Source organism: Xiphophorus hellerii, chromosome 2 (assembly GCF_003331165.1).
Source record: "Xiphophorus hellerii strain 12219 chromosome 2, Xiphophorus_hellerii-4.1, whole genome shotgun sequence".
Lineage (NCBI taxonomy): Eukaryota > Metazoa > Chordata > Actinopteri > Cyprinodontiformes > Poeciliidae > Xiphophorus > Xiphophorus hellerii.
This window is the reverse complement of record NC_045673.1, coordinates 8,534,840-8,651,410: the sequence shown is the minus strand read 5'-3', so window position 1 is coordinate 8,651,410 and position 116,571 is coordinate 8,534,840. Positions and strand designations below refer to the sequence as shown.

The 116,571-nt window shown below is 37.1% G+C and overlaps 1 protein-coding gene across 5 annotated transcripts; it reads right to left on the bottom strand.

The window, feature by feature from the left end:
• Positions 1 to 396: 396 nt before the first annotated feature.
• megf11 (multiple EGF-like-domains 11) lies at positions 397 to 105,087 on the bottom strand. Of its 5 annotated transcripts, none has more exons than XM_032548747.1 (26): positions 104,894 to 105,086; positions 92,213 to 92,288; positions 82,907 to 83,031; positions 77,929 to 78,043; positions 75,479 to 75,580; positions 74,952 to 75,052; positions 67,163 to 67,255; positions 66,987 to 67,007; positions 34,732 to 34,978; positions 34,516 to 34,636; positions 33,857 to 33,993; positions 32,357 to 32,569; positions 30,882 to 31,056; positions 23,896 to 24,016; positions 17,257 to 17,420; positions 17,038 to 17,140; positions 12,596 to 12,742; positions 10,223 to 10,357; positions 7,370 to 7,498; positions 5,990 to 6,118; positions 5,230 to 5,358; positions 4,982 to 5,110; positions 4,651 to 4,887; positions 3,413 to 3,583; positions 3,242 to 3,305; positions 397 to 441 (listed from the first exon to the last, which is right to left on the bottom strand). In XM_032548747.1, the coding sequence occupies exons 4-24, from the start codon at positions 78,033 to 78,035 to the stop codon at positions 3,462 to 3,464; spliced, it is 2,862 nt and encodes a 953-aa protein (XP_032404638.1). In that variant the 5' UTR covers positions 78,036 to 78,043; positions 82,907 to 83,031; positions 92,213 to 92,288; positions 104,894 to 105,086; the 3' UTR covers positions 397 to 441; positions 3,242 to 3,305; positions 3,413 to 3,461. The 5 variants fall into 5 exon arrangements, with proteins under 5 accessions (XP_032404638.1, XP_032404645.1, XP_032404666.1 ...); XM_032548754.1 differs by having other exon boundaries at positions 4,651 to 4,884; XM_032548775.1 differs by lacking the exon at positions 5,990 to 6,118 and having other exon boundaries at positions 104,894 to 105,087.
• Between the last annotated feature and the right edge of the window lie 11,484 nt (positions 105,088 to 116,571).

Sequence of the window (116,571 nt, the reverse complement as noted above, 5' to 3'; positions counted from 1 at the left end):
CATCTATAACGGTCTCATCAATCTGATAAGAGGCCTCATTAGAGACCGCAGCAGAGCCCTCTTCACACCCCTGGGTCTCTCACATTCACCATCGACTGCCCAGCGCTGAAGACAAAATGACGTATCAGGCAGCGAGCCATGGAAAGCAATTACTATTCGGATAAAAGCTCAGCCCACCATGATCCTGTCCAGACTGCAGAGACTTCTTGTATAAATCAGAAAAATACAGATGTGACACTTTGCGGCTGTGAAATTAATATAAAAAGAGAAAAAAAAAACAATCCAAATAGGAAAACTGATGTATCAGCTGTAAAGTGAAAAGATTCTTTTAGCCATTCCACCTGGAGATAAACTTTAAAAACACCTGAACACCGCATCCTAAAGGTATCTGCTTACCTTTTCGCGATGCTTTTTGTGGCTGTGCCTCATTCTGTTGAACTTCTGAAAATGTGAAACAAGAAAGGCAAACATTTTCTACAGAAACGCAGATTCAGTTTCAGCTTTCAGTATACTTATGATGGATCAGCTCTACCTGAAATAAGGTTTAGCTGTCATGCTATCATTTTTCACGTTTTCCTTTGTTTGCATCCTATTGCTAAAGATACAATTAACAATGATATTACAGAGGATCAAAATGAGCTCATAAAAAAGTATCAGTCAGGAGAAGAGTACAAAAAGTTTTACAGCTGTATTTATAAAAAATAAAGACTTCCCAATGAGTGAATGGTGACTGTTTTGTCAAGAAGAGATGAAATTTTTAACATTTTCAGATACTAGTGGGTTTTGATTCAAACATTCCAAGATACTAAAAGTCAAATTTATTTTTATAAAAATAAAAAGGGATTTTATTTCCAAAATGCACATTAGAATTGCTTTCATAATATGAAAATCTAGTTTTAGAATGCCCTAGTGTCTGAGCCAAATAAAACATATTTTATATACAGTATATATTTTTTACAACATCCAGTTCATCCCAGGTATAAAATATTATTTTGAGTTCTTTGAATTAGTTATTTTTGTGAGAAATTATAGACACAGTACCACTTCCATAGAGCACTTTTTAAATCCATGGTAGGGTGATGATTGTTAGATCTCTAAGCTACTGCTCTCAAACAGCATTTCTACTGACTTTATCCTGCAGCTGCATATTTCCCTATTCATACTGTCTCTTTGTTTAGCCATTGTGTTATGCATTGATTTCTCCTATATAACTTTTGGTTGCGCTCTCTGCTGCCTTGTGCGCACATTCTGTCTTTTATACTTTCTGAATATTTCTCAAGATCAAACATGGATTTGAACGTAGTCATCAAAAGTTACAAGCCAAAAGGGAAAGTTTAATTTTTTAATACACAATTTAATGCGCAGTGTGTTCATGGCAAGCCTGTTAACCATTATAAATATTCTAAATGTCTGCCTAAATATAACATAAAAATGTGCCAACATAAATTCTTAGCTATGAGGAAATATGTGAACATTTATCATCAGCAGTTTATTTAAAGGTGATATCAGAGAAAAGTGTGGAATAACAATCAGGTTTGAGCAGGCAGGATGTTTTAATTAAGGAAGAGCGATCTATCACAGTTTGATCTTCAAACATGTGTTTGAGGGGTTTTATTATCGCACCGGCAAAGGAGACTTCTCAAGGACGCCAGAAAAAAGTTGAAGATGTCCATCAGACTGGCAATGATGACTGACATCACAGTTTTTAAGAAAGTACACCCTGTTCAGATACTAGGGTCTTAAATATTTATTAAAAATACAAAGTATTTTGTGGGTACTTTGGAAACTTCTACTTTTTGAGACAGAAGTCTAAAAGGAGTTAAACCAAAGTAACGCTAAGCTGGAAAATTCTAGCATTCCAGAAACTGTAACTTTTTAAAACCTTGGCATATTTTGATAACATTAACAGGCAGAGAAGACGTTAATCTAAATTAAATATGGTTAATAAAAAACAACAACACAAATTATAAACAGACATTTTCATCTCCTTAAGTTGGTTTCACCCACAGTTCTGCAGACACACAGACTTAATCAGCCTTTTCCCCAGCCGCACAGGCTCATCCAAACAATCACGGCTTAGAAACAAAACAGTGAGCTCCCAGATAAGCTGGGATTATCTCCTTTAATATTAGCAACTTAATAGTCCCATTCTGATTTTATATGGAGATATGTTTCCCCAGTGCACAACCACTTCCAAGCAGGTATCAAATGCTCAAGCAGTGAACCCCTCTCCTCATCTTGTCTGTTGTGTACAGGAAAGCCACAATTTTCACCTTTTTTAATTTTTTTATTTTCCCTACATTTACTTAATGGCTTTTCCCAAATTAAGATAATGAGAACATTGCTATAGGGTAACTGTTCATATTTTTGGCATCAAATATTTTTCTTGGTATCAATTTCTTGTTTGACATATTAGTGTTGTGACATTCCCAATAGGTAGACTATAAAATGAGTGGACTGTATTCATTAGAACCAATTCTATTCAGGACTGATCAACAGTTACTGTGTTATTACATTGTTTGGGTTTATATATAATTACAGAACAACTGAAGTTAAAACAAAAAATGTCACAGACATCATCCTTTTTAAATCTCTTGAAACATGAGTGAGCATCAAGCCACTAAAGAAATAATGATAAAAAGGGTCAGAAACATTTTAAATAAATGTAATGTTTCTTCAAATAAGCACAGCAGAATGATTTGAGCATGTTTACTAATCTAAGATACTTGTTACTGAACAGCAGCTGCACTTTTATATGTGCAAACCGATTTCATCCAGTTGCATTTTACATATCGACAGATAAACACTTGTTTTTCTTCACAACCACAGCTCTTCTGAGGCATTTATAAAAGGCTGCTCTCCTGAATAAAAAATGTTCACACTTTGTTGTAGGATTTTCTATAATTAATATCCTAAGTGTGCAGCGTTTGACCCATTGTAAGTCATCATGGTCACTTGGGGAAGTGAAGGAGGACTAATGAGCTCATAGTGACCCCTATTCATCTCCACTCCGGTTCTCCCCCTGTCCTATCCGCATATCTTATCAAAATCAGAGCAAAGGTTATGTTTAACAAGAGACCCCTGCTTCATCTTCATTCACAGCAGGCTTCCAGCACTGAGAGGTCTGCTTTAATGACACGCACGTCTTCGCCCCTGATTTGACAGTTTTGCTCATTTATTGCTCTGAAATCCAAATTCAGCCTATATGTGGTGTGACATAATAAGTGAGAGTAGGACTGACCTATGTCATTAAGGTTGCAGAAGGCTCTCCATTCTGAGGCATTTCGGCTCTTCAGGGTACTTGACTGCAAAAGAGAAAAATATAACATGACAATCGCTTAATGCTCCAACATGGTATTGTTGGGTAAAAAAAAAAAGAGGCTATGACAATGCCAATGTTGAAAGTCTGTACTTTGAGAGTCAGGGTCCCGTCAAGGTTGCTGGAAATGGTGGAGACCACGTTACACTGGGCTACGGTGGGGTAACTGGGGTTGGAGAAGCATTGGGCAGTGCTGCTGGTGCTGTTCTGGTTCTGATTGATCTCTGAGGCAGCTGGTCCTCATCGCAACAGTACTGCCACACTCTAAAAGTTTACAGGATGAGATGCGTAAAAGATAATTTTAGGTCCATGACACTTTTAGACAATTTTTTGTAACAATATTCTTACATCTTGATGTATTTCATATTTTGTCATATTAAAACCACAACATTATTTATTTTAAAGAACTACAAAGTATTCTATGTGAAGTGGAAAGAAAATAACACTTGATTTTCAGATTTATTTTATTTTTTTTTATAAATTATAATCTGAAAAGGGTAGAACCTGCTTTCTCTAAAATTATAGTGTTTTGAGGTATGTCTCTACCAGCTTTAAGCATCTAAGGACTAAAATATTTGACCATTCTTCTTGCGAAATGTCAAGCTCCATCAAATTGGATGAAGAGTAGCTTTGAACATCATTTTTAAACAGCAATTGCAGCAAATATTTAATTAGATATAAGTCTGAACTTTGACTGGGCTTTTCTAATAAACAACTTTTCATCCTGTTGCAGCTCCTGATGACTGTTTTAGGATGTTTGTCCTATTAAAAGGTGAAAGTCAAGCCCCTTCTTCTTAACCACTTGGCTCTGATCAATTCTCTGAATTAATCTTGACCTCATTCACCCGTCTGTTTACGTGGACAGCTATGTCTTAGTGGGTTTGCAGTTGTGCCATATTCATTCCATATTCAGACAATGGCTGGAACAGTGAGACACTTGGGATGCTATAACCTAACTCTACAAACATTGGTGTGTTAGGTGACTACTGAAGGTAATTGGTGGCCTTCAGTTATGGGGATCACAGTAAAAAGATGCAAGAATAAAAATTCATGCCTCGCTTTTCATATTTCAAACTCTGTATTCTCTACCTTCCATTTTAACTTAATTATTCATTACTATTTGAAGTTTTACCTCATAGAACACCAATAAAATGCAACAAAGTTTAAGCTGTTGCTTCGCAAAATATGAAAAAGTTTATGAAGGTTTATGAAGGTTATGAACACTCTGTATAGGCACAGTGGGTATATGTGTAGGCATACATGCACTATACTCTGTATTGTAAATAATTAATAAATTTAGCCATAAATTGAAAATACTTGAAATATCTTACCAGAAAGAGAGTAGTCAGTGTTGTTAATGTGCATTGCCTGTGAGTAGGACACACTGGGCTGGATCTCCTGGCCCTTGTCCCTCTGTCTCTGCCTGTACCACACAAACACACTAAGCATGGCCATGAGGATGAGAAGCAGAAAGATGATGCCCATGACAGCCCCCGCAGACTGCCGCTCTGAACCACGTGCCGGGCTTATCTTGGTGTATGGGTTCAGCTCTTCCATCATCAGAGCTGCTACACGGAAAACGAAAACAGTGAGTTCCCTAAACTACATGTACACATATGTTTCATCAATAATCCAGTGCAACTTCTCCAACAGCTCAGTCACCTTGATCGCAGCGGATGCCTTTATATCCGGGGCTACAGTAGCATGTTCCAGTCACATAGTCGCACGTTGCATTGTTCAGGCACTCACACAGCAGCTGGCAGCCATATCCAAATGTACCAGCAGGACACTCTGCATGTCAGGGGAGTACATTACTACATTTATCAAATTAAAGCACTTAGTGAACAGGAGCCAAACACCTCCACAGGGTAATTTTGCATAGAAATAAAAATGTGGCTGGCACACTCAACTCTGCTCGCAGCCCGTCCCAATGAAGCCTGTTCGGCAAACACACTGGCCCGTGATGTGGTCACAGTCCGCGCCGTTCTGGCAGCGGCAGACTTCAGAGCAGTCTTTTCCGTAGAAACCTGAAGGACAACCTGGTGATAGAGATGTATATAATGGTTGGATGGGGTGGGAGGGAAAAGGCAAAAGAGAGTGGAAGACAATGTAAAGAGTCAAGGTCATATCACCAGGGAATAGAGAAATCAATACAATTCAATGTCACCACAGCATACTCAATAAGGGACTCTGTGAATAAATGGAAATGAAAGATTTCCTGCTTCAGCAGAAAATCCAGTTATGCTGTGAGCATAACTTTTTGTTCTACAACATGAACAACACGTAATTGAATGTTAGGACTGTGTGACAAGAAGGAAAACAATAAAAACAATGTTTCTTATCATGCACAATAGCATGAGCCTGACTCTACAAACAACTCTGGATAAACCCTTAGGGTTCTGCATAATGGCATTTAAATTACAGGACTGAAGCTGATGAGCTGCACTATCAGTGAGAAAATGACTGGAATATATTATGAGCAAAATGATGAAGTGACCATTATCTTTTTTTGATGTTGCTCTTCCTAAAAAAATTGAAAATGGAAACTTCACATCATACATTAGCCTCGAGACTGGAAAACATGCCTCCATAACATCCACTGCAGTTCTGCAGCTCAGCCAGTAGATGACACTGTGCATCTTGTTTCTGGGTGTGGGGGGGGGAACTCACGCTGTGTGCAGTAGAGACCAGTCCAGCCAGGGCTGCACCTGCACTCCCCATCATAGGCACTGCACTGGGCTCCGTTGTGACAGTTACACGAGTTGAGACAATCAGGACCCCAGTGCCCAGAGGGACACGCTGCAGATGCCAGAGACACAGTCAGGCTCATGATCACACCCTAAAACATGCATGCATGAAGCACCAAACACATGAAGTTGGGACATCCTCGAAGCATTTGTGAAATATATCTTACTGTATATTCTGAAAACCCTGTATTAACAGACAGATGTAAAGCAGGTAGGGGCCTGGCTGGCTGAAAATATTTAGTCACAGTTAAAAGTGTTTATGATGAGATTCAGGAGAAAGTAATCAGATTTTTTCGCTTCCATAGCGTAAAAGTGCTGCCCCTGCCATACCTGCTGCTGCACACCACCAGTCAGCTGACTGAAAGCTCCCACTTTTTTCCACTGACAAGATTTGGGAAGAAAATAGTCCAGACAAATGGAGAATAGAAATTGGGGTTGGTCACACATGAGGAACACAGATAGTACTTTTTGCAAACTTCTGCAACTGTTTGCAGACTCTCTGAACAGTTACACTATCATCTTTCAAAAATTTCTGGAGAAATGTTCGGTTTTGTAAAGTTATTGTTGTCCCATAAATTCTCTGGCTTACTGCCTTCACTCGCCACATTAAGTAGGTATTGCTTACTTTTTTTGTTCTGACTGATACCTTTGTACAGTGAGATTATTCTTATATTTTGTAACTTGCCTGAAAACTGTGGCTTTTCGCTAACGGATGCAAGTAACCAAATGTTAGGAGATATCAGACAACTGGTGACAGGTATGCACACAAAAAGGTGCTTAAACAAAGTGTTTGTTTAAGCTTCTCCACATTTATGAAACCAGCGTATTGCAGCTCTTTTTATTTTTGTCTACTGTATAACTTGAATTGTACAGGATTAATGTTAAAATATACATGGAAAAAGTTTTGAAATGATTTATCATGGTCTTTATTTTACATCACTAAATCTTGGCAGTCTAACAGGGGTGTCTAGATTTTTGAGAGCCACAGTACACATGCACACACACAATGCATATCTGTTTCCCATGGTGAGCTGGCTCAAAGTTATCTTAATGATCTTTGGCCTGAGGTGCAGTAAATCAAAGAGCATAATGCATTACTACAACCATTTAAGCTAGCAATGTGTTTTACATCATCTGGAGCCGAGGGCATTACTTGTGGATGAGTAGGGTCATGAAGATGACTAATGTGTATGAATTTAAACATATGAGGGGAAAATAAGAGTGAGAGACAAACGATGAGAACAAGGAAAATGTGTAAAGCAGAAAAAAAAAAACAATTGAGGCAGATACGGTGAAGTAGTACCCTGCGAGCAATCATCTCCGGTCCAGCCGGGGAAACACTGGCAGGAGCCGTCGATGGGGTTGCAGGTGCCGTTGTTGGTGCAGAGGCAGATCTCTGCGCAAGCCCTGCCGTACCTGCCGCTCGGACAGACTGCAAAATAAAAACAAAAAGCAGAATTAAAAAAAAACAAAAAACACAGCAATAATCAGCCCCTCTGAAGTTAATGTAATTACACAGGTCAAAGATTGGTCAACGGTATGAGCAAAATTACATAAAATCTGAGCACTTTACTGAGAGCAGGTGTACAACAGACTTCCACAGCAGTTTAGGTGAACATTCCCTTTAATGCATTATATTGTTCTATTGGAGTGGACATGAAGTGAACTGATCTGTTTAGACAAAAGGAGGAGTTAATCACTGCCTCCTGTGGCAGAACTGCCCTATTTCTACTCACTAGAGAGGAATGAGTGATGCGCCACAGAATTAAAATAGACTGTGTACACAGACCCCTGTATAAATATTTTATGAAATTAATATTTCAATGCACTCTGGCAGTATCCTACAAAATATATCATATTCACTGAAACGTCTATTGTCTTTTTTTATAGGGGTGGGGGGATGAGAAGAGACAAATTGTGCCAAGGTGTATCGGAGCATCAGGATCTGGAAGCTGCAGCACCAGAAGACAGATCAAAGGTCTCATATAAAGAGAATAGCCCGGTGTTAGAAATATCTGATAAGGTGGCTGGCTGAGGAAGAGCGTGGTCGGACTCATTTTCATGTGGGGGGATTTTAATGATTGCATTTCAACTGGCATTCCCCTCTTCTTGAGAGCTCTTTCAAGCTCCTTCAAGCAGGTTGTCATTAAGCCATGAGGTTGACTCCCCCATGCTGCTTTGGGGGAATTTCAAACCTCAGCTCACTAGGAGAGCTTCATTAGGCTGGGACTCTGCGTGCTGGACAAAGGACAAGTAAGGATGCCAGTGGGGATCAACATAAGGAGAAGAACATCCATGTTGTCTGCCACCTCCGTCCCTCATCTCCCAACGGCTGCTCAATAGTAATTATAGCCATGACAAATTAGGGCCAGCTCTCATCTTTACTCACTTCTCTTCCTTCAGCTAAGCTTTTAAACTTTTATTTATAAGATACTGCTTAAAGCCATGAAAGAGAATTCAAGACAATCCTCCATGGCTTTCTGTGATTTATTTAAAAAAAAAAAAAGTGAATTATTAGAAGTAAAAATCTGTAGCACAATTGCACGGATTCTTTTCAAATACACGTTTTAATTGAAATTTTGAGTACACAAACACAAGTTAATCTTAAACAGGTGAAACTTGGACAGAATGAACAGAGGTCAGACAAGAACAAAGGTGTAGCTTCTTTCTGTTTTCAATATTTAATACAGTGTCCTTGCAAAAGTGTTGAGGCTAAGCTTTTCCACAAACTTCATCAAATTTAATTGGGGTTTTAAGTAAAACATTCCAAAGTAGTGCATAATTGGGAATTTTGAAGGATTGATGTCGGGTTTTGATAATCTGTTCCCAGGAATAGACTAAAAAGTCTGGTGTTTTAGCCAGTTCTTTGCAAAATATACGAATCTCATTTGGATGGAGAGCATCAAGTTATATTACAGATTTTTAACTCTATTTAGGTGTGAGCTTTGACTAGGCCATTCTTACAAATTGTTGCTCTTATCTAAATAATTCTATAGTATCTCCTGGTGTATGTTTAAGGTTGTTCTCATCTTCAAAGTTGAACTTCTGGTCCCCTCTCAAATCTTCTGCAGCCCTCAACAGGTTTTCCAGGAATTGTCCTTTTCTGGGTTGGTAAACATTTTTCCTTTAGAAAATTCCATATTTTCCTAGACCCAAATTTGTATAATTTATTTCTGAATTTCCTTATCAGTTTTCTGAATATTCTTGTTCAAGTTATTGACCCTGAACCAACTTGAATAGCAATGTAGTCATATTATTTGTACGTTTCACAAATTATGACTATTTGCTGCTTTTTTTGGTATTTGTGCTAACTTATATCAGCTTGCTAACCATTATCAAATGAAAAATAAAGTTTCCTTAACTAAACTTGAATTCTTTAAAGCACACTTTGGTAACTTTATAAAATTTGTGTAACAGCATTTTTAGTGTTTTTTTTTTCTTTTAGATCCAGTTTAAGAAACATGCCAATTTCAACCTAAATTCATTTTTTTTACTATTGAATGAATGGAAAAAGTCAGAATGCGGAAAATACAAATATTGATGATAAAAGATTACATTTACCATGAAGTGTGGCAAATCAAGAGAGGGCATATTATTTTACTTACTAAGCATTATTCCTGAGAATGCAAGAAGGAAACAATGTCACACTTTAGACACAAATTTAGGTAAAAGAAGAAGCTGCAAAATTTTTGCAGATGCTTTTTTTCTGCTATGATTGAGACACATTGAGCACATTTTTCTGCAAAATTGAATCATCATCAAAACAATACAGAACATAGAGGTTAAAACTAATTTTACAGTAAGACGTGATGTGCACATGATTCAGTCTTTGTGCATTAGTGAACAGATTTTATATGCAGCTCCAGAATCAGATAGAGATTCTGCAGTGTATTCATGCATCCTTTGCCTGAAAAACTCAGCCCGAGAGATTTTTACATGGATTGTGGAGACGCTTATCTGATGTAAAAAAAGTAACATTTTTAAATTTACACTTTTTACTCAAAATACTTCCCGGCTTAGTAGTACCTCTGAATGTAGATGTATGCATCAATTTCTAATGAATAAAAAAACAAACAAACAATAAAAACAACAACAACAACAAAAAAACTTCAAAGAAAGCTGCAGGAAAATTAATAGGACTCAGGAAGCTACTTGCCTTGGTTGCACAGGGAGCCCGTGAAGCCAGAGAGGCACTCACAGTGGCCGGTGACATGATGGCATGGGCCGATGCTGTGCACGCACTGCGGACACGTCTGGCTGCAGCGGTGCCCATAGAACCCCGGAGAGCAGACTGCAGCCAACGGAGCGTGGCGGGGGATAGAGAGGAGAGGGAATCAGTCACCAATGTTGATGGAACAAGAGGTATATAATTATTGGACACAGCATGACAAGAGCGATCAAGGGAGTAGAGAAAAATCAACGCCGGAGGAATTAAAAGCAGAGGAGACAAGGAGAGCGTGTGAAGGGGAGGGTGAGAGCAGTAAAGGCTGTCATTATTGTAATCACCGACATTTTATCTCCTGCCTCAGACAGAATACTAGGAGTTAAGAGAAGTGTAAAAATATTTTCCTGTGTCAAGAGTTGAAAGCTGCTTTATGATCTAAAAATGTCAGGAATAATAAACAACCCTGTCTTGGTAATGTGTTGAAAGAATATGAGTCAAATATGAGTCAAAAGTAAAGAATAAAATGTTATTTTGCTTATATCAGGTCACAATCTGATATAGGTCCTAATCTTTGGAAATAGGAGACTGTAGCTGATAAGTCTGCTAGATGCAACAGTGGCTTGCCAACATATTTACACCCTTGTAAACTTTTTAAAATTATTCTGTCAACTTGTAGTACCACAAACCTTCTAGTATAAATGTTATACAACAACACAAAGTAGTCCATATATGTGAACATTAAACATGTAATGTTGGCCACATGTTTAAGGGTTGAAGGTTGCTAAAGTATGACGCTGCCACCACCTTTTTTCAAGATTGGATAAAGTCTTCAGGATGTTATATTTCCTGCACAAAAATCATTTTGCATGAAGGACAAAGAAATAATTTTGGAAAAATCTAACCAGAGCATCTTCTTCTACATGGCTTCTGTATTCCTTACATGGAATGTGGCCAAGTATAATTAGAACTTATTATAACTTTCTTTCTATAATGATTTTCTCCTTGCCATTCTCACATCAAGACCAGATTTGTAGACCAGATTTGCAAACTGTTGACAATTGAATTGTCAACAGTTTTTCCCACCTGAGCTTCAGATTTTTAGATGGAAAAAAATTGGATCAGTGTTCTAGATGTTGTAAACTTTTCGATGTCGTCTTTTAACAAAACTCTTCTTTAAACTTCTCCACCACTTTGTCCATGACCTACTGTACCTGCTGTGGTCTTCATGATGCTGTTTGTTCTCTAAGGACTACACAGAAACACTGTCTTTATGCTGAGATTAAACACTCTTGTTTTCTAATTAGGTGACTTCCCAAAAGCAGAATGTTTCACTGGATTTTATTAAGGACTAGTTAAAAGAGCTGAGGCTTTTTTCCAAAAAGTGTCATTACTTCCGCTTTAAAATAATTATGTTTGTAGAATTAATGTGAGACAGTTTTCAACAAACACTGTTTTTATAGTGAATTGGGGAAAATTTTTCCTCCAGCGTAGATATTCTCAGGAGAGAATCAGCTCCTAGCTAAACTAGAAACCTGTTAAAAACTGATAACGAAGTCACAGATATGACAAGCCATTAGGTGTTAATTGTAACGTATTTCAGGGAACAGGTGTATAGCATATTACCAAGCTCTGGAGAACCATGTGATGTCTCAAATGAAATTTAAAAAAGCACACACACACACCCCTGCACGCCTACACACGCAGATTGCGAGTTGTAATCGTTTTACCTGATGAGTAAATTACTTGGGTAAATATTGAATTTGTCTGAGTGATTATTTTGCTCGAGGGGCAAACACACACAAACGCACAATGCATGCAGCTTGTTTAAGCTTCTCTCTTATTTTCCACTCAAATTGATGTTTACAGGTTTGTGGTTGTGAATTTCGCTCCCAATCAGTAAGCTCCTCACTTGAGAGCGGCTTCAGACAGAAATCCTCCCCACCCACCCCCTTTTTTTTTCCAGCCAGCAGAGCGGGCGCTCCCAGTAAGCATGCCCACTGATGAGCCTCAGGCAAAGGACCGAGTCTCCCACTGTGAGCTGGTTGTTAAGGACGGTGTAGGAGGACGAGGGGCGTGCACGTATTTACGTGTGTGTGCGTGTGTGGGTGTGTTTGAGGGATGCCATAGGGAAAAAGACACTGTGATTAAGCGATAGCTGTGATGAAGGATTTACACTCAAGCCGCTCTGACCGACAGCTGAGTGCCTCTCCTCAGTTGGCTCAACCTTTAACAATTCTTCAAAGATCAAAACAAGGTCAGCGCTGTGATGGAGTTTGTTACCGCTGCAGCTCTCAGCGCCAGCCAGTTATCGCTCAAAGCCTTGGATCAAGAGAGGTTGCCTTTTTTATAGAGGAGGAGGCTCACTTCTTTTGCACGAAGTCCCTCTGTATCCAGGTGCGCACACACATGTGCCGTCCTCAGGAGAGCAGGACCCTCCGTTCTGACAGGAACAGCTGACTGAACAGTTGGGTCCCCAGAAGCCTTGTGGGCACACGTTATCGCAGTGGATTCCTGCAGGCACATTAAACAAAACGAATATTCAGCGGATGCAAAATACGAGGGAAAAAAAACCCTGGTTTGCTGCAACATTCTAAATAGCCATCTGTAAAAACACATCGTTAACAGGGACAGCATTCACAATGCCTGATATTAACAGATCTGTGAGGTTATTCAATCACCATGGATCCTCAAATGATTTTAGTCCTGAATAAAGCATCCAGTTTGAAGTGTGTGGGTGTGGGCGTGGGGGTGTGTGTGTGTGTGTGTTTTTTCAAACCCAGCCCATCTCTCACACTCCATTTCTCCTTTCCAAATGTATTTTATATTTGATCTGACTGGGGCTCCTTGCCAGTGCACTGTGTTGATTAACAGGGTTGGGCCTCCAGAGAGCCCCAGCTTGTCTCTCATTCTCTTTCAGCAAAGCTGGGGTTGTGTACAGAGCTGAAGGGAGGTACTCAGGCTACAAGAGCACAGACTGGAAGTGTCACAGTGTGTTTGGTGCAGCTCCAACCAACAATTGCAAAATAATAAAAAAAAAGAAAACACGGCATCCACACAGGGTTCTCGGTGTGCACATGAATGCATTAGCACATCCATCAGAGCAACAGCGTCTTTTCTCTCAGCCTCTTAGAAAAGTGAGATGAAAGGAGAAAGTTGCACGTACTGTGCTACATACAGACATGTAGCTTCTTAAAGAGTGATACACTTTATGTAAGCGCAGTTGCACGCACGCGCTCACGCAGACATACCCAAACTCTCAGACAGTCATGTTCGAATCTCATTTGAAATTTCCTTTGAATAAGAATATCAGAAGAAGGTGTAGCCATTAAAGCGGCCTCGGCGCACAACCTTTGAATTAAACCTGGACTAAACTCTTGGGAGCCATGTTATACTGTAACCACGGCACTTTAGGGCAGGCATGGAGGAGTAAAAGGAGAGGAAATGTTAGTGCTGATGGAATGAGGGGGGTGATTTAGACATGAGCAGAGCTGTGGACATCAAAAGGAAAGCCAGGCATGCGTTATTCTGGGCCAGCCAGAATAAAAAACTGTGACTGCCTTCACTGTGGGAAAATGAATGCAGACAGAGCATCGTTTTTCTCAGAGTAATGGTGACAAACAGAGGGGCTTTGCATGCCTGAAAGAAAGAGTGAAAGAAACTTGAACTGAGGTCTTTTGCTAAAAAATTGTTAGAGGTGTGACTGCTCTTTTTTTTCGTTTAACTCTTGCTCACAGACATAGACTCACTGTCTTTCTTCCTGCTCTGGTAAACAGTGCCTTGTAAAATTATTCATATCCTTTGAAAAGTTAAACATTTTGTTACGTTGCAACAACAAATTTCAGTGTACTTTCGTGGAATTTTATGTTATGACCAAAACAAGGTAGCACAAAATTGAGAAGTGGAAGTAAAATTACACAACAATCCCCATGAGTCAATACATTTTTGAACCATTTTGTTTTACTTGCAATTGAAAGCTTTCAGAGTATATTTCAACCAGTTCTCACACCTAAAGGTGAAAAGTTTTTCCTGCTGCTCTTTCAAAATATCTTCTTCTTACTATTTTCTTTCAACTTTTTTAAAATTCTTTTCACTTTTCTGTAAAAGTCATTTATAGTGCACTACATATAGTTGTACTGGACACAGATTCTTCCAAATGAACTGTGGATCTCTGCACCCCCACCAGAGTCTGGGCCTTTTGGCCGTTTCTGTTTAAGCTTGCAGCTGTTCCATAAGTTTCAATCTTCAGATTGTCAACTGTAGAATATTATTTGAGATGTTGAAAACTGTTTGTGTTTCTCGATCCTCATGATGGTTTTCGTTCATTAATGACGCCTTCACAGATAAAAAACGTATTTACACTGAGACAACGTCGCATAAATGTTACACTATTTAATCTATTTGGATGATTTTTGAAGGCAGTTTGTTGCATTGACTTCTGTTTAGGGGCATTAGAGGAAAGGGGGCCAAATACATAATGCACACCACTTTTTTAGAAAGAGATTTTTGTAGGTCAGTGTGATTTTCACTCTACTTTGGAATTATGAGGTCCTTTGTGTTTCTTTTCACATAGAATCCCAATGAATTACATTAGATTTGTGATGGCCATGTTCCAGTTCAATAAATACTTTTACAAGGCACTGCACTGACAAAAGGTTATATACAAATAAAGGTAAAAGTACTATTTTACATAGTAGCATATTTTCACCATAAGTGTCTTCTTAGTTAAAACAGACTTCAAATGTACGTTTGCTAATGTCAGCAACAACCATGTAGATCTGCCAACTGATGCATTTATGCATATACAACTGTCAAGCTTCATCCCATTCCCAGACATTACAGCTAACAGCAACTTAACTGTAGAAACCTACACCAACTCTGAATTGAGCAGAACCACGAATAAGACAAAGTTTGTTTATATATAAAAAAAAGCATTAGACTTTCCATAAATAGGCATTTTATTCTATCCCTGACTCAAATGACTGTACTGTATCGAATCCCACAAAGTCCTCTCCTTCGCGGTTCAAGTGTGTGCGTGCACATGTTTGTGTGACCCACTGAGTTGCACACTGCCCACAGCCCTGCACCCTGGTGACTCAATTAAGGCTGACAGATGGTCCCGACCTGTGCAGGATTCAGAGCATGAGAGGCCCATTTTGTCGTCTTCATTCTCGCAGCTAATAAACCCACATTGTTTCCTGGAATAAATGCCCGAAGCTCAGGAGGCTGAATGGAGTGGGCTGCAGGGGGCTCACAGGCTTGACCTTTTCTCCTGAATTTTTCCCCTTCTCTGATTTCCTCTGTCTACCTGGAATCGAGAACTGGGACCTTAATTAGTATTTGACATTCAGAAACAACATATAATTTCAGAGCAGAATGTTCTTCACCCTTGCTCTGTCATTCACAATCTCCTTTAACAGCTCTTTCCAAGAGTGCAAATTATTTTAATGATGAGAGCCATAGGCTGCGTACATCAATAAAAATATGTGTTTGTAACAGAAATAAATCCTCTACTATTCCATTATCACATTAAGGTGATGACTAAGTTGAAAAAAAACCCCCCACAAAAAACTCATTTTTATTTAGGGGTTGTTGACAATAAAAAGAATAACTCAAGCAACTTAGACAGTGTGTATACTGCATTTAGCTTCTGCAACTCAGCACAATGTATGTAAAGACATACAATCCTAAATGACCTTTTTTAGGAAATTATTTTAAAGCTTAGAAGTTAGAAAATGGCAAAGAAATTATACTAATTAAAGCAAATGCAATTTGCTTTACCTTATAAAAATCTATGCAGTGTTGATAGGATGAGCAAGTGTTTTGGACATAATTGTATGACAGAAAATAGAAATACAAAACCTTGTTCAACTAATTTTCTGCTTGCAGTGAAACTTTCTTCACAAATGACTCATTTCACATTTTGACATTTCCTCTTTACTCTGATTGGTTTCATCTCAAGATAATATAATTATTTCAATGCCACTAAGAATTAAGACTTTATCATAAAATGTTGCTTTTGTTGTGATGTAAAAAACGTGTCTTTTTTTTTTTTAAGTAAATGTGCTGAGCCTTGCTTATCTGTTGTAATGTTTCCCAGTGTGAGAAAAGTTTAGAAGTTGCAAGGCAAAACACACAGACCTGAACTCTATAGTGAATAGTGAATTTCTGTGTCTGAGTAGTGGTTTAAAAGGCTGAGTTTAGTTTTCACTGAAAAATACCATTAAAAAAAAAAAAATTATTTCAAGTTAGGCCACAGTATGAGTCTTATCAAAAAAAAAAAAGACAAAGTAATTGCAATAGGTTTTCAGGGAGTGCTAGATGTACACAAATACTGCTTTGTTTCACATCCTTGTTTCTTGGCTTATCTAGGTCTGGACTCTAAACAAATTTCACCATCAATGCCAGAAGATTTAAAGGAGTCCTGGCCTAAATATTTACTTGAGTTGGCTAAGTTTGTTCTGCTGGGCTGTAAAAAAATAATATTAGTTGTAATAAAAGCTTGTCTGCATGCCAGCACCAATTGTTGGAGCCAAAAATAATTAACTTAGAGCTCAAGTCTTAGCATCCTTGATCCTTCTACGGCACTGGCTAAATAACAAAGCAAACTAACCAATTCATTAATAAAACTCTGCTTAGAGACCCTGTATATACACAGAATAACACAAACCATGAATGCTCCTGCATATTTGTTGTTGGTGTAGATCTGTGTCTTTGAGGAGCATCTGATGTCTTTGATATTGTGCTAATGAGGCTAATTAACAGATAAACTTTGAGCTTCTTTTGATTTGTGAGGAAGCAGCACTGACCGGTCCATCCTGGGTAGCAGCGACAGAAGCCACTCACAGGGTCACAGCCATCAGCATGACTACAATCGCACCGCTCACGGCAGTCCAGCCCATAGGTGCCATCCTGACAACGACAGTAGCTTCAGCGTTACAGCTCTCAAGCAGAACACTTTGCAGCTGGTACATGTTGATGAGGAGTGGGAAAGATTTGTATCGCTTTCTCATAGAAATTGCACTTACAGGGCAGGACTCGTGACAGTGCTCCCCTCTCCAGCCAGGAGAACAAGCACAGGTGCCGTCCACAGGGTCACATGCAGCGCCGTTGCTGCATAAGCATGTTTGGTTGCAGCCCAGACCCCACGTACCACTGGAGCAAGGAATGGAGCAGTCCACACCCTGCCAGCCTTGAACAGAAGAGACATCCAAGAAGAAAAGAAGAAAAAAAATGAATGTGTTTATTAAAGATGTATTTAAAAAACATGCAGAGATTTTGAATATGAAACCAAAATCTTATTATTGTATCTTATCTCAAACATAAGAATAAAATTGTGGAAAAAATAATAAATAATAATAATATTGGCTAAATGGAAGAATCTGAGCTAATTTTTTAAAAGTTTTTTTGATGGTTGAACTTTTTGGATGTCAGTCACTAATCTTCTGACGGCTTTGAGAATAGCTTGAGTTGTGGCCCAGTCCTCCTAACAGTCTTGTTGGCCATATTGCTCACACATTTTTTAGCTCTGCCTATAAATTTTCTATGGCACTGAAATCAGGACTTCGAAATTGGAAAAAAAAATATTTTTTTGCCTCTATGCTACTTAGTAATTAATTTGGCTGCATGTTTATTGCCATAGTCGTTTGAAAGACTGTCTTAATATGTTGCTACATATGGCAGCTGTATCATTTTTCCTGTAGCAAAACATCCAAACAACATAATGTTGCTAAATAACACTCTTTAGATTATGTTCGCAGGCTCATGAGCCTCCTGCCTTTTTTACTCTAACTGCTCTGGTCAGTGGTCACTATGGCCAAAGACTCAAGTTTTAGTTTCATCAGACCTCAGAACATGTTTCCAAAAATGTCTGTTTCTTGGTGCATTTACAAATGTAATTTACTTTCAACTTTTTTTATTCTTGTCCTGTTAGTGAACAACTTGTTTTACAGTGAATATTAACACTTTCTTACCAATTTTAAGAAGCATCTTTAAAAGGGAGTCTACTTTTGATCTGGGGTTTATACTAACATTTTGCACCAACATGTGGTCATGTATGGGACACAGAACTCGCTTAAACAGGATGAACAGTATGTTGTTTACATTTGCATACAACTGTTTGAACAGACGAAAGTGGCACCTTTATATGACATTTTCATAATGTCATATAACACAGCAGTGTATTTCAGGTTTGGCTTTAAAATACATACATCTATTTATCTTAAATGTTGGGCATTATCAGAAGCTTGCCATAACAAAATAATCAAGGGTCTCAATTTTAAATATTGTGTAAGCACAAAATGGGACCTGAATCTGCTATATATCACTTAACATGCAAAGTTTAAGATCTGTAAAAAAAAAAAAAAAACTTGACAGGAGAATGTGCAGTCCCTCACACAAAGTCTAATCCACACATACACTCATTTCAAAGACAGGGGAAACTGGCGATGCAGATGGTGAGGTGGGGAAGGGAAGCCACACTGCATCATGATTCCTTGCAGACATTTAATTTCCCTCCATATCAAATATTAATCATAGATCAACTTTATCATAAGCATTCAAAACAGCAGTGTTATTTATGCTTCTGCTGGTGAGGCATGGCTAAAACAAAATAATAGGCCTTTCAAATTAAAAAAGACCTATAAGCCAACTTAAATCGTAAATCAAAGTCCACACAATATGTCATCAATGTTTTTTTTCCATCGTATTCCTCTCCCGGATGATCATCAGGGTGATGAGTATGACAGATTAATACAGGAAAGGTGTGAAACGTGTGAAGGGATCAGACTGATTGTTGTAAATATATAAATACAGTGGTGAAATTTGTGTAAATCTGTGCGATGGATGCGTTGGCAGAGTGCATCATGGAAGACTTTGCAAATGGGACAATTAGGAAGCAAAGTAAAAAGATTCTGGCCTGGTGTACTGATGCTCTCTTCCGCTATAGGCTATAGGGGACAGTACTAACCCCTCAGGCGTTGGATCCCAACCCCCCTTCCAGAATCCCAGAACGCAGAGGAAGTGCTGCATTAATACCGTTCACTCCCGCGGGCACTCAACTATTGAGCATGCCATCGGCCTCCTAAAATGCTGGTGGCAGTGTGTTCCTTTTATTTGTTATGTCATGGCAACCAAAACTACACCTTATGCATCAACACAGTGATTTCTGCCTGGGTGAAATTGATCTTCTTTACTCTTTTCTCAGTGGTTGCCATTGGTGACCATGAAAAAACATGGCTCAGTGTATGGAAATGTTGAAGTATAGCAGTGATTTATAAAGTGGTAAATGCTTTCTAGTGTGCAGTGTGCATGGTTTTATAATCAGATTAATTTTTTTGATGGATACCATGTTTGGCTTTTGGCCAGTTGGCCATTTTTAGCATAGATCGTATGGCAACTGAGGCCAAAACCCTTAAGCAAATTAATTAAAGACACAGAAGCCGTTATATAAACATTTGAATTTCAATAAATAAATTTCTAAAAACCTCTAAGATTTTTTTTTATTTCTATGGTATTTTGAAGCTTAAAAAGGGTGAGGTTACAGATAAGGAAACTCAGGAAAAAAATATTTCTTATTAGCTTCTTGTTCCCACCATCAACAGTATGCATTTAGGTTTTTGTTCTTTGATAGCGCCTATATATTTGAGAGTGTTTGTTAGTAATTCCACTTGATATTTTGGTGAACTGTCCAAAGTTTACCCCAGGTCTCACTTGTTGACTGCTATGGAGAGGCACCAGCCCCTTTGCAAGAATTAAGTGGGTAAAGAAAATAGATAGATGGATGAATGGGTTTGAAATCTGAAGATATATCAAAATTACGGTGACATGTGACGCAGAAACTCTCATCACAGTCTGCTAGTTATGTTTATCAGAGATGGATAACAACCTACGTTGGGCCACTAGGGGCTATCAGAACTGTTCCAATGTGCTCTGGCACTCATTTTTAAAATCTCTAAGGCTACTGGAGAGACAAATATCAGTCTTACAAAAATATTAGTACACTAAGTGATTGATGACAGTGATCAGCTATCTCTCAAAAATGTTAAACTGGGCTTAGATTTAGTGACTTCACATCATTATTTCTATTCTCATCAAACAACTGATTTTTGTTCTATGGCCATCATCTTTCTGAAAATTGTTTATTCAAGAATAAAGGTTAAAACTCAGAATAAAGATCATCACAGTACCAACAATACCTCAACAATATAAGAGGATCTTACTAATCTTAATCCAGTCTTACAACCAAACAGGGTCGGGCCACGCAACATTGAGAGGGAGACATTTCATTCATTTTTTCATCTATCAATCATACTGTATAAGAAATGATACTGTAACATTTAACGTTGCATATGGCTTTTGTGCTGCATTCCTAAAATGTCACAATGTCAGAAAGTCATTATAGATGCTTGCACTTTACACAATACAGTTGCAAGACTGCAGACATCTATGCATTTCCATTTATTTTAAATGAACACTTCTAAAACAAAGTACTGGCATAAAATACGTAGATTGTCACAACATTAATTTTAACATTTAGAACTTAAAAGCTATCAAACATATTTAAAGGTGACTGGAAGATTTTAGGAAAATTAACATTATTGTATGTGTACAAATGATGGTGGAAAAAAATACCGCATATATGATAAGGTGATGAGCAAAACGCTTTATGAAACTGTCTTTTGACAAAATTTCAATTATATTTAAGGGACATGTAATTTTCTCACATTTTCCTTTTCAATAGTGTGTTTGGAGCTCGTGATAATAATATTCAATTCAATGTTGATGAATACATGATGAAGTTGATAAGTATGTAAATACCACACATAACAATTAAAATGACAATGTTATGACCATAGGATATAATTTTCCATAGCAACCAAGTCCTAGCATCTAATTAACTGGGAACTCAGTTTCTCTTAAATGCTCAGTTTCCATGATTAAAATTCCAGAAAAGAGAGATTTGGTACCAGGTGCGCTTGGAAGTCTGATGACATTGTCACAAATATAAATGGAACAGCAAGAGCTACTGAGTTTTTAGTCAGAGATGCTGAATTAATAGAAGACTAAATAGTTTGTAAAGAAACAAGTTCTGGATGAAGATCTAGTAATAAGACAGATGGTAAGCAAACTGAACTCTTTGAACGAAGTCCTTCTGGATAAGAGACATTTCAGCTCGTCGCCATCTAAATTGCTTGAGTGTTATGAAAGCCAAAGTATGGCTGGTAATATGACAAATAGATGATTAAATTTATTATTGCTGAATTTGTTGAAGAGTGAGTAATTTGGTGCCAAGTAATTTTCTCAGCTTGGTGAAACCTCTTATTCTGACCTGCACTGCTGTTTTATAACCGATGTTTCAGTTCATTTGAAACACTCATTATATGACGTATGGTTTATAATAATGCTTATTTAGCAAAGTTCCTTTCTATAATGTTTTTCAACCTAAGAAGTAGTACTTTGCAAAATTATCACGCTTTCTGTAACAAAACAGAGTGTGTTAACAGACTGATGCTCTAATGTGTCAGTGACTGCTTGTATCTGCATTACAATACTGTGTCAACTGTTGTAAATTCGTTTTTGTGTTTGGCAGACTTTTTTACACTTTATAATCTCATTTTTGCTTTGCTGTTTTCCATCCTGTGTTAGTGTTCACTGGGAACAGTCGTTACAAGACTCATTGTGCCATTAATATTGATGATTTAACAACGTTTGCAGCCACATTCTACTGTGGTTATTTTTAACTTTTAAAAAAGTATACTCCAGCAAGTGTTTTCTCTAACAAAATATGACATCTGTTAAAGCAGCTCTTCCCTGAGAATCGGTCTGATGTTTTGGTGCTTGGCTCCAATGTGTATTCAACGCCATTTCTTATGTGTGGTCTGTTTTAATGCTGTGCTTTTTTAATGTGAGTTTTTGTTTTGTTTTGTTTTCAATTATTAATATAAATGAATGATATTTAAAAATGGAGACACTAAAAGTAACAGATTGCAGAAATGAGGTCTCCCTGTTGTGTGCTATGATTGTGCAGTGCGGTCACACTCCAATACTCCAATGATTAAGTTTTAACTTTAATTTCAGGTCTGCCTTCAAAAATAGATTTTTAGCTCAGTGGCAACTTTCTGGTTAAATAAAGGCTAAATAAATACAAAACATTGTCTAAAATGGATAAATGCATTGAACATACAGTAGCTACATTTGTAAAATACCATTTAAATATAAGTAACATTTCATGAATATAGCAGATAAAACATTAGCTTATAAATTTACTAAAATATAATATAAACTAAAGACTTTTATAATGACAGGACAGCAGGATGATTTATAGAAACAAGACCTTGTTTCTGACATGGCCCTTCATGCTAGCTGTCAGTGTGACTCATTGATTTGGCATATTCTTGTTGACAAAACAGCTTGGTTGTTGTCATCGGCTACAACAATATAGGCTGTCATGCTCTACTGTTCCATTTGATACATCATCAATCCACAATATGCTAGTGGAGATTCTGTTTTAGAAAGGAATATCTATAAAGTCCATTGTTGTGTCAAAAAGTGTGTTATAAATTTATCAATCTGCTTCAATAAAACAGTGAAGACGCTTTTTGTCAATTATTAATGTGAGTACTGTCAAGATTTGTACGTTTTCTAGCACCAAAAGATGATGAAATGTGCCCTTTTATAAGACGTGCTGACAAAGAGGATGGTCTTTTGACCAGTAAAATAAAAGAAATAAATAAAAATAGCAGTGCAACAATATTTTTGATATGTTAGTGGAGTATTTGTCCTGACATGTTTTCTTAACTTAATTATTAAATCCTCATTAGTTTTAAGTATGGTCCACAGATTGATTGAGTATTCAATTATCAATTATAACACTGAGAACACCTTTGTTGACACAGCCATTTATCGTCTGTCTCCACTCACTTATTAAGTAGTTACTTTATAATCTATCTGTGAAGCAGAGAGTATATTGTGCTATGTTATGAAGCTAAATGTGAAAAAGTGGAAGTGGTGTGATCCCTTTCCATTGCCACTATATATACATTAAATTATGAAGTGATGTCATTAATGGAATCTCAACCTAAAAATCCTAGAAGTTGTATACTTAGGCTGTTGACAATTCTAAAATATTTTATGTCTTCAAGACCATTCAGCTAAATAAGTCAGGCCTTTTTTTACAATTTATGATTTTGTCTCTAGGAAAATGTAACTTACAGCAGCACTTTCCCCTCCAGTTCTTCATGTCTTACATTTCTACACTTAAACACACCTGGCTGACATGAATGGGCTACAGCTTGATGAAGAGCTGATGTGCTGACCCATTTTACTGAATAATATGTGTGGGAGTAGGAAAAATACGTAGAATACAGTTGGGGGAGCTGAGAATTAGTATTAGACACCTCAGGCTTAAGTATTGCATCATTCAAAAACAGGAGTTAAAACTTATTTATTAAAATATGAGTGTGGGAATGGCAAATGTACGAGATTTTCTTTCAAGAAAACAACTAATTGCACTAGGATTCAGTCTTTGCACATAAAATGCTTTGTGTGTGTGAATGTTTATTAATTTGACTAGTAAACCTGAGATGAAGTTTTAAAGTCAGCGAAGCATCTTTTACATCAAAACAAGGCTTGTTAACATCATCAATCAAAAGTTTATTGTTCTCTACCTTCTCTGCAGATGCAGGAGCCGTCGACTGGAGAGCAAGATGCTTGGTTGTGGCAGGAGCAGGTGGACATGCAGCTTGGCCCAAATAGACCAGGTGGACATACAGTGGCACAGTCCTCACCCTGTGGAGGAAATAATGCTAATTCAGGCAAGTCAGGCAAAACAAATAAATAAATAAACTATTATAAACAGTTAGAGACAGCAGGACAAACAGGGTTACCTGGGTTAACTGTTTACCCAGGCTGATCATACTGTATTATGTGCAAAGCAAATGAGCAAGCCAACTGTAAATTTAAAGTAAAGGTAAAAGGGAAAGACCACACTTGATCACTTGCAAGCAATCATTTTTAAGCTTCCAATTACCCACTCTATATATTCTGACAGCACCTTCCCCCAGCCATGCTTTTTGCTTTCCTACATCACCCCATCTCTCAATTTTCCCCCACATCTCTCTTTATACAAGTCTCATCACTTTTCAACTGTGAGCCTGGCAAGACTCCAAAGGCCTGGGAATCCACACTTCTCATCCATCCCTCAGCAGGCAAGCAATGATTAAATCTTCAATCTTCCCCTCTTCACTTCATTAGTACAACTAGTTCTGTTCTCAGTACACTTCCTGTTACATAAGTTGCCGTCTTTGTCTTGTGCCTTGACCAGTGGAGGATATAGTGTATCTCCTGACATATACTCTGCAAAGAAATGTTGAATACCCCACATGCTGACCCACACCAAATCAAGAGATCACCAGGATATAAACAGCTGTTGTATGTTGCAATAAAGCAAATATAAGTTTTGGTGTTGAAATACAGTAAGATATAAACAGAAAGTGGCATCCCATGCAGCTATAACAGCTTCTTCTCTACTGGAAAAAGATTGTACTAGTTTTACAAGTGTGCTTAAGGGAAGTTTTGACCATTCTTCCAGAAGTGCATATGTATGGTTAGACCCTGATGTTGGATAAAAGGTCTGGTTGGAGGATCCATTTATCTTCTAATTTATTTTATTACTAAATCATGAAAGATATAGAATTAACATAATTTGTGCATGCAACAATAACTTTCTGGATGCCAATCTTTAGTTTTTTTGACATGCTCCAACAAGACATTCCATACCTGTGTCTCTATATGTGGAATTTTATTTTGAGGTATCGAACTTGAAATGCTTGACTTGGAAAAAGAGTAACTAAATAAGCACAAAGCAAAAATTAGACTAATTCATAATTGTTCATGAAAAGTCAAAGGAAAAAAAATGACCCCAAGTAATTATGAAAAACTTATTAGATTTTTTTTTCTCGTTTGTTTTTTTATTTGCCTAGTATCGCCTGTGTCCAAAGTGTACATTGTAAAACTTGCAATGATGACCTGAAGTGGAAAGGAGAAAGCAAAACTGTCTACATCTTCATTAGGAACACCGTGGGGGCTACGAGTGGTGAGAATGTCAATGCAAGAGATTTTGGCCCACAGTGAAAATAGGAAACAATGGACTAAAAGCCAAACAGCTAGATTCCACTAGGGGAAGAACATAATCTTATACTTATCTGTGACACACTGCTGGCACACTTGACACACTTCTATTAATGAGAACACCAATAAAGGATCAGCACTAATATCCTTAAGTTTCTTCTTCTTGCATTAGATAAATTATTTGGTAAAGGACATAAAGTACTCATTCTATGTCCTCTGCAAGCTTCATTAGAGTTTTTTTTCTGCTTTACCACCTCAACTAGTCTCGTCCCTCCCTCAGCTGGAGATCACAGCCACTGTACGGGCTCCCACAGTCTCCCTTTCAAAACCATGCATTGAGTGACAGGTGACACAATGATTTAGAGTTCCAATTAGAGGCCCAGAGGAGTCCTGAGTGGATCTTGCTTTGCTCACCAGAGTGCTGGGGGACTGCTGGCTGCTCACTGCTCTCATTATCATTTTGAACTCAGCTTAAACAGGAGGCAGGAGGAGATGTGCCAGTGGACGCCAGGGGCAGAACACACATCTTATAAAGTTGCTCCCTCGTACACCACATAAAAGCGTCTGTCTGTGAATGAAATTTTTATCAATCGGTTGCAATAACCTTTGTTCTGCTGAAAGTGACAGCTTCGAGACTGCTAACAATAGCAGTTCCGTTGCAGTTGTTAAGCGTGAAGAAGTTTGAGCGGCTGGCAGGGGGGGGAAGTTAGATAGCGGGTGTGGGGGGATGGGTCGGAGGTTTTAGGCTTTAGCCCTTCCTCAGAGAAAAGGCAATTTATTGGTGACTGGACTCATGGATAAAATGATACCCAGCCACAAATGGCCACATGGATTCCATTTGGTTTCCCCCTCATGGTGCAGTAACCAGACCACTTGGCCTGTTCTCCAGAGTGGAAAGACACTACTCTCATTAGTCGTCTGATTCACATTTGTTCAAAGAGGGGAGGGATAGGGGTCTGAATTTGAATTAACACACAGGCCTGTCAGTCTTTGGCATGAGAGCAGCAAAACCTTATATAACATAGCTTAAAGTTAGTAACTAGAGCCTTTAGAAAAAACTCGTAGGTGAATGTCAACTATTTGACCAGAAAAGGCTTTTTTCCTCTAGAAACCTTTTTATGAGATCCTGGACCAAAGTTGAGTCTGTTTACACTGTGGAGTTCGAAATTGTGCTGTTTATGCTAATTATGTCCTACTGCTGTAGTGTTGCTACTATAGATCAAATGATCTGGGGAGACAGGTCTCCCACTGCAACTGAAGAATTCAGAATGTGATGGAAAAAAACCCAAAAATATTCCAGAACAGCATTAATAACGGAGGCATTAATCTCTTTTATGGTTTTCAAGTCAAGTGCTGTCACTCCAAAGTTTACACAAGAGAGATTGTGTAGACTCTCATTGTACAGATTTTGACTCCTGACTCTGTGCAAGAGAAAGAGAAATAGGTCAGGTTGCCAGAAAAAGCAATGATTATCAGTGATAACACTATAAACTATGTTCAAAGACCCAAGTGATGACACTTTATAACTTATGTGGTCACTCCACACCTTACACACTTGTCACAATATTACTGGTCAACCTTGATTTTTGTAATGTAGAAATTTGCGCAGCTTTTAACACTAGCACACATAATTTGATCTAAAGCCTAGCAAGGCTGCCAATGACTTTTTGAACATTTCTTTTGCAGAGATTACGCAGCATGTACAGTATGTCATGTAAATACATACATCAAACATCCTAGTAAAGATCCAGTGATAATATAGCTTATTCTAACACTGGACCATGCAAATGCACTGACCTCTCCTTCAGATTTTGGGTGCTTCAAAGTAAAAGTTATACTGACGGCATGACCAACATTGTGACTTTGTTGTCACCTTGAGTGCACCAAATGAGGAGAAAAATTGTATTCTAGATGGTCAGCTGATCTTTAAGTTTGGAAATATCCACAGCCAGACAAAAATTATAGCAAATATAACGTATCCGTCCTGACGCAGTTAAATATCTAGAATATCAACTTTTGAACCAACCCTTAAATACACACTATTTAGTCTGGGAATGCATCAAAAGCAACACATACACATCAAAGATGTGACAGGACTTGATAGATTTGATTAGGAAACAACATGATGTCAGCTTTACAGTAAAGCTTGTAGCTATTAAAAGTTTTTTTTTTCTTTCTCAATGCAGAGATTTGTCTTTATGTGAAATGAGAGAAGAAGAAAAAGCTCTGTTGAGGCTTGCAGCTTAGTTTTAGCCGTAGTATAGTTATTTCACAGCAGGTGCAATTTAAAATAGAATTAAAATCACATCTACCTTAAAGGAATTTTATGACATCAACACATTTTAATGAGTAGAGCTTTTGAAATAAAACACAGGGGAAGGATAACAGACCACTTACAGAACACCGCTTCTTAAACTTAAAATCGGTTGATGATAAACAATTCTGCAGAGTAGTGACTGTTTTAATTTGTACTTCAGAAAATAAATGCGGCAAAGCTATCTTGCATTATCAGTTTAAGTCCCTAAAAATTCCTCTGACTAGAGTGTTTATGCCTCCACAGAGGCTGGAAGCAGAAGCCTAGACTTTATTTGTTTATTTAGTAAAATCAATATTTCCACTGATTTCATAAATGTATTTGAAATGTACTCGGTAAAATCACATTTAATTTGAATTGCTGGGTTTAAATTGTTTTTATGCAAACAAAAATATTATTTACTCTTGTTTTATAATTTAAAGTTGACAGAAAATGTGAACTGTAGAGATGACTGAAACAAAATTATGGGCATACCGAAATTCAGAGAGATGTTTAGCCCACAGCATGACAAAACTCCAGCTTTGGTTCAGGGTACATTCAAAAAGGACTACCTCCCTACCAGAGCCATGTTTTGAGGTTGATTTCTACTGCTGATAATCCGATTTGGCCATGGTTCCTGCAGTGGAAATAAAAAGGGTAAAATAATGTCACCGGAAAACTATCCTGGCCTCTGGAAAAGGTTCCTGCAGTAGAAACACACCTAGATTGCCCTTAGCCACAGCAGTAAATTTGTACCTATTAGTATTTTAATGTAATTGGAATACTTCTTTTTCAGAAAGCCTTTACCTGACACAACATTGATTAGGCTTTTATCCACCGAGACCTGATGCAAATGGCACCACTAATTACCAATCAGTTTCACTCCTTAGCGGAGCATCTACCTGCTGGACGTGTGAATCCAGAGTAAATTTATTGCAGCACAAAAGAGAGGGAGCCACGATGAAAGTTGGGAATGGGATTTAGTTTCCTCATTTACAAAGGAAAACCTGAATAGATTCCTAAAGCTTTCCTGTTTCAAGTGAGGACAGGGCACGTAGAAACTGCAGTGTTACACTGTGCCCGCACTGTAGATTGTAAGGGACAGTGCCTGAATAGGTAACATGTAATCACTTTGTCTGAGCCAAAAAGAGCATGTCCAATTACCAGGACTAAATCAAGCGTGCCGGTGCTCAGTCTGTTCCAACACTTTGCTTGGTTTGTCCCCCGATGGGACTCCAGAACAAAAAAAATGCAGAGGGGAGGCTTAGTCTTATAAGCGATCCCCAGAGGAAGTGACTTGTCTGGCAATCATAGCCTCAACACCATCATCAGCCACGTTTTAACAGGTCCACCTCATAATAAACATGTACCATGAATATGACGCAAACGGGAAGCAGCTACAGACCAATAAATGCACAACAATATGTTTCAATGGTTTGCAGAGCAGCAGCTTTGTTAAAAGTACCAAAAAACACAATGAACATTCACCTCCCCTCTCCCCGCACATAAACACACAAATTCTCCATATGAGCTGCGTCTGTTCCCATCTGACTGCCTCCTTTTCTATCCAGCTTCTGCCCTCTAGGTCTGTTTAATGGATCTGGCAGCCCTTCCCTGCAGCCGCCACAGTGAACAGGTGGAGCAAATTAAGACACAGTCTGGAGCCCCGCTCGGTAGCTCAATTCACCACAGAGGCTCGCTGTAAGACACAGGCAATTTCCACTGAAATGTAACATTGGCAGACGTGTACTCTCCTGGTCTCTGTTGCTCCGTAACTTCAGATTGCAAAACACAAAATACAATGGCGAAACTGATTGGAGTTACTCAACTAATTTGACAGTTGTAAAAAGGGGACAATATGGATGCAGGAAAAAAGGACTAAAAACAAAACTGACCAAAGATTAACTTTTCCTTTCAAGGCACAAAAACATAGATCGAAGCTTGCTCTGTTCTTGTTTCTTTGACCCTTCATAAATTCAGTCCTATTTGTAAAATTACATAGCTACTCACACAGGGTCGCAATTGAGACTGAATTATAGTGGACCCATGTCCAGCGGTGCAACAAGGCGTATCTATAATAACACAAAAAATACTTTCACCTTGATTTTAACAGTCTGTATATAAAAAGCTCCTAAAGAAAAACTGGGACCATTTCCAAAATATTTCTGCCTCAATTACTTTTTTTCACAGTAGCCACAAATAACATGCAACATAAATTAAACTTACAACTTTCAGAACTAAAACTTACAAAGTACAAGGATAACACTTTAGGGCATGCAACGGGAGATCCTGTTTCCTGGCTAGCAACCATTTTAAAAATGTTTTAAAGAGGTTTTGATCAAGCATTCTTCCGGATTTTTGAAAAAAAAAAGTTATAGTGTAGTTGATTTGCTACTATTTTTATGTTATTTTAAGTTTTAAGCAAGTACTTTGTTAGGAATAACCAATTTGGTTGTTAAATATTTTTTTGTGAATCAAATTGTGTTACCTTGGGTACTATTTTTTTTTTTTTTAACTCAGCTCAAGGAACAAATTTGGAAGGGAATTTACAAACCTGTGCAATCTCTTCCAGTTTTGGCAGCAATTTCTGGACTGTGCAGAAATACAGATTTCAATAAATTCTGAAGATGCAAAATTAAAGCAGTGAAGTCCAGGCAAAAGGGACAATTGGCACCTGTTTTTGAGTCAGATTATAGTTGTTCAAGTACAGAAAGTGTATTGAACAGAATTATGTCCATCTCTTTAACTGTGATGCTCATAAATAAAAAGCATTTAATGAGTATTAAATATATATACATCAGAATCTAAACACATTGTCAGAATAAAAAAGCAATTGCACTCAGTTAACTTCACTTAAAAGAAAAAATGGTTTTGACAGTGTGTTAAAATTAAACTGAAAACAGTCAAACTACCAAAATAATCTGAATAAACTCCAGAAAACCAGAAGAGCTTTTGATAACTTTAAGTGTAAATATGAAATTAATAAAACCAAACTTATTATATTGCTTTTTTTTCCCTTCCTTATATTATTAAGCATCTATTTTATATTTGGAAAATTTGACCTAAGTTTCTTGTTTGACTCATATTGCCATGTTGACTCAAAATGACAACTGTCTTGAAGAAACCAGCTGAGGGTCAAAGTGAAAGTAACATAAGAGGAAATGTCAAATCAGTAGAAAATAAACAGTAATCTGTTAATAATAAGCAGTGCTTTGGAAACAGAAAGCTCACCATGAAGCCAGGAGCACAGGTACAGATCCCTGTGACAGGATGACAGTCAGCTCCATTGGTGCAGCTGCAAGGCAGAAAGCATCCTTCTCCGTAGAATCCAGGAGGGCAGGTCTCATTGCAGTAAAGCCCTGTCCACCCGGGTGAGCATGTGCATTCACCAGATAGTGGGTGGCAGCTACAAATAAATCCAAACGAGAGGAATAGGAGATAAAGGTAAGAAGAGTAAGCACCAAAGCGATCAGCTCTTCATATTTAAGCAGGATCAAAGTATGATGCCTGCAGCAACAGTAGACTATGTGCTTGTTTCAGATAAATGAAGTGTCCCTTTTCTCCTTCATTCAGTAATGACTTCTATGGCTGATGCCCAGTTCCTGCTGGAATCAGAGCATTAGCACTACATTAACTATGAATGTTGCTGAGGAATTATGAATGAAGCAAAGGTCGCGATTAAAAGCTAACTGGATGACATGGCTGCGATGTCTACAGACTTCGGAATGACCACTGGCTTTAAGGAAAGTCGAGACGAAGTTAAGTCACCGAGGTCCTTTTTCACTTGAAATTTTTCGAAAGACAATATGTGTTGCCTTCATTAAAAGCCTTCAGTAAAAGTAGCCAAATTTGCATCAAGAAAATGAAAAAATGAAGCAAGATAAAAAAAAAAAAGGAAATGCCAGGACGTAATGAGCACATGTTGGGTAGGATACAGTTCTACGGACATAGAGCAGAAACTGGCTCTATCTCCCTTATGCTTGTGATGGGATCAAGGGAAATTTATAAATTCATTCGTTTGTTGATCTGGGAGCTCTGGGGTGCAGATGGTAATTAACAGGTTCGGTAATAATGGGACTTGCTTATTTAAGATGTTAAATACAATAAGAAGCGTCCTAAAATGAACGCAAAGAGGCTAGGGTGATGTGGTCCTGTTCTTCTGTACCGGTAGGCAAATCATGGAGGAGCACTGTGAACAAGCTGCAGGCGTGATAACTGAGACAGAGGAAGCACCAGGTATAAAGAATTGATGTAATCTAACTGTGAGGTAATGAAAGCCTGAAGAATTTTAGTTTGTGATGATTTTTAGTTAGTGAGGAATGTTTTAAAGTCTGACTGATCTCTTTCTTTTAATGAAGATCTGAATCTAAAATAACTTCCTAAGCATGAGGCTTAACATGCAGGGTGAAATGAGCATAAGGTAATGATGTGAACTAAAGAAATTATCAGATTTTTTTTTCACCATGCAGTTAAAGGAAGTTACTTTCCATTTATGATGTTATGTGATTCAAGCAAAGAAGTCGTTGAACTCAATCTGTAGATCTTGAACAGAGGATTACTGGGTGTCACCAATATTTTTTTATGTATTGTTCTTTCTGATTGTATTTCTGAGTGGCCCCAGAAAGGACCCCTGTGTATAACCTTGGCATACATTGACACCGGTTATCAGCCAGTGCCAAGAGTGATGCACCGAGGTCATCACTTACCTCACAGTGTTGGTGGTGTTACAAGGGCAGTACTTGTCACAGATGAGGCCGTAAAGGCCCGAAGGACAGAATCTCTCTTGACAATTAGGGCCTTTAAAGCCTGTTTCACACAGACAAGCTCCATTGATGTGGTGACACTTCGCACCGTTCTGACACTCACACCTTTGGTTGCACTGTGGACCATAGGTGCCCACAGGACAGTCTTCTTGACATCTGAAGGAAAGTTACACAGAAATGACACTGAAATGCTGCACAGGGAGAGGATAAAAAATTATCAATAGTAACCTACAAAATAAATAATTTAACCCAGTGCCAAGCAAAAAAAATGTAAAATTAAACACTTCAGTGGCTATTTCATGTTTAAGTAAAACTCTAGCTTTAATAACCACATATATTATTAACATTTCAACATTCAAAATATGGCTATGTGCTTTAAAAGATCTAGACTAGCATGGTCAATTTTCTTCAAGTACTTTTCACAAAATCCCTAAAAGTAGAGCCTGCTGCGAACACCTCTGTGTCTCTGCAGGGGCTCGATGAGACTTGGCAGTCATCGTCATGCAGGAAAATTAAAATTATTTGAGAGTTTTTCCAACATGAAGAACTGAACCAGAACAGAAAATTGATTTTTGTCCTCTTTTCACTTCTCTTTACAGTATTAGTAGGTTATTGGTCTCAAAGCTGTTGCAAATAGTTCAATTACATAAGAAAATGTTCAAGCCATGCTTCATGTTTGAATTTCCTCAGTTTTAGTAATATCAGGGGACAACTGAAATATTATACTTGACAGAAGAGGCTGGGGGGTTTAACGCAATCTCAGATTATTCCTGGCAGGTTCATTCACCTGCCACTGACAAAATGAATGAGGGCAATTTTGTAAAATAATAAAGTAAAAGAAAGGTCTTGTAAAGGAGGTGTTTCCATCAAAGAGACAATTGCTTTACTCAAACTAATAAACGCGGGCTGCCCTGGGCCTCTCCAGCAGGCATGGGAAACTAAAAAGATCCGTGTATGTTGATGAGGGCTTAATATAAGTCCATTACTTATAATTAATGAGCAGAACCCAAACAGCATATAGCCCATGGTGAGATCAATGGACAGGCTGGGAGGAGTGAATTTGTATGAGGCCTCCAGACATGAAACCTTTCTGGCCAGGATGCAGTACAAGATTAATTAGGCATAAACACCCCTATTAAAAGCTTCCAGTACACCTTCAGATGGAGTAATGGATGTTAATAAATGCTCATTTCTCCTGAGAGAGAGATTTTATAGCGTTACCTTTATCTTTTAAAACAGAAGCCGGATTTATGCCTCATTTGGAAATTAACAATGGGAATAGGTCAATGAGTGTCTGTTTAAACTCATCGTTTTGCGTCAGATCAAAATATTAATAAACCATGTCATTGTCTGACCTACGGTTTAAAGTATAAGTGAGAAGGTTTGCGCTGAGTAATTCCCAGAACGACAAACGAATTATGTGTTTAGGCATCAGCTGTTTACCTGCGTCCACTGAATCCAGCTGTACACTGGCACTTTCCAGTGACATGGTCGCACAGGCCGCCATTGCGACAGGAACAGTCTTTGCTGCAGTTGATGCCGTATTTGCCCAGAGGGCAGGGCTGAGCACACACCGAACCCTTTAAAGGACAAGACTATATAAATACTCTGAACACAAATGTTAATGTCTGAGCCTAAACGGTCAAAGTCTGCAGATATGTATGCAACTACTGTCAAATACAAATACAATCTCACTGACACTGTTTGGCACCCATGGTACATATCAAATTTAAATATAGCATGATCTGGCAAAGAGGTATTACATGGCCATAAAAACAATAATAAAAACACAAATTACAACAACATTTGCAACATTTACTTTAGGCTTTACTAAGGCTGTAGTTCAATTCTTTTTTATTATGGTTTTTTTTTTCTACACTGGAAAAATGTAATTTCCTACAATAAAAGAAGAAACATATTTATGAAGGGTTGTGTAAAAGATTATCATCCAACATAACTTAAAAAATGCAAAGAAAAATGTTTTCTTTTTTCTTTTATGAAGAAACACAAAGGTAGTCTTAAACATAAGCCCAATGACATTCAATCATTTTCTTCTCTGAGGCATTCCTCTTTTGTTACATTTTGCTCTTTTTGTGACCTACCGTCCAACCAGCAGGGCAGGAACAGTCTCCCGTAATGTGGTGACATGTTCCTCCATTTTGACAGGGGCAACGCTGCTCACACTGCGGTCCATGGCTGCCGGAGGGGCACCGCTCCCCACAGCTGCCACCACACATGTCAGGCATCAAGTCCCGTAATGTACGCCAATATTTTGTCTCAGAAAGCAGCAAAATAGCAAGTGTGTTTTTGGTACTCACAAAGCTCCTGTGTATCCTGATGCACAAATGCACTCTCCTGTTTCATGGTCACACGTGGCACCATTGAGACACTGGCAGGGCAGCAGACACCCCTTGCCATAGTAACCATTCTCACACAGGTCCTCGCAACGCCACCCCTGGTACCCATCCGTGCACACACAAGCTCCTGTTATAGGGTTACACTTAGCCTCATTTCGGCACTGGCAACGATTACTGCAGTGAGGTCCCCAGAAGTCACTCTCACAGCCTGCGGGCACAAAAATAAAAAGGATTAAAAAGGTCAGAACATCAAAATAATTTTTAAAAAAGTTATTCTATTTGTTCTTGAAATCACAGTGGTCATTTAAAAAAAAGAAAAGTAATTAAATTACTCATTAATATTCTCCTTAAAACATTAAATAGCTCATTATAAATAATAAATGTCAAGAAATGAATCTACTCAACCAGAGTTTTTATTTCAAGTTCAATTTCTGTAATTATATTCTAATAAATACAAGTGTGAAAAGCCTGGCTTTTATATAAAAGCATAAGATCTGTGATATTTGTCAAGGAATTATATGCTTGAATTGAAGCTAAAATTTTATCCGTGTATTTTTTAAGTGGCAAATTTGGATTTTTGGAGCCACACCAATTTCAAGGCACATGCTGAGTAACTGAGCGTCTGTGGGCATGAAGTCAGCAGACACTCAGTTCAGCTTATTGAGGACTTTAATTTATATTTTAGACCTCTGTGTTTCACCTCATCTAAACTTGACCAGACTACCTTTTGCTTTGCTTTATAAGCAATTAATTGAAGTCTCAAACTCCAATCCTTAAAACTATAACACTACACTGAAGTTTCTATTGTAGTTCATTGTTTTTTTGTTATTTTCTTTAAGAGTGGCAGAAAGAGCAAAGACAACCAGAGAAGCAACAGTTTGAAACGCTTCTCTCTGACCATTCAGTCAGTAAGTTGCCAAAAGAACAATAAAGCGGTTATTAATTAACTTCAATTAAGAAACTGTCAGCTAGTATGCTTAAAAAAATCAAGTTCTATTCAGGAGGAAAAAGTCATAGGTTAACTCTCTTATAATCAAAATGATATACAAGCAATCTGGATTTATTTTGTTGTTATGTCTGCTAAATTATCACAAAAATGTCCAGAGACAACTTGCCAAATCCTGTGTGTGCTGACTGTATTGTAAAAAGAAAAGTGACTTCAAGGTAAGGTATAAAACAGACAAAGAAATTTTAAATGCAGTAAATATTGACTGAAACACACACAGAATTGGACTGTTGATTGAAACCAAACCGGTTTGCGAATCGTCAACTCATCATATACAAACACTAGATCACTGTAACAAAGACACTCTTTGGTCTGGATGTAATGTGAGTTTAAGTTAGTTAAATATTTACTAATAAAATCAAAATAAGCAGAGCTATGAAAGAACTTTATTAAAAAACATTACTTCCATGACAACTTTGCAGTTCATCCTGACTGTAAGGGAGTGAAAGAGAGCAAAAGGTTTGGCAGAAAAAATCCAAGGTAGACCCTATTACATGTGTCTAGTAGAAACGGTGGTCCTCTTAGAAATCTTAGAAGTTGGGAAATGTTCCATATTCTTTAGAGAATACACACAAATGTGGCAGTTTTCCTAGCCATGCTAACTGCTGATATAAGATGCTTGACAATTTAAAATGCAAGTTTCCTAATCATTTGTCTCTGCTTAAAATAGTCAGAAAACCCTATTTTACAGAGACTGTTTTCAGACACACACTGCATACCTTCACATCTGCTCCCAATATAAATAAATAATTACTAGCATATGTTCAATGCTATATTTTTGTCTTATTACAACAAGCCTCCTACAGAATTATAGTTCCTGCAGAGTGATTGGAATTGGACAAAATGTGTCAATTTTACAATACTATTTTCCAGGGTCCAGGGTGTACCCCGCCTCTCACCCAATGACTATTGGATATTGGCACTATCCCCCTGCGACCATGCAAGGACAAGACAATGGATGGAAGACCCATTCCTCTCAAAGAGTTTCAAAAAATAGAAATCAGCAACAATATTGTGACCAGTGCATCCCTGCTTACTGACTGACAGCGTGGAAAGGTTGAGCCAGAATTAACACCTAGATGAGGCCACAGTCGAGTATATGGTCCATGACAACTATGTAAAGTGTTTGGAAGTGTAAGCACCAGTAAACAGCAAAAATTGTCCATCTGCCTGTAAAACGATTAAGCTATAATAAGGCGTTATCTAGAGCTCACTGACATTGCCTAATAGTACATGAGGGAATGATGTAAAACAAACTCATTCCACCAGGAATTGGTCTGTTTACAAAAACTCAATAAAATCTATAACTGCAAGCAAACTGCTAATTTTCAAGGTTAAATGAGCAACGGCCTCCTTAGTGATGAACAATCAGCTCTGAGATGGGTTTGAGGACAGTTCTCACTCCCACCAGGGTAATTGCTCTTTTGAGAAGCTCTATGATTTACGTGATTGTTCTGACTTTATGTCTCTCCATCAGTAGCTGCATTACCAGCGCTGTATTGCTTCACATAGAAGCCCAGCTTGAGATCCTAACCAGCACAACAGAGAGAGAGGCAAATGCTCAATCATCGATTTCCACATCATTGCAGCCTCAGTTGTAAATGTAAAGACACTTCTCACCCCTTCCTCGTATGCTCGCTTTGCCAAAGCTGTGATCAGTCAGAGTAGGAGCCTAATGAACCCTCTTTCATGGAAGGCACTGAAGCCTGTTTTTTCCAGGTACACAGCAGGATGATGATCAACTCTTCCCTGATGCGGACAGGTCTGCTCCGAAGGGGGTCTCTAAACACCGGGCAAGTGCAGTATTACTTCAGCCGGCTGGACAGACTAGAGGCCGCATTACAAGGCTCACACTAATTTTGATCTAATCTGCTTCTGGGCTGCATTTTGCCATGAATGAGCTCCCTGAAGGCTGAGCTGCTGCCACGCAAACGACCCTGGCACATTAGATCTGAGGTGTGTTCGGGCAGTTGTGGTAATGGATGAGCAGCTTAGCTGCAACTCTGTTTAGCGGTCTATAAGCACTCATCAGTGTTCCCTAAGCACATCAGAAAAATAGGCAGGCCACATAACTAGAGGCATCATAACTAATGTTTTCAACCCAAATCTGAATCACAATAACAGTGAGGGGCATTTTGTACTGTTACATATACAGTGTCTTGCAAAAGTAGATTCTCTATATTTTGTCTCTTTATTTCAAAAGAGACTAAATAAATTATAGATCAACAAAAGTTAGAAGTAATTGTGAAGGAGAAGTGAAATAACACATGTATTTTGAAACGCTTAATAAATAACGATTTGGAACAAGTGGTTTCAGTTTATATTTAACTACCCCTGAATGAAATACAGTTCAAAAGTCACTTAAACAGTGTACTTCTTACAAACATCTTCTTGAAAACAGACAGGTCAAGGATAAGGTTGTTGAGAAGTTTAAAACAGGTTCAGGTTAGAAAATAGTATTGTAAGATTGACAATCTCATTAAGTACTGTCTCATGTGTGGTCCAAATGCAAACTAGTCAAAGCTGACAGGCAGTGGCGCAAAAGGTGGCTATGCACTGTATGCAACGCATAGGGGCGCTGCACTAGAGGGGGCGCAAAAATGATGTGGGGAATAGTTTTTTCTAGTCAGCATTTTATGTACTTAACAGCTGTTTGTGTTTGAAATGATCAATAACAAAGGAATAGCACTGATTAGGTGCCCCCCTCCCTGCCAGCCGCTCTCCCCTCCCATACAGGTAGCTTGGGCAGCATCCCTTTGAGAACGCGCTGAGGCGTGTTTTTTTTCTTTTAAATTTGTAGTAATGCCTCGACAACAGGGAGTTAAAGATGGGGCGCAGAAAACACTCTGGGGCACAAAACAGAAAACGGAAGAGGGGGAAGGATAAAGATGTTGGAGAGACAAAGAAAAGCTTTTCAAAGTGGTTGAAAGACAGTAGGTAAGTAATGTCAGTGTATCAACAATAGAGTTGTTGATATTTAGGTTAGCATAAGCTAGCCTAAAATGACAGGCAGTTGTTGTCCAATACGGGACGCGATTTACTCCGTATCGCTATAATGTCTGATAGACACACCTATCACACACATCTCAACAATAAGTGTAATAATAATGACCAAAACAAAACACGGGAAATATTAGGCTCAGCTAAATTGTCAGTTGCGGGACCTAAATAGGACCCCACAAACTGACGCTGTTGTCATGGTTACTTAGAGATGGACACTACACAGCCGCAGTGAGCTGCTATCAACCAGTGTCTTTTTAAAATGTCCACCCGATACCACATCGTCCTTAGAAATAAAACCTCTGGCACAAATACAGATGGTAGTGGGGAGACAGGCTAAACAATCAGTGAAGTTTAATAGGGGCATTAAAATAAATGTGTCGGTGATATTCAGTGGCGCACAGTGGGTTGTTTGATATCAGACAGAATGGATCAGGAGAGGTACCGCAGACCTGTCAGAACCTAAAGAACCAGACATCAGTCTCTTCATCCCTCAATCATTTCCTGAGACCAAAAAATAATATAAATGGCAATTTAAAGAACAAATCATACAAATAGATTAATAGTAAATAAATATTGTGAAGAGAACATTAAAAACGTTTGTTATGATTGTGTAGGAAAAATTTTTGATATCTTTTATAAATACAGTGTTTTGTGGTCAATATTATTTCACCATTTTATTAATGTGGGTTGCCAGTTTGGATAAGGCTTCCTATCAAGCTATAAGAATGATAGAAAACATGCTAACAAAATGCCTCAGACCTGCAGACACAGGCTAACAGAAGCGGCTCTTTGGCTCACTGGTCAAGTTTATGTCAGGAGTGGGGTGGGGGGGCATCCACCTCAAAAATATGTAGTTGCGCCCCTGCTGACAGGTCAGGCATAGGGAGTAGTAATCAGAAAAGCAGCCAAGAGGCCCTAGGGTAACTGTGGTGGAGCCACAGAGTTCCAATCTCAGCTGTGACAATCTGTGGACAGGGCAGCTGTTAGTCTTGATTCTACAAATTTGACCTGTAGTGTGTCAAAAGTAAAAGCAAGAGTAACAAGAACAAAGTTTTTATTATTTTTTATTTTTTTTTAAAGAAAATCATTAACTGTGTAGTGTTTGCAGTTTGACACTAGCCATGTGGGGGACAAACCAAATGTGAAAATTAAAACTGAACTAAATGGCCTGTTTGCACAATTATACTTGTAGCAGAAAACTAACATTGCACATAAAACACACTCTCTTTATGGGGAACATTAGGTTGGCAGCATCATGCTGTGGGGCTGATTTTCTTTAGTAGAGAGAAGGAAACTAGTCAAAGTTGGTGGGAAGAACAATGGAGCTCTATCTATGGAGCAATCCTGCAAGAAACCTGATAGCAAACAACTTGAAACAGTAATGGCAGGTCCTAATACAGATGTTTACATGCAAAATGATTACTGTCTCTTTGAATGATGAGAAAAATCCCATTGTTGGGCAGAGCTTTGGAGACCTCTGATAGGTTAACTGACATAATTGAGTTAGTTGGAGGCACACTTGCCTCCAATTAATTCATGGATGTATTTTAATGTCACAGCTGACACACACTGCTTTCTGGTTTGACATGATTGGAAAGTCAAAAGAAATCAGCCAAGATGTCAAGAAAAGATTTGTGAAGCTGCATCATCTTTGGGAACAATCTCTAGATCAGGTGCTGTATTAAACTGTTCCAAAAATATATGCAAGTAGTAATTTCACAGTAGAAGCTTCAAAAAAATACTTTAACGCCACAATTTCTTCCCAAATAACCTATTGATTGACGAGCAGGTCCCAGGCGAGCAGGATCACATTACAGCCAATAGAAAGATTTTATAATTAGACTTTCAAAACTATGAATAAAAAAATCTAACTCATATCGTCATTGTAAAATATTAAGTAAGTATAAATTTCTGAGTTGAGATAATATTATCACCTATTCAGATATTACACTTACATACAAAGTGCTTCATTGAATGGGTCCACCTCCTTTAAACTATTCTGCTCAATTACAATCAAATATAACCACAAGACCAGCTTGCAGAGGGGATTGCAAATAATCACTCTGAAAATCTCTTTTGGTCATTCATGTTTTAAAAGCCCTTCGCTGTTATGAGGACACCCGTGGCTAATACGCCGACTAACATTTGGGGTGACAGTTAAGGTGTTAAATTAATACAGCTGAATTAAAAAATGCTTATGTTTGTTTTCATGGGCGTGAAATGCTTATTATAAATGCCAACTTGTTCTATTATAAGTTACATGTGTATGAATTGTTTTTTAATTTATCATTAACCTGCCAGTGGACAGATGAAAATTAGCCCTTGTGGCCCTTGAAACCGGCAAACATGGTTGTCTTAATGTACTCATGATGATAAATATGCATTGTCCCTTATGAAATAAACTGAAATTCAAATAAAGAAATGTTGGGAACGACTCCGGAGACAGATTTAGTTTTTCAGACATTTATGTATTTTGGTCCAAAATGTGGATGCTTGTGCCATTCTAAATGTTGAAGTATGGGGGTGGCAGTATCATGTTGTGGGGTTGTTTTGTTGCATTTGGAACTGGTATTCTTCAGAAAATAGATGGTATAATGTGAAAAGAATTATGCTTGTGTGAAATATACAGTGTCTTGAAAAAGTGTAAGAAATATACAGTAGCTACAAAATAAGTACAAGAAATATATAATGCTGTATAAAAGAAATATAGAGTGCTGTATAAAAGTACAAGAAATATGCTGTGCCTTGCCAAAGCAATATCTATAGACATCAGCCAAGAAATTGAACGCAGATTGGTTATCCAAATGGTCAATAACCCTGAGCAAACAGCCAAAGTGATTATAAATAATGCATTTTTTAATGATGCATTTTATTCATTAGTGTATTTAGACACCAAAGGACACTACAAGAAAAAAAAACAATACAAGAATGTAGATGTAGAAAAAGGAAAAACAATGAAATTTACAAATGAGATTAGAATAAAAACACTAACTTTAACAGGTCTTGAGTTGCATTTTGAAAGAATAGACTCAATATCACAGATATCTGGAGGTAGAGAGTTCTTTAGTTGGGGAGCAGAGTGAGAAAAGGCTCTGCTCTCTCACGGTGCTGAGGTGGACAGAGGGAACAGGGCGGTAGATAGAAGAGGAAGAACAGAGAGATCATGAACACATGAATCAGCCGGTGTAGGGTGAGATCTAAAGGATTGGAGTTGGATCAAATGAGCATGGCCAGAAATATATAGTAAAATATAGTAAAGTGGCTTAAGGACAACAAAGTCAATGTTTTAGCTCCTAATATTTTTCAGACCTAGTTTAGTTTCAGACCTATTTGTCCTCCTATTCTTGTCAGAAGAGGACATATTTACCGAGTCAAAGCTATTTTACAAAGGAAAATGGGCAAGCATATCAGTGCCCTGATGTGCAAAACTGGTAGAGACATCCAAAGACTTGCAGCTATAATCAGCAAAATGTGGCTTACTACTTAAGATTGGTAAGTTCAAATACAAAAAAAAGAGTCTTCAACTTCACAGACATGCACAACTTTGTGGTGGCCTATTACACGATCCTACCACCACCAAAACAGACAAAACACAAAAGACAATAAAGTTTGTGAAAAGGTTCATGAGGGATGCATGCTTTCGTAGGGAACTGCATATCGCAAAAGATACAATACATAAAAAAACAGAACAAAAGTCTTGATTTTTAATCCTTTGGAGCCTAAACAACATTACCAGTTTGAGCCTTAAACCTTCTTTAGTTTACAGTTAACAGCCTCAGCACACTCCCAGCAAAACCCATTATTTCACCGCCTCTCAACTAAGCAGAGGTTCTCCAACTTTAGCCAGCAGTCTCTCTCTTCCCAGCTCTGACAGCATTTAACTGTGATTAAGGAGTCAGAGTTCATGATGAGCTGCAGGCGGAAACACAGAGAGAGAAAGCAAAGGGAGGAAACATCTAGCATAAAGGCTTCGCTTTCTAGAGGGTACACCTAAATTGTGTACAGTGATAGGGACCCCTGCGGGTTTGAGGTGTGTGGGCAGGAAATCCCACTCATGTCTGAATCCCGAGAAGTTGCAATCCATCCCATTAAGTGGTCTGACCTGGGTCAGTGTACCTCACCAGAGAAAACACACACCTTACAACCTGGACTATTGGTGTTGATAACAGTCAAAACATAGATAACCTCACACACAGAGAAAAAGGTCCAATCCCAAGAAGGCGGGGACAAAATCCCCTTGGGTGTAACAAAACAGATCATGATGAGGGCTACAGGCAGGTTGAAACTTCCAAAGAACCGGCTGAGAGAGCCATCATGGTGGTAGCTGAGCTTTGAAGTTTACTCAAGTGTCTGCATAATCAGTGGCTGGCTGCAGCAGGATTAAAACCACAGAGCTTTCAGCAGCTGGCTTCCTGAACTTGGCTTCTATGTTCACCACAGTTCTCCATAAGTCTCCACTGCAGAGAGCTGCCATAATCTTTGCAAGGCTAAACTGAAAATTTGTATGCGAGTCAATCTCTTTAAACAGAGAACTTTTCTCCCCATGCTGAGTTTTGTGCTCCAATTTATACAGCTGGATTCAAGACAAAAGAAAACTTCAATTACAGCCCAATCACATTTAGTATAAATGGTGGCCACTTGAGGTTGCTGGTAGTGACGGCTGCTTGCTACTTTCACATCTCCAACAGGAAAAAGAAAATCGACATTACTGGAGCAGGAAAATTTGGCATACAGCCCAACCTCACTCCCTGTGGCCTGAGTCACTGTCACATAACGCAGTCTGCAGACATTTGAGAGATGACTTAACGAAAGAGAAGAAAGACATAATGCCTGAGAACCCATTCCTCCACACTTACTTTAGTATAATTCATAGCACAGAAAAGTAGCATGACTCACTGTCTTGATTAAATTCCTTCATTTCCGTATGAAAAGAATCCAACCGTAAGTTCCAGTTCCGTAAGTACAAAGTGATTTGCACTTTGCACCTCTAGTTTCTATTTTTTTCCTCCTTTTTCTGTTATATGCAGTAATTTTGAAATCAAGCGTCATGATGGGACATGGTGCCAACAAATTTCAAGATGAAATTATATAGTACAGATAAAGACTTCATTTGGGCACCTATTTTTAATATGGCAGCTGGTCAGAGGAGATGGGAAGATTAATGACTAAATAGAGTGGAATCTCAGAAAGAAAAAGAATAACAAAAAGCTTTTAGAGGCTGTAAAAAGCTTGAGACTTGGGGAGAGATTCACCTTCCAGAAGGATGATGATACATTTGTAATCTTGTAAAATAAAACGGCTGATAATTTTATCTTTGTACAACCAAGTTAAGGAGTTATGGGTATGCAGACAATATTTCAATTTGTAAAAAAAAAAAGACCCAAGTTAATTTTTTTGGTATGGTCTCTTTAAACATCAAAAACAAAATATTACATTCTCCACTCTAGTTCCCTCGCTTGTGTTTGAGGTTCAACTTGCAACACAATTTAGAATTTGAAGTCTTTTGGTCACATGACTTGGAGTCTATAGAAGAAAAATCCATAAATTTACATAAAAATATCATTATAAAAATGGTCAATCAATGAAAATCTAATGAAATCAGTTGTGTCTCATTAGTCTAATGTAGTAAAACAATTCAGCACTGATTCTGCTTTTTGATCGACTGAAATTGTGGACCCCACATGAACCAATGCCTCTTGTAGCAACTGCATGGAGTCTCATCAAACAACTTTTCGCTTTTGTGATTTGCACTTGAAAACACAAATTTTCTGGTGATTTTTTCCAACTACACATAAATTTTGAAATCATGCTTAATGGCTAGACATGGTACCAACAAATCACTACCTCGGATAGCATTATAAAAACACCCGTTTCCTTTTGACACTGTTCTTTCTTTTATTAAAAGCTTTTTCTTGAACAGAACTGAAACAATTTCCCTGCAATTTAACTGACACAAAACTACCCACTGCTCTGCTTTTTCTAAAACTGGAGTTATTCAATAAAAGCCTGACTCACATTAAGCTATTCATCCCACCTTCCTGACTCAATGATGCAGAGAAAGAGAGTGAGAAGCAGACAGGTCTTATTCAGGGTCTAGAGAGAAGGAGATGATTGTTGTGTAAAGTGAGGAGTTTGCACTTAGTGATAGATGTCTCCCAGTATTGTTAAAAACTGAGGCTGTAAAAGCTGCCAATAAGTTTGGAGAAAAGCCACCGTCCCCTTTCTGTTCTGCTGACGTCTGAAAAACAGTTATTTTTTAGTCCTCAGAAAACCAAGTAAAAACTTAAAGATGCATTCACAAGAGTTTGAAAAATGGGATTCTAAACATGCTGTGGAAAAAAAAGCCCCTGCCGCCAATAGTCATGTGGGTCATTCTGGTGAATTGGAATAACAAACTGCTACAGCGTCTGCTGTTGGGCGTGTCTTCTGTCCTGCCCTAATTCATCTTAGCCGACCAAGGCTCTGTGTGTTCATATTTCCCCGGGGGGAGAAGAGAAGAGCTTCAAGCTAACAAAACAACACAGCGACACTATGTTCACTTTGCTTCTTTTCCATGTGCTCACTCCTTATACCACCGTGCAGTTGGCTGAAAACTAACAGCATTTGACGGCTGCTTATTTGGAGACTCAAAACTAATGAGAGACCAATGTAATCCTTTTAGAACTATGCATTACTGATTAAAAGCTCCTGCTCAGTTGTTTATCCAGACGAGGATCTGATAATTTGTCTGTGTTCTACTAAGGATGTTAGCTTGAATCGATAAAAGTGCAGCAGGTGCCAGCTAGATCCCTCTACAGGACAGCCCTAACAGGGTTAACAGCTCCAGTGGTTGATCAAGACATACAGGGCCGAGGTCATCTTTGTGCAGCATTCCAAATAAGCACTTAAAAGTGAACATACTTAAAAGGGCATCCCTCGCCTTTTTAATAAAGTTAGTCGCGCTGAGCAGTAATGCAGGCAGGCTGGGAAAAGATTCTTTGCCTCAGAGCAGTATAAACCAGTCAGTTGTTCAAGAGAACCTCACACGGCTCATGAAATTCTCTGGATCAGCAAATTGTTACACAGCCCACTGCTCCTTCCAATTAATTATTTACCCTTCACCCTGTCCTGCGGAAAACAAAACCCTTGCTCTGTGTGCCACAAGACAAAAGCAATAAAAAGGAATCAGAGCTGAGGTGGGGGCTCATATACCCAAACATGCATAGGTGATCCAAGAACAAGCATAACAATATGCATCTCAAACTTAAGTAAAAACAGTCATTGTGATTGGAAGTGCACTGAGAAATCTGATCAGCTTGCTGTTTAGAGTGTACACTTTTTTTTATTGTGGATAATGTTAAAGAAAGCTCAGTTAGCTAGTTTCAGTTGTGTAACAAAAGGTTTGTTTTGGCTGTAAATAACAATCAATAAGTGCCAAAGGTGGTTAGTTTCTTTTTTTTACTTGACCTTTTATTTATACAGGGTAAATGTCATTGAGAAACCTAATTCTTATTTTCAAGAGCGACCCGGTCTAACATTGTATGAAATCAAAAAAGTTCTATACAAAGTGCATACAGTGCCAAAACGTATCAGATTATTAATTACAAAACTATGGTTAAGAAACAAGCCTAATGTAGTAGCCTATTACTGTTTTCTCAATATTTTTGAAAAATGATATTTTATTTTTCGTTGTGCTTGGCATTGTGAACTTGTTGTTCTTAATTAATTTCCTCAAAATAAGGTTTGTGTTGAGGATTTTTTGAGAAGATAGTTTCTTAGTACTACATATTCACACTTAGCTCTAATATCACAAAATTGGTATTTTATTTTGGAGACATGAAAATTAAACCACAATTAGCTTTCTTTTTTTTTTTTAGCAATTATTCAACCAATATTGTCATCGTAGCTAAAATTTTCTTTGATACCTGGTGGGCATGTTTAGTGTGCTATGGTATATAAATATATAAAACGTGGACAGGAAACACTCAATTTATACAACGTCATGATGACGTCATCAAGCCATCACGTGACTTCCTCCTGGCGCGCTTGAATATGGAAATATCTTTGCTTGAATATCTGAGCCAGGAAAATGTTTGACACTGAAAATTACGAGCTAGGATGCATATGACTGTGAACGCCAATTTGTGCTGAGACCAAAATGTCGAATGTGCGGGTTTTTTTGCATGTGCGTGTAGGGGTGTGTGCGTGTGTGCTGTATGTCGACACAAATTTTACTATAGGACTGCGTCCTAGCTCGTGACAGCTCCTCCGTCACACCAACCGCTCCAATTTAGGACTCTACCTATGGGATGCATTTTTTGTTCATTTTTCACTTTAACAGATTTATTTGTTGCAATGTTTTTCTGTTTTGGGGAAACTGGAACCCAATGGTGATTGCATGTAGTTTCTCTGAAAATACCAGCTCGCAAAATGTTTGTGTGTGCTCAGCAGAGAGCAAAGCTTTATTTCTCTAGTTTATAAGTATCTACTGAGAACACACTTTCATAATAAATTTTGATTAAATAAAGGTGGGAATTCAGAATAACATTGAGTGAAACAAAGAAAAATATGAAATCAAGATGAGATTGTGTGTGTCCCAATCCTAAGAGCTTCAGGTGTGTTTTCCATCATCAGTAAAATCAAATCACAATCTTTTACCCAGCACTCTGTTTCATTTTGAGAGCAAGCCTGTGAGTGGGAGCTTTTGTTGTTACTTAACTATTCCAAATGGAGATTTTTTTTTTTACTAGACTTAATTTGCAGAAGTGGTCCTAAAAATGAAGTACTAAACAAGAGAAAGTTTCAGCTGTTAAATGTGTATACATGGTAGCAATTAGTACAACTTTTTATGACTTATGTGGTTACATCTGTGGTTATTCTGCAGCACAGACACAATCCGACTCTATTTACTAACACCTCTATATGAAAATAGATTGATTCATGTGTCTTTGAGTCTGTAACTGCTAAAATTAGGCTAATGTTTCAGAGGTTTTCAGCTTTTTTTATTTTATTTTATTTGTGTCGAGCCATAGAGATAATAGTAGGCTACAAAAGCAGGTTGTGATGGTGCACTCTCAAACCACAAAAATCATCAGAACAGCATGCTGAGCTATACAAACAACATAATAGCCTGCAGCTGTAAGGGCAAACCCTGCTGTGTTGCACATTTAGTGTCACAACAGGGAAGCTGTAAATGCAGTGAGTCTCACAAAACTGACCATTATGCACAAATTACTAACACTTATCACTTACACAGGTATGCACTGATTATTGTTATATGATAACATAGTAGTTGTATTTGGTCCCTAACAATTTTACACTTTCATTTTTTTTTGTCACTCCCACATAATAAGAAATAAAGCTTTCAAAAAAAAGTAAAATGCAGAGGTTCATCTAATTGCTGTCTGATTTAAATAGTAATTAATTTTTCAGAGGAAAAAAAAAGGCTTCACAGATGTTCACTGGTGCTCTGTGTGGCATCAGAACATTTAACAAAATTCTGATAGATGACGAATATTTTTTTCTAAAATACATTTTAATTCATTCATTTAGTCAAATAGCCCACTGATTAATGATAAAAAAAATCTGTTAGAAATTTAAAAGCAAGTTGTTAGTTATGTTGCAAAGACAGGTGACCCATTAAGGTGCTTACAAATACTACAGAATTGTGCCAATAAATAAACGCATGTTTATTGAGAAAATGATCCTCAATGAAAGCTTTGATGTAGATGTGAAGAATTAAGGTACTTTTACCTGAAATGACAAGCAAGAAATCAAGACAATGAACACAATATTCTCTACCTAAAGTTGTATTTGACTTAAATGATAAATTGCCCCCTGGGATCAGCAAACATTACAAACCATAAGTTATTATGACATAGATACAAGTACATTTGTCTTAATATGTTAAATAAATCTTATTCTTTAAGAAAAAATAATTTAGTTTATTGTAAGTTAACCACATTTTGTATGTTCTTACCATTAGAAGAGTTTACAAGGGAACAAGATATTTCCTTGAGTAACTTCTTGATTCTTGAGCTCTTTCGTATGGTTGGAATGTAAAAAAAAAACACGCTTTCTTTAGCAGCACGAAATGCCCAACAACTGACCTTGAACAAACTTACAAAGACATGAACACTTCACTTCTCAACCTTGTTATCCTCTTTTGTAAAATCACTGTCTGTATACATAAAAAGGAAGGAAATAAATTTTTGCTGTTTTGATGTAGTTCAAATTCAAAATTATATATATTCTAAAAGATATGTATATTCTATATTCTGTCTTTATTGGGAACAAAGTAGAACCAAAGTCAAAATTCTTGCTAGCTATGTATTATGTGCACAAACCTAACAGATAAAGCTGATTCAGATTCAGACTCTATTCTGAGACAGTTGTAAAATGCTTTCAGATAACATCAAACTGAACTACATAATTCCACATAGTGTGCTGATTAAATGGTCCAAAACTCACACCTGGTATTGATAGAATTTACATTTTTATCTATGTTATGGAATACTGCCCGTTTAAAAAGGTAAAGAAAAAGTTTTGAAAAAAAATTGTATAATCTAGACACAGCAATCTGTGTAGTTGTGTCAATGCACTAGTTCTGATGTTAGCTTCTAAATGCTGAGACGGAGTTGAGAAGAAATGGGAGAGGAAACCAGATGCTATTAAAATTGCTGTTACACATTACTTTGAATCTGAGAATACCATTTTTAACTGTAAAGTATTTGTTATTGTGTTGTAAACTTTTCTTTATTGCACAGTCTCTTATTTCTTATTTTTGGTGTCTTATTATTTTGGTTTTTTTTTTTACCTGAATTTGCATATTCCATTGTCCACTGACAGAACATATAGTGTTTCCCCTACAATTATCCAGGCCCCTCTTCTATTTCGCTCTCCCCAAGAAGATCATTTATGTACTAACTCCAACTGTTCCCATTCAATTCATTTTATTGGACTCAAAGTCATATGCATTGTCATGAGCTTTTTCTGTCCCTGCTTATCACTACTTTCAGATTTCTCTAAAAGTTAGGTTTATAGTTGACACATTGACCTGTGCGCGAAGGTGCGCTTGCCAGTCATGCTGTTCGTGCCTCTGTGTGTTGGCTTTGTGTGCTGTCGGGGTGCCTGGTCGTGCACCTCAGATTTTTTGTATTTCAGTGCGGATCTTACCCACCACCTTACACTTAACCCAGACGACAAACTTGGAAGGTTCTCTTGCAGAGCAGGCACTCTATGAGGGCTCATTTTCGGAGAATACTGCACCAATGTGCAGGTCAAGTGCAAAACCCACATCGCTTGCTAGGATTGTGCGTGTTTAACTCAAACTTTGAAAAAAACTTGACTAAACTCAGCAGTTACTCTCCTGCGACAATCAGCAGGAGCAATTTCCCTATTTCTAGTACACTAGCAAAGATACGAAAATACAAAAGAAGCTCAAGTTTGCTTTTTTCTAGGACTGATCTGTTGAATAATGATATATTCAAGCAAGCGCTTTCTCAATAACTGTTAAATATGTTTTATTTGTAATAGTGGTCATTACATTGACTACAGCAATTCTTAAAATAAAGTAGGGATTTCTGGCCGATCAGCGATCTTTAAAATGCCTGACCTGCCGATTCCAAATTTGGAAGATATTTTTTTGTGCTAAATATTGCAAAAATGTTGCTAAGGTAGCAACAGCAGGGTGATTGTTGTTAATCGTGCACATGCAAAGATATAAGATAAGATTGGTTTCACATGTAAGTTTTGGTGAGCAGCCATTTGTTTGCTTGTTAGCAGTTATGCCTTACTTTTTTATTTAGATTTCATTAAGAAGATGGATTAAGGGGTACTCTGTATGTTTAAAACTATACAGATCTAAGATCTAAGATCTGAAAAAGTAAAATAATGACAAGGCTCTGTTTTTATTGTTTCTCAGTATAGTCAAGCTATTCAGGATTGAAAGTAAGACTTGCAAAAACAATACTGACCTATGTTGAGACAAAAAAGGACCTAGCCATTTAAAAATGCTCTAAGAAAGTGAAATTCAGAAAAAAATTAAATATGTTTGTATTAAAAGTAAAACAAACTAAATAAAAGAGGGACACATCTCCTGTAAAGAGAGTGGTGTAAATCTCTTTGAAAGAAATAAACAAAGCTAAAAATAGATTTCTGTGATATTTTGCAATTAAAATTAAAATAACCTCCAACAGGAATTTAAACATAACATATTGTCAATGTAGTTACTCATTTTTTAATTACTTTCTCCATTTGTTCAGATTTTTACACAGCACTTCTGCAGTGGAGAAAACGATGTTTGAAACGCAGCGTTGAGCAACTTGTTTTCTGATATGTCAGTTTGATTATTCTATTAAGCTGTGCATGCAATGAAACTACAGAAGCTGGAGCCAAATCACCAGAACCTATTGACCGACACAGTTGCATGAGTAAAATGCAGTGGACGTTGTTGTTATTTCTTGCTTATATCTTTGACATTTCCCTCGGTGTGTTGTGTATGCAAAACAATGCTTGTCAGTTCTTACAGCAAACCTGGGATTTTGTGTATTTAAGATGTTACAGCAGATGGATACGTCCCTCTATGTAAACACTAAAACATGATTTAGCTTGAAGAAAGCCAATCAGTGGGCCCACTAAATTAATCCCAACAATACAGAAACCCGTATGCACACTGAAACATGAGGATAATTGCTTTTTAATGAACTCACATTATGCAAATGCCCATTATGAAGCCATTAATCTTTGGGAGTGTTTCTACCTGCCTGACCACAACTAATGCCAAATAACTGATGGATAATACACACAAAACATGATAAAATAGAAGAAGCATCTTTTATTTATTTGCTCTTACTTAATAGTAGACTATGAGCTCAATAAAGAAAATTCATCAGTTGTTCAGCGCATGTTCAGAATGTTCCTCTGATTTTAACTAACACGTGGTTGGTATAAAAGTTTAAATTTGCAAAAAGTATTAAAAAAAACTGGAGGGTTACAACTGCAAAACACTGCTTCTTCCAAAACAGGATTTCATCATCTTGAAACAAATCAAACCTTAAAAATGTTAATACTTGTGGATGCCAATAAGTTTTGAAAAATCTTTACACCATCAGTTCTAATCTAAAATTTTTTTAAAAAAGAAATCTTTGATCATTTACATGGACAAAACCAAAGTTTGATGGTTGTGGAAAAGTGCTGTATGTAAAATGTGTGTGTGACAAACAAATCTATAATTTGAGATGTCTGTCAGAATATATAACTATTATTTTTGATTACAACAGCCCTTGTTAGGGGAATGTGTCAGCTGACCACAGCTCCTTGATGGGCCACCCTGCTTTTCTTTTGTGTTCAAGGATCAACACCTCTGAGGAAGCAGATATTTGGCTAAAGCCCATTGATCTTCTGTGCCTTCAGCATGACCCATCCAGTGTAGGTTATTGAAGAGAATCAATGGGCATCAATGGTGCACAGCCCCTCAGTGTTCCCAGTACGTCTTTGTCTTCAGTCACACAGCCGGTTTGTCTCGTCGACTTGCCATCTGTAAGCCCAGCTCAGAGCACATATTAGTCATTCCTAACACTATTATTTTGGTGTCACAGCCTCACTGTCACAAGAAAACTCATTGGGATAACAGTGATGAGTTGATTTAAACCACCCCACCACCTCATTCCCTCAGAAAATCTCACAGAGAGCCCAACTTGGATACAAACCATCCATTTAAAGGACTGTTCGTGTCTGAGACCTTATTTATTACTTCACTTGTTTGCAGGTTTTTCTGTTACGTTCACTAACTTTGGAAGTCCTATCAAAGTACTGCAATTGGTTTTTCGTTTGAAGTTTTTTGCTGATTATATTCAAATATTCAGGCTTACAATAACGAGAGGGAAGTGAGTGTGATCTACATTTTAGCACTGTATCCTGTGAAATATTCCAATTTTGCAAAAAACAGAAGTAACCCACATATTGCATTGTACTCAGGCGGGGAAAAAAGTAGCAGCTCTGGGTGGATAAAACGCCGGTGCAATGTGAAGGGACAGAAACTAGAAAACATCTCTTGCAGCCTTTGATTAACACGGGAAAAACTGTAGATTAAGAGGTTTTGTTTTTCATCATCTCTCCAGGACAATACAGACCACTGGGAGATTTCTCCCCCTGCCAAAAAAAAAAAAAGATGGGCATGAAGCAGAGAAGAAAAGCGGAAATCCAGGAGTTCTTCTCAAATGAAGTGCTGGCTCCGAGAGCAGAGTTATTATCCCAGTCTCTCAAACTCGCGAGGCACATGAATTATTCTCCCCGATTTTCAAAGTCAAAGTGGAGTAGAAAGTATACAACAGCAACTTAGGGTGGATTGTGGGTGAGCAAGTGGGAGAAAGGCAGAGAGAGATGCCGTGCTTATATTTAAGAGGCAGCTAAGACATGAATCAATCTTAGAAAAGCAGGGTCAGCAAAGGTCATGAATGCATCATTTCAGTCCACACGACATTAACTTTTAAAATATCTAAAATTAGACAGATTTAATCATCGGTCACTTTTGATTAAAGAGGACAAACAAAGGGGGGTGATAGTGGTGGTGGGGGGAATCCTTTAAAAACCTTATTTAAGAGTCAGTGAAAGGACTACTGATATTGATCCACAGACCTTAACCCTCTTTTTGTTCTGTTGTGGAGGGCAATTTTGTCATTCATGCTACCCGATGCCTGCAAACTGAAATGGGAGTGAGACCTAGAATCATAATATGTGCCCATGTTTAAAGTGTAAGGCTGTAAAAATCACACTGTGTCACGTTTTCATGCAAATCCAATTTCTCAGGGGGTACTCATTGCTTTGAGGATGCGAGTGCCTGAACCAGTAAGTCAGCATTTTCTGTCTTTCATCCATCAAAACTCAATTGAAAGGTATTAATGAAGAGCATGCCACAGGACATGATGAACTTGTACAGGTTTGCCATCCCGCTCACATTTAATTTTAAATTAGGTGAAGACACAGACTATTTTTTCTGTTTTTATTTCACCTTTATAATTAATTTGTGATCATGTTCTGCAAGATACAGATTGAATCTTTAAAAATTAATCTCTCTGTCCCTCTCTGTCCTCCAACGATTACATTTGCACTAAAACTTCCTTTGGTCCTTATCATCCAGATGCCTTTTTTGTCAGTGTTTAGATCTTTAGCTATATCTCTGTCTTCCACTTACTATTGGTCAGATATGCGATCGTGTCTCTGTGTTTTGTCCTTTTCTTTTTCCTGTGTGGCAAAAGTCACCATTTTAATTGAATTTCTTGGCTTTTAATGGCTGTGATACTCCAATCAGAGATGAGGAGCATTGTTTATCTCAAGTCCGGTGGAATTAGTTGAGGGTATTTGTGTAAATGTTAATGTAGAAAGTATTCTGAGAAATTGAAACTTGGGCTTTTCTATTTTCTAAATAAACTAGTCAAATCTGCTTACATCAATTCACTAACACGGCTGGGGTGAAACATTTCTGAAAATACACTGCGACAATCTCGTTCTACAATAGTTTATTGGAATTATTTGCAGAGGTCTGTGACTTTATAAAATAATTACATGATTTGCTCCATTCCATCTTCGTAGAATTAGTATTTTTACTTTACAAGCAGTGCACACCCTATAAGTTATACCAGTCACAAATTGTGGTGACAAAGGGCTGCAGTAAAAGTAAGTAAGGTGAAGAAAACCCGAGTATCTTACTCAAACATCATGCAATATAACCTTCTGAGAGGGTGGCATGACTGCAGGCAAGGCAGAACAAAGTAGAATGCAAACTACAACCCCAAATACCCCAGGGCCTGGAGGCAAATTTGATTAAAAGTTTGTTTTTCTTCACTCTCAACAAACAGAGGAGCTCGTCGATGCGGCACTGACAGTTAATTGGACTTGGCAGGGCCACGAGTTCATTCGTCAGCATTGTGTGGGGCTTGCCTGGGAGGAGCAGGACAATCGATGTCCCTGAGGACGGCTTGTAATCACTGCAACACTCCAATGAAGTCCAGGGTTAAACATCAGGAGATTGCAGGTGCACCAGAGGATCTAAGAAAGACTGCTAATATGCTCCCTTTCCCAAAGCAGACCAAGGACACTGCAACGCAGCCCCCAAACTGAGGTGGTGATCCTCAAGTAAAGGGCACCCTCAGGAGACTGTTTCTACAAAAATTATCATAATTTCAAGGTTCGAAGGCATTATCACCCAAGACTTTTAACAAACATAATAGGTACATGGGAAGGGTTTTAATATATATGTTGAGAATTTCTATCCAGGGAGACGGTATTTAATTTGAAATTCACAAAGAAAAACCAATATTTTACTGTTCTTGATTTGATTTATAATGACTCTATCACAATCGTTTATTTTTGTTCAAAGGCAGAAATTAACATGTACTTCAAACAAATGAAGCTCAGACAGTAGCTTTTGGATGCAGATGATACTATCAAACCAGCTACAGTATGTCAGGCTATGACATATTTAGCTGGAAGTATTAAAAAGACCACTGCATGAACACTGTACTCAGAGATGCAATGTATACTGCACATATACACACAACCACTGCTTCAGAATTTAAAAAGTGCCACTCAGTGATGATTCTCTTGCTAATAAAAAATGCTTTTAGTGTCTCTAATGACAAAGTAGTCCAGCCTATTTTCTGCTAATAATTATTAGACCAACTGGAGCACTATTGTCTTGTGTACTTTTTTTTGGACTTTCAGCCCGAAATGGTCAGGAAACTATTGATAGAACAAAACCAGATGGTGACATTATGGAAAGGTTACATACACTGTCCAGATATGACAAAGCACCTTAGTTTACACTCTTCATGCAAATACATGAAATATGATTACATAAACACTTTAAAGAATAAGTGTTAATGAAAACATTACACAAGTCAATATAGTTAGTTACAACCTATCTCTACATGGAGAATTTAAACACAGCCACTGTCTGAAATCGGTGGTTTCATGCTTTTAAGATAATGATTTATAAATAAGCTTTTTTTTCAACAAAGGTTTTTCTTTTTTAGAAAAATCGTTAAGTAAATCCTTGACAGTCACAGCTAGTAGTGAGATAAATGTAAAGTTGCTATCCACTAAAACAATAGGTTGTTTCAAATTATTAAGCAAATCAAACAGAAATACACAATAAGCCAAAGTACAGCATAAACGTCCACCAACTAAGTTTCAAGTAAATGTGTTAATGATGCAGAATATTGTCACTCCTTCCCATCTTGCTTATTGTAGCACAACTCTAACAAGGTTGTATTAGCTACTTGTCTAGCCTGAAATTTGCTACTAATACGCTTGCCACTTTTGTCTCTGCTATACTTTTAAATTATAGTTACCCCTGGTGGGGGTAATGGCAGTGTGTCTCTTATTTTCTATGCAATCACTTTCCAAAGTTTATGTTTGGTAATAACAGGAAAACACTGCAACCTGAGTATTTTCTTGTGCAAATTTTAGCTGTACAACACTCAACCATGGAGTTTTATTGTAATGTGTTTAAATGTTGAACAATTACACTAGGACAAATATGTGTACCAGAAAGAATGTCTAAACTTCGGAGTAAAAAAACGGTTAGTGCTTTAAAAAATTAATTGGATGACCTTTTTTCAGGACAGATCCTTGAACATCTGAAGTCTTGTGTTTCAATTTTCAGCTCTTTTGTGTCTCAACATGTCCTGAGGAAAGATACTTGTGCTCATCAATTTGTTTTACATTTTCATTTTCTTTATATTAGCATGTACTTTTACCTCCTTAGGGCAGAACCAGCCAAAAGTCTAAATTTGTGTGTAGTTCTTGAATACTAGCCTTAGGAGATTTCAGCTTGGGCTAAAAACCATTGCTATTTCATTGGAAGTAATTGCAATAAATAAGTTATTAATATTAATATTATTAATATTATTAATAATAACCACAACAACAATAATGATAATATTTATAACAATAAACAAACATGATCCTTATTCTCTGATTTAGCTATGCTTTATTTCATTTCGAGAAAACTGAGACTGCATCTTAGGCCAGATATGAACAAATGGCTCTTTTATACAACTTCATTATATATTTTAAACAGAAAATAAACCTTATGTCACACTTGACAAGAAAGGTGCTAAATCAGCAGAATATCAATGCAGAATGTGAGCACTGGTATAGTTGCAAAAAAATTAAATACATTTTAAAATCACAAATCACAAATTCTGACTTTAATCTCAGAATTCTGACTTTAAAGTCAGAATTCTTTTTTCTGAATTATTTTTTTTTTTTTTTCGGTGGCCCTAATCCTCTTCCGTATTTCTGAGAATCTAAACAATTTAACTTTACTTGTGTTGAATGACAGTACCTTCCCATGCCTAATGTTTTTGATAAAGATGCACAGCATCTCTCTATGTGTATCTGTTTTATGTGACAGGTTTAAAACGCTTAAGTTTTTAAAAGACAAAAAGTCTAGAGTTTCGGAGTATTTAAAGAGTTGGTTAGATTTTGATATGAAACACAGCAACCATTCATAATTCATGACCAATCTCGGGTATTAATGATGACACAGACACACACACACAAAAAAACCTGTCATTTTTTAACTGTGTACTGCTCGCAGAGACAAGATGTCATTGTACTACATTTTTTACATCCAATTTTTACATCTAATTGAATAAATTCTCAGAACACACACAGTTAATAAATACAGTTGATATTTGAGTGTGTTATAGAAAACGGATCTGTTTTCCTTTAGAGTTGAACGAATAAGTGAAATCACTCCTATTTATGTTTGTTACTAGTTCAGTCATTACCACACTGGAAATATATTTTACCACTTTGCAGCTTAGGATGGCTAGGTAGTAAATAAAAAAGCCTAGCATTTTATGTTTGTGGCAAGAAACATGTTTTTGGATGGGTGGAAATAGATTAAGTTAATAAAGTAATTGGAAATGCAGCTGAAAGATTAATCTAAAAAAATAGCTTTCATTTCATCCCTCATTTTAACAAATCACTAATCTTAGCCGATACAAGTATTGTATTAGAAAACAATGCCCATCTTTAGCTTCAACATTGCATACGGACCTCTGTGGGAAATTGGGATGGGAAGGAAACCTCCACCAGAAAAAGAGAAAAGATAACAAACTAACCCCCCCCCCCCCCCACCCACAAAAAAACAGGACAATCTTCTAAAAGGGAAGCAGAGTGCATGAAATACAGTTGATTAAATATGCCTTTTTTTTTTTGCTTGTATTATACAGCTGTGGCTCAGTGAGCAAACAGGTACACTTCATGATTTAAATTATACTTTAAATCTTATATCAACACAAAAGATTTAGGATTCACATTTTTTTTACTGCTTGATATTTAAAACATTATTTGTATTCTAAGACTGGTTCATATTTGACTATCCACGTTTATATTTTTTATAAATATTGTTTAAAATGATCTTAATCAGGCTGAGAAATGATAGATGTGGGCGAAATGAGTTGGGTTTTTGTGAATATGTCTTGTTTGTGTATTTTACACATACCATAGTTGCTGTTACATAATCGGTCGGGAAGAGAAGACGACCAATAATAGGTTCAAAATCCTATTCCATGTGGCAATTGTCTAAATGTAATCAGATGGTTTCGGCTTGCTAAATCTACCTTAAAAGATAGTAAAACTAAATACTAGCTGGATGACTTGTTGGAAAAGTATATTTAGCACTTTGTTCTCAGAAATTTCACAAGAACAAATATTAAAAGCAAAGTTTCTAAAACATTTTGAAGTAGTTTTATAAGCTGCTCTGTTAATGTATTTAACTGTGGCTGAAATACACTCAAGTGTGAAAAGGCCATCTATATGAATTACTTAGGAAAATCAAAAGAATCGCTAGAAATAAACTTTATAAATACTGCAGTGGAGCACAAATCAAGCATGACTTACAGACTGTGAAAACAGCTTTGTTCTACATTAGCATTCAGGCGATAGCTTATCTCTTTAAACTGTTATCATAGCATTTCAGCTATTTTAGACACACTGACCTTCTCTTAAGGACATAAGATAAGGCTTTTTTAATGTCCTTATTAAATCAAGCCATCTAAGCAAGCTCTCTGAAGCCTGTTCCAGGAGTCCATAACTTCCTCACACAGGCTAATAATAAGAAACACAGTGATAATGACCAGCAGCTCTGTGTTTTTCATGGTCTTATAAACATAATCACAATATGCAGTGAGATCCACCAGTTTTCAATGCAGGTATTTTATGTAAAAACAACATACTGTACATGTACATGAACTCACACAAAAAGCCACACTGCATTTTTTTAAGCAGTCTCCCAAAGGTAATGGAGCAGTGAGTTCTTGAAGAATAATAAATCCTGCTTAATGGGATGCTGCAAAAAAAAATTTTGAGCCAAGCAAAGTCAGTCTGCATATTTTGCCAACGAGGCCCATATGCACAGAAAATATTATAGAGACATATGATGCATGTCGTTCTCAGACAAAAACCCCATTAGGACTATGATTGTCAGGAAAAATCATTTTTATCAAACATTATTAAATAAATTATGGACACTGGTGTGGGTGCCTGAGTGTGTGTCATCAGCGGTTAAGACGGCTGTCATCTTCCGTGTGTATGTTTTATTTTATCTGATAGACTCAATATCAGTCAGCTGAAGTCTCGGCATGGTGATTTACACCACTCATCAGTCACTATGAGAGCTGCAAAGAATGATCAGACTGGCAGGCTGAGGCAGATCATGAAACTTTAAACTGACAGCAGCACAGTCATGACATCCACTTTGTTCAATCTACTCTGCTTAACAGAAGATGTTGTTTTTGAAAAGCAAACAGTGAGATGAAATGATTTTGACTTACACTGGCTTCGGACTAGTCAAATTCCCAATTTGAAATAAGTTTAAATTATGTATCCTGTTGGCAAATTCCTGACGAGCATTTTTCACTTGTAAACAAATGGTCCTTTGCAAAACAAATGTAGGTAAAATCACATGCATGAAACAGCAAGTTTTACATCTTAAAAAAGATAAAATCATCCTGCCATTCCCTTCATTTTTCAAAGATGGGGGGAATGGTAAATGGTCTGTACTTGTATTACTGCTTTATCAAGTTCAGAGGACCCCAAAGTGCTTCACACAACATTCATTCATTCACACACACATTCACACACAGATGGTGGCAAGCTACTGGACTGTAGCTACAGCAGTGTGACAGAAGTCAGGCTGCCACTGGGCTTCTAACCACCACCAGTTGGCAAGGCGAGTTAAGTGTCTTGTCCAAAGATACAACAACAGAGAGATAGAGCGTGGGCTCAAACCAGTCTCGATTACAAGACAAATTCCTACCACTGTCATAAAAAAATTATAATTCAGTCTTAAATTATTTTTTCTTGGCAGGAAAAATATGCATCATGCAAAACAAAAGACATTATAGCATTGAATAACTTCTCTGACATCAAAAGGCAAAAATAAGATATATGTCTGGTGTGAAAAAGTTTGAACAGTTTTTTTAACAAACCAGAGGCATTCATATAGTTATTATATTAATTGGGATTTATTTAAAACTATCAGGTTTTGCAAATGCCTTAAGGTAAGACGCAGGTGGTGGACTGGTATAGATTTTAACACCGCTAGTAGGGAGAGGATTCTTCTAGATTAAGTTATAAGAAAAACTCACAACTTCAAATGGTCTATCCAACGAGCAACTGCATTTAAATTTCTGTAGACCAAAGGAAACATTAACTTGTAACCACTGATACAGTTTGTATTGTGATTTATTAATATATAGAATAATTTAATATGCCTTAACTTTGTAGTGTACAATCAAAAAAAAAATTTGCACTCTTCGAAAGCCCAATGCAGTATACTCAGACACACAAAAGCATATCAGTGGAGTACACACACACGCATACACACAAACAGAGGCATACACAAAGGCAACAGCAGCTATAGATTGGTCCATTCCCTCCCCCCTTGAGAGAAATACCAGTGCCTGGATACTTTGATCTACCAAAATGAACGAGGCAGTTGGCATTGACTGCTACAAGCAGCAAGGAACCCATTCAGAATGATAAACTTAGGGTATTCATAGTTCTCCCCAAAGTGTCTCTTTACGTGCTTATATAACCAGAAATGCAATCGATGTAGACTTCCTTTTCAACAGCTGATGTGAAGATGGAGGTTCACTTTTCTTGTTTTTTTTTTTTTTGTTGTTTTTTTCCTATGGAGGCTATATCTAAAAAGAAAAAAAAAACCACTCACATAAACACTGTATTTGTCTGTCAGTTAGATTGATGAAGAGAGACGTTCTGAGAGCAAAGTTAAGTGACATTTAGACTGATGTGTCAAGTAAGAGTATATCTGTGTGCGTCTCTGTCACAACCAATGCTGATTTAGACTTTGGGAGTTTGACAGCGGTGCATGTCAATGTCCTACAGCAGTGGAATTGGAGAGGAAGCATCTGGCTCAGATGAATCTTGAGAGTAATGTGTGAATACCTTTGGTGAAGCTTCATAAGGGAGTTTTTTAAGCCAAAATCAAGCTTTACATTGCCATTTCAGGTTGATTACCCTTTCATATTAACTCACTGACGCTACATCAACTGAACAATGTCAGATAACGTGCCTTGACAACAGTATTCATACTACTTTAATTGTTTTTCACATTTTGGCATGTTGCAGCCACAAACTGCAATGTGTCTTAGTAGAATTTATTGTGATAAATCTAGCAAAGTGCCACATCATTGTGAAAGGATTAAATGTTTAAGATTTCTTTCTTTCTTTTCTTTTTGTTTAAGTAAAACAGACATATGTATTTAGTCCCCCTGAATCCATTCTTCGCAGAACCACTTTTCACTGAAATTATATCTAGATGTTTTTTGAAATATGTCTCTACATGTCTCTACATGCTCTAGGTAAAAATAGTTTTACCTACAAGTCAAGTTCAAATTCTGCCACAGGTTAACTTGGGTTTAAATCGAGACAATTGAGCCTACTACCAAATACCAGGTCAGGGTATTAATTTTCAACCCACTTCACCATAAAGTCCCATTGAGATAAGATATTTATTTTACAAAAGAGAGCTGGCCAAGTCAGTCACACAAATTAAAGCTATGTAAAAGAAAAAAAATACATGAAAAAAAAAGTCATGAGGCAACTCAATCACAGCAATCTCTCAAGAAAAACTATGGCATTTCTCCTTCACTGTATTTTGTTAGGATCTTCTAAGAGTGAATTGTGAATGTAATTGTAGCGTAATGATATACTGTAAGTGCTTTAATATAATTGAATTTAGGGAATCTTGGGAAATTGTTTCACGACCTAACCTTGCTTTAACTTTAAACTCTGACCTGTTGGCTGTGTTCCTTGATGTTCATGATATTGTTTAGTGATTTATTTCTATTTTCAAACAATGGTTTTCTTTTTATCACTGTATGAAGTCAAATTGTTGTATTGGCAGCACATCCTGCTACCTAAGTTGTGACTATTTGCAGCTCCTCCAGACTTAGCTTGAGCTTCTTCTCTGCATCTCTGGTTAATTGTCTTCTTACCCAGCTTGTCAGTTTTAAGGAGTCAGCCAGGTCTTTGTACTTGCATGTGGATTGTATTTACTAATCAGCTGACTTCTTTTAGAAATTGGTTGAAATATATTTTATTAGGGGGTGACATATTAATTATAAATTATATAGATTTTTATTTCGCCCCCCAAAAATGTATTTGTGAACCCTATATTCTTTTTCTTCCACTTTATAATTGATGTTTTGCAAAACCCCGCCCCCCAACAGTCATTGTTCAATTAAGCATGAGCTACTTTGTGATGCCATATTACATGAACAGCCCAATAATATGCATTGTTTAAGGCTGTAACATGGCACTATATAAACTAGTTCAAACAGAATAAATGTAGCTTCAAATATAGCCTGTCATTACTGACTGACCTCCACCAATATCATTGCAACTCCACATTTTGGAATCTAACAAAACAAATTGTTTATTGCAGCCTTAATACGGAAAACTTTGCTTTTTAATTAACATAAAACAAGAAGAATGTAGCATCCCACCTGGTGCAATAGCCCATAAAAATGCATTCATGAGCCACATTTATCAGTTAATCACATGTACAGCACACACAACAGTGGCTGTGGCTGTATCTGAATACATTGAGCAGGAATATGTTACCCCATGCACCGTGGCCGACCAAACACAGTAGCTCTGACTATTAAGTGTGATAGATTTCTTTTAAAAGCACCAGGGATGCTTTGTGGTTTACAAATCTCAAGTGTTCCAGAGGCTTTTCAGGTGATTATCTTCACACTATTGATTATTATAAATTCTCCAAACATTTCTACTTCAATAAATGCAAGAGAAATCAGTGTAGAGAAAAGAATGAAGCACTACATGCTCCATATTTATGAACATTTGTCATCTCTGTGCCTTGGGAACATGTTTTGTGACGGAGACACGATATTTAGATCTTTATTTTTTCAAGTGATGGCACTTGGTTGAAATATATACAGGCATATTTAGCCTTGCATACACAAGGCTAAATATGCCTTGTGTATGCAACATCTATCTTTATCACTCTCTTTATTTGAAAACTGTAATTACTGTGGTATAAAGTGACCTTGTGAAACACTCATCGGCAGTATTGAATCTCTAAGGGCTGCAAAAGAAACCTGTAATAAAAGCAAAAAGGGACCAAGTTATTTCTCTGCAACTGCAAAAAAAAGAATGTCTTTTAAACCACAGTCACTCACAGGGTCTGTGAAGAAAGTTCATATAGTTTTCATTCAATAAACTCATAATATCATACAAAGATTGGATTTCACACTCATTCTGAGTGGTTCTTTTCACACCAGCACATACTGCTTTTGCTGCAGACATCATCCAATAATATGACTTGGTTCTCAAATCCATGCACTACACGTCAGCAGACTAAAATTACTAAAGACACACTGCTCACTTTCATAAGCAGAGCTCCATTTAACCGAAAAGCTTGCGCTAAAATTGCTGCCATTCCCGGTCTAATGAGTTTAAATTGTTTTTCATCCATTTTTTACATGGTAAAAATCCTATTACGAACGAATTATAAGGGAAAAAAAGCAACATCCAAAACAATGTAAACACAATGATGGAGAGAAACATTGCTATTTAATATAGAATGAGAAGGCAAACAGGTAAGAAACATCAAGCACATGAAGACAAAAAACATGAACAGACATGCTAGGCAAAAAAGCATTTATATCCTTTGAAATGTTTAGTATTTCAGGATGTTACAACCACAAGTTACAGCGTATTTTATGGGATTTTATGTAATACACTAATACAAAAAAGTTCATAGTTGTGAGCTGAAATAAAATAAAACCGCTTTTCCACTGTACTTCCTGCTGCAAGTCTAGGCATGTTTCTACCAGTTTAGAGATTGTAGATTTGCCCAGTATCCTTTGTAAAACAGCTCAGTCTGATTAGATGGACAGCATCTGCGGACATCAGTTTTCAAGTCTTGCCACATATACTCATTTAGATTTAAGTCTGAACTTGACTGACTTTTCTCTGATCAGCTTTCCGGTCCCTGCGGGAGAAAGCTACTTTGCTCAAAGTATGATCCCGCCACTGTGTTTCCTGAAGGGAATGGTGTTTTCAGGTTAATGTGCAGTGTTAGTTTGCTACAGCATGCCGATTTGTACGCAAACCAGAAAGTTCAGGTTTGGTCTCAAAGCTTGTATCTGTCAACATATTCTAATGTCTTGGCACATTTTCAGTCATACTCTTTCCTATTTTAGATGATGAATTGAACAGTGTTCCAAGAGATTTTCAAAGATAGATGGTAATTTTATAACCCTTATTTATAGTATCATTAAATTAGACATTGGTGAATTAGATCATAGATAGGTGTCTTCTGAGGACAATTGTTTGGACTGGGGCTTATTCATGGGGATTCAACATAAAGGGCATTGAACATAAATGTATGCCACACTTTTCAGATTTAAAAAAAATCTGTCTATGAAAAATACCTTTACTAACCATGTTTCCATTTTCTTCCACTTCACTATTGTACACTACTTTGTGCTGGTCTTTCACATAAAACCCCAGTGAAATCCATTAAACTTTGTGGCTGGAACATGAACAAATGTAAAAGGTTCAAGGCATATGAATGCTTTTGCAAAGCACTGTATACAGTATATAGCACTCTTTTTATGCATCTAAATGTTGAACTGAAGGCAAAAAAGTAGATTCAAGACATTAGAGAAAAAATGTTCAGAAGCTCATTCCACAACCACAACACACAGGAATTAGAGTTATCAAAATACCCAACAGCAACAATTAATCATTCATCAGTCTTTGGAGAAAACGCAAATCTGAATGCTCCAAATTCACACTAACAGATGTAGAGCAAGACTGCATCTTCAAACAGCAGTCTACATTCTGTTTAGCTGCTTTATGTATCAGAATTGAAACAGAGACACCTCGGGGTTCAGTCAGGTCACAGGGTAAATCAGGTCTCAGTAGGCCTATCCCTCACGGCGGAAGAAAAGGATGAAGTGCTTTCTGGATACTGTAGGTGGACACTAGCAGGCGGAAAAGGAAAAACCCCAAAACAACAAGCAAAATCTTCTTTACCAAAAACAATTAACTGAATCTTTCCCACCTGATCTCCTTCTGCTCCTGTTCCTACTGTCCACCAATTCTTTATTTTTCACCACCTGACCCACATAGAAAACTCCTTGCTGGTGGGTGCTGCACCAGAAACTCAGCCCAAGCCTTTGATCCAGTTCCAGATCACTTGCTGAAAGCCTGTCACTTCAGCTTTAGGCCGCAGAGCATCCCACGGCGGCTCTTCATCTCCAAGCACTAGGCGACACACTTTTTTATCACATCATTCACACAACCTCCGTCATGTGACCAGCACATCCTTCCCTCTGCTTCACTTTAAGCGAGAACAAACAAAAGAACTCAAACAGAATAGTGATGAAATAAAGAGCCAAAAAGGGTCGATTTTGTGTTGTTGACCTTTGCTTTTCAGGTCGTTCAAATACTAAATAAATAATAATCTATATTAGCGCTGACTTTATTATTTTTAATGAAGCACTCACTTTACTATATTTTTATATTAGTTCTTTCTCTTTAGGTTTATATATATATATATATATATATATATATATATATATATATATATATATATATATATGTACTTACTTCTCTTATCTGTGCTTGGTGGAAATATAATTTACAGTTACAGTGACAGACAAGAAAACACGTTGAACCATTTACATAAAGGAAAAAGGAGGGCAGATTTAATTTAAAAATTGGCACGCATTCCTAATTTCTGCAGATGAAGGCTCGTAAATGAAAAAGTCTGGAATCATGCCTGGTATGGAAATATGAAGTTATGAATAATGCCTCTGTCTCAATCATCAAGTCTGTTTTAACAAGGTGGATCAGATAAGCACCTGGAAGACTGGGGGGAAAAAGCACACACATGGCTGCACTCGTAACTAACCAAGAGTGGGACTAGAGTCCCCCGAGGGCCCTAAACCCTCAAATCCTCCTGGCTGGACCCTCACCAGCCTGTAAGAGGGAGCAGCAGCAAACAGCTCAGGGTTGTCATGGACGACCATGAATCTACCTGCAGCAGGCTGAGGCAACACGAAGACTGGCTGATTTACACACAGCTGCTAATCAGTGAATGGCTCTCTTGGTAATGAAAACTCATAGATCTATACAGTAGCACTACTGATATGATTTTATCTGCCATTACTCATTTCTAAATAAGCAATAGGCAGTGGCTGTTCAACACCAGAGTGACGGGTAGGGGTCTGAGGTGCGTAAACTGTTAATGTTATGAATTAAAGATCAGAAATGTTGATGCAGAAAGTGATTACTGGGTCATGGTTGTGCAAAATAAGATATTCCTGTATGCATATTTTTATCCAAACATAAATTTGAGAAAGGAGAATATAGATTTTGCTCTAGCATTTAGCTGATTGCCCAATTCCACCCTCCCATCAGGCTTCAGTAGCCGAGGTATAGGCCCAGTAAACAGAGAGGCCAGCATAATGGCTTGCTTCCGCTTGGCCCTGATCCATCATCTGAACAAGTCACAGGCATTGGTCTAATCATGATTAAGACCAAAACAGAGAGTCAGGTAGACACAAGAGAGGTGCAACCATCCATTCATCCGCTAGATTCATCAGACAAATCACTTCCACTTCCAGCAAATGAGAATGAATTCATTGTGACTTACCTGTTCCATTGGCTGTGCTTGCTAAGAAGAGAGGATACAAAGCTGAGCAGCTTTGAGATAGACGGACGCAAAACAGATTCACAGCAAAGTCTTATGGACCTACTGGCTGTGAGAGCAATTTAGGAACAAATGTGTCTAAGGGCCTAATTGTAGGTTTAGAGGGAAAGCGAACTCACCACTGGAGCAGTCCAGTCCACCCCATCCAGGCTCGCACTGGCATGTATCAGGAGAGACGCAGCGACCGTGCATGCACTCCTCTGTACACAGAGCTGAGACACAAAGATATTTCCCCATCAGTACAACTTATAAGTGAATTAATGCATACAAACATGTAGGTAAATCTAAATAGCATACTTAAAATTCAGCTCAAGCAAAATATAAAGTAAAATTAGAGACTTAATGTCTCCATCTCTGATATAAATCTTAATTCAGGCCCTCATGATTGCCATGTATTTCCAGTACTTGACATTGCATTTTTAATAAATGTGTCAACAATCAACTCGTTCAAATTTTTAAGTATGTAAGTACTTTCATAATCTGTCAAAGATTTATCAACAATTAATGTTGAAGGATGAATCACTACCTTTTCCTGGGAAGGAGTTTTATTATAGATGAAAAATAAGCAAGGGGATTCTAGGTTTAATTTATAACTGTACATGATATTCATACTACTGTCGATTTCCAAATACTTTAGGTAAAAGACATTTAAAAATACGATAACCACAATAAATCACACAAATTCTGACATTCATACTGAGTGTTTCAAATATTATCTAAGCTGTTTTTCTAAGCTTGGCTGTTAAAGGTTTTCTTAGCCTCTCTCTGGACTTTAAAGAAATATCTTGACTTCAGTTTAATTCAATTCATTTCAAAATTTGTCTATTAACCCCAAAAAGAACATTTTATGTGGGAACTGTAATTTAGGTTTCTTTGAAAAAGTAACATATATGGTGATGTTTGTGGGTGATAAAGATCTTATGTTGTAGTTTGTGCTGCAGCAGATGTGAAACCTCTGACTGGGGTCACTGCTGTTGGATTTCTGCCTTGTGAAACGGATGATCAAGATTGTCTCGTTCTTGTGTTCATAATAATATGAAACGTCCCTTTTTTGCCTAATCAGCTTCTGGGGCTACAGAACAGTCTCAAGAACAGAGACAATCTTCCTTATATGCTTATTAGGCTATTAAGTCACTGAGGTCTGATAATATATTACACCAACAGATGACAGCACTCTAAAACAACAGACTTAAATCTAAGCATCATCTGTTAAGTGCTATGCTGTTTTTTCTTGATAATATTACAACAATATTATCACTTCTAACAGTAATTTGAGGTGAAAAAGTTTGGGCATGAACAAAACAAATCAAGAATTTAAAGTTAAAGACACCTTGACACCTCGGTTTCTCAGCTGATGGTGGAAGCAGAATACATGAGGTCCAGATATTATAGTTTGATTTTTCAGTGAGCCTGATTGGGTCTGTTCATGTTCTGTTTTCACTATCCTGTTTCTCTACGCAGCTGAAATGGGAAATCTTAGCACAACTGTTTGAACTGACCCAGAGGCTATCCTTTGGCAAGGAGGCAGCAATTTGCTTATCTGGCCAAGGTTGATGGAAGCTTTGGTGGTTTTTCACTTTGGATCATCACATTAGATACGAAGAAAAATGGTCTTTTAAGAAAGACACAGATTAATGTTGTAGAAGAAAAACTGGCCAAACTTGCCAGAGATGCACACAAAAATTAGACAAAAGCAACAAAAGGCTTGCAACGCACAAAAGCATTTATCACAACTAAATGCAAGGTGCAAGGTGATCCGACTTGCTCCGAATTGATTGGTTATAAGATTTTTGTTCCATGTGCTTCTGTTCTTTTCTCTGACTCAGCACAAATCTCACTGGAGGCAGGAGGTTCCAGGGAAGGACATGTCACAAAACTGAATTAAAAACACATGTGCATTTTAGACACATTAGATAACCTACAAGAAAAATGAAATCTACTCTTTTTACACCAACTTATTTAAACACAAAGAGAGAGACAGAAGAAATCCAAACAAACTTTAAAGGATGTATTTAAAAGACAGGTCAGAGGCAGCAAACCAGAAGATTTAAATGAACTCTACAATTTTTGAGAAGAAGAGATGTTAAAAAAAAATCAATGATGTTCAAGCTGTAAAGGTGTAAAGGAGATTTTTCCAAATATAAATAGTAGCCAAGATATGTATTTGAGTTTGTATATAATTTTGACCCTAGAAAAATAAGAGAAAATCTTGTTGATAGAGTTGATGTTTTTTGAAAAATCATTTAAGCTGTGTTTCATTTTTCCATTTACAATTGAGTGTTAGAAAAACATAAAACTCAGCATGATGAAATCACTTTAATGTCCTTAAAGTCAATATAATTGTGATATACCAGCATATTTATATTCAAGTTCATCAAATACGTGACTTGTTTTTCTTAGTTGGCATATTAGTTTGACTCACAAGTGACAGAAAACGTCACTTTCCAGAACACGTTGCTATCAGCAGGCTGAGCTACAAAAGAACAAGCTGTAAATCACCTCTAATGCTCTGTCATATAGAAAAGCTTTAATGTTGCAAGTAGACCGCAGTGTTTACTAAGTCTGCAGTTTTCTTGATCATTTATATTGAGCTACACAACACCAGATTGATCAGGTAGGCATTAGTATTCCTGGAAGTGTTTTCACCAACTGGATGGTTTTCTTTTCTTTAGAGTGGATACAAAAAGGAACCTATATGAGGTGTTTTTCTTTGTTCTTTCTTTTCTTTTCCCTTTTTCTTCTTTTTTTTGTGATACCACATTTCAAACCAAAAAGGAATAATATCACAAACTAAGTACTTAGCATGAATAAATCTGTGGCAGCCAAGGTCATCTGGCCAGCAGGGTTAAGAGAAGCTGGCTCTTATCTGGGGAAGGAGACGAGCAGGCAAATACGACAAGAGAGGACCCCTGCCTGATGGGAATCAGCGGTCCACTAACATGGCCTGTGGAGGGATGATACACAATCCAAGGGCAGCAGAGCAGACAGCCTGTCCCCTTAACTGATCAGACCTCATCTAACAGTTCCTGCAACTTCTGCTCGTTTTCTTCTCAGGTTTTTCTGCTGTGCTTTGGTCAAAAAAGCTGGAAGTAATATAGCTTCCTTGTGTGCAAAATTATGACACCCAGGCTATTGTCTGATAGGTCAGTGAAGGAGCTATAGAACACCACTCAATCAGGCTTCGATTCAGATCCACCACCGGCAGCAGGGTAGGGGAACGACGAGCGTATCTGAAACACCCACCAAGCACGAGTAATCGCAGAAATGCCACCGTGGCAAAAAAAAAAAAAAAAAAGCTAAACCAGAGATGGGAAGATAATTCAGGGCAGATTTCTGAGCATCAGTAGTCTAGCAGAAAACTGTCTAATTAGATTTAGCCAGCAAAAAGAAAAGGAGGAAGAGCTACAACATTTCTGCTGACGAAAGTGGCGAGATCGACTACCTGTAATCAATGAGTCCACGGCCTGCAGAGTATTCAAAGGGAAGAGGAGACAAATTCAATGTCACCATGATGAGTTGATTTCATTTAGTTTCAATCAGCAAATTCTGATCAGCGAGAACAGGGACATGCAAATGTGTCACATCCCAGAGAAAAAAAGAAATATGGAAATGAAGTTTTTTGACTAGGGGAGAGAGGATAAAGCGCACCCTTCTCTTGAGATCTGAACCGGTGTACTGAAGGGAAGGCATAATAAAGTAGAAGGTAGGTCTTTCATTTTAATTGAAATTCATGAATCACCCTGCCTAACTCATGTCTAAGGAATCTGTTGGAAAATTGAGTCTTTCATCTAGATAAAAGGCTAATCTAACTCATTATGCAGAGTTGTTATCAGAACAAGGAACAATGGAGCTAATTGGTGATTGCAATGTAATGTTATTAAATTTAATATCTTTTGCCTAGTCTACCTATAACTTATTGCAATGTCTTATATAATAGGTCCCTGTCAGTCTCTGCCTGTTTGTGTTTTTGCTGCAGTCCATGAGAAAAACCCCATTAGATTTCTGTGTTTAAGACCTTTGAAAGAACATTGTTTTGTTTTTTTCTTTTTAATTAAATACATTACAATGTATTTCTAGAGGGGGGGTTGTCACCTTTTTTTCTGTAAGTAGATGCCCTACCGTGTAAATAAAAAGCAACAAATGCAAAATGAAAAAGTAATTTAATGTACAGAATGAGATTTCTGATGAGAATCTAATTACCTTTCAACTCATCAACAAACTATTTTAAACTCAACTCACTCCACAGACAAAGTCATTTAAAAATTATGTTTCAGCAACGGACAGGGAAGAGTCATGCAGGAGTCATCTGGACTTAATGCCTTGTAAAAATAGGGACAAGAAACTCCGCAAAGCCTCTGAAGATATTATAAGCTCTTGTCATTAGCGAGCTCTTCTCACTTCTTCATGCACAACTGTAATAATCATGCTTATTAGAAGGGAAATGAGTTCTTCACATTCTCTTCATACGCTGGTAACATATTAAGGTAATGACTTACAACAGATCAAAGGTCATAGAAATAATAAAGACCTCTCGCTGGAAACTTAAGAGTTCTAATTAAAGAGATGCAGATCAAAGTTCAACTTGCTCTGAAGGAGCCTTAAGAAAATTAAACAATCCTTTCAAAATGATGGAATAATGCAAAACAGCAGACAAAAGAAGATGAACATCTTTAATGATAATGTGTTGATTTGGTGTGTTTGTGTAGTCATTTTGGTGGTCTCAACATCCCCAGATTAATTTAGATGTAACTTGTTGAAGCTAATGGGAATACTGATGTTACATCATATGACCATAAAGGAAAAAATGACAGGCAGGATTAATAGGAACAATCCTTAAGCTTATTAGCTTTAGTGAAACAAACTTGATAAAGAGAGAAAGGCTAAACAAAAAAAATACATGTAAACAGTGCACCTGATTTTGTCCTTTTCCTTTTACACCTAACTCTGTTTTACACATTGATACTGTAGCTGATGGTGTTACTGGTGCTTTACGTAACAATAAAATGATAGGGATTCTGTTCAATTGAAACCAGTTTAAAGCTGGAAATAGATCTACATAAACTATTTTAAAAAAGACACAATCATTTTATTCTCACTGTCTGACATGAAATCAGACTATTTCTTTCTTCTTTTATCTCAGTTGTAACTGTTATATTTTAAATAATTTTCAAAATGCCGGAATAGTCAGACAGAATTTTTTAGATTGTTTTTAAAAGCTTTTTTTCAAACGTGGGAGTTTACACAAATTTCCTTGGTAAACAGTAGAGTTGCCTCTGAAATGTACGACTTGGGTGAAACATTTTGGGAGTCCTTCCATAAGCTTCTCAAAATAGTTTGGGGTAAATCTGGCCCATTTTGTCTGAAAGACTTTGTGTAAGTCAGGTAGTTTTTTGGTCACCTTGCTCACACATACATAGTAGCTCTGCTTTCTTTCTCTAGGCTTGAGATCAGGGCTTTGTGACGGCCATTCCAAACCGTTAACCTTGTTGATCTTAAGCAATTTTGTAACTAATTTGGAGGGTTTTTTTATTGTCCATTTGGACAACCTGAGCTTTAGTCCCCAGGTGGATGTTCTGAGATGTTGATACAATATTTTCATATCACATTTTTTCCCCATAAGGTCTATTTTGTCATGTCCATAAGTCCCTGATGCAAAGTGTTGGCTTTCTACTCTTTGACTAAATTTTCAGTCCATCCCAGTACAAAACTTGTTTCACCGTGGATAGTGCTATTCTCCTTACAGCTTTGCAGTAACTGTACAAGGTCTTTTGCTTTTCTTCTGGGATTGATGAGCACATTTTGCAAGAGAACATGTTCATCACAGAGACACACCGGCTTCTCCTTCCTGAATAATATGATGCCATATTGTCAGAACACTGAAGTAGCTTTCTTAGCCTATTTTCCCATGTGTTGAGCAGAATATTAAGTCTATTCACCAGAAAAACAAATAAGATATATTGCATTCTCTTTGACAAAGTATGAGACTGGACCTTCACCAGCTGAAGTCTAAATCATGTCGTGTTTTGATTGTTGATTCTATGTTGCATTGTGTTTCTGTGTTTGATATGATGTAAAGCACTTTGAAATGCCTTGCTGCTGAAATGTGCTATACAAATAAAATTTGATTGATTGATTGATTGATTGATTAAATCTAAATGACGAGATTAATATTTGTGAAAGAAATAAAACATATATTTATTTCAGAATTAATTGTTTTAATGTTTTTATAGAGGTTATTCTTTAATTTGCAGGATATGTATTTATTACTTGTTAAAGAATATAACGTGTAATATTTTAAAACATATAATCACTGTAAGCTATTATGTTATTGTTAGACTAGCAAAATACATCAAACTAGACTTTAGAGTGAACATTGACATTTGCAGTGAAAAAAAAACATTCATGTTTGTTTGAAGGCAAGTTTGGTTGTTTTACGTCATTCAGAAAAAAATTCATTTAAGGACCTATATAGCCCAACCACTTTGGATCTCACCCTACATTATAACATGAATTCACTCTACCTTTGAATGAAAAAAATGAGGGCTAGGGCTTAATGACAGAGGGAATGGGTGAAAGAGCCTCTATGTAAGTGTAAAATTTGGACAAAAACCTTGAGTCCAGATAGGGGCAGGGCATACCTAGAATATTGGATTCAGACTGAGAAAATAAACAAAGAGTTTTGTTTCATTCCAAGGCAAATGTACCCAATAATTTCTTGTGATATCACTGCCTAAGGAAAACAAGTAATTTAATCCTGGTTGTAAGTGAGGAAGGATTAAAAGGGACCATTTTGCAAAAGTAGCAGAAAGCAAACCTGCTCTCCTGACCTCTATCAACTCAATTTCCCCACTGCACCTCATTGGATTAAAGGGGTAAGTATTCATGCAGCTATAATATGTAAGCGAAACCTGTAAATAGTGGGGCCAATTCTAGATGCACAATCTTAGTTTGCAGATTCCCCTGTTTAACATCCTGAAAACCCATTAATAAACAAATGCCTGTGCTGTCACTTAAATGCCTAATGAATGCATTATTGATCAGTCTGCACCTCACTCCTTAAGACCACCACATAATCACACCCGCTTGCATTCTCTGCTGGCTGGCTTCCTGAGAACCTGCTACCCTGAGGCGATTAAAGCCTTGACAAGGACAAGCTCAGCCGTGGTCAAAGAGCAAACCCACACGGCTGCAGTCATTGTACCAGAAAGCCCCTCAAGCTGCAAAAGATGTAGGAAAGTATTAGAGTAATTCTAATTCTAAACTTATCTTAAGAGAATAAAACATAAGGTGAGGCGAGGATATCAAAAACATAACTCTCAGAGGCAACTGCAACGTCTTCTGTCTTTATTTGACTTGCATGCAAAGAGATTCAGTTTGATGTGGGAGAGTAGAAATAGAACTCAATGACCAATAATGAAGTCATAAAAATGACAGTGAAGGATTGTTATCAGGATGCTGCTATACTCTTAACTTTTAGGGCTGTGCTCTTCTCAAGTTATTGAATTTTGCAGCAATTTAATATTGGGAGCTATACCTCTCCAGCTTCTAACCAGCTACGTCTTGGGTCGTTAAGTTTTGTCATTGTTAAACAACCTCAATTAAAATGCACTTGCTCATACAGTAAAGCATTTGGCAGTGTGGGGTTATGAAACAATGTGCAATCTTTAAGAACTATGCTAAATCTCATCAAACTTGATCATTTCAAATAAATTATTTTGCATTAGTGGGAAATGAAATCTTATAGCATGCTAAACAGAATTAGAAGGAAGCAGCGGTCTGGTAGGTTTTATCTGCACACCACTAGCAGTCACCATCAGTTCTAATATTTACTCTTTCTCTAAGGAGGTATAAAATGTAACATGAAATGTCATAAGAAGGACAAAGGAGTCAGAAAATAAAGACACTCACGAACACACAAGTCTCCGCTTTCAAAGTAACCAGGGCAACACTGTGAGCGGCGCCTATACATGGTCCTTACTCCCCGCCGGTAAGCCGTCTTATAGCTGATCCTGGAAAATTAGACACACAGAGACAGCTGCATGATACAGAAAAAAGTCCCCTACCTGAAGGTCAGGAAACATATAGAAGGTAAACGTTACTTGATATTTTCTCATATACGGCAAAATAATAGAGAAAAACACATAAGAATATTAAGCTGAGGACAGGTCAGAATTATAGGAATTATGTTTTCTACATACAAGCCAGCGTTCACAAGGAGAGTCTGCCTTTTGCACTTTTAGAATCCCACTATGGAGCATTTGAAACAGAGCAACATCTTCAAAACCGGATGATTACCACCTAAGGTATCTGACCTTTTCTCAGCCAGACACCTAAACAAAAACATTCATTTTAGCTTTTTTAGACTTGGTACTAATTTTTGGTGAAATAGAGCTATAGGAACTGAGAAATAATAAACTTTATTTTTCTAAACTTACCTATGTCTGGTGCATTTAAACCAGTTTAGGATGTCAGTGCATCTTGTGTAATAGATCTGGTCAAATGGATGAGCGTAGGACTCCTGGACAGTCACTGCATAGCTGAAAGACAAACATATAAAAACAGATGTGACACAAAGGACTTTACTGTGTAATAGCATAAAGTTCTAAAGAAATTTTACACTAATAAAGAAAAACTGCAGTGAAATGGGTAGCTATTACTAAGTGAAAATCTATTTATTTATCAAGCCCGTTTGTCTTAAGCAAGGTCATGTATGTCTACAGCCTAACCTGACAGTTGCTATTCAAGAGACATGTACCCTGGGCAGTATGGCAGCCCATCAATAAGATAAACAGGTGAACATTCATTTCTGAAGTTGGTTAGTAATCAGTAAATAACCTAACATACATGATGATGTTGAAGACTGGGGCTCCAAATATGGGTGAGAAAAACATGGCAACTGTGGCTTTGTAAACAGCCTTCTGAAATTTCTGTGCATAGACCAACATGAAGGAGCAGCAGTTAGTATTGTTGATTTACAAGAAGATTCAGAATGGTGTTTACAAAGCTACATAAATGTGCACAAACTAGGGCTGCTTGATTATGGGAAAAGGAATATCACAATTAAATCAATACTGAAAAGGCAACATTGAAATCATGATTAGAATAGTAAAATACCTTGTTGGATCTTACTGTAAAAACTGACAAAGTATTTATTCAAATGTTAACTGTTGTATTCAAAGTTAACAAAATTAGCCATTTAATGTGCTTCAAATATTTTTGGGTAAAAATCTAAATTGTGAAGCAAACAAATTAACTAAAAGGTAGTTTGTTGCAATTAATTTAAAAAAAGCACATTTGTCAAAACAATTTTATTCACATTTTAGTGCAGTAAACTATTAAAGATAGAGAAATAAAAGATTCTCTATATGTATTCAAAATTGAACTGCACACTTCTTTACACAACATATAATTATTTAGCTGTCAAATTCAATGATTATTTATCTTCAATTGCTTTAAAGCAGGACAGATAGCGGGGTGCCTACTCCAGTGGAAGTGGCCTACTCAGAGCACTCTAGTGTACAGAGCTGAGAAGAGATTGAGATGTTTAAACAGTCCAAAGAAAAACAGTGGAGACTTGAACGGTTTATAGTGAAGTAGATATACAAGCCAATAAGGAGATAAAGTAAACTAATAAAAATTAACTTAAAAACGACCGTATTTTCCGGACTATAGAGAGCACCTTACTTTAAGCCGCACCTACAATTAAAAAAAAAAACTGGAAACGTACATATATAAGCCGCACCGGGCATTAAACCACTGGTATCTCCGCCGCTCTCGGTTTTCCACGGCGCCCTTAATAAATCTGAAGGATTTGGCGTCTCCAAACGCCGAACCATGGATTCGTTCACGCCGAGCTTAAGTGCAGCGGCTATGGATTTGTACTGCCAGATTGTTAACCTTCAACTTAAAAGCGGCATCATATGAACTTCTTCGTGTGGTTTCCATGATGAGGAGGTATGAGTTTGAAAATCTTTCTCCGTCGTGCCTGCTGCTAGCTGCTAGCAAATGAAAATTAGCACTTTCTTCTTTGATTTCCAATTTTGACTTCCAATGATTCACTTTCTGCTAAAGAGCCTCCTGGTGGCTGAAGAAAAATATACAGAAAAGACACACCGGGCTATAAGCCGCATGGTTTAAAGCGTGGGAAAAAAGCAGTGGCTTATAGTCCGAAAAATACGGTAGTATTTAAATCTAATATTTTTATGTCTTATATTTCTTTTTTTAAGATTTTTTTTTCACTTTGATGCTTTCTATGTTTACTCTGAATAAAGTATTTATTCTTACAAACTTTGTTACAGTCAAAGTGAAAGTAATAGCTGCCTTTGATCCTTGTTTGAACACAGAACCTGAGACATTCAAACAGAAAGTATAGTAATGACTTTGATATGCAAAGAAAGTCAATTTTTATGATGTTTGCAACCGATGCCTGAGGATATTGGAGGACCTTAAAGCCACAGACAAAGCCCACTTAAGAAATTCATTCTGATGCCAACAAGGTGGAACCACAATGCCTAAGTACCCTCACCTTGGTCGGGCAATCATCCCAATAATACATCTTCCCAGTTTTCGTTCCGCCCTGCGCTTTAAGGACAGAAATTATTGCTGCTTATTTCTCATAAGTGACACTGCCCAGCACACCTCATTATTATTCAGGCACTTTGGCTGTCATGATTGATTGGGATGAATTTACACTGATCAATCCGTCTGCATATTTCATTTGATGCTTTAAACTCTTCCCATCCCTGTCTTCAGCTGTGTGAGGTCAATACTGCTGTACGGTCTTAGATTGAAGGATGTATAGTAAATTGAAAGGTCCAGTCTAACTCTTAGATTTCAGCAAACTAACAGAGTATATATACGTTGGCGACAAGAGAACTATTCTCACCTCTCCCAGTGGCTGCAGACATTGGGGTCATCAGGGTTGAGACTTAATGCACTTGTGGTGAAGCTTAGAATGAGGAACCAAGCCAGACGGACAACCGATGACCCCATCCTTCTCTCTGAGAGGAAAAAAAGAAAAGAAAAACATAATATTGATTTAAAGATCAACACTTAAACTGAGTCTATACCGCAAATGTACATAAACCCACTTACAATATGGTAGTTTTGAAAATGTGAATACCTTTAATTTTGGTAATAGTTTTCACTTTGCTTGTTTTATATCCCTATGCAAGCTCATATTTTAAGTGCAAGGAAAATTGAAATGACTGAAGGAAAAATCTGGACATGATTCAGTGAAAATTAGCTTCGGTCATGGTGAGACTTTGGACAAAATTTTGAAGTAGATGACTCAGTACACACTATTTGTGAGACTGAGGTAAAATGTTTGCCATGGCTTCATATAATACATTACAGTCAACACAGAAACAACATTGATTAAAACGGATACCATTGCAACAAAATAAATAAATACATGAAAATAATTATTAGATTGGCATACTACCAACAAAAATGAAGAAGAGCTCTGAACAATAGATATTACAAGTTGTTTTAAACAAGATATCCAGGCTAAAAATAAAAATTAATCAAACTCATGTAATAAATCAACCTGCATAAAACAAGATAGGTAGGTAAGACAGTAGGTTTTTCAATTCATGTGGCTATTTTCTGGTGAATCTCAATTTCACAGGATACAATTTACATTTGCAACAAACAAACATCCCCTTTATGTGCATGTGGCACAGAGATATGGTAGTGGGTTTTTGTTTGCAAAATTAAGTATTGCTACATAGAACTAATATACAAAAAATATATTGCGTATTATATTTCCATTATTAATTCACATCTGTTCCTCACAAACGTTCTTTGTATTGACTGCAGAAAGTCAATACAAACTTTGAAAATGTTTGTATTTTCAAAGTTTGACAATACTGTGAAAACTAGTATTTTCAAACTATTTTGAAAATGCAGTGGTTGAAAATGCAGTGGTTGCTTAATAAATCTTGAAGTATGTGGAAGTGGGTTATGAAGAGGACCAGGGGTCTCATTTATAAAGCTGATGGACACACAAAACGGTGCCGGAAACTTGCATACGTACCTTTCCGCACAAAGGCTGTGATTTATAAAACATAAACTTGAAAATGTGCGGTCCCGCACGACAACTCGGACTCATGCATACCGTCCTTGTTTTGGAGACCCAGGGAAATTCAAATTCAGTACAAATTCAATACTACTTTATTGATCTCAAAGAGCAAATAAATGTTGTCATAATTGTGTGAACTGTGTGAAGGTGTGAACTGATAATTCAAGGTTCTTCAAAAATTGTGATGGCTGTGGATATCGTATAGCAGTCTGTATAATGGCAAATATGCAGAAGTCTGACTGAAGACACAGATGGTGAGGTGGGATTCTGATTGAATCTGCTCCATGATTCCCTCAGGCCTTTGATTACATGTCAAACTTTAACTACAGATTACCATAGGCATTCAAAAATGCACTCTGATATATGTTTTGGAGAGCCATAACTATAAATGAGAAACTTTCAAATAAAACAAAAGATTTCACAATACAGTACTTAAATGTGTTCCTAGAGAGCGTCAGTATTCACACTGTGGCATACGCCATCAGCCTTCCTAAAAGGCTGGTGGTGGTGTGCAAACTTTATGTCATACCAAGAATTTGTTTTTCTTTTTCAACTCTCCACGTCACCCACATCATTTTGTGCTTCTGTGAAATTGTGTTTCCGCTGTTCTCCAGTTGTTAAAAATTAAATAGAAAAATTGAGGCACTTGACAATCTTCAAGTATAGCAGTCTCAAAGCCTGTGCTTAGCCACCTGACCTTTTTGGATAAGTGCAAGAATATTTCTGAAAAATGTAATTAATCAAAACTGGTTAATTAATTGATCTAACTTTCCTTCTACTTGTTCACAGTAAGTCACCTGGCTGTTGTTAGAGGGGAGACTTCCAAGCAGGCAATTTTCCACAGTTATTGGTTTAAAGTTGGGAAAATAATTTCAATTCTAAAAGCTATCTATAGTTAGCATGGGTGGCAAAATGGACCAAGTAAGTCCAGGTGTCTCAGAGAATATTTTTTGAGATTAAGAGAAGTTAAAACCTAATTAGTTAGTTGACATTTTTTGGTGGAGGGTGATATGGACTAAACATTGAACATAGACAATAAAGCTGAGCACAAATTCAGATAGAGCCATAGTGTAAATGACAAGCCACAATCCAGTGGAAGCCATTAATTTTGGCTGTTCTCGGTAGACTACGTCAGCCAGAGACTTACAAGACGGAAACAGTGAAGTAGAAAAACAAAATTATTTTGAACTTCATATAAAGTCATCGATATGCTTCATTAAACAAAGTCTTTTACCGGAAAAGTAATGCAACATATACTGTTTTATCTTGTTATTCACCAAAACGATACAGTGACTTGCTTCTTATTTTTACCAACAACACAGAAGGGCACAGCCAGTGTTGAAGCCAACAACACTTCAACACATCAGCACAACACTACGTATGTGGTGTGCTGATGTATTTGCCTTCTGTCAATTGCATCCTCTCTCTCTCCCATCAATTTGTCTAAAAATGTATCATCAATACCAAGAGTTTTGTTTTGCCTATAAAGGCTAAAAACTTTGAGAACAGAGTCTCACACCCAAATATAACCTGAATGACCTGATCAGCTTATCTGCTTCATCTACTGAGAAGACATGGTAATATAGAAGTCTCTTAAATATTTTTGCTAAGTCCCAGCAGTAAAAGTAAGAGCATAGAAAATAAGAAAACAGCAGTAGATATTGAGGTTAAAACAGCTATGTCACCTCAAGAAAACACGTCTGCAGATAAGTAACAGAGTACTGGGAATGCAAAAATTGGATTGTAAAGCAACAGAACATGTGGCCTTCTGACTGACAACAACTGTCGAAGAATGGTGGGAGCATCAGAGTAAGAAGGGCAGTTTAAGATGAATAATCAATTTCTGATAAGTACTTATTGAATATGTCTTCAAGGGCAGTGTTACAATCAGGGTTTGTTTCAGTCAGTTAACCACTGAGAAACTGGGGCCAGTTCCGTACACTGGTTTTATAAAATGAGCAGTTCTTTCTATCAGTAAGTGAACCGCTGATAAGGATGCTAGTACATTCTAAGACTGAAAACTGAGTTTGAATGGTGAAAATTGAATAGACCTCTACAAAATGTTTCACTCTGTTGAGAGTAATTGTTATTAGCTACAAAAATACTTTAAATTTCAGCCTAACCCTCTCGTTACACAAAAGGAAAGCAAGATAAATAAGCTTACCTTCCCAGGTTCTGAAATGACTCAAAAGTAATACTCCTTGTTAAAAAAACACAAACACTGCAAACTTTATGTTATCGTACAATAACGTCACATTAATCCAAAAGAAAAAGGTTTCTGAAAATTAAGTACAGTCCAAACAGCTAAAAATATACAAAATACATACAACCAGCAAATGAAATAAATCTAAACACTACCATAGTGTGCTAACAACAATGTTGTTACAATGGGAAGAAAAGCTAGCTAGCTATTTTTTGTAAGTGAGGTGTTTAAAAGGGTTAGTTTTTTTCTGTTTTTTTTGTGAATGTTCTGCAACCTCTGTGTGTAACTGCAAGTCTTGGCTAGGATTCTTTAGTAACATAATTGTTTTAATTTCAATGGGATTTTCCTGTTGAACTAAAGATTAGATAAATAAAATAATTACAACAAAAGTAAAAAAAGATCAAAGTAAAGTTAAAAGACTTTCATTCTGCATTTGCTGAGTTGTTCACCTAGAGGGTTCTGTATCAAAATAATATATACCCATTGTTTTGTTTTAAACAATTCACACCAACTGTGTTGGCCAACACCCTGAGGAGAGACTTTCTAATTCATTCATTTCAGCGTTGCATATCTCTGATTGATGTATCTTTTCATAAAATCCAAGGAAGAAAAGGGGATGTCCATGTAAACCATTTCTCTTCTCAGCCTTGATAGCTATAACACTTGTGAAAGTTTTCCTGACAGTACTTTCTAAAAGGATTTATACATATTTAGCATTAGCTGCAGTGTTCATCACCTTCATTAAGACCTTCAATATTGTGCATGTGTTCTGTTTGGGAAACGCCTGCCGAGCTCAGCAGGATTTTTCTCCTAAGATGCATAAGGAAAGCAAGAGCAGTGTGTATACGATCAGATGACAATGATGGATTTCACCCTTGCATATAATTACAGAGGAGAGAAAATGCATGAGACAGAGCATGTTTTATTTGTTAATGGCTGACTGGCGTTCTGACACTGTTGCAGGTGCATCAGTGTCTTTCAGATGTGTTCAATGATTTTTGAGAGACTCTGTTTAATTGCACATGCTCTCACAATCTCACAAGTTCTGCTAATACCCTTGTATTGAAAGCCACATGTAGCTCACTCACATGTGAAAGAAAATCAATTGGACCTTCACTTCCTCTAAGTAGCAGTTAATCTGAACGAGCACAGGTTATAGTCACGTTCCTTCCCTTACAAGGATGATTGATAAAAACATATGTACATTATAGACCATGACTGCACTCATATTCAGGTCTTTTCTGTGAAAGAATTCAATTAAATACCACTGCTTGATGGACTGGAAAGCTTTTAGAGTTTCCCTGATTAGACCAGCCAACCTGAGTCATACCTCTAAATGACTCCGGACAAGCAGAATACTTCATACCTCACCACATTTTTCAAACCTTGGTGCTCCCCCTATTATAAGCCTAGGGAGTAAAGCCAAGAGAGGATAGGATTGGGTTTTTCAAAAATGTGCCAGGGTAAATTGAGAAGTTGCTATTGTGATAAGTGCCAACAAATTAAGGTACCAGCGTGTGCCTAAAGTAACAGACAGAGACAGATCCAATAGCCAGAGGCGTGTGGCCTTAAGCTCACCTAATCTTACAGCCTGTGGTCCCTTGATGTTTTTGTACGGCTGCCGAAGTGATTCTGAGAGCACGAAGGGACAGAAGTGCTGCTGCACACAGACTTGAGCGGAGAGGTGATGACAGGTTGCTGATCTACAGAAGAGAAAAAATAATGAGCTCATGATGACACGTTCAAGACATTTGCTTCTTTGCCTGCGCTCAAACACATGCATTCACACAATGTTAGGAATTTCTCATGGGATCAACAGGTAAATAGTTCACAAAGTGAAAGGCCAGTTTATAGCACGGGTCTTCACATCCAACCACGCAGCTCTCACGCCTCCCACCTACGTGCTATCCACACAGACACACACGCACCCCCCCCACACACACACACACAAGGTTAATCATGAAATTAAAAAAATAATAAACTACATAAGCTCGAGAGTGACTGATAAAATGAACTTCACACTTCACACACTACAAGTGGCTTGTCAACAATGTGACGAGATCACATTATCTGCACTCAGTAACAAAGCTTTGGTAAGTGTTATTACAATGAAAATGGAGCCACATAGAGAACAGTGCTGTGGTTATCATCTCAGATGGCATAGCTTTGACATTATTCTCCCTTTTATTAGCTGTGAATCTTCATTATAGATTAATAGAAAAGAACCAAAATAAATAGTTTTTGTTCCTTGCTATGTAAATTATTCAAAATGATTTATTTTGTATATGAACTACTTCTGGGGCCAAGAGGGCAGACAAATAATTGTCAAATGTAGTAAATCAGGTGTATTAGCTGATTTACTAAGACAGCTACTAATTAATTGAATTTCACTCACATATAGTGACAAATTAGGCAACTTAGAAATCTTGCTTTAGTAATCAGAAATTAATTTAAAGATGTGCCCTCAACAAATGCATAGATTTATCAAAGTAATACTGAAACACTATGAGATTAACTTCAGCAGTCAGCATATTGGTTTGATAAACTGTCATCATGATGGATTTGGAAGGTTAAAGAATACAACCAACGTTCCCACTTGAACTTCCAACTTCTGGGACATTTCTATTAGCTTCACCAACTTTGAGCTTGAAAATGTCAATGTTAAAGTAAAATTTTAACATAATTAGCCTACAACCTATAACCAATCAACTGACATAATGAATTGAAAGTGCTACCTGTTAAACAAACACTTTTTGGACATATAAAACCTGCAGTTTATTTTCTTCCTTTTTTAATATCAAATTATAATTAGCATTCAGGACTTTTACTGAAATACACTGGGTCATTTTTGATGCCAAATGTTACGCTGTAAGCGCTGGTCACAGTCTGTGACAACCTGAATGTCAAGGACAAGAAACTCCTTGATATTCTGTCATACCTGAATCCACCTGCCTTTTTCCTTAATGTGGATTTTAACATTTAAGCATCTCTTTCAAAAGACAAATCACATCTTTTATTTATGACGTGACATTGTGTCTAAGTAACTTTTACAAATTGTTGATTTCTCATACAAAAACAGGGAACAAAGTATAGTGCAAGACAGAGAAGCTGAATCGATATGACACTCATCACTTGAGGCTTCCTCCTTCCCCCCACACGAGAAGAAATCCCTGAAAACAGCATCTTTATGTTTTAACTTCAAACATGTTCAGTTTACACCGAACAAATTGTTCCCCAGAGACTGTATTCACCCTGAATGTGTTTCTCTCCTGTTTGTCACCGCTTTGATTACTGAGACTATGAAACCCTCTCAATCGATGAGCAGATGCATCTGTTCCAGCTGACAAACAGCTGAAATAGCAACATCTTTCAGGTTATTGAGGCACATGTACCTGATGCAGAATATAGAGTCGAGGTTTATGTAGGATGCACTGCAGGTGTGTGTGAGGATAAAAACTTCAGAATCTCGACGCTTGCATTCACTTTCTACATCGGACACCTACCTGGAGAAACATTAACTCAGATGAGCCAGAATCACCTTTATCCCCTGGACTGCCTATCAGCAGAGACATCTGAATGATTAAAACCATATGTCTTCAGTCTGTGACTTATTGAAGTGCAAGGCAATTAACCACCTTGTCCCCTGGCTGACCAGTTCCAGCACTGTTGCATGAATGATGCACAGCAGGAACGACAGCATGAGAAAGCTCGCATCACATCTTTGGATTTGAGCTACTTTCCAGCCCCATCTTATAGCTCTGTTTGTCACAATGCCTGACTTTGGTCTTGCTTATGTTAATTTTCCTCAACATAATCAAAACCAGTCAACAGAAACCTCACTTTGCATTGCAATCCTGTCTGAAGAACCATGAGAGAATTTCTGATCAGAGTTAGGCTGCACTGTGTGACATGTCTGTGCACAAACAGCCTATTATCCCACCTTTACATTCAAGCTGAGCACTCATATACAACTTTTATGAGACGTCTTGAAGCTACTCAATCCGTTTTGTAATCACTACGGAGGGATTCTCCTGCATCCTAATATGGGGTGATCTAAAGGTTAGCAATGTTACTACACTGCACAGACTGCCAATGAGATAAACCCCACTGCTGGCCATCATTGTCTCTTGCTGGTGGCTTTGAGTCATTAAGAGTCGGGCCTCATTAGAGAGGCCATGGTGTGGTGCATCAGAGACACTGGTTTCCCTGGTTTCAGACACATACCTGAATGTCTGATGTGTTTCAAGGCCAGAAGGACACAAAAAGAAACAGAACTAAAAATAAATGCCAGTCACTGCTTTCCAAATTGCATTTGTGGGGAATGGTGCTTAGACTTGAGTGTTTCTATTGACTTAAACATTATAATCTTCACAATATTTAGATGAAACATTATTTGTTGCTATTTCTTTTTCACATCACCTTGACCTTAGAAAAATGTTTTTGTTTGTTCCATTGTTCCTTTTTGAGGAAAAAAAGATTGTTATATGGAACTAATGAAAGAAGGATAGCACATTAAGAAACATATTTTGCAAACACCTAAATGAGAAGAAACAAAGCACTTTCTGTGAAAAATCAAGTCCTGTCACATCTGTAAAACACATAAGGCAATCATGGCGTGTTGTTGTGCATGAAAATTAGAAAGAAAGCATGGTGAGTTACTTTTGCTGTGACATAACTGTATATTTTGATCTATTTATTTATTTTTCCATGTACTTGTGCATCTGAGCATAAAAGTGTATTGTTCTATATATGGTCTATGGGTGCTCTAGTGGGGGGAAATTAAATGGTTAATTTGATTAATTACACAGCCCTACACCCTGAAATTTACAGATGGGTTAATTTTTAATCAATTGAGGAACATTTTTGAATGACACTAGCACCATTAGAAATATTTAGAACAAAACAAACATTAGACCTAAAAGTTAAATGCTGTATGACTGGTAATAATTATTAGGCTGAATTTATCAGAAATTAAATTGACTACCTTTAGCTGGAGGAAATTCAGGCATTCAACATGTCAAGATGAGTCTTCATGAGTGCAGACATAGAGTCTGCATGTCATAACACGAGGCTAAGTTATGATAGTGGTTACTGCTATAACAACTGAATAGCACTTGTGTTCATTCTTAGCAGAGACACATATGTGCAGTATATATTATCTCAGAATTTCTATGCTGGGTTTATTAGATAAATAAGAAGGCAAACATAAGTGAAATCCTGTTTTACTCTCTGTATATGATTAATACAGAGTTGAAGTACTGAGGTGAAAACAAATCATTAAGTAGAATTGAGTTATCATGTTTGGCATATGTCAGAATATGTCTTGAATATAACTGACTATATTAATTATGTGATGTCAAATGGTGTCATGTTTAAGCATATACTTTAAAATATTCATAAACATAAGAAAAATAAGCTGAGAGTGCTAAATTCGTGGGACATTTTATGAGTGAATGTGCACATAAATCAGGAACCGTTTCAAAACCGGCTGCTCCAGAGCATCAGCCCACAGCTGCAGCACTTCCATGACTTTGATTCCTGTGTGGTTGTTAAGGCACCTGAGAAAATGCTGTGCGTCGTTTAACAGGAGCTTAATTCTGCCTACATGGTTTATTCATGTGGCGACTTCTGATATCACGACTCTCATAAATCACACGGCACAGCACGCCGGACGTCCACGCGTTCGGGCAGGGCTCACTAATCTCAACACCATCTTTCATCAGAATAACCTTGCCTTAATGCGGGGGCAGGCCAACAACAGATACAACCTACTGGAAGGACGTGCTTATGCCTCTTTTGTTTCCTTTACTCTTGACACATAGGCTTTCTGTCCCTGTACAAACACCCAGGCAGGAATCCTCCCACTTTCAAACCACAGGCAATGTTGAGAAAATGTCTGTGGTTGGACTTCAGAGAAACTTCACTAGTCTAACGTTAGCTTTATGAATGGAGAATAAGTCACTCAGGGGAGGAATGCAGCAAAGCTAGGCAGCCATCTGTTCTGAAGCTGTTCAAAGAAAGAACAGAAAATGTGAAACTAATGTGAGTAAACACGATCATCAAATATAGATAATAGAACAGAGCACATTGCAACTTTGCTCTTCTTTAGTTTTTTTACACCATCAAACACTAGCATACTGGTTTCTAATTAATTATATTTGGATTCCTTACATACCAGGCACAAAATCTACAGTCACAACGATGTCACCAATTACTAGCTTTTGGCCAACATTTCTCATAAGAAAGCTAATTAGCGAAACAAAACCATTTAATGAACCAAAATAACAGGGTGCTTAATGTCACTTTGCTCTGGCTGCTACTCAGACTATTCACTGTGTTTGCCTCATGCCTTTAATAACCAACCCCGGGCATCACTTTGACTGTCAAATGTGTTGTAATATCCTCGGTGCTACATCTGTCCTCTCTCTGCATCCTGGCTGTGGCCTCCTGCTGCCACCAGGAGGAAGCACCACTTGGGCTCTTACATGGACCAGAAAGGATTTCTCTCTCCACTCAAACAATTATCCAGCCTGTGACTGATTGCGAGTAATGAGAACTGCTGGAGAACAGTTGGACATCACTGAACACATTAATATGTGAATATTAGCCTGTTGAACCTTCTGCTCTCTCCCACCACGATGATCTTCAGTGGAGAACCAAGGATATTTACCAGACTGCACAGTTATTGCACAGTAATATGGCTCCTACAGACCTGAGGTCAAGCTCAACAGAAGTAAGGTGTGGATGGGAAAACAAATGAAAAAGACGTATACAGGGCTCTGAATAGTGCAAAGAAAGTCAAGCTGAGCAGCTCAGGATGAAATGCTGAAACAACAGCACGGCTGCCAGGGCAATTTTACACTCCAGTAGTTTCACACCTCAGCCACCAAGCCCTTACAACTCTGAACCTTGTGTCTTCTGCGTGTCTTCATTTATTTTGTGTCACTGTCCAAGATGTGAGAAGCCAAGCAGTGAGAAACCCGTCCCAAATGTCGCAGGGTAAGCAGTGTGTGAAGAAAAAGGGAGGACTGGGGATGAATGGAAGAGAAAAGCCACTGCACGTGGATGCACTTTGCCATTTTTACAGACCATGCTTTGAGATCTCAAGGGACTTCAAGTCAAACTTTGAAAAACATGTATCGAATAAGTCTGCACTGAGTCCAAGAAATGCACAGATCTTGAATGTAAGATTGGGGGAAACCAACGGGAGCCGAGTTTTTCGAGTAAACAGGGAAAACTTGTGAAACTGCAAGAGCATGAATTGTTATGCTTTGAGATTGCTTCTGGTGTTCCTCAGAGGTGAATTTTGGGTCCAAACCATTTCTTTTATATGTACAGATGAAACTAGGTGTTTACACTTACCTGTAAAAAAAGACAGATTTTTTATTCTTAAGGTCCAGTCTAAATACCAGAATAATTAATGACATAGATATTTTTAATACTTCATCTTCAGAAGTCAATATTTCCTTAAAATTTGGTAGGACTGCTTTTAAACTGCATGACTTTGGTCAAATGTTTTGGGTATCCATTTTCACAATAGTTCCTGGAATTTTGACCCATTCCTCCAAACATAATTTGTGTAATTGAGTCAATTTTGAAGGCCACTTTGTTCACACACACCTTCTCAGTTCTGCCTACAAATATTTCATGGGACTGAGATCAGTACCTGGTGATGGACCCTTTAAAAAAAATGTATTGCCTTTTAGCAAATTTGTAACTAACTTGAGGGTATGCTTGGGGTGTTGTATATTTTGAAGACTCGGTAGCATTTAAGCTCTAACTTCCCTAAAATATTGCTTTAATGCATAATGTCCTTTCCTCATAAGTCCATCTACTTTGTTATATGCATCAGTCCCTCCTGTAGTAAAACACCCTAAGAACATAATATTCCCATTTGTGTACTTCACAGTTGGAATGGTGTTCTTATGTTTACTAATTTCCTCCTTCCTTTCCATTAAATATAATTATTATCATCATGGCCAAACAGTTCAATTTTACTTTCATCAGAACATAATACATGTCTCTAGAATTTTAAGTCTTTGTCACTTGAGTGCATTACAAACTTTACAGCGGCTTTATAAGGTAGTTTTTGAAATCACTGGTTTCTTCCTTTTTAAGTGTTTTTTTTTTTTTTGGAACTGTGGATAATGATGCATTTCAGCCAGCATCTTAACAAGGACTTTTGTTCAGGGCAGATACACAAAACACATTAATTTCCTTTTTGAGCAGTATCAAGTCTGCACATAGTGTTTACACTTGCATTATTTCAACCGATATATGTGGCATGCTTCGGAATCAGAAAATTGTACTCAAAAATAAACAAGACTTTAGGAGGCCCATAATTCTCTGAGAGATACCTTGCCTAATTTATTTAGATTTTTTTGTTGTCACAGAAGGAAGAGGTGTGTTTGAGGTGCCTTAAAATACATTCACAGCTGTGCCTGCATTTAACTGACATGTTGTGAATTAACTTATCAGAAACTTACAGAGTAAGGACATCATCAATCATCATCGACCCTTTAACCTCCCCTCAACTATGGTGGTGCTGCACCAAGAACAACTGGAGGAAACAACACGGAAACCTCTGAAAAAGACATGAACGCAACTTCCTTTTTCATGAAATAAACAAAAATGGAGCGGGATTAGATCTTCGGAGTTGTAGGATTTCTCTTTTGTCATTGTTAAAAGAACACAAATCATTTCTCCCTCTAGAGCTAGACTAGTTTGTTTTGGTTATACTTAATCCTTCTGTGGCCAATCCATTTGGTATTCACATATGCATTCAATGGACCAGAGTCAACTTGTTGATGTCCAGCAGAGTTTGATTGTGCATTCACACCTTTAAAGGGCAAACGTTTCATTAAAGAGGACCTAACTGTCCTGGTGTGAATGCTCCCTTAACATATGTGAAGCATTGTGTTTAAATAAAATGTTAAAAACTTTCTCAAAAATATTTTTCTAATCATTCTGGCATTTAGTAAATATAAATAATTTTGCTAATATCACCTCACACTGAACAGAAGAAGCTTAGTATGTCAGACAGTGAGAATTCAATTTTTCAGTATATGTAAATGTTTCAACTATGTTGTCTTCAAGCCATGGAGAATACCAAGATCAGCGCTGCTAACAGATGACATTAAAATGTTCAGTTCACCAGAGTTAGAGAAGAGACCACATTTAGAAATTGGTCAATGAAAAATATGATTGATAAAAAAAATCAAATGAAAAAAATATCTGACAAAGATACAAGGCTGATTGAGTATATATGTATAAAAACGTATCTTGTTTATTATTAGCAACTAAGTAAGCTTGAAACCTCATATAAAGCACATGAAAAATAAATGTGCAACAAATATTTCAGTATTGGAACAGCCTCACTATGCTCTGAACCATGAATGAGTTCAAATTCTGTACTCTGCATTGATTTAGCTATTTTTAAGCTACTTTGTGAAAGTATTGGGCAATGCTTACAAAGGTCATCAGTAATTACATTATAGAAATGAGCAATAAGGGTGATTTATAACACTACAACAAACAACAAAGACAACACAAGTACTCTTTTCCTACATTTAAGAATAATAAAATTCACAGTTTTGGTATTTTGTCATAATTAAATTACAATATACAAAGTCATGTTTCAATGCTTTTATAACAAAAAGATCCATAACTTAGTTGAAACAGCATTACCAATTAAGTATTTTCATGAGATAAATTACTTTTTTCATGTAGGTATCAGTAGCTATATACATTTATATGAATATGATTTTGCTGTACATTTTAACATGTATGCCTCAGATGTGTATCAGTCAATTAATCAATATGAAACTATAATTATGATTAAAGTATTTGTCTTTACAGATAAAAATGATACTATGGTAAGTCAGTACAAACTAACCACTAATTACAAAATTTTCTGCAGTTAAATATACTGTTTGTTGAGTTGTAGTTACCTACATTTGAAAAGTCAGCATTTTGTAAGTCATGCAAAATGAGTTCACAAATTGATGTGCCTAAAAACAAAGTTATCTATGTAAAAGATGTTTTGATGAGACTGTGTCACTTCAAAATTCTTATTTACACCTCTGTATCAATAGTAATTTCTTTCACCAATATGGAAGTCATCCATGCTCTGATGCACAAATGTAGCAGCACAGATACAGACTTTTACACCTTGCATTAATAATAACCAGAATCATACACTAGCTCAACACAATTTCCCCCAAAGCTTGGGTAGACATTAATTTATTTTACACACGCTGTCTGCTTTTCTGTCCATCTCAGAGGAGCACATGAAAATGAAGGATTCTGCTAGCATTTCTGTGCAGAATTGATTCATGGGTAATTCATTTCTGAGCTGCAGAAACTTTACATAGTAAGTGGCAATGCGTCTAAATCTGTTGTTTTATAGAGCTCTGTGGTATGACTTGTGTTATGACGTAGGGACCAAAGCAGTCATGGTCACTATCCAAAGATGTCCTGCCTTGGTCTTTAGCACTGAGTTGTATAAAAATTATGTTTTGTCTTTCCACTGTCACCACATTCTTGATCAGGAAAAGGGAAAACTTGACTGTTCTGTATTTTAAATATTAATTATAAATCATTCCAGTTTATACCAATAAAGTCCATTAAAATAGACTAACTCAGAGTCAGTAACCAACAGTCTATTTAGACAGTATTTAACACACATCACCCAGGAGATGTCGATGCCTTTTTGTCTGATGAACTCAGCCCTTTTTTTCATGGTGTGAGTCGGGAGGAAGAAACCCCACCTTACCAATTTGAATGATTATACTGACTTATAGATCCACAGCCTTCAAATCCATGATTGTTAAATGTTTTGAAAGATGGATCAAAACATTCATCACATCCATACTGTCCACTAACCTGGACCTGTTACAGTTTGCATACTGGCCAAGCAGATTCAGAATGCCGTAGCCTTCCTCCTCCACAGGACGCTATCCTATATGGACAAAGGTAAGAAAAACTCTGTGAGAGTGGTCTCTGTGCATTATAGAAAGAGCTTCATTTAATACTATATTACCTTCTAGTCTGGTGTCTAAGCCATATGCCCTGTGACTAGACTCTTTGCTAAGGTTACTTGACATGCAAACCACAAGTGGTTTGGCAGATTCAGCCCACTTCAACCCCTCTTAGCACTGGATCGCACCAGCGCTATGTATTCAGCCTAAGGAATGTGTATTTTCTTATTGTCAACCAGGCAAGTAACTTTTATTCATCAGCGATTTTACTGAGGCATGGTGCCAACTGGGATCCAGAAGACTCAATCATCCAAACATCACAGTCGGTTGGACAGACAACTGTTGCCTCCTCTCATTCCTCGGAGCAACCCAGTCCAGTTGTGAGGATGACAGGGTGAGACTTCTTTCACAGAGAGAAAAAGAGAGTTAAAGAGCTGAGCTGCTATCCTGCCTGCTGGCATAGAGCCCAATAATCAGAAAGTGCATCCAGTTTCCCAGTGGACCTGAGGTGGAAGTACTCAGTATTACTAAGCTGATTTGGAAATGGGCACATAAATCCTTCCTGTACCCCATTTTTAGAATAAGATAACAATTGGATAAAAGTGGAGATCTTTTTATCCAAGGTTTTGTGAAAATCTGGTGAGGCATAAAGAACTATCTGAGTCGAGGTGGAAATAGATTCTTTATAGTTGGCTGTTAATTCTTATAATAGCTGTTATACATTTCAAGCAAATATATGTGTAATTTTGCTAATATTTTGTCCATTCAACACATGAAACTGCATGTTATTTGCATAGTTTATTCATTTATTGTAAATAGTCTGCCTGTCATGATGTGTGGAAGTTGTAGTGGATCCACATACAGGTAGACGGGCATGTCAAGTACATTTGAAGATTTAATGAAAATTAAGAAAATACAAAGTTACAAAAACCACAGGGACCCAGAGCAGAACAAAAAATAACAAAACCAGGGAAAAAACCAGCAAGGATATCCAGGAGTATGCGGGATAGACGGGAAGTAACATGAGGAACCAGCAAGGAGTGACTGAGAAAGAGGTCAGTTGAATGCTGAAACAATGGTCCTGGGCTAACTAGTTAACTGATTGCAGGTATGAGGGGAGAGATCAGAAGGCAGACTGAGGAGAGGGAGTGAGAGAGAGAAAGTGGCAGAGGGGGGAAGGGAGTGTACACAAGGGATTAGGAAATTACTCTTAACACTAAAGAACAACTGCACCTAAAAAACCTAATAAACAGAGTAACAAGGAATAACATCAGAAATAAACATAACTAGAAACTAGCAAGGACTGCACTAAAGTAAAATAGAAACAAGAGTGAACAAAGAAACAGACCAAGGTACACCAAATAACAAACAAACCTCAAAACTAAAACTAACACTGCCATTGTTTTTCTATGCACAAATATGTACACTAACTTATTTTTAACGACCCTACTCAATTGTGCATTTTGTTAAACTGAGTATGTCACATTGAAAAACAGTGCAGTCTTATTTTCTTATGTTTTAAATCTGCTCTTAATGTACAGTCTCTTGTTCTTATTTTTTTACCTTTCTGTAAATCTGTGTGCTACAATTCTGCCTGTCACTTTGCAGCTGGTACATCAAAGGATGTTTCTATTCCATGTAGAGTTATTTCTAAGGATTATGTGTTGCCCCCTTTTTTAGACGACTGTATGCATTCCCATTTATTTACTCAATACCCTGAAAGTGTTCTTTGTTAGATGCTCTGTGTCTGCCACAATTAAATCTACTGATGATTGTCTTTCAGAGAAAAGAAAGTTTTCTGTCAACAATTGTTTCAAATTTTTTTTTAAATGGAAATTGTAAAATTTGTTGGTTTAGCTACCACACTCAACTTCTGTTGGACCTATGATTGTTAGACAATTACTGAAAAGTAAAAAATCAAGATTATCGTAAAATAAGCATGCTGGGGGATGTGCTCTGGTGGCGCAGGGGTTAAGCACAACCCACATAAGGAGGCCTTAGTCCTCGTCGTGGCTGTCGCAGGTTCGATTCCCGGCTTGGCGACCTTTGCCGCATGTCTTCCCCCTTCTCTCATTACCCACTTTCCTGTCAATTAACTATCAAATAAAGGCCACTAGAGCCAATAAAACCTTTAAAAAAAATGAGCATGCTGAACTGGGTACAGGTTAAAATTCATAACTAATAAGAAATCAAATAGCAGTTCTCTTTGTGGGATGGATTTCATGTTTTGAACAAAGTTTCCTAGATTGGCTCAGAGATATCTTCCACACAGACAAGCTCAAACTGAAAACCTTATCTGGTAATGTTTCAATAGTTTCTATCAAAATTGAGAAAACTGTAATGTTTCAATTTGCAATGCCATTTGGTGTTTTAAATCAACACAGGGCTATAGGAAGCTTCAGTAATATTTGTCAACAAAATAGCATTTGGGCCCTTGCAAAGCATCAACGGAGAAACCATAAACATTGTGACAAGAAACACAGGAGATGTTGAATAATGAATTAATGCCAAAATAAAAAATAATACATATTTATACTAATTTTAAAGGTCAAATTAGTGCTCTATTTTACTTCAAATACTCTTTTATGGACTGGACTGGTGGGAGAAAACTTCAATGATAGAAAAAAACTAAACAGCTGTTGTTCTATAAACAAAAAGGCATCATTCTGCAAAGGGATTGATTTAGATCTGATGCTAAAGATTTGTAACGACCAATCACTGAAGAAAATATGGTATATCTATAAATCAGATACTGTCCATAACCTGCGATTACTTAATTTCTAAATACTTTGCCACAAAAATATAGAATTTAAGCTTTTATTTGATAAAGGAAATAGCATAAAGAGAAAACTTTAGGCACTATAAATAAAATTGCAACTGGACACAGCTGGATGGACTGAAAAATGCAGAATAAACTTCATTTCTTATTCTTGGTATAAAAGGAAAGCCTTTGGAATTTCTCACAAGTCAGATGTGTTTCCATGAAGGAGAGATTTCATGTCCAAAAATAGTCGTTTTAAATGAACTTTTTGTGTCTGTGTGAAAGCTACATCTCCTACACCCCTCTTTAGATCAGCAGTGTACGCCCACTGCTCGTGTAGCACATTAACCTTCTGGTTCACTAGTCAATGACTGCAAGTGGAATGACCTGCCATCATGATTATTAAATCCGAAATTATGCTCCTGCTGCATTAATGATGCAACCAGGTGATCTCAGTTTAGTGAAAGGAGAGCTCCATCAACTGGATTTGCATCAAAGATGAATGCACTTTTTTCTCCTTTTCTGTTGCCAGCTCAGTCTTTCAAACGTCCTTGAATCCACTTGAACAAAATAAATCTACTTAGATTTAATGCATTAAAAACATTTAAAATGCATGTTGTAGTGCCAGGCTGATGGATACAGACGTATCTGTATTTTCAGTGAATCCAATAATTTATTTTATAATTAAGATGTTATAGATAATCACTGATAAAATTACATAAATGTTTAGGGTGTACAAATTTATATCGTCTATAATGTCAGAATGTAATGAAACGAATGGTGGCTAAGAGATTGTTAAATTTAACTCTTTTGGGTAGTTTGTAACCTTCTCCAGCTGGTTAAGCATTACTATCTTTTTTGCTGAACTGTTTCTTAGCTCTTTTTTCCTATGTATTTTTGTGCAACACTACATTTTAACCAACATGTTATAAAAATTACTAGTTCTTTAAATAAAACCTGAATAATTCACGCCAACTGACATCCCTTGAAATGACAACATGGTATCTTAGTTCATCTTCCAATTACCTGCTCATCTTTTAGAAGTTGATGTTTATCTTGCCTCCTACAAGCACTTAATTTTTTTTTCTTTAATAGATTGTCATGTTACAATTGTGTTCAGGCTTTTAGCTTACAATGGTTATAATTACTACAATGTCTAATGTCAAGAAATATGTAAAAAGCATGAAAGAAAGGGAGCACAATGAAGCACAGAACACAGCCAGAAGTCACAAAACAGAGATGATGTTACCAGTGTCGTATTTAGGAGGATGTGGGCTCCTGGACTACAGCTAATTTATGGGCCCTGTTCACAAAAACATTTTGGGAGATGTAAATAAAAATGATGGTTATGTTGTGTATAACATGATGACAACCTGCATCATTTTGAAGTTTCCAAAACCAGAAAAAAAGCAATAGGTGTAAGTGGTATAAAGTGTAACACTAGTACAGTACACATAAAAGTCCTTTGAACACATATATGCACAAAAAAGTTATTTGCAAGTGGAAATACGATTATCAAAACCAAAATTCAGTCTATGCTTGTAAAACTACTTATTAAAATTAAAAGTTTAAAAGGAGTAACCTAACCAGCAAAACCAAATCCTTTTGCTCTAGAGATTCACATAAAGCTTCAATTGCATGACTTTCACTTGGTAGAAACTTCAGAAGGAGCTCCTGAGAGTGTCCTTCAGGTGACACATATCTTAGGATGAATGTAAGTTGAGCAACATGTGCAATATGTAAAGTCGAGTTAACTGACATTGAGAAGTTTTTTGTCCATTTTCACTTTTCTGACTGTTTCTGATAAAACACAATTACTCTTTAGTGGAATGAAACTGTCACGTTTTAGGAGAATGATACGGAGGGGTGCCTGCACCAGCATTGCAATCAAGGAGTGGGAAGAATAAATGTAACCAGCTACAACCGACCACTGATTGCCATTTTTCTCTATGTAAATGTGATAGATTTTTCTCTATCACATTTTAGAAAAATGTGATTGAGTTTCTTATCCATCACTGAAAAAAGGTTGGTGTGACTTATTTTTTTGCTTTTCTGGTTATAAAAATGCTCAAAATGCTCTTAGAGCCTCTCAGTACCTTCTTAATGCTGTCAAATTAGCATTAAATATTAAACTTCACTGTCTAAAGATCAGTGAGCTTTAGACAGAGGTAAAGCTCACTGATCTATTTCTGTATACCCACGCCATGATGGGTACACATGATCTGGAGCTGATCTTCTTTGCCAGACCATCACTATCTTTTGGAGCTACGGCTTGACTTGGCTTGTATTGCTAACTCCCTTGTTTCATTATCCTAGGGCAAGAAATATTTCAAACAAAATATTTTTAGTGAATGAGAAGAGGTCTACTCTCCTCATTTTCGCAAATCTCACCCACTCTCCTTACATAGCACAATATTTCTGGAAACAAATTGTGCTCTTAATCCCTACCACTAATTGAATAACTTTTGTCAGAAATACCTTTTAAAAACCCAACAATTTTCAGTTTCCAGCAATAGGCATCATATTTCATTAAAGTAAATTTCAGTTGTAGAAACCCAAGGATCAAAAAGTTTAGAAAAATGTGATTGACTTTCTTATCCATCACTGAAAAAGGTTGGTGTGACTTATTTTTTTGCTTTTCTGGTTATAAAATATGATCTCATTAACTACATATAAATTATTATATACATTTTATTTCATTATATTTAACTGGTCTTATATACTACGGGACCTGTTATCAACTTCAGTTGATCATTTTAATTCTGAATAATTCAGTTTGCATGAAAATATCCTTAAATTCTGTACAGCCTTCTTGCATTCTGAAAGCCTTTCTCAACGTTCTAAACCTCTTTTCTCTCAATTTTCATATAGCTGTGGCCAGCAGAAGGGCCTGATGCTGGAGCTGAAGATGCCTCTTATTTGTGCCCCAAAACTTAACCTCTTTGTGCAGGTTTGAGTGTGAAAGCATCACCTGCAAGGTGCAAGAAGAGATGGGACGCTCCACTAAGCTGGTGTATTATTCATGAGTCACTCCTGTTGAGAGGGCTGTTCTTCAGCATCTAAATCCCGGCTGTGGTTCAATCTGTGCTCTATTCAGTTTTCTGACTGCTGGCCATTGATCACAAGCAAGGTAACCAATGCTGAACAGGTACGGGAGCTTTATGGTAGGGAGCTTGAATCACATCGCTGATAGAACAAAGATCCATCAGCAGATGCTGGAAATGGTCCAAGTTTTTCTGCTGCAGCTGATCAGGGAAGCTGAGAGGAGATGCATCTTGGGCTTTTGGTAAACTGTAGAAACAGCATGTGGCTGAGATGAGACGCTAGTATGGTGAATGTCACATATTGATTAAAGCACCAGCTGAAAAGAGGGCATGGCTTTCCATGCATTTCCATGTCTGAAACAAATTTCATAGAAAATATCCGCAGTATCAGGAAGGATAAAAAACAATCCTGTAGTAAGGTCTGTCTGTGAAAGGTGCCAGAGGCAAGTATCACCTTCTAATGGGCCTCATAATATTAATGGACAGTTGAGCACAGTGAATCATTTGTCAACCTTAATCGTCTATCTCACATCGAGAGCATAAATGTGACAAGACCACAATACTTTCCCGTCTGGATGTGTCAGGATGATGATCATCAGGCTGCAGAATAACTATTTAATACGACATGTGAATCATTATTATCATATCTGTCAGCCCACTGAGATGTGGTCTACATCCGCACTGACAACTTTCATAACAATCTGTGACCTGGAGACTTAAGTCAAGTCATAGACAAAAAAAATCAAGTCAGTTTGTTATCATGTTTTTAATGTTAGTTTTCTAAGAAATCTTCAAAACACAGCTGGCAGTTAAACAAAAAAAGTTTTTTTCTTTGAAATTCTGTAAATATACGAATCATGCCTGTTCAATATCTGTTCCCTGTGGCATTCCACCTTGTTACATGTAACTTAATTTACAAACGCATTTGTTATATGCTTTTTTTAAATTTTATTTTAGGTGTATATTATTTGGACTGTCACCTGGTGTGAATTTAATGTCAGTCTAGCCACTGAGGTATTTTTTTCTGAAAAAGACTTTGGTGTGTCCTGTACTAATTTTCCACATTTTAAATTTGACATCTTGAAGGTTTTCACTTTAACTCAAAGAAAAATAAAACCCTTTCTATAATCTAACTAATAAATTATTGCCTTTTTTATTTCTAAGAAACTTTTAAAAGTGAATCAGATTCATTTTGAGTCATTTTCTCAATGTCTCAAAATGCTCTAAGAGCCTCTCAGTACCTTCTTGATGCTGTCAAATTAGCATTAAATATTAAATTTCAGCATGTTTCTGACAGGACCATATTTCAATTCTCTGCTTCTTCTTAGTAACCTCAGTACTCAGAAAAGAAGATTAGCAATAGTCTCTGATGTTTGAATAATTGATCAAATCATTTTTAGACTCCACACTAATTAGTAGTTAAAGCTCATATGCAAAGCCAAAGCAGGGAGTAAACTATAAGCGAAAAACATATAACCGATATGGAAAATGGGATTTTGCTGTCCAAGGCACAATGTTGAATAATAGCCTTATCAACAAAGCACAACACATCACAGCATGCTGAGATCTTATCACAGCTCATTTCCTCAGTTCATCCTGTGTTTCCAGCAGAATATGCGTTGTTCCCATCTCCTTGCACTGCTACCAACATCCTATAAATGTTAGAATACTCAGGTGCTCTGGCAGGGGTCTTTTCTGAAGACAGGGATGAGGAAAGTGGCATGGGTAAGCACATGCATCAGCAGTATTAGCAAAAAGTCATCAAACTCCCACAGGGGACGTGCTTGTCATTAAAACAAACCAGAAAAGAACTGATCAGTGCATTAATCAGGGATCACCCGGGTGTCCATGGCGGGCTGTAGTCCATGGCGCTCCTGTCCTGGGCTGCACCTGAGGGAGGGCGGTGGGGGATTAACGTAGCTTCCCGCTGCATCTTCAGTATCTGAAATCTGCCTGAGCTCATCATTTCTGTGCCTCGCTAAGAGACCATGGCTGGATATCAAGCTCAGGCAATCTATTCCTCCGCAGAGTGTTGGCTGACCAGCATCAATGCCATGCATTGTCAAATTATTAATTAAATGCATGCAAGCATAATCAGATGCAGACACAGCCAGACCTCTGGGACAGCAATTGAAGCAGAATCTAAATTGCAAACGTCTTGTTTTTCTTTTTTTTGGTGTGTGTTCTTTTTCAATGCCAGCCAGCTAAGCTGTTTTAAGGAGCAAAACCGTGTGGCTTTTAAAATTTAGCATCACTTTGCATTCATTCAGCTATGTTGTGATGCAAAACATGCACAACCATGACTTTGCTTTGATGATCAACACTCAAAGGAAAATTTGTGCTAATTCAAAAAACTTGTTTGTTACAAACGTTTGCTGGTTTTCCGGTCAAAAAAACCCTACACCCCTCAGGCGATGCATAAATTTGTCTACATATATGGGACAGATGAGATGCAGGTGCATGCAGTGCTATATATTGTTTTCATTCCCTCTCTACAGTTCAAAATGTAAATGCCACAGCTTTCAGAACTAAAGAAAAGTCTGACTCCTGCCTCCGAATATTTCATTAACTTTTGCTAATGTAGTTGCTATGGCTCCAGGGTATTTGCTGAATGCTCATAGTACTTTTGCTGAAATAATAAGATCTATCAGTCACTGCTGAGCAAAAACAGCTTCATTTGCAGAATAAAGGTCATTCTCGCTGTTACTTTTGAGAAAATCTGACAGAGAACGGTACAGTGTTCAAAACACACCAAACTAGAAGAAACTACTCTGAAATATTACAGTCTATTGAGGTGTTCACATGTAATCTGGAAAATCAATTTCATATTTACAGGTGTGTCATAATACATTAGAATGTCATTGATAGGTTACTTTGGTAATTTTGGCTGAAGCAGTGAAACTTATTTTACAGTGATTTCTCATCTAAAGTAATATATTTCAAGAATTTAATTCTATTCATTGTGATGTTGTGATGGCTTACAGCTGATAAAAACTCAGAATTAATTTCCTCAGAATATTAGAATACTGCATAAAAGCAAGAAAAGGGGATTTTCAACACAGATTTGTTGTGCTGTAGCCCTAATTGCCAACACCATCATATTGGAGAATGCTGACTTGACAGAGGTAAAAACATAAAAGGTCAGAAGCTGGTTGTGAAAATAGTGTTCTATCCATGCACTCAACTTTCATTAATCGAAAGTTGAGTGGAAGAAAAACATGTGGTATTAAAGGTGCAAAACTGGCAGGAAAAGCCCAGAGTCTGAAGGAAGAGAGGAGAGCTGTTCATGTTTCCATCTGCTCAAACGCTTATGGAGTTGCTGATTGCATTTTCTTCTTCTTCAGTCGGGACTTGGCTCCTTTTCACACCACTAACAGTACCAATGCTAGCTTTAATAATCATAGTATCGCTGTACTTGATGGGTGGATATACCAGCCTGACTCACCTAAATCCCACAGAGAATTTATGGAGTTAAGAAAAGATGAGAGACAGCAGAGCAGACAATGCAGATGAGCTGCAATAAAGAACCTGGTTCTTTTAACGCCTGGTTCTTTTAGTCTGGTTCTTTCAACACCACAGACTCCTCCATGCTGCACTGATGCAGTGAATTAATGCGAAAGGTACCCTGACGATTACTGTACTGTGCATAAAGCATTATAGTACATGAATGTACTTTTCGGTATTTCAAAAATACTTCTTTTTTTTTCCAAGAAACCAAATTATTGGGTTCCATTAATTGTAAAGCATAATTCTAACACAATTTACAGATATCTGGAAAATATCACTGTTTATAATAAACCAATTCAATATGTGATAACATTTTGAAATAAATTACTGATATATATCAACTTTTCAATTATATTAAAATCCATTGACATGTCCTAGTACAATGCTGAAATGACTTTTTCAGCTTTGCCCTTGCAAAAAAATTAACTCAATTCTAATAGTAAAAATTGTAAAATGTCAAAGTCATTCTGGGAGCTCTCTGTAGGAGAAACTGCTGGGGGCGAAGCGGGCTTAAGGGAGACAATATCTTTAAACATATACGAGGTGCTGGCAAGTGTTTTCAAATCCTTTAAATCGTAAGAGATGAAAAGACTACTGAGCTTCTGTCTGAATTAGGTGCTGATCAAACATGAATTGCATGTATTAAAAAAAGAAGGAAAATACTGGCTTGCATGTGTCAAACAGAAATCTAAAATTGTGAACCGTTTTCACAGATTTCGTCTCTAAATTACCACGTGAACGTGAAGGATCCAATCCCCACACCATGGAAAGCAATTTTCCCTGTTTTTCATTAGAAGATGTTCTGGTGAAGTAAAAAAAGCTGTCAGCCTTTTACAGGCTCCCTCTTTCATTAATCAGCACTAATTAAACATATTGATTAAGCCAAACATAGGGATTTCCAGCTGAAAGGCTTTACTAGACAGTAAAACATCCACACACACACATGCACACACAAACCTTCATAAAATTCATGAGCAACCTTTGCACTCTTGTAGGATCCATTCGTTTGGGATAGCTCAGAAAAGTAAGACAGAGGTGTCTGCTCACTTCTCATTAAATAATGTCATAATTCACGTCTCAATGGCAAATTTTGTCCTTGGCTCTCTCCTGAGAGAGCTGAAACCGCTGAAGCCGAACTGAGTATCAATTTGCTTTCACCATCGATGAGGGGGAAAAAAAACAACAAAAAAAGATGTTTGAAATCACAGTTTCAACCTCAAAGGATCACCAGGTGGTTTATAGCAACAACCTGCAAATCACAAGATTTAATGAAAAGTCACTTTTCCTGAGGGGTTGGGTTTAAAGCTGCAAGTTACTTTACAGTGTGACCAAATGCATGCTGTGCCCCGGCAGACCGAATGAAAGGCTGCCTGAGGTTCCAGAATAGGCTTTCATTATAAATAATCCAACAATTCAAGGAAAATAGGGTCGCGTTAATTTGGTGCTCATTTTTTTTAATACTGATGAAACTTTAAAAAGTGTAAAAATAAAAAGTTAATTGAACACGATGAAAATTATTTTATCCGTTATCACACAAATCCGACACTGCTCTCAAAGGAAAGAGTAAAAAAGAGTTTGGTGGTGTGACAATTTTTCAGATAAAATTTCAAGAGAATAAGAACACGCATTGCCTTGTTAGTTTTTAATTAGGGACTGTGGAAAATAACTTTACTGAAACACAAATTTTGATAAGCATGATGTCAGGATTGTTTATGAGGGGTAAAAAGAGGGAAAACAAGTATTTTATTAAATAAAAACTTCACAAAAATTAGGAGAGAATTGATGTTCCACAGTAGTTGGCTCTGAAAGTACTGAACTGAAAAACCATTCAACGAGCCAGAGAGCACAAAAATGTAAGAAATTAAATTACTTTAATAATTGATTTGAAACTGTTGTGACAATGGGATTGCTCATCTAACATCTTAATACAAAGGCAAACAATATTTAAAAGTTAAACATTAGTTTCGATAATGTGAATTATTTATTTGGATTTCTGTGGATGTTTTTTGTTTGCCTAGTTATGTGGGGAGGGTGAGGATGAGGGAAACCAAACAATAAATCATTAAAGACTAAGAATGTTTATCCAGAGTAGTTAGAATCCTACTTATTTATTTAAAGCGCAGTTATTTAAAACATTCTTTTTTACAACAACAACAAACATTACACCAATGCACATGCAAAGCGTCACTCTCAGGGTCAAAATGAAACCTGCATGGCTGTAGTGCCGAGAAGCATTAGCGATGAATGACTTCATGACAAATTGCTATAATGCAGAGAGCCCATGCAGAGCATGTGCTGTAATATATGCAGCTCAAAGAGGGCCAAACAACACTATCTGCAGCAGTGATTCTGATTGCGTGGGTGTGTGTGTTTATGCACGTTGTTTGCATTTAGCTGAGATTTGGTTTAAAGAAAAAAAAAGCATAGATTTTACAAAGGGCCGTCTTGGGCTGTTTATTTTTTCCCACAGAGGGACTCAGTCGCTGTAATGATTTCATTATCACACAGTGGTGCATGTCTGCTCGTTGGAGACTAATGCAAGTTTAATCAGCTGCTTCAGCTTGAACTCTATTGTCATCTAGTGGCTCAGAAATGACATAGCATGTCTCATTTTTAAATCCAAAATCACCGCTTATCCTGTAAGTCTTAGAAAATAAAGCATTTATTTAATCAAGATTTATAAATTAAATGGACATAAGAAAATGTCCATTTAAACAATCAATACGTGATAGAAAATGGAAATTTAAGAATCAACCAGATTCACAAAACTTCTCAGAAATCCGGAAAGCACACAAAAAGATAACAATAAAGCAGCTCGGATTAATTATTCACCCTGCAACACATTTCAGACACGTCAGTCTTCAGGGGCTCCAATTCAGCTTTTATATAGCATAAACATATCTTCAAACTAATACTTTTCGTGGCAGAGATGACTGAGAAGCAAATGAAAACATCACATCGGCGAGCACGCTGCAATAGATTTTTAGGACTCTCTGGGATGATACAGCCTTTTCCTCTGGCAGAGAAAACACATTTCCAGGGATAGACTCGCCAACAGTCTAATCAAATAGAAAGCTAAACCAGCAGCAGCGCCAAAAAAGACTGCACTGCAAGTTTATACGTGACATCGGCTAAACGACAAAAAAAATTGAAACAGATTCATCTGAGCGATGTTTGTCACACGCTGGCAATGATGGGACCGCCGCACATCATCAGTCTCCTCTTTTTGACTTATTTAAGCTCGGTTTTGGGACAAAAAGGCATTTAAACTCACCGTCGTTCGAGAAACCTGAAACTGCAAGTTGTCGCCCCACAGAACAGTAGAAATTAGTGCCTCCACTGCTCGACACGGAGCTCCATATGCCGAAAGTGGGAGCGCAGGTAGTTTGTGGAGTTCAAACTGAACAGAAGTCAGGTGTGAGTGAGCGCCTCCGCCTCCTCCTCCCAGCTCTCTCTCCTCTCCACGGGGGGAAGCGCGGCCCACTTTAAACTCTGCTGACGTCATAGGTGCGGATGCTACCCCCAACACCCACCTCCATCCATCAACCCCACACCTCCACAAACACACCCACTGTCCTGTCCGGTAACACTCACTCACTCAACGAGACTGATAAAACAAACTGAAACCAGTTGGTGTACGGATCTGCTTACATTTTATTTTAACAGGTTTTAAATGTCTGAGTAGAACACAAGTGAAATCCATTTCATCCAGTTAAAGGCGAACTTCCTTGCTCCAACACTGAAAATCTGTCTTCACAAGTCGCATGACATAATTTTTTAACATTTACTAAGTTGACATGTTAATTCATAATACACCCCATATACAGTAAATATCAGTCTTGCTATTCTCTGCTGGACACCAGCCGAGATGGCCTTTACAGTGAACCAATATCTAAAGGTGAATTCTAATTAATAGCAAATACTCTTAGAATAAAACAGTCAGAAATAAATATGCATGCTTAAAATATATATACAGTACTTTTAGTGACTAACAATACTCTAAAAAGGTGATTTTGACAGCTTGGTTGAAACTGGAGATACTTGTTGGTTTGTGATTAAGTTTAAAATGTAAGAATATATCTCAATAACAAGTTTTAAAGTAAAACAACCATAACTAACCTGTGGCAGTCATTGCAAATGACATGATTAGGAAACCTAGGCTTGCAGGCAAGCCTCCCAAAACATTATCTCGTTACACAATTGATATATTAAGCATTACATATAGAAAATAAATTGCAAAATTAAATAGAAATAATTGAATGGCTGATATTTAATATCCCCTAAAGTTTCAGTTTATAGTGAACATTGGAAAACACTTTTAAAAAGTTTAAAGTCTAAAAGTGTAAACTCTACAACCTGTATATTATTAGATACTTGGTCTTTTTTTGTTGTTTTGCATCCATCAAGGATCATTTATGTTCTTTTCAGACATGTCTAAAATATTCAAAATTATATGGTGTAAAAGTAGGCAAATTGCCTGGAAAGACTAAATTATTATAATTAAAAGCTATATATTTCCGCAAGAATGCACACTTCAAGTTCTCTGTGATCCCTGAACGAAAGATCAAGCAGCATAAAATCATTCACATGTACTGACACTTCTCTGCCTGCGACAGGTATGTTAACGTGTAAAGACAAAGTTATTAGATGTATCTCTGTCCGTCCGTCCGTCCTTCTGTACATGGAGTAGAGCAACATCATGCCTTGTAATCTGGATGGGTTGACAAGATTCCCATATCGATTTTCCTCATGAATGATTACCCTCAGCAGGATTTATGCTTTTGCATTGATATTTAACGCCAACTGAGGTTGGTGAGTGACCCAGCAAGCAGTTCCAGATTATACAATAACAAAGATACCTAAAAAACATCTTATTTTAAATTATTTGACATTTTGTATTAACACTAAACACATGCGCAAATATGTTTTAATCCGTATCTCAGGAGGCACAGTAGCCATTAACTTCCACTCTTCCATCCATCCATCCATCCATCCATCCATCCATCCATCCATCCATCCATCCATCCATCCATCCATCCATCCATCCATCCATCCATCCATCCATCCATCCATCCATGCATTGGAAGGACATCCAGTCTTCATATAGAAAGATCCCAGATCCAGACACTGAAGCATCATGCAGCCAGCTGTAATATCAATAAAACAACACATTTTTAATTGTCTTTTTGCCTTAGTAGTTAAAAATGTATCTTTGCATGTGCGTCTAAACATGTTTTGATACACTCAGCCTGCGGAACTGAACAGCACAAGAACAAATAATAGCAAAAGGATTAGTTAGTATAGATGTAAAATACACCAATGATCAAGACTAAGCATGATTCCAATAATGTTTACCACAACGGCTTATCATTAAATTTTTAAAACTTACTACCTCAGGGTGATGACCCTGATTAAAAAAACGAACACAGTCTCTTTAAACAAAAGGTTTGATAATTTATTCTTTCCTTCCAATTTCCATTTCTTTTGCAGTTCACCCCCAAACAGAGCACCATTAAATGACCCCAAGATTGTCGTTCCCCACTTAAAAGCAAAGTTGGCTAGTTCGTAGTTCTAAAAATAGGAGGCCACTAATTCACAATAATGGTAAAGTGTCAGATCTGTTTTTGACCTCTCCTTCCAAGATACCTAATGACTGCCTGACTGAATTGCCTTGGGACTTTTGCAAGGCAATTCAGTCAGGGGCAAGGATACAACCTGCCCCAAGTGTTCACATCATCAGATGATGTCAATGAAAGACTCATGTTACATAGCTCTAAGCATAAAAAAATAAGCTGATTTCTTGGAACATCAAGACCTTTCACATTTTTGAATAATATCTCATTTTTGATGTGTTTCTAGTATGAATAGTGTATGTTTACTGGTATCAAGGGTGTAGCATTAAAGAGTGTGATTTACTTTTCCCTTGACATTGTCATCTCATTTCCTTTTTTACTTTCATTGTTCAACAAGCCAATTCTTCATGACTCCTCAAAAGTGGTCAGATTATTATTATCTGAATTAATCATAAAGAATATTGAGATGTCCATATTAGTTTCAGTTTAAAGCGTTTTGAATAAAGAAACACATGAAGCTGCACCAGTGTGCACAGTAAGTAATATTTTTATTGGGTTACTGCTGCAATATTTGAATCATACTTGCTTTGATTTTCTATTAATGGTACATAACGCATAAGGTCTGAGAGCTGCAATGTTCACTTTGTAGAATTTTTCCAAAAGTTCAAAGAATGAGTGACAACCTCACGATGAAATTGTGTGAGATACAGGGTCAAAGGTGTAGGAAGATGTTGAAATATTACTTACCTAAGCCATTGTATTTTCCCATACCACTGAAGCGCAAAGCAGATATGCAACAGAGTGAAATGAGTGTTAGTAATGTTATTATTGAGTCATTGCTGCAATGTTAGAGAGGCATTTGCATAAATTCCTTGGTCGGGATGCATATCTGGAGAGTATATGCTCTCTCTAAGTTGCATAACTCATGTATAATTTTTCTAAGACACCCCCAAAATTCTCCCTAGTATGCATAGATGCATAGACATCAGAGCATTTTTCACTTAAAGGTGATGCATAGTTTTACATCAGTCACACACAAAACATATATTCAATAATGTCACACGGTGTAGTTTTTTCGGAACATTGTCAGAGCAGCATGAGATTAAATTAAGTAAGTAAGAAAACAAATATAAAAACATACTGTCAAAATGTGCCCAGAAGCCTAAAATATAAGTAAATTCAGTTTGTAACCTTCTAGCAGTAAATACCCGTTGCCTTTGGTTAGTGCTGCACAAATTTCAGGCTGTTGCCCTTAATGTTTAACCAAAACTTTTCTATCACCAGCACTAAAACAGGATGTCTGGTATTTACAAGGTTCTTTCTTCTGGCCACATATATATGAGTGTTCAATTTTTGTTTTTTCACACCTTATCAGAATGTGTTTTCAGCCACATTCAGTGCATGCATTCCTTAGTGCACTGCTATTGGCCCTTTTCCAGATGAACTATATCTGCCCAAAACTTGTTTTTATTTCTGTCTTTTCTTATTGAGTTATCTCACAGAAACAGAAGGGCACAGCTCCACCTTCCACCACCCGCTATTGGCATAACAACATTGCGTTTTGTTTGCCATATGATTTTCCGAAACTATGGAAAGAATTAAATCACTAGTCTAAGTTAGTTGTTTTTATATTTCATTTCTTTATGTCAATTGCGCATAACAGGAAGCTTTATAAAGATATGCATTTGTCTTTATAATCGTTAAAGCAATAAAAAGTTTAGGTTCATACCTGAATCTTGCAGAGGACACAAACCAGTTAGTGAATTTAATGAAAGAAAAACAGCATCAGGCACTTAAACATTAAATCCACACTAGCTTGACTGTGGAGAAGCTCTTTAAAACTGTAAGAAGCTCCAAAATAATAATCACAAACTTAGATTTATATGACAGTGAATGAGTAAAGCCCCATACCATTGTATGGGAGTCCCTTACAATGGTAGAATTTGTGCCTCTAACAAATTTAGATGTTTGTGTCTCCAAGTACTGGCTTTTCTTCTTCTCTGTCGGCGCAGCTGGCTGCTGTTATCTACTACTTCAGAAGCTGCCTTTGTGGCCTGCTGTAATCCCTGACCACAGATCCCCAGCTCCCCAAACAAAGTAGTGGCGGATGAAGCAACAAATCCAACACATCAGACAAGAAGTAGTGCATTCTGGTTTTCCAGCTCGGCTGTACATCCTTCACGAGTGTTTCTGAGCCTTTTATGTCTTGTTGCTGGTATCCTCATGGAGCAACGGCGGCTGAAAGAAAGAGCAAATAGACTCTTACTGTTAAAGAGTGGTTAAGACCTCATCAAGCAGTAGATTAGTGTTACCTAAGCATTAGTTTGGTACAAATTATGGTACTCTGATTATCAGAAGGATCTTGGGTTGTTTCTTGGGTTTTCCTGGGTTTATTGATAATTTTTCCCCTATGTCTCACCCTAAAGGGGTGATATTATGTATTTATTCAGATAGTCAAGTAACTATGTTACCTTCAGTTGCTATAAAAAATAATGTATATGCAATGATCGTTCTTTAGGCCATTTACAACTGTTCTTAGGTGCTTTGAACTAAGAAGCAGTTTGATAAGCTCAGCAGACTTACAGTCCCACCATGCGTTTGCTAATTGCTGCTGCTAGTCTGGAGGAGCTAAGTGGGGGAGGGCTGGGGTAGAGGTGCTCTGTGAGGTGGAAGCTTGACTGGATATTGCTGCACAAGAGAGGAGCTTTGTGGAAATAGGCTATGCTTTGTGAGACCAAGCACTTAAGCACCCCTGAATGGCTGCCACGGGAGATTCAAGGACTTCTCAAACATGCATGAAAGAATCAAATAAACACTCCAGGTATATAATTATGAGCGAATAACAAGCCATGATATAAAGCTCAAAAATTTCACATAACACATAATACCCCCCCCCTTAAGTTATTCTTTGTTTTGATTTTACCAGCCTTTTTCTGTTTTAATTTAGATCAGTTCGTTCTCAGGTTTTTTTTAGTACATGTTTATTCCTTGCGGTTCTTTATTATTTATTTAATTAGAATTATGCTTCTCTTATTTATTCACTCCTCTTTGTGATAGCTTCTATGATTGGAAGGATGGGGTTAAGAGCTACAGCCAGGTGAGCTTGAAGAAGCGTTTTTTTTCCCCAATGACATGCACCAACCTTTGGAGATTTATTTTTACTGTATTGTTGTAACACCATATTCTGTGCTGGGGAGCATTATGTTTTAAGAGAGGGATTTATGGGTCTTAGGCTGCCATGTTATAGACTTTAGAATTATATATTTTCTGATAAAAGCTTTTCCATTTGTCTTTGGTGCCTTAATTGAGAAAGAAACAGAAAACAACACTCCACTAAGTGAAGGATAAAGAAGTAGTGTAGAAGTGAGAAATGTTAGCTGCTGGTAATTGAACATTGTCCTTAAAGCAAGCTCTGTGAGCCTTTTCTCAATGTTTTTGTGCTACCAGAGTTAATACTGAATGAATTGGCAGTGGACAGGAAAATCATCTACATGCAATGCTTAATTCAATTTAGTTTATATAACATTTATTCACAACAAATACCATCTCAGGTCATTTCACATATAAATCAAATTATGTTCAATTTATTTCAATTACACCCTTCTTTCAAATGTAAAATTGGTTTATTACAGACCACACACACCATTGAAAACATGAAACACAGTCTAAACAAATATGTCTTATTTTTTGTGATTAGAAACTAACAAAAAAGGAACCTATAAATAAAGATTGAGAAATATTGTTTTCCTTTTCTACGATCTGTTACTGATTGAACAAACACAAGATGAGTTTTCTCCTATATAATGCTAGTTAGGAGTTGAATTTCATATAAGTTTTGATCTTTTAGCCATATCAAAATTATCCATTAAAATATGTACGTTTACAAATACTAGTAATCGGATAAGTGTCCACTAGTATGTTCCAGAGAAACCACACACTATTTGTAGCCCTCAACATGGCTGTGGCATAACTCATCTGAAATTTAAAGTAGTTAGTTTTTTGGTACAGACCTAGCTTTAAACATAATCTCCAACATGCCCATAGGGTTGAGGTCAGGGCCATTAATCATGGTTAATGGAGGCCTGCTTTAATCACTCCAAAAGCATTTCTAATACTTGTTTGGGATCAATGTTGGAACACTTAAGTTTTACCCATGTAGGTTATAATTTGAGATGGAGGCGAAGACTTTAAAGGTAATCGTCTGTCTTCATTTTTCCACCCACTTTATAAAGCACAAGCACTACTTGGCATGTCTTCTGTCTCAGCATGATGCTGCCACTACTGTGCTTCACAGTTTGTTTTTGAAAGTCTCTGCAGGAATCCTATAACACACTTCATTCCATCAAAGTTATATAGTTCAATCTTTGTCCTATTTAACATTTCTCCACAAGGTGTTTGGCTTGAAATTGTGGACAGCAGTTGTCCATTTTGGAGTAGGAGCTTACTTCTTACTTGCTAACCTCTCAGTCTATGGCAATACTTGATTAATAGATAAATAACAGTCACATGGGTTTTCTGGTATTACTCAGGTTGTCATAGCCATAAGTCTTGGCTGTTTTGTTTCCCAAGTACAAATCAGAAAGAGTTTTGGCATGAAAAAAGTAGACTAATAAGTTTCCCAAAATGGCCTCGACTTCATTGACAATTTATAGTTTTTGGAAGTTTACAATCAGATTTTTTTAGTGGTGCCCTCAAAGCCATGACCTCAATCCCGGTTAAAAGTTATAGACTATGTTAAAAAGTCAGGTCTATGCCAGGAAGTTAACCACTTTAAATGAATTCTATCCTTTCTGATAGAAAGAGTGCTCAAATACCCTGCCAAGGTTATGCCAAGAAATTGTTGATGGCTACAAAAAGGGTGTAGTAATCTCTCTGAAACTTATTAGAAGACAATTAACTTGATATAGGCCAATACATTTTAACCTTTATGCATATTTTGACCCTGTATGAATTAGAGAAAGCTGGCATTGAAGACAAACCTAAGCACAAACTCTTGGTTTTAAAATTTATTGAAGCTGTTTTTTTTTTTTTTCTTCATTCTTCCCCTTTAGAAAAACATGGTCTCAAATGAATCACTAAAACCCTAAAACTCCATGCCATACTTTTTGGTCAAGAACCAGCTCCTGACTTCACCTATTTTAAAATCTCAAATAATTTTCTAATCACAGCAAGAATTGATGTAATTGTCAGCAAATACTTAAGTATGTCGGGCAATATAGTTTGCACATAGTTGTTTACAGAAAAACTGCATTTTCTTAAACTTAATTTTCAAGTTAATTCTTCACTTCAAAGGTGGTTTTAATTTACTTACCTCAAAATAAAACAAAATCAAGTTATTATGCAAAAAAAAAATTGAAGTGACTGAAAGATACTACTGTATGTATCCCCATATTTATTTAAGCTTTAATTAACTTTTAACGATTTCTTCTCAATGGCCATTTTATGATTCACTTCTGCAAATCATTTTGAAGGTACACTGTGCTCACAAGATAAATAGATATCAACATTTCTAAAACAGAGTATAGGAAAAAACATCTGATCCAAAACTATTCTCAATTTCTTTTTTATGTGAAAAATTGTATGATTAATAATGTAACTAGAAATAAAGTAAAAGTTGGTATGATTTATATTGGAGAGAATCTCTTCTCTGAATTCAGCGGCATGATGTCAGTTTCAGACACAACCAGCAGAGGGAGCGCTGCACTTAGCTCCACCATGCTGTCCGGAAGACCAGTGTAAATATTGTCGTGACGTTTATCCACCACCATCAGCTGCTTTGCCCCTGCAGCTTAAAACAGCAGTGATTTTTCCACCTTGAGATATCCACTTTGATTCCATCCACATCTCTTTGCTCAACTGCATTTTCTTAAACTTAATTTGTTTCTCATCTTCAAGTTTCTCGTCTTCAAGCTATTATTATGTCCTCAGTCCTTGCTCAGAAAGTTAATCCACAGTCATGGCTGTTTCACGCTGGGAGGTCGAAAAAGTCAAGTTTTGCAACTTACAAGGTCCCTGTCCACATGCTGGTGATAGGACACAACCAATCTTCCCTTCTGTCAGTAATAGTTTATGAAGAAAAAGAGGATTTTGGCACCAAGATGCTTTCAGTAAACCAGGCACGGTTCTCTGGCCTTGTGTCTGTCAGGAGGAATCTGTAGAGACTGCAGAGCAGATTGTAAAAATGACAGCTGTTCTCGATTTCAGCCAGATATCTAATCTGCATGGCGGACTTAGACTGACAGCTAACACATCACTCCTTAAGGATGATACTTTTCAGAGGAGGCTGTGTTTAATTTCTCCCCTGCTGGCAAACGGTTGAAGCAGTCATGTTCACTTCTTCTTAATGTTGTCTTTCTTTCTCCTGGTGAAGAGTCTCTACCAACAGCTTCAGATCTTTAAAAAAAAAGAGTCATCCTGTTTGATTAAAAATATAATTATATATATTTATAGTTTTTCTTTCAAGGTGAGACCCTGTAAAGTGATTTATGAACAAGGTTTTAATTTTTAAAGACATTAATTTTGCTCAGTTAACTTTGTGCCATAATGTAGGTAATTAATTAGGGTATACAATTATTATGACTAGCACAATGCAGCTGCAGCCCAAATGATTAGATTATTAAGAGCAGACATTGCTGACTTTAAACATTTGCAGAGGATGCTATATATCTGCATTCTGCTCGTTTAACCACTGGTCAAGTGCCTATGCTATCTTAAATGTAAAACAGTTTTGTTAGAAGTGTGTTTCAAGGGCATAGATTCCTTCCTACATCATCTTTGAGTTTGAACCTGCATCACCAATGTTAAGAGCCAAGGGTCTTTTCACATAATCAGTGAGGATGAAAAGCAAAGGCCCAAGCAAATTGCTGAACCCTGAGTTGAATGTATAAAACAATATTATGTTGTGGTTGTGCTATGCCTTTCAAAAATTTTGTACTGACACATTTCAGATTTAAAGAAAAAAATTGCTGTGTTGAATTTATATTTTACAGATATTCTGTCCCCTTGAATCTCACCATCTTTGCAACTGTAAGTGATTTGTGGCATTTGCCTACCAGCTTTGTACATTTAATGACTGAAATGTTTAGAATCCTTCTTTGGAAAGTAGCTCAAGGTTAGTCAGACCTAGTGGTGAACATACATTGATTTTCAAGTCTTATCACAATCTGTTGATAAGTCAAAATCCAGGTTTTTGGTCCTGGACTTTGACTGGGTCCTCCTAAAATATTCATATGCTTTTCATCTAAACAATTTCATGAACTCTGGCTGAGTTATCCTGAAACACCCTTTCATCCTACAACCAATTGACCAGCTTATTTGTTCCTTTCAAAGAAAAGCCTCCCCATAATATGTTCTTGCCATCACAATGCTATAACTTGTGGGCAGTGAGTAGAATAAGGCGAAGGAACAGTTTTTCCTTCAAATGTTGCATTGCGAGAGGAAACAAATCTATTTAAATTCTCTGTCATCTGTCTAAAACAATTTTTATCAAATGTTTACTTTGTCTTTGCGTATATGTTGCGGCAAACAGCAAGCAGAACTTCTTATAGTGACAAACGTTTGTTCTCACCGTTATTGTATTAAGAATATTAATGTGGATTTCATGAATAAAGGAGCTTCTCTGATTAATGCTCTACTTAATAATCAATTCTGTTGGATGTCCATTATCTTGTTAGGCTTACAGGTGTCTTACACTTTTGCATCTTGTTTTATATCGTAATGCTATTTTAAATTTCTCCACAACAATCTTTAAAACGTGCAGAGAAAAGATGTATTTATACTAAGAATAAAAGACTCTCTCTTGTTCTGTTTTAAAGTGATTTCTGAAGGCAGTTGATTCTGAATTAGGTTTATTTAGGAGTAAAATACCCTGAATGTTTATGTTTCTGACAACTAATTACACTTTTTCATTAAAAAGAGGTTTGAAGATTGTCTTGGTGTGTGGATGATTTTAATAGCAATTAAAATATTTCCAGATCTGGAGTACTGTCTGCATCATTCCTTGCTTACCCTTTATTTGTTGTCTTTCTCCATGTGGTTGGCTGGTTGATTCTGATTGATTATCAATTAATTATCACAACCATCTATAACACTGTATCTGTCTCATTCAGCTCTTCTTTCATGGCCCATTTTTGTCTGTTTTCTGTTTTGCAGTTTAGGACACTGCAGCCTGAGAGATACATGAAGTTGTATTTGATGTGTCTTTAAAAAAAAGTCAATCACCCAATCTGCCTTAGCGGAAAGATCAAGAATGGATAGAATCTGCAGCCCCAACCTGAGCCAGTTTATCACCTCAGATAGCATCAACTGAGTACCATCCTCGATCAGGTTATGAAGACTTTGATTCTGTTGTCTATTTGGTTTTGAGTTCCTTGATTTTGGGTTTATTTTGCACGTTAGTGGGTTCTTGTTTTTAGTCTGCTGTTTGGTGATCTTTTTGCTCATCTCTGAGCTTCCCCAAACAAAGAGATCAAAAATGTATCTGAAGGAAGGTACTAAAAGGGAGAGAATATTGCAGTGGATGAAATCAGATTCTTAATGCATAAAGATTTTGAACTGCAATAAATAAAACAGAAGCAGAGGATGTCCAGGATTTTTCACCAGCTGCCTGTAAGAGTGATGATGACATAAAACTGTAAAATGACTTTAAAATGTTAAGTGAGCCCACAGTCCAGTCAGTTGAATGTAAGAAATGGAAACATTTTAGCATAAAGTGGAAGCAATACAAAAATGGAAATATAGTCTGAATGTCATTTCTGAACATTTTTCTCTCAATATTTGCCACGCTGACCCTCTCTTTTCTTTATTCATAAGCTATTGCATCTTAATCAGACATCAGTGACACGCAACATTGCAAGTGGATTACATATGTGTCCACACAAGTTTCCTACAATAAGATATCTTCATATGCCTGGTTAGAGTAGATTAACTTTTGTTTGAATTGAGCTTGATTTCTTCTAAGGTTTTGGTAATTTTCTGCATTGTGTGCTAACAGCTAGAAAAAGGAAAACTACCCTATAGGCATAGTTGTTGAAATAATGAGCTACACGTCAGCATGAAGAACGCTGAAGAGGCCAGGTGCCTGATTATTATTCAGATCTTAGGATAATTAAAATGATCATGAAGATCAAAGACCCTGAATTAAAAATGTCTGACTAATTTTTAGTTTTATTTCTGCTGCAGTGTTTGCTAAGTTAATGTTAACAGTGCACTCGTTCAAACAAGCAGGGCAGACACACTACACATATAGAATTTTGGAAGTGCAACATAAAGATTCTAGCTTTAATATGTATGATTTGCAACATACACACACACACACACACATATACTGTATATATATATATATATATATATATATATATATATATATATATATATATAT

Coding starts and splice junctions, on each gene's coding strand:
- megf11 (XM_032548747.1), bottom strand. CDS start 78,035: ATGGGGTCATCGGTTGTCCGTCTGGCTTGGTTCCTCATTCTAAGCTTC. Junction 31,057..32,356: donor AACACCACCAACACTGTGAG/GTAAGTGATGAC, acceptor ATTTATTTGTAG/CTGCCACCCACTATCTGGTG. Junction 6,119..7,369: donor CGGAGATGATTGCTCGCAGG/GTACTACTTCAC, acceptor TGGCATCTGCAG/CGTGTCCCTCTGGGCACTGG.